At 35.5% G+C, this 109535-nt stretch overlaps 13 protein-coding genes, 1 non-coding gene and 1 pseudogene across 16 annotated transcripts; 6 read left to right on the top strand and 9 right to left on the bottom strand.

Annotated features, from left to right (window-relative positions):
• Positions 1 to 3847: 3847 nt before the first annotated feature.
• On the bottom strand, positions 3848 to 5370 carry LOC114720199 (transcription factor bHLH162-like). Its single transcript, XM_028905814.1, has 4 exons — positions 5236 to 5370; positions 4786 to 5130; positions 4569 to 4692; positions 3848 to 4005 (listed from the first exon to the last, which is right to left on the bottom strand). Exons 1-4 carry the CDS (start codon positions 5368 to 5370, stop codon positions 3848 to 3850), a joined length of 762 nt encoding a protein of 253 aa, XP_028761647.1.
• Positions 5371 to 12454: 7084 nt separating this feature from the next.
• On the bottom strand, positions 12455 to 13783 carry LOC114720198 (O-acyltransferase WSD1-like). Its single transcript, XM_028905813.1, has 3 exons — positions 13400 to 13783; positions 12613 to 12962; positions 12455 to 12500 (listed from the first exon to the last, which is right to left on the bottom strand). Exons 1-3 carry the CDS (start codon positions 13781 to 13783, stop codon positions 12455 to 12457), a joined length of 780 nt encoding a protein of 259 aa, XP_028761646.1.
• A 3394-nt stretch (positions 13784 to 17177) lies between these two features.
• LOC114720244 (U6 spliceosomal RNA) lies at positions 17178 to 17276 on the bottom strand. Its single transcript, XR_003737963.1, has one exon. It is a non-coding gene; the product is annotated as a U6 spliceosomal RNA (small nuclear RNA).
• A 7622-nt stretch (positions 17277 to 24898) lies between these two features.
• Positions 24899 to 25955, top strand: LOC114720197 (uncharacterized). Its single transcript, XM_028905812.1, has 3 exons — positions 24899 to 25177; positions 25297 to 25477; positions 25540 to 25955. The coding sequence occupies exons 1-3, from the start codon at positions 24899 to 24901 to the stop codon at positions 25953 to 25955; spliced, it is 876 nt and encodes a 291-aa protein (XP_028761645.1).
• Positions 25956 to 43944: 17989 nt separating this feature from the next.
• Positions 43945 to 45845, bottom strand: LOC114720196 (O-acyltransferase WSD1). Its single transcript, XM_028905810.1, has 4 exons — positions 45261 to 45845; positions 44809 to 45162; positions 44515 to 44652; positions 43945 to 44124 (listed from the first exon to the last, which is right to left on the bottom strand). Exons 1-4 carry the CDS (start codon positions 45843 to 45845, stop codon positions 43945 to 43947), a joined length of 1257 nt encoding a protein of 418 aa, XP_028761643.1.
• A 2340-nt stretch (positions 45846 to 48185) lies between these two features.
• LOC114720194 (uncharacterized) lies at positions 48186 to 50083 on the bottom strand. The gene is made up of 3 exons (XM_028905808.1): positions 49849 to 50083; positions 49385 to 49613; positions 48186 to 48657 (listed from the first exon to the last, which is right to left on the bottom strand). The coding sequence occupies exons 1-3, from the start codon at positions 50080 to 50082 to the stop codon at positions 48233 to 48235; spliced, it is 888 nt and encodes a 295-aa protein (XP_028761641.1). The 5' UTR covers position 50083; the 3' UTR covers positions 48186 to 48232.
• A 7670-nt stretch (positions 50084 to 57753) lies between these two features.
• Positions 57754 to 60193, top strand: LOC114720217 (probable L-type lectin-domain containing receptor kinase VII.2). The gene has a single exon (XM_028905836.1). The coding sequence runs from the start codon at positions 57936 to 57938 to the stop codon at positions 60018 to 60020; it is 2085 nt and encodes a 694-aa protein (XP_028761669.1). The 5' UTR covers positions 57754 to 57935; the 3' UTR covers positions 60021 to 60193.
• A 2320-nt stretch (positions 60194 to 62513) lies between these two features.
• LOC114720229 (probable serine/threonine-protein kinase At1g54610) lies at positions 62514 to 68886 on the bottom strand. 2 transcript variants are annotated; one of them, XM_028905858.1, is made up of 9 exons: positions 68395 to 68886; positions 67627 to 68348; positions 66734 to 67018; positions 66183 to 66500; positions 65491 to 65718; positions 64727 to 64827; positions 64172 to 64283; positions 63078 to 63539; positions 62514 to 62877 (listed from the first exon to the last, which is right to left on the bottom strand). In XM_028905858.1, the coding sequence occupies exons 2-9, from the start codon at positions 68041 to 68043 to the stop codon at positions 62710 to 62712; spliced, it is 2091 nt and encodes a 696-aa protein (XP_028761691.1). In that variant the 5' UTR covers positions 68044 to 68348; positions 68395 to 68886; the 3' UTR covers positions 62514 to 62709. The 2 variants fall into 2 exon arrangements, with proteins under 2 accessions (XP_028761691.1, XP_028761692.1); XM_028905859.1 differs by having other exon boundaries at positions 67627 to 68267; positions 68468 to 68886.
• LOC114720230 (mannan endo-1,4-beta-mannosidase 2) lies at positions 66804 to 79788 on the top strand. 2 transcript variants are annotated; one of them, XM_028905861.1, is made up of 6 exons: positions 66804 to 66808; positions 76746 to 76997; positions 77196 to 77393; positions 77941 to 78063; positions 78687 to 78898; positions 79061 to 79788. In XM_028905861.1, exons 2-6 carry the CDS (start codon positions 76836 to 76838, stop codon positions 79452 to 79454), a joined length of 1089 nt encoding a protein of 362 aa, XP_028761694.1. In that variant the 5' UTR covers positions 66804 to 66808; positions 76746 to 76835; the 3' UTR covers positions 79455 to 79788. The 2 variants fall into 2 exon arrangements, with proteins under 2 accessions (XP_028761694.1, XP_028761693.1); XM_028905860.1 differs by lacking the exon at positions 66804 to 66808 and having other exon boundaries at positions 76318 to 76997.
• LOC114720233 (uncharacterized) lies at positions 71891 to 72932 on the top strand. The gene has a single exon (XM_028905863.1). It carries the CDS (start codon positions 72018 to 72020, stop codon positions 72549 to 72551), a length of 534 nt encoding a protein of 177 aa, XP_028761696.1. The 5' UTR covers positions 71891 to 72017; the 3' UTR covers positions 72552 to 72932.
• A 513-nt stretch (positions 79789 to 80301) lies between the features above and the next one.
• LOC114720232 (uncharacterized) lies at positions 80302 to 81437 on the bottom strand. The gene has a single exon (XM_028905862.1). The coding sequence runs from the start codon at positions 81270 to 81272 to the stop codon at positions 80463 to 80465; it is 810 nt and encodes a 269-aa protein (XP_028761695.1). The 5' UTR covers positions 81273 to 81437; the 3' UTR covers positions 80302 to 80462.
• An 848-nt stretch (positions 81438 to 82285) lies between these two features.
• LOC114720228 (two pore calcium channel protein 1B) lies at positions 82286 to 93945 on the bottom strand. The gene is made up of 23 exons (XM_028905856.1): positions 93654 to 93945; positions 93251 to 93394; positions 93035 to 93142; positions 92472 to 92567; positions 91633 to 91763; positions 90727 to 90787; positions 90429 to 90595; positions 89729 to 89834; positions 89476 to 89553; positions 88463 to 88524; positions 88102 to 88174; positions 87726 to 87791; positions 87511 to 87651; positions 86798 to 86855; positions 86416 to 86523; positions 86142 to 86205; positions 85607 to 85775; positions 85254 to 85318; positions 84847 to 84937; positions 84368 to 84454; positions 84058 to 84135; positions 82953 to 82990; positions 82286 to 82713 (listed from the first exon to the last, which is right to left on the bottom strand). The coding sequence occupies exons 1-23, from the start codon at positions 93777 to 93779 to the stop codon at positions 82626 to 82628; spliced, it is 2205 nt and encodes a 734-aa protein (XP_028761689.1). The 5' UTR covers positions 93780 to 93945; the 3' UTR covers positions 82286 to 82625.
• Positions 93946 to 97143: 3198 nt separating this feature from the next.
• Positions 97144 to 98283, bottom strand: LOC114720195 (CASP-like protein 1C2). Its single transcript, XM_028905809.1, has 4 exons — positions 98047 to 98283; positions 97840 to 97942; positions 97368 to 97652; positions 97144 to 97167 (listed from the first exon to the last, which is right to left on the bottom strand). Exons 1-4 carry the CDS (start codon positions 98199 to 98201, stop codon positions 97144 to 97146), a joined length of 567 nt encoding a protein of 188 aa, XP_028761642.1. The 5' UTR covers positions 98202 to 98283.
• A 2042-nt stretch (positions 98284 to 100325) lies between these two features.
• LOC114720213 (riboflavin synthase-like) lies at positions 100326 to 101405 on the top strand (annotated as a pseudogene).
• Positions 101406 to 103153, top strand: LOC114720214 (non-specific lipid-transfer protein 13-like). The gene is made up of 2 exons (XM_028905829.1): positions 101406 to 102834; positions 102972 to 103153. The coding sequence occupies exons 1-2, from the start codon at positions 102455 to 102457 to the stop codon at positions 102988 to 102990; spliced, it is 399 nt and encodes a 132-aa protein (XP_028761662.1). The 5' UTR covers positions 101406 to 102454; the 3' UTR covers positions 102991 to 103153.
• The last annotated feature ends 6382 nt before the right edge of the window (positions 103154 to 109535 follow it).

Raw genomic sequence — 109535 nt, 5'->3', positions numbered from 1 at the left:
CAATGGAAGAATCAAAGTCAGACGCCATGAAAGGAGCTTGGGAAGAATGATGGTGGAAAGATCAAGAAACAGAGAACCCAAGGAAGAACAGAAAGAGAAAAGTGCAACAAAAAAGACAAAAGAGGACTTGGTACTGGCTCAGAATACCATGAAACTAAACTTTGGAAAAATGACTTACCCTTATTATTGATAAAAGGTGTATACACACACAGAGATGAGTCTAAGAGTATTTACATAATAGAATGTAACTAATTTATAACAATATAAATTATGTAACAAAATATCTATGTTACACTTGACATTCATTATGTAGAAATCTGCTATTGGTTGAAGACATAAATATGGAAGAAATTTATTTTTTTAAAAAAATATGTTCTTGTTCATAAGGAAGGTATGCAAAAGAAAATACTCATCTGGTCATATTTATAAGACACTTCTAGTATATTTCACATAGACTAAGAAAAATCTTAAAATACATTAACTCTCTATTAAAATATAACAATTTTTTAATTTTACCCATATTTAATATATACCTTTTTAAAAGAGATAAATACCTACACCATAATAAATGAAGGACAATATAATACATTTACGCTAAAAATTTAATGAAGTGACTTATAAATATGACTAAAAAAAAAAACTTCTCTCTCTGCTCTATAAATAGCCTAGAGGAGTAACTCGTAAAAAAGGCCCACCAAAATAAATAAGAAAAAATACATATAATCAACTAGTAATAAGAATTTAAAATATATATGAAATATTCAATCATTTCCAAAATATAATTAGTTTTAAAAAAAGATCGGAAACATTAAAAAAATTATGCTCAGGTTTTAAAAAAGGAGTACTATGTAAGACGTAAATGTTGGCCCAAAAAAAAAGAGACGTAAAAACTGCTTTCCGAGAACATGGTGCATAAATGTTCAACCGCTTTTCTGCCAGTTTTTGGTTGTTGAATAAACATTTTCATTAAGGGAGTATTTGGATTTGTCTAAAAATGCTTTTTAAAAATATTTTTTAATAAATTAAGATAAATTTCTTTACATATTTATTTTGTTTATTATAAAAATACTTTTAAAATCATAGTTTTATTTTCACCTAAACACCCCCTAAATCATGCTGTTTCCAACCGGTGAGTTACCTTGACACTCCAACATACGACTATATGAGAGAGTTGGGTTTAACAGTACATAAAAAGAATTTCAGTTTTTTTTTTTTTGGTTTTGGCTTGGTGCAAATATTTTTTTATTGAATGCAATTTTATTTGAAACACTATCAGATACTACCTCCGATCATTAATATAAGAGATAGTTAACTAATTAGAGTAGATTAAAAAAATTTGTTGAGTTAATTATTTGTAATAATTAAGTGTTTTCTTCCTTAAAATATCCTTACTAATTATATGTATTAATAATTAGAATTATTATTTGATTGAACATCTAAATGTGCAACTATTACAAGAATTATTTTGAAAAAAATAGATAAATATGAGAGATAAAATAGATTGAGATTTTATATTTAAGATTAAAATAAAAATTAAACAAAATTTTGTGTCAAGGACCGAAGGTAGTGCTAAACATGAATAGGAGAATTTAAATTTCATAATGTTCTGCTGATCCAAGCCGTTGGCAATTATATTTACGGGAGAGCCTTCATCGTATTGTCTGGAGACAGACCAGCTTGAATCTGAGCTGGATTTCAAAAAAAAAGAAAAGAAAAGAAAAAAGAGGGTTGTAGTACGTTACGTTGCTATCGCCCTTAAAAAAATGCTAAATTGCTGGTGACGCTTGGGAGTCTGGCCCATGTCATATATTTTTAGAACAATTTTGATATTCGTCAACATATTATATCACTTAATTAATTTGTAGTTATATATTATTTTCGTTGGCAAGAAAAAGTTACATATATTATTTTCAACAAAATAGTTAATAGTCACATTGTTTTGTCAGAGGACAAAAATGTTCCGTCGCCTGTCATCGTCCAACTTTCATTTATGAGGGCGTTGATCAGAAAACTGCAATCAGAAGTTCATAACCGCCACTCCTTTTTTTTTTTGGGTTAGATTGATAATTCTAAGTGATGGACTCAGAAAAACTAGTTAGCAAGGGCATAATATGAGTAAAAAAATTATTAATATTTTTTAAAAAAATATTAAAAATAATGCATAAGACCTAAAAACTGACTTCAACAAACTTTTATATATCTATTATAATATTTTTATTAAATAAAATCTATATGCCTCTTTTGTGCGGTTGAAAAAAGTGAAAATTAAGGTATCAATAATTTAAAATATTTGTATAGTAAAAACAAAACCAATAATTTATTTATTTTTATAAAATTGATTTATTGAAAGAAATAAACAATGTTGAGAGATTAAAAAAAACGTTGAATGAGCGTGAGAACTAAACAATGTAATTTAACAGAAGAGAGTGAAACGAAAGTCTCTATCCTCCTCCCAATTTTCAACATTAATTGAGTGGTAATTAATTTTAATCGTATGGTTATTGGAAAAATCTTCCGCCTCCGAAATTGACGACACGCTCAAGATTCCATAACATGGCTAATATATAAGAATAATAACTTGGTAGAATGATAAATAAAGAATATGAAAATTGCAAAATCTCAAATTCGCTACAACAATTTAACATATTTTGACAACATCTGACTTGTAAATAACAACATATTTTTATGAAAATACTTGATTTGGGATTTTACAGTTATCACGGTCTTTTTTTTAATCATTTTCCCTAAGAACTTTTGGCACAACTAATAAATGATATTGGGTAACCGAAAGAGTATAGCCTCGCCTTTTAATCCTGTGAAAGGGCCTGAAGTTTGGACAAGATGATTACACCATATGCCAAGAGTCCGAAAAAATTAATTTAAGACAGCAAAGCAATCTGAGGCGCAGCCAAGCCAAAGTAAAATTGAACAAATCAACTGTGTAACTTCGGAGGGTGAGGTTTTATAGTTAAATAGTCAATAACTAAATACAACGCTAATTAAAGCTATTTGGATCAGCTTAATTAAAATACGTACTTTTACGTTTTATGAGATAAATTAAAACTCTTTTCACACATTTGTCTCATACGGCACAAAATCACTTCTCGATCCAAAGCTAATCCAAACAGCTTGAGTTCAAGGATTTATTTAGGGTTGAGCGCCATTCCTCCAGGTTCCATGATTTGCCAGATCAAAGATGTACGAGTGTGCGTGATTGTGTGTGTTAGCATAATATTATACCAACACTTCTAAGTGTTCAGCTAGTTATCAGGCGAAGTTATTAAAACGAACCACAGAAGGAAGAGAAGATATCGATGCGCCCAAAGTTTTCTTCAAGCTATACAGAATGGAAACAGAAGCATCTCAATCAAACTATCATCCACAATATATAGTCAACATTCTGATATTTGCCTGGCTCAACTTGCAACATCTATATAAGCCCTTGAGATGGAAATTAAATACCTAGCTATTAGTTAGCCATAGAAAAGAAAAACCTAGCTGTCAGCATACACATGCAAGCGTGTCCACACAAAACCGCAATTAAACATGGATCCCCGTTAATTTATTAACAGCATTATATTGCAGGTATTTCTTTCAATAAAGCATCATAGAGCTCTAGTTATGCATGGGCCATAAATTAATCACTCACTAGATATCATTGTGTTGTTGGCACAAAATGAGTCATCAGCTTTACGTGTCCCCAAATTATATGTTCTGACATTACAGCAAGCTAAATAATATAAGGCTATGGATCTATCCCCTTGTAAATTTTGGAAATATGTTACCCTAATTAGCCCCCTTCTGATCTGTACCTAATTAGAAGTAAGAAATGACGGCATGTGAGAGACTATACAGCCAAAGGATATGTCTTCTGATCTCCAATAGATTTTGGTGTGATATAATGGTTATGTCTCATATGGCCAAAAAGGCGCAACCGCGGGAGATGTATATCACAGCTGAACAATATGGCAATGTTCTTTGACATGAGCAAACCAAAACTTTGATCTGTTTGAGATTTTTCAGAAGTTTATGATCAACAAGATTGGACAGGGGACATTGCTGATTCCAACTTAATAATATATCAATCAGAGTTCGCCAGTTTAATTCCTTCAAGGCAAATAGCTTCCTAATAGAGATGTAATTTAATTAGCACACACTATTATTAGCAATTTAAGGCATAACAGTTAAAGCGTTTCTGGTGCAGCCCTTAGCTTGTATTGATTAGAGAGAGATCTATTTCCATATTAAACGTCCAATTGTCCAGGTAGGTTTTTCGTTTCGAATTAAAAGTTAATTATAATGTCTTGTTAGAAGAAAATTAAAACAGGAAATTGAATCAAGTCAAACTTTCAAAAACTGACGATATCCATGTCGCCCTAGGCTAGACTAATTATACATTAGAAGAGGAAGCTGAAGAAGAAGGAAGACGCAGTTGATGTGGTTTTTGCAGGAAATTATAACATCGCGCAACTTTCTCAAGTTCATGAGCTAATGTAATAACTTCTGCTTCGTTTACAAAGTCATCTCATTATAAGGTATTTTAACTTAGAAGTCCCACGTATCCGTACCAATTTGGAAGTAATCTTGCAGCTCGGCTGGCTGTAATTCTACGTCACTGGCGGAACCATACACAAACCTTTTCAATCTTTCGGTTACTTTGGTAGCTCCGAATTCATACAGAGATGGCTGAATCTGGTTAACAAAGACAGAACTGAGTTATTAAATTCAAATCTGTATATATTACAAACACGTGAAGGAAGATTAGTACAACACACACACCCACACCTGTGCGTGCACAACGTTTAGCATTGAATCTCCGGCGAGTGAAGAATTGGCACTTACAACCTCCACGTTCTCTTCGTGCAGTATGCAAATAATCTCATAGAAAATGAACTGATTATCCAAACCATTAATCAGGACTACTTCCAGCGACGAACCCATTTCGTGAATCTGAATTTGGGGTGAATTTCGGCTTCTCTTTGTCTCAAAAGAACTGGAGCTGCAACAAGCATGAGACCTTTTCTTTCCCATTAACTTCTCTTTCTTCTCCTGAGCCATCTTCACCTTTGCCTCTAAACTCTTTATATAGTTTATGGCCTCGTCTATCTGATCAGGCAGTGGAATCATTTGCTGCACAATCAGACCAAGTTAATACAATTGCAAAAAAAAAAAAAACAATAATAATTAAGCTGAGATCTGCTTGAATCCATGAATGAGGAAAATAGAAATCAGAACCTTAGGGTTGAAGTTTGGGAGAAGAGAGTTGAGTTTGGAGTAGAGGATCTTCATCTGGTTTCTCCGGTTTTTCTCTATGAGCCTTCTTTCGATCTTGGTGTGCGATGGAGCTTGAACTCGTTGCTGATGATCCATGTTCATGCAAAGTTTTGCCCACAATTGCGTGACTTGGAATTCTGGGAAACGGACGACTTCTGTTTGGTTTTCTGTTCCTGATCTGATTTATATAGACAGGTAGAGAGAGACCTGAGATGGGGACAGTGGGCAGTGGGTCACCATGGGTGTGCTTGAAAGCAAGTAAGAAAAAAAAGGCCGCGGTGTAAGTGTCACTTTTGACGTCAGCACTGTTCTTGTTCTCGACACTAAACATAGAGCCAGAGGTCAACGTAGTGCTATGTTTGGATGAAATTTGATTTTATATTTGAATTTAGAGTTGATATAAATGAGTGTATATATGAATTGTTTGGATTAACTTTTTGTGAGCGATTGTGGGCTGTCTCGGGTAAATAATGTATAAGAGAAATTTTATTTCATAAAACATAAAGGCATTTTTTAAATGATTTTCTTCTTCTTCTTCCTCCTTTTTTATTTTTTGGGTTGAAATTAAACGTCGAAGGAGAGAAAGTTTTGAATCCACACGCATCTTGTAAAGATCGTTCCGCGTAGTTTCTGCGTCCATGTTCATGGTAACTCGGGAACTCTATATTTTCAAAGATTTTGACGTTCTTCTATATCCATCGCCGTCCATAAAGGGAAATTTAATTCAGTTAATTTTGCCAATTCAATGCATTTGGACAATTTTTGTGTTTAATCATATATATGTGGGCTCTGATCTCATGCATCGTCTAGAATTTGAAGAATGAGACAGTATTTGAAATCTATTAAATCTCATGTATGTTAATACTGGAATAGAGTTATGGTTTTTTTGTCAGTTACGATACTAATTTGCAGAGACTAATTTTAGTAATTCACAGGAAAGATCAGATAACGAGTGAGAGGTTTCAAGTTTCATCTTACATAATTTTTTAAATGTTGAATTTAAAGTATGTTGTGTGTGTGTGTGTGTTACATTCTGACTCAGATTATATAGTATTTCACTCGTCCGATGTGAAAATTGGTGGAAATTTTCAATTTTTTTTGGGGTCACTGTTGAAATTTCGAATTTAAATATTTCAAAACGATAAAACCAATAAGTTTCAAATATATAACTATATTTTCAGTTGGACAGTCTTATATTTTAATATACCAGGCTGGTCTTTAATTTTGCACCTTATAAGACGCCTTCTTCGAAAGGAATTGTGGAAGCAAGGACATGCATGTATTTTGTCTCAAGTTAATTAAAAGCAACGTCTGACCTGCCGCCTGAAGACAACGAATGTTCTTTTAGGGTGGGTTCCAGATGGCCGCGGCTTTAATTCTGCTCTGAACCAACGGCTCGAAACGTGATGCACACGATCCTCATATTTGGAAGCTGTTTGGATTTTTATTTAAATTTAATATGCTCAACGCACATACGGACACAAATATACATTTAAGCGTAGCTGATGACAACTAGTGGTTGACAAGTTGTTTGGACGCAATAAGCTTAAAAAATTGCTTATATACTCTTCTACTTCTTTAGTCCTATTTACAGGATAGACAGAGAAATTTTTTTTTTTGTCTTATTTATAAGTTACTTCATTAAAGTTTTAGTGTGAATGTATTATTTTACCCTTTATTTATTATAATATAGTTGGTTTTTTTTTAAAAGTGTATATATTAAATAAGGGTAAAGTTGGAAAGTTATTATATTTTAAGGAAGAGTCAATACAGTTTAAAGTTTTTATTGGTCCATGTGAAATATGTTGGAAGTACTTTATAAATAAGACCAGAGGAGTAGTTCTTAATATATGAGTTAATTAAAGAGTTGATAATGGTCCTATATGTAAAACATATTTCACATGTTTATTTTTTTTTCCCCAGTTAACTATACTAATATTCTCTCAACATTAATTAAGTAAAGGAACCTGTTTTAGTGTTTATCTCAGTGATGAGCACTATGATGCTTATCAAATCTCGAGTATTCAAATTTAGTATGAACAGCTGATATTTAATATTTAATATTTTTATTTTGTAAAAAAAAATTTTAATAGGTACATAATTCAAAATAAATGTAATCTTCTCACTTAAGTTTTTTAAAAATTACTAGTTAAAAATTTTAAATCTATATCATTAAAACTAATTTTAAACGGTTTAGATTTCATCGCAGTGATGAGCTTCATCATTGTGATGAGCATTAAAACTAATTCTTCAAACAAAAGAGAAATGAACGGAATTAAAAAAGATGCTTAGAGTGTTTTAGAAAAAATATCATATTAACTAATTTAACTAACATCTACTTAAATTAGTTAATTATATCTTATATTAAAGACTGGGGGAATATTTTATAAAATAAATATGGCATATTTAAATTATATATAGCATTAAATCAATTCTATGTACTTAATCCACATGGATATATAATTCTAAGCAACTAATCCAAACAGGTATATAATCCCAAGACAAAATGAGTATGAATGCACATCTAATATATGTAAATAATATCGTAAACTATATTTTTATTTTATATGAATAAATAATATTTAAGATGACAGTAGAATTATCCACATACGTGCATGAAGTCTTGGAGTTTATAATTGACTATGATCAAGTTTTTTTGTGTGTGAAAATTATGAAAAGTCAGTTGAATTTTAGATGGTTGCCACAATCGGAGTAGGCCGCTATGCCCAATAAGTTGAAGAATATACAGATAGATGTATTTATAAATTATCCAAATTGGGCATTTAATATAATTCTCACCCAATTTTTATGTCAAGAATTTGGGAAGGTGCGTAGAAAGACAGAAGGGGGAGATGCGGGGAGTGTTCGGGGGGAGACGTCGTAGGCATTATGAGTCAACTATGAGATGATGACATCAATTCCACTGTTTGGATTGCGGCTTCGCATGCTTTCCCACTACACCCTGACTTGACATCAATTAAATATAAATTCGTGAGCCCTAATAATAATCACTGTCCTATCACCACCCCATTGCACCAATTCCTCCCCTTTTCCTCGAAATTACTTTCCTCCTTCCCTTCTTATTTCCATTTCCTCCCTGACACTCATCCCCCCAATCGTATCTTTCTCTCTTACCTTTCCCTATTCATGACAGCTCGCTTACCCTCACAACCCCTGCTTGCACCTTAATGTTTTTCTCATGATTCTTTTTTCAGAAATTACTTATAATTTTTGGTAAAAAAAAGTTAAATACAAATAGATTTTCCGAATTTTATTTATTATTAATAAGTTCCAAGGAATTTAATCATTACAAGTTCAACTAATTGTATAAATGACGCACCACTACTAATAATAACATGAAAAGTTAAGTTCATTTTTACATATTAAATTATTAAATTTGACTTGTAAATATTAAATTATTTGAGACCTATTAGTATTATTGAATGAAATTCAAGGGGTATACTTGTATTTGATTTTTTTTTTTACTTAGGATCTATGAGTAATTTTTTTTCTTCTTTTTTATTTTTGGATGAAAAAAATGATGCAATCTAAGTTGACTCCCAAAAACCTTGTGACTCACCAATTGGCTGCCAAGTTACTTGTAATTTTTGTAATAAAATTCAATAGATTGGATACGGGATATGGAACAAAATATTGATCGAAATCCTCCCCGCTTGCTTGCAGATATTGTCCTACCAAATATATCCCAGTTGTGGAGTTGAGTACTGTTGACTACGAAATTAATTATTAAAGCACGCCTCCTTTTTCTTTGCACTTTATGAATTAATAATTATGTAATTGAATAGATTCTAACTCCACCAAGTTAAAATTGACTCTTGACTTGAAGGATAAAGTGCACGATGCAACTATTTTTCCAGTTTTCTTATCCATCGCATCAATCCTCCGGGAATTGAGAATGAAATAGGGAGAATTTTGATGAAATTGAGCCCGTAATAACAAGTTTCAATGCAAGAAATAATAATTCTCACTTATTATTAAAATTTACTGGTAATTATATTATTATTTTCTTTTGGAACCCTGTTATAATTCTTCCAATGAAATACCCATGTCTTGGGACCAGTCATGCCCATTCTCAAATTTTTATGTATAATACATAAAAATTGTTGAAAGAATGAATTAGTGAAAACAAATAATGAGAATTTTAATTAGCATAATTTCAAAATAAGGAGAAAATTATGATTTAGTCGTGGCAACGCAAATCATGGACGTTCGTTCGTTCGTTCGTTCTATTTTTATTATCTCATAACTATGCTACTTTTACTCAGCCAAAGAGTAAAATGATGACTTGAAGACAACAAAGTGAGATATAAGAAAATCTTCTTGATCTCATAATACTTGCTGAAGATTTAATTTGGATACTTTACACGTACTAGCGTTCTAATGGCAAGAGAGAGAACGGGATAACAAAATTGAATGTATGAAATTTATTTTATTTATTTAAACTCGTTCCTTAACTTTTCTCTACCTCTGTCTAAATTTTATACCAGTATGCATTAATTTATTTAATGAAAAGAATTATTTTGACTTAAATGTCCACTAATTAACTTCACTGTCACGCCTACCTCGCTATTTTATAACTAGACCACTTATCAACGAACAAATCATCAACCGCGTAGGCAAGCTGGAGAGATGATCATATATAAATATATATATATATATATATATATATATCATGGTGGAAACATGCCAAACAAGAAATTTTGGTGCCATCTTTTTTTGCTTACAATCTTGTCTGTTTTTTTAATTGGGATTATAAGCTTGCAGTTAAGATATTGTCAATGTGATCAGGCTTAGTCACACATATTATACATATTCAAGCATATCTTAATGTTAATTTAATCCCATTCTTTTAAGACTATGTGCAGTAATATTTAGAAGTCGAAGAAAACAGTCAGCCCTAGCATTAATTAAATGCCGTTTAAAGGCTTCTTTCCATAGATAATTATGACAAGCACTTTGTCTGTTGTAATATTTTTAGTATCTATCTCACATATAATTATATTGAATTCCACAATAAGCATCATTTAATTATGGAAATACAAGTACAAGATCGTAGAAGGATCACTTTAATTAAGATCATGCGATATTATGGACAAGAATCATGTCTCTCTTTCTCATTTCGTGTCCAACCACAAGACTATAAATCTGCAGGTTTCGATTTTTGAAGATAGAAAAGGCAATTGAAAATATATAAGAGGAACCGTGTACGATAGACACTAAATATAGTTGGTTTTTTTCATGTATATAGAGAAAGGGAATTTTCCTAGAAAGAGTGGCATGCATGCGCTTTCATAATAACATGGAATTCTAACAATTGGCAGATAAAAAGGGAAAAGAGATAATAAGATATAATAAATAGATCGACATAATGTTCACTTATTACAGTCATCCATGGTTGAGTAGGTACGTGGAATGGTGGAAGGTGCATGGAAGGTGATCGATGGCCAATGAGAGGGTTAAATTATCACTTAACATGGCTTAAGCTTACAATTGGTTACACACACAGAGCTTTTTTTTTTTTTTTGGTAATCACGCGTACTACAGTAATTTTAAAGCCTTAGAATTACGCTATAGCTTTTTTTAACAGAATAAATAAAAAGAAAAGAAAATTCATGTAGAAGAGGAGCATTACGCGAACGCATATACACGGTATACCTAGCGATAGCTAGGTTTGCGGACGTTGATAATTAAATTAAATATGAGGTTTAAATTAAATATTGATGGAGTATATGCCAGAAATTTATTCATTTTTTCAAATTATGTTTGTTTGATGTAAGTAAGATATAGCTAGATGGTCTGCTAGACTGCTACGAACTTAAAATTCATGTTGTTGCTTGCTTTATTAGGAATATGCAGATTGAACTTTACGTCATTTGGTCGGATCATGATTCATGATGAATCTTTCTCAAAAATAAAGTACGTGTTTGAGTTGTTTTTTACCCCTTAAAAAGAAAAATAAACAGAGAGAACTAATAGCTACTGTGTCGCTTGACATTTTTATTAGATTTTAATTCAATTAATTTATAAATTTAAAAGCTTTTGTGTTTTTCAAGATGATTTGTCTTCTTCTCACAATTCATCAAAACACCTTTGGTCCTTAATATAAGAGATAGATAACTAATTTGGGATAGAAAGAAAATTAATTAAATTAGTCATTTGACATAAATGTGTATTAATTTTTCTAAACTAGTCTTGATCGTCTGTTAGAACTATTCCTTAATGGGAACTACTTGCAATTAATAGGGATATTTTGAAAGAAAAAAAGAGAGAAACTAAATAGATTGAGGTCTTATATTAAGGACCCAGTCTAATTAATCCCGAACTAGCTCATATTAATTAAGGACCAAAGGCAGTATATGATCTTCTAACGGAAGCACGCGTTCTGGTATATAGAGAACAGAAGAAAGGAGGAGAATAAGCTTAGCTTGATAAAATTTTTGTTGACTCAATAATAATACCACTATATCAATATATATAGATATAAGATGAAATGCGTAAGCACTCAGGGACATATAAGGACCTAACAGACAGAAGAACATGATAAAAGATGATTGGGGGCCGCGACTGTTATTTTAGTTGCTGGGAATCTCCATAGCTGCTTTGCGTATCATCTCAAAAGCATTTTTCACCTGGGACGCTAATTTTTTATTATCTATAAATCCATCCTCACTTCTTGTGGTCACCGTTAACTTCCCATTATAACTCATTATTGTCATCAGAAGACTCTGCAACAACAATTAATTAACGACGATGAGTTTGATTTCGATCAACATTACTGAGACATATAATTAGTACAATGTTTGTGTTTGTAATTAGTACATATCATTAACGCAAAGAAATTGAAAAGAGAAACCATTTCATCTATATGATCCCTTCCAGTAAATTACCTGTGGCCTTGAGATATATACACTAAGAAACAAAGAGATACATATGCCTGGGGATGGCCAGACAGTAAAGTAGAAGCTTTTTATGGGATAATTTCCAAAGGCTATTTGGTGTTTGGATGAAAATCAAATCATAGTTTCAGAAGTGATTTTACAATATACGAAGTAAATACGTAGAAGAGTTTATCTCGATTTGTGGAAAAGTATTTTTAAAAATCACTTCTCCTAATTCCCAAACACCCCCTTGATCAGTTGGTCCAATAATGTCAGCATAATTAAGCTTGAATTTCTGTTTGACCTATGGAAGAGTTTAGCCACTGCCTGAAACATGAATTACGTGCACAAGCTTAAACCAAAAACTAAAAAGAATGAAGAAAGGGATGAAACGAACATATATATAGACCATTGAGATTTGACATATATATGATACAACCTCAGGGCTTTTGCACCAATTTGTTGAAGCTTATTAAGGAGAACAGCAGCTAATAAAGAGCGTTTCTTCTGGTTCATTTGACGATGCGCCTCCCACACAGACCGAAGAGGGTTAGAAATCAGGGTGTCTTTTAATTTGGGAATTGGTAAATACGAAAACATAACTTGGATTCCCAAACTGCCCTTCCCCCTACTCTTGTGCATATCATGGGTTGTCTTGTAACTTTCAGCGTCCCTTGTACTGAGATTTGTCATTATGGTGGAATCTTTTGTCCTCGATTCATAGTCAATGTCTTGCATGTACAACCGAATCCCGTAGAATATTATTCCAGTAATCACATCATTTACTGTCTACACAACGCAACAAAAAGGTTGCAACTATAGTTTAGATATATAATGTTGATCATGATGGAACATGACATGCGATTGAGAATATTAAATATTAATAAAGGGCAATCATCTCACCCATAACAGAACAAGTTACCGACAAATTAAGGAAAATCTTGTCTCTAACTGCAATTCTTCCACCCAATATCTTAGAACCCGATGTACATGCATGTATTGGATTGTAATATGAGTAATTAACATCTTCACATAAAAGCATATGCTATTATTAATTGAGCAGAGATATATATAGTTGACAGCCTGTTCAAACAGCGATGAATTTGCTACCACGAACGAGACAAATTAAATTAATTAAATTCAGGTGGGGGTGAGTAAATTGTAACAAGAATCTGAGAAATTTAAGGCAAATATCGAAACAGAATAAAGGTGCTAAAAAAACTTACCACACCCAGCTTGGACTTGATTTCTTTGATATGTTCGAGTGTAAAAGTGATGTTGAATATGGCGGCTTGCCGACACTCGATTCCTATATTATTTCTTGACCTGATTGGTGTTATGTCATCTTTAACCAAAGTAGCTCTGAGTAAGCTACTAGCAAACTCCGTGACAGTATAGAAGACAGAAGAGACGAAGCTAGGGAGTTTCTGTAGAGAGCTTTGGTGGACAAGTGTTGTTTTTGATGATTTGAGTGAAGGAAACGTCAAAGGGAGAGAGGGGTCATCTGCTCTTCTCAAAGTAGAGAGAAGGAAACCCATGAGAGTATAGCCATCTCCAAATGAATGGTGAAACTTAAATTTATTGGGTTCTTGATGACATGAACTTGCCATAACGGTTTTGAACGTGGTAGTTGCTCCGTTGCTATCCTGGACAAATACTCGTTGAAGCGTTTAGTACACGTTTCTGTGGACATGTTGGGAGAGAATAGCTTTGGTATGGTGACATGATCTTCTTCCGACACTTTAACTCGTTTCTATCTTTTCACTCCTTGGTTGTCCCTGACCTGTTGTTGAGCAACGATCATACAATATATATTACAAATAAGGAATATATTTTACTAGTAATTAAAAAGATCTACATATATATATGGTGGAAAATTTGTGTGTGTGTGAGAGAGAGAGAGAGAGCATGGTGAGAGAAAGAGAAAGAAAGCAGAAGCAAGTTAAAACCATAATAGAGGTCAGGCGTGGAATGGTAAAAAAGACGTCTTGAACAAGAGAGAAAATGGGCATGTCACCAATGGAAGCTTCAAATTCAAGAAAAACGATAACGCTTAAGCACAGAATATTAGAGCAGTCCATGAATTGCTCGGTAGGACTGGCTGGCTCCGCTAAATCTCCCTGATGAAAAATCTCCATTGATTGAATTAATTGATTAACTATCTTCTTCAAATACTAATATAAATCTAGAGAGGGAGGTTTTTTGTTTTTTTTTTGCCAGATCGTCGATATGCATTCGTCGAGCTAGATATGCGTGTGTCTCTCTCTCTATATTTATATATCATTGAATAGAGGGCCCTACAATGATAGGTAGGGGGTTGCCTTGATTTGCTAGTGGATTAAAGGACAAAATGAAAACATGTTTGGGGTGTTTTGTGAGGCTTAATACCATATAATTAGTTCAAATGACATACCATCAACTTGTAATTCGTTTGGTGCAACTAACATATATGTGGCCTATATGGACCTCAACTAATTTAGCTTAGTATTGAACTGACCAAACATTTTTGTGGAAGATTTCATTTAACAACATTACATACACCTCAATTATTTAATTTTATTACTTTCATCTTTGCGATATATCTAAAGAGATTATTGACCACGATGTCGTGTATTGCACACACACGTGATCCTTTTTAAGGCCCCTCTCATTTCAGTTTGAGCCAAAATTTATTTGTCAGGTCAGATTCATTTGTTTCATTTTTATTTGGTTTTATATTAGATAGACTGCACTGCTCCGGAATGGTCTGCGCTCTGCAGTTATTATTGCAAATAATTAATTTAGGGAATTTTTAAATGCAATACGGACTAATCACAGACATAAAAAGCCGTGAACCTGAACCTTCAAGAGAAACATAACCTTGTGGTGTGGCTTTGATTTACCTTTTTCCGTTAAAAAATGTGCATGGTTTTAAAGTATATTTGTTGTTATTTTCAATAAACATTATAATAAGGAACAATTATTAAAAAAATGACAAAGTTATGAAGATATTGAAGTATACAGGCGCAGGCAGGAGACTAATGAAATTGAGCTTTAATTTGTCCCAACTTGTTTTTTTTTGCTAGACATCTTATTGAATATAATTGTATTTGAAATATTATTAAGTAATAAATGTGAGTATCTCTCCTATTAAATAGTCAAATTTTGGTTTGCTAGCCCTTTCCACCCTACTTTCTCCCAATAATAATTTTTTATACACACCACCCTAAGAATCAAACTCAAGACATTATGTTTAAGGTGCCTAAGCCCTTTCCACTTGGACCAATACTTGTTAGTTATGTGACCCAAAACTCTTACGCAAGTAAGACCCACAAGTCACTTGGGCTCATTGATCTTGTGTGGGCTTCAATTGGGTCAATCTTTTAACCCAAAACATGGGCCTTTCTTTCGGCCCAAAAATATTGAGCCGTTTAACACGTCATCCCTTTGATTGATGGCCCGGGTGCTGCAACGATCAGATTAGACAGCCTTAGTTGGCAGTGGCCCTGCGAGCGGGACCTATAACACTCGCAATGCCCACTTAGCTTGCACGTATTTCTGCTTCCTCCGCGATCTGTGTTTTAATTTCCTTCATGCATTATTTGGCAGCTGAACCCAAAATCTTAAAGAATTTATAATTTGGATTTATTTTTCTCATTATAAAAACTACACAAATATATTAGAAATAAGGAAAATTAAGTGAATATACAATTTGATCAAAATTAAAATACTGATATGAAGCGTTTAATAAAAAAAATCTTTTTTTGGGTGAATAATACAAAGAGCTTTGAATAATTAATTCATACGATCAAGGTGCAGCTTTGACCATGATCTTATTTCTCAGGTGCAATTTCACCCATAATCTTTTGGTAGTGCAATTTGGACCCTGATCTTATTTTTCAGGTATAATTTTGCCCATGATCTTTTTTTTGTGCAATTTTAATCTTTTTTGGTGTAATTTTGCCTCTAATCTTTGGGTGCAATTTTCATCAAAAAAAAAATCAGGGTCAAAATTACATCACTAAAAAGATTAGAAATAAAATTATACTTAAAAAATAAGATTGGGGTTAATTCATATCAAGTAGCGAACAAAGAGAATAAAATATATCTAAGGACAAAAGCTTTAAAGGGCTTATAATTCTTTACATACATATACTAACCTACATTGTTCAACAATTCTATTTGATTTATCATTTTTATCTTGAAAATTTTATGAAACCGTGCAATCTGGTTCCAAAATTTTAAGCTGCCTTTCATTAAAGTTGAAACCAACCGGGTTCTGTTTCAAGACATCCGCCAGCTTACAGCTTCTTTTGCTTGGTGCATTGGTTTGGTTCATTATCACTCTTGTGTATCCCTTACAGTTCTATCTGCTTCTTCTATTGCCCATAGACTTTAATCGTGCGTTTGACTTTCATATTAAAAAAAAAAAAAACCATTCATTCGAATTAAAATTTGACACCAACTACTTTACTACATCGAAGTTGAATTACTCAAATGGGATGGTAAGAAACTCTCCTCAGATCATTAGATGCTTAAGGCTTGTTTGGTTTCTTGTTTTCAAAACAAGTTTTTATTTTTAAAAACAGAAAAACAAAAAAACTTGTTTAGTAATTTGTTTTTAGTTGATTGTTTTAAAAAACAAAAAACAGTAACATGCTTTTTAAAAGCCAAAAAACCTAAACAACTCTTAAATGTTTTCTTGTTTCTGTTTTTGTGTTTTTTTATTTTTTGTTTTGAAAAGTTTTGACAAATCTTCTTCTCTTCTCACTTACTATCCACCACTTATTATTAGTAACGACAACTATCACCTGCCAAATATAGTTTTCCATAGTTTTTTTTTAAAACATGATTTTTTAAAATTAGTATCCAAACAAATTCTTTTGTTTTTTCCCTTCAAAACTTGTTCTAAAAAACAATTTTATAAAATTGTTTTAAGAACAAGAAAAAAAAAAAACAGGCCCTTAATTTCGGTCAGGTGATGTCACGGTGTCCCCGACTTCTTCTCCTTTGAGGAGAAACATAAAAAACCTTGTGCTTTATTCTCTCTATTTGTGCGTATCATTTTTGGACCATGCTAATCTTCTCTGTATCATTCCAATTTTATGGGACGTCTCCGAGGACATTGTTCACAGTGTCATCCTCGCGCTTTATTCTCAATTAAAAATCCAGAACTTGTAGTATAGTATAGCTAGCATTGGTTCAAGGGCTGGTGGGGATGACTTGGAATCTCCATAGCTGCTTTGCGTATAATCTCAAAGGCACTGTTCAAGTGCGACGCCAATTTTGGATGATCTATGAAGTCGTCTTCAGTTCTGGTGGTCACTGTTAACTTCCCAGTGTAGCTCATTATTGTAATTACAACACTCTGTAACAACGGGCCAGAGAGTTTGCTTCAAAACAAGTACGGATCAATTTTTCATTTTTTAATCAAAAAGTATGCTTCAGTGGCCAAAAAAATGATTTACCACTCGACACTGTCGTAATTTATTTTGTTTTATTTTACCAAGATTATATAATTAAGAAAAGTCAAGTGGAAGGAACAAGATTTAAGAAATACCTGAGGTAGGCCACACACGGTGAAGTAGAAGCTTTTTACGGGATAATTTTCAAAAGCCATTTGATCTACTGGTCCAACAATGTTGGACACCTCTAAGCTTGTATTTTTTATTGTCCTATAGAAGCGTTTAGCCACTACCTACAAGCGCTCACGTGAGTCAAAACTAATCAAATTACCACCAATGAAACATATCTCAGGTAAACTAAAAACAAAAAATAATGAGTCAAAAAATGGAGCAAAGCAAAAAGACTATCCATAATCTCAGTTACAAGCATGATACATACTAAGTAACATCCAAATTTATTGATCTTATCAACTGACCTCAGGCCCTTTAAACTGATACGGGATCCGAAGAAGCTTCTCAATGAGAACCATAGCAAAAGAACTTCTCTTCCTCTTGATCTCGCGATGCGCTTTCCAAACAAATTGAAGAGGATTCGAAATTAGGGTGTCATTTAATTTGGGAATCGATGCATGCAAGTATATTACTTGGTTCCCAATACCCTTCCCCCTACTCTTTTGCATATCTTTTGCTTTTTTGTACCTTTCAACGGCCCTCGTACTCATCATCGTCAATAGGGTGCAATTTTTGGTCTTCGATTCATCGTCAATGTCTTGCATGTATAATCGAATCCCATACAATATAATTCCAGTAACCACATCGTTTACCGTCAACACAGCAAAACATTACAATCTAATTATACGTACAAGCACACAAACACATACTGATATATTTTTCAGTATAGGGTTTGATGCTGTGATGAGCATAAGCCCAAGGGGAGAGCCCAATCCCAAAAGACTAGCCTATTGGGAGGGAGAGCCCCTTGAACTTATAAACCCCACAACATTTGTGAGATTCCCCAATGTGGGACTCATAACAGAGCACCCCTCTCGAGAGCCGACGTCCCCGGCGGCTCCACTCTACGATACTTCACTCGGTCTTCTTACCGGTCAGAACCCTCCGCAGGTAGCCCTTTCCGGTTGGCCAACTCTCAACGAAAACACCAATGTGATGAGCATAAACCCAAGGGGAGAGCCCAATCCCAAAAGACTAGCCTATTGGGAGGGAGAGCCCCTTGAACTTATAAACCCCACAACACTTGTGAGATTCCCCAATGTGGGACTCATAACAGACAATGTGATGAGCATAAGTCCAAGGGGAGAGCCCAATCCCAAAAGACTAGCCTATTGGGAGGGAGAGCCCCTTGAACTTATAAACCCCACAACACTTGTGAGATTCCCCAATGTGGGACTCATAACAGAGCACCCCTCTCGAGAGCCGACGTCCTCGGCGGCTCCACTCTACGGTACTTCACTCGGTCTTCTTACTGGTCAGAACCCTCCGCAGGTAGTCCTTTCTGGTTGGCCAACTCTCAACGAAAACACCAATGTGATGAGCATAAGCCCAAGGGGAGAGCCCAATCCCAAAAGACTAGCCTATTGGGAGGGAGAGCCCCTTGAACTTATAAACCCCACAACACTTGTGAGATTCCCCAATGTGGGACTCATAACAGATGCTTTCGAACTCACCACTCCCAGCTTGGACTTGATTTCTTTGATGTGTTCGAGCGAAAATGTGATGTTGACTGTGGTGGCCTGTCGAAACTCGATTCCTTCATTTTTGGACCTTATCGGTGATATGTCATCTTCAACATATTTACTTTCGACTAAGCTCCAACCAAACTCTGCAACAGAATAAAATATAGTGGAGACAAAACTAGGGAATCTCCTAAAACAGGTTCGGTTGGCAAGTTTCACTTTTGATGATTTGAGTGGAGGAAAAGTCAGAGGGAGAGAGGGATCATCGGCTCTCTTCATACAGGAGAGAAGGATGCTCATTAGAGTGCAGCCATCTCCAAACGAATGGTGAAACTTAACTATGACAGTGTTTATTGGATTTTTGATGACATGAATTTGCCACAATGGTTTGGAACGCGGTAGCTGCTCCGCTGCTATCCTGGATACATACTCATTGAAGCGTTCAGTACACGGTTCTATGGACATGTCGGGAGAGAATAGCTCTGGTCTGATGATACGATCTTCCAACACCACTTTAACTTGTTTCCATATTTTCACTCCTTTTTCATCTCTAACCTGGCGGCAACCAAAGTTCATGGATTATTATAGTTTTATATATATAGCAGTTAGAAGATCTAGTTGTGTGAGCATAGTGTGAGAGAGATCAAAACAATTTTTTTAAAAAGTAAAAGGTAGAAGCAATTTTTAGAACCATTATGGAGGTCAGGCGTGGATTGGCAAGAAAGTCGCGTAGATCCGCAGGTGAATAAGACGTGTTGTGGATGGGAATTTCAGATTCAAGAAAAGCAAAAACATACAAGCACAAAATATCAGAGCAATCCAATAGTTGTCCCACAGGACTCACTGGCTCCTCCAAATACTTTTAATCTAGAAATCGAGGTCTCTTTGGAAGCTAGCTAGAGAGTCGAATATGCATGTCCGCGGATAGTTGGAGATGGATGTGTGTGTGTGTGTGTGTCCACAGGAATTGAATGTGAAGAAAGGGTACATAAAGTAATTATCGAGGTAGCAAGGCAATAAATGACAAACAAAAATCATGTTTGCCGTCTATTGTACATATTTGACATAACACCAATAACACGGTTTTCGCCCAATAAAAGGGAATATTTCAATAACATGTTTGACATGGTAATGAAGACAAGACACAAAAACATGTTTGCTATTCCTCCGGTCCTTAATATAAGACCTATTTAACTAATTTGTTTATACTAAGAAAGTTAGGTAAATTAGTTAATTATAAGAAATATGACATATTTTTCTTAAAACATCATAATCATCTTTCTTAATATCCTCCCTCCCTCATTTACTTGATTATGATTAATAAAGTATCCATAGGGGTAATTTAGAAAAAATTGATAAATATGATAAACATGTCTTATATTTAGGATCAAAATTAACTTAACAATTAGGTTTTATATTAAGGACCAAAGGAGTATGTTGTACTTGGATGAATACTATAAGCTAATATGGCATCGTGATCGAACTTATAACAGTAATTGGTTTGGTTTGTGTGCATATGTACTTGGGAGTTTCTGTATCAATTTTTTTTTTAAAATTATTTATGAAGCCATAACATGTAAGCAATGAATAAAACGGTTTCATGACGTACAAATTGAATTGTGTGATTATTATTAGATGTGTGAAGCAAGCTTTATGGATATGATATGTGTGTGTATATTAACATATATGGGTCTCAATGCTCGTTATAATGATGCGTGGCTCTCGACCTGATCGAATTAATTAAGTAATTAATGAGAAGGAATGGACGGAGCAACAGAATGCGTGGACCAGAAATTGAAAACGAGAGATGGAGGGTGAGTAAATAAATATAAATAGCAAGGTGTGGTGGATATGGCTACGCCTGTGATTGAATAAATGAGCCTACGTTAGGTGATTAGGATCTGCATATGTCCCGATTTAGTTCCCAGACACCTCCACTACCCATGCCTGTTGAATTTGAAGAAAAAAGCAAGCAAATATTAAATAAAGAAACCAAGTCTCTAAAATTTAATCTTATTTTCGTTTTAATCGTTTTTAAGAACAAAAAAAAATGTTTTAGAAACAAAAAAAATCTTTAAGTAGACAAAAAAGGAAATCAAATTTTTGAAATAAAAACTACTGGTTTCAAATTTTAGGAACTGAAATTAAATTATAATGATATTAATTATTAACCCTAAAAAAGTTAATCATACATACATATTTCTGAGACGAGACAATGTAAATTATATAAGCATCCATTTAGCACATATATTATTCGAATAAAATTTTGTTTCCCTCTAGCAGTGGAATCTTGATATCGGCTCTTCTTAACCAAGCGTAATGCATTGTGTGGCAGCTGAGCCCGAAAATTCTTTAACCCCCACATGTAATCTCTCCCCTTCCAATGATCGGCTAATCGGTTATATTCTCCGGTGGCTTGGAAAGTTCAGCTCATCGATCGTTGGTCACAAAAATAAACATTTTAAGTTTATCAGATCTAGATTATATAGATTTTATTTAAATAGTTTAGATTTATTTATTTATTTATTATTTGTTTAAAATATAATCTCTCAACTATTATTTTTTTCAAAAAATTAATTTTTTCTATTTAAAAATAATTAATTAAAGTTTTAAAATCTTAACAATTCAAATGACATTTCAATTCTCAAAATTTACTTCTCTGTTAAAAGCGAAGGTTTAATCATTAGTACTATCGGTCCAAATAATATAACGTGTGGCAAATTCATTGGCTAGCTTAAACACAGGGACCCACATAGTTGGGGAAGTAAATAAGTAATCAATCAGCTGTCAAATCATGCAAACAGCAACGCATGATGAAGAACCATTATTGATGTCTATATAGAGTAACATAATTATTTTATGTTCATATTTTTTTTTGGACCAAATATGTTCATAATTTATATCACTGTGAAAAGACAAGGAAATAATAAACTTGAGTTCAGCTAGCTATATATCAATATTCCTTCGAGAAAATATACAGTATAATTTGGATTTTAAAAAGGATATTCTCGTAAAGAATTTATAATTTGAATTTTTTAATATATGTATACGGGACTACAAAATTATATTGAGACAGATATTGTAAGCATTTAATAAAGAAAACTTTGAATAATTAATTCATATCAAGAAGTAAACAAATAAAATAAAATAGATCTAAGAACAAAAGCTTCAAATGGCTTATCATGTACAATTTATATTATGTCTTGAACAATTGTTTTTTATTGTATTTTTCATCTTGATCTTGAAAAATTTATGAAACCATGCAATTCCAAAATATGAAGCAGCTTTCATATATTAGAGCTGAAACCTCGCTGAAGTCGTTGATTAAGTTTCCATAAAAGGTTAAGGCTTAATTCCTAACTCCACCTAATTATGCATCCTTATAACCACCACGAGGAAAAATAACTTGGCCGACGTAATAATCAAAACGTGCCCCAGGGGATTTTTGATGAACTGCTCCTTTCGTTTCGATTTGCAAACGGCACAATAGAAATTAATTTCAGTCAAGTATGCCGTGAGATTGTGTGAATTGATAAGCTTGATAAAATATAGAATATCTTTTTGTTCCATTCCCAACTATTTTCTCTCATATATTTCACAACAGTAACAAATAGAAATTAACAGATAGACTGCTCTGCTCCAGAATGGTCTGCATAATTACCCCCAATCTTAACTTTTTAGATACTAATCACAGCATGGGTGATTGTCCCCGACTTCTTCTTTTTCATGAGAAACATAGTATCTTTATTCTCAAATGAAAATCCATGATTTGTAATAGTAGCTAGAATTGGCTCGAGGGCTGGTGGGAATGACTTGGAATCTCCAAAGCAGCTTTGCGTATCATCTCAAAGGCACCGTTCAAGTGCGACGCTAATTTTGGATGATCTATGAAGTGCCTGTTTGGGTCAGCGTTTGCTGGCCCAAACGTGGCTTATAATCACTTATAAGCTCAGTGAAAAAAATTGGTCCGTTTGGCAGAGCAATATAACAATTGGGCTTATCATTTTTTAACCCACTGAACGCACGATTGGGATAAGCTGGTGCCTGGCAGCTTCTGGCCCCTAGGAAAATGGCTTATGACCGTTCTGACAGGATTCCTTTTATTTTTCTCTTCACATCTGCCTTCTTTTATTCCCTCGTGACTCTCTTTTCTTTTTGTAAACCCGAGCTCCCAGCTTGCTCCGTCTTTGCTCGACTCGAGAACGTCCGTCGGTGGTTGAGTCTGAGAAGCTTGTCACTGGTGACCGTGAGCTCCGTCCTGTCATCATCGTGAGGTCAGCTGTTGGGTGTGAGGTGTCCGTGGCTTGGTGGATGCCGTTCGTTCATCACAAGTCGGAGCTGCTCTCACTGTTTGCAACTGACGTCGCAGCCGTCTGCCTCTGCATTTGAGCCGTGCGTGGAAATCTTGGCTTCCCAGTGCAATATACCGTTGGATCTACCTCTGGCAGCCTTTGTTTGGTTGGATCTACTGCAGGTTGGCCGGTTATGTCGCTTTTCCGGTTTGATCCCCGGTCGTCCTTGAATTTGTTGTCCTCCTTGAATTTCCTGTCGTCCTTGAATTTCCTATCGTGCTTGAATTCGGATTTGTTAATGATTGCTGCATGTTGAGGACCGACTGGTTGTGACACCGAAACAGGGACCGAATGTAGCATAAAATTTCTAGTTGCATATCGATTTTCTTCCTCTGTTTTCCAAGGCTGAAACAACGATTAATGGTTCAAGGAAACGGCTCTAGCTTAATGAGAAAATGAAGAGCATAAATGTGTGTATATGACAGAAAGCTTGGGTGTGCAGTGTTGGGGATTTAAATTGTTGCGTATATGTCTATGTTGTTAATGGCGAGATATGTAACTCTGGAATTGTAATTTTCAAAATTACAATGGTTGTTGTTTTGCATGTCCTTAGCTTCGGTCTCTTGGTTTTTATGGTTATAGGATTCGATCTCTATGAGGGTAGGGTAGAAGAGAATGAGGTGGTAACATGGTGTACATATGTGTGTCCAAATGGTTCATTTGATAGAGCTAATTAACGGCGTTGATAGAGCAAAGTAATAAGACATTAATTTGTACTATACAAAGAAATTAAGGACTATGTGGGTAATTACTTAAAAATCATTTGGAATTAATTTCGGGAAGTCTCAATCAAAATAAATTTAATGTTGTTCTTTCTCCTGTTATATTCTCTTACTTCTCTCTAATATGATATTTATTGAACTAATTTAATTATATTAAAAAAGTTAGGTAAATTAGTTAATTATGATAAATATAACATATTTTTGTAAATAATCTTGTTCATCATTCTTAATTTGGTTTTTATTTTACTCTTACACAGTTAAATTAGGATAAAAATTAATCAATGTAATGCAGTTTAGGTTCAATTTATATGATATATTGAAAATTTAATTTTAAAATGTTCACAATCAATTACCACCGGAAAATAGTGGACATTGACATTGTGATTATATATTTATAATTTTAAAAAATATCGAATAAGAAAACTAAACAGCTTATGCAATTAAAATGTGTTACTTGGTGATATATGTTTGTTTGGTTACAACGTATGTGTTATATAATACAGCTTTTATTATTACATATTTAGGACTTTGGTTGATTCAGTTACTCTTATCTCGATCAAAGGGCGTAGAGAAATGGATAATGACAGGGGAAAAGCGACATGGGATTATTACACGACAAAAATTCTAATCGATGTTTGTGCCAAGCAAATAGTGCACAAAGAAAGACAAGGAACATCGTTTACAAGACCTGGTTGGGGGAAAATTGAAAAGAATTTTCGGGAAAGGAGCGGGAAAATGTATGACAGGAGGCAACTGAAGAACAGATTTGATGTATTGAGAAAAGATTGGAAGTTGTGGGAAAAACTGATGTCGGGGGAGACTGGCATTGGTTATGATGCAGCCACAAATAGGGTGTTGGCCTCTGATGAGTGGTGGCAACAAAAATACTGGTAACTATTTGTGTTAGTTGAGTTTTAATTTTGAATATCAGAAGGAACATCGCTTAATTATGCCTAATTATGTTCATGTAGGTGGACCCTAATTTTAAGAAATTTAGACATCAGGGGTTGATGTTTGCATCAGATCTGATGAAAATATTCAGAGATGTTGTGGCTTCGAGAGAGTATGCGTACGCACCATCAGCCTCACAGCCTCAGCCAGCGTTTGCTCCACAGCCTGACATAGAAGAGGAGGAGGATGTTTATAGAGTGGGCTAGACCAACAAGAAGGGTCAGGGGATAGTGAGGATGAAAACTTTGGTGTGGACCCAACAGCCAGTGCAGGGTTCACAGATGACTTCGCTGCTTGCAACATAAACAACCCCGCAAGTACTGGACCAAGTGGCTCAGGAAGCTATGGAAAGAGAAAGAGGGGTGAGACATCATATGCAAAGAAGAAGAAGAAAGTTGCTGCATCTACATTAATTTCTGATAGCCTGAGTGTCATAGCAGCTGCTTCTGACAAGCGAGCAGCAGCATTGGTTGAAGATCCCCAAGTAGTTGATAAGGTTTTGGCACACCTGACTACTGTTGAGGAGCTTAATGATGACAATCAACTATATTATGCATGTGCCAAGATGCTTACGCGGTTGAGGTGGGCTAGGCGAGCCTATTTGGGGTTTATGCATGATAGAAGCAAGTTGTTGGCGTGGTTGATACCGGCAGCACAAGACCCAGACACATGGAAGTGACCTGCAGAATAGGATTTAGTTTAGGACTTAATTATTTCACTATTGTTATTGCACTTGTTAACCTGAACTACTTGCTGTTTTAACCTAAACTGATGTGGCATGTTGTAGGAACTTTATTAATCATTATGTAATATATTTACGCTAATTTCTACTTGTCATCTATGCGTTTGGTTTTTCTGTTTGCAGTATGAAAATTATTTACACTTTGTTTAGTGTAATCCTTATAATGCTTACATTTTGTTTTCACCACAGTTACAGGGTTAATTCCAGAAATGGCTAATTGGAACGATGATTCACCATGGAATGAAGATACTTTATGGAATTGGAATAACGATTTACGGCCAAATGAAGATGACCATTCAACCATAATTAATGAGGAATTAACACAATATGAAGCAGTAGGTGCATTGGTTGGCCATTATTGTGAAATGTACATGTTTAAACAACCGTGCAGAACTAGTGAGCAGACAGGAAATTTATGGGTACAAGGCATTATGAATGGGCATGATGATCGATGTCATGAAATGTTTAGAATGGATAAAGATGTTTTCCACCTCTTATGTACTAAATTGGAGGAATATGGTTTACAAAAGTCTAAGTACGTAGGAATTGAAGAAATGGTTGCGATGTTTTTAAACACGGTTGCACATGGACAATGCAATAGGATGATCCAGGAACGATTTCAACGATCAGGGGAAACTGTAAGTAGGCACTTTCACAATGTACTGCAAGCTTGTCTTAGCCTATCAAGTGAACTTATTCGACCCATAGATCCAACATTTCGTGGAACTCATAGAAAAATTGAGAACGATCGACGTTACTACCCATTTTTTAAGGACGCAATCGGAGCAATTAATGGCACTCATATACAGTGTGTTGTCCTCGCTGCAAAACGAGACAAATTTATTGGCAGAAAGGGAAATCCATAACAAAATGTCATGGCTGTATGTGATTGGGATATGTGTTTCACTTTTGTCTTGGCAGGATGGGAGGGATCTGCACATGATGCTCATATATTTGATAGTGCTATTACAAATTCATCTCTTAATTTCCCTCATCCACCTCCAGGTATATGTTTATGTGTTCCAATCATGCATGTTTTTTTAATTATTTCATACTTTTATTCATTTCACAATCTCTCAAATTGTTTCATGAATCATTAGGGAAATATTACTTGGTTGATGCGGGATATTCAACACCAAATGGATATCTAAGTCCATACAGATCTGAGCGCTACCACCTTCCAGACTTTCGACGACAAGTAGGATTCCGAAATAGTAACGAAGCCTTTAATTATTATCATTCCAGTTTAAGGTACACAATAGAAAGAACATTCGGTGTTTGGAAGAATAGATTTCAAGTCCTACGAAATATGCGCAGTTACGGCTTCCAAACACAAGTGTATCTGGTTTGTGCAACAATGATCATTCATAACCTTATAAGGAGACATTCGAGCTCCGACTTGTTTTTTGAACAAGCTGAAAATGGTAATAATGTGGGCGAACATGATCAAGCTGAAGCTATTCAACCATCATCTTCAAATGTTACATCACAGTCTTCATCGCATATGAATCGCGTCCGTGATGCAATCAGAGACCAAATTATCCATAGCTTATCTATTGATTAATTATGTAATATTATTTAGTTTCACTTTGTTGCAATACTGCAAATTGGAGTTAAAAACATGTTTACCCATTCAAATTATGTTTCGTTTTATATTTGCAATTTTTTTCCATTTCTCTTATATTTTCAAATTTAATTCCCTCGATCAATTTCACTTCTTCATATCAAATTAACAATAATTCACTGTATTATATCAATTCATTTTTTTTCATGTTTCACATTATATTTAAAATATTTGTTATGATTTTTTTGAAATTTTAAAATTTAATTCACTCATTAATTTGACTTCTTCATAATAAATTATTTTAATTTCATTGTATTATGTCAAATCATTTTTTAATCATATTTCATTATTTATTAACACTTATACCCATTTTGGTCATTTTATAACCAAACTCACTTTTACTCAACTATAATCCAAACAACTTTTTACTAATCTCACTTCTGCAAATTAGCTTTTCTGAACTCCAATCCAAACACAATTCAGCTTATCCAATTTAGCTTTTACCAACTTCACTTTTCCATAAGCTACTTTTCCTATAAGCTGCTTTTCCAATCACTCATCCAAACGGACCCGAAGTCGTCTTCCGTTCTGGTGGTCACTGTTAACTTCCCATTATAGCTCATTATTGTAATTACAACACTGTAACAACGGGAAAAGAGAGAGGCTTTGCTTCAAAACAAGTACCGATTAATTTTTCCCTCTTTTAATAAAAAATATGCTTCACGGGCCCCAAAAAAAAAAAAATTTACCGATTCAACACTGTAGCAATTTTTTGTTTTATTGTACCAAGATTATATAACTAAGAAGAGTCAAGTGGAAGGAATGAACACGATTGAAGAAATACCTGAGGCAGGCCACACACGGTGAAGTAGAAGCTTTTTACGGGATAATTTTCGAAAGCCATTTTATTTATTGGTCCGACCATGTTAGACACAATTAAGCTTGTATTTCTGATTGTCCTATAGTAGTGTTTAGCCAGTACCTACAAGAGCACGCAAGTTAAAAGTCATTAAACCACCAGTAAAACATATCGGTAAACTAAAAACAAAAAATAATGAAGTAAAACAAAGCAAAGAAAAGCAAAAAGACTATCCAGAATCCCAGGGAAGTATAATACAAAGTAACAATAATTTATTGACCTCATGAACTGACCTCAGGGCCTTTAAATCGATATTGGATCTGAAGAAGTTTCCCAATGAGAATAGTGGCGAAAGAACGTCTCTTCCTCTTGATTTCGCTATGCGCTTTCCACACATATTGAAGAGGATTCGAAATTAGGGTGTCATTTAATTTGGCAACCGATGCATGCAAGTATATCACTTGGTTCCCCATACCCTTTCCCGTACTCTCCTGCATATCTTTTGCTGTTTTGTACCTTTCAGCGTCCCTCGTGCTCATCATCGTTAATAGGGTGCAATTTTTTGTCGCCGACTCACAGTCCATGTCTTGCATGTATAATCGAATCCCGTAGAATATTATTCCAGTAATCACATCATTTAGAGTCTACACAGCAAAAAGTTACAAACTAATTATACATATATGCACACAATAACCGCGTACGGATGAATTCTTCAGTAAATAATTTGATGCTTAATAACGAACTTACCACTCCTAGTTTAGACTTGATTTCCTTGATGTCTTGGAGCGAAAACGTGATGTTGAGCATGTTGGCTAGTTGAAACTCGACTCCTTCATTTTTAGACCTTATTGGTGATATGTCATCTTCAACCCAATCACTTTTGAGTAAGCTCCAACCAAACTCTGCAACAGAATAGAAGATAGTAGAGACGAAACTAGGCAATCTCCTCAAACAACTTCGGTTGGCAAGTTTCGCTTTCGATGATTTGAGTGAAGGAAAAGTCAGAGGGAGAGAGGGATCATCGGCTCTTTTCATGCAAGAGAGAAGGATGCTCATAAGAGTGTAGCCATCTCCAAGCGAATGGTGAAACTTAATTATGACAGTGTTTACTGGGTTTTTGATTATGTGAAGTTGCCATAATGGTTTAGAGCCTGGTAGCTGCTCCGTTGCTATCCTGGATGCATACTCTTTGAAACGTTCAGTACATGATTCTATCGACATGTCAGGAGAGAATAACTCTGGTCTGATGATATGATCTTCCAGTGCCACTTCAACTTGTTTCCATCTTTTCACTCCTTTTTTATCTCTAACCTGGCGACATCAACCAAAGCTCATGGATTATTATAATTTCACATATACACCCCTGAAAAGATTTAGTTTTGTGAGCCTACTGAGGGATATCAAAATCAAAGTATAATTGAAAAAAGGTAGAAGGCAGACATAAATTAGAACCATTGTAGAGGTGAGGCGTGGATTGAAACAAAAGAGTGAGTGTAAAAGAGAAGGACGATGAGAGTTTTATCGGGAATGCTATGCCTTTTTATTTCTCTGATGTAAACTGAGTACAGTAGGCTATGTTTTATAAAGCAAGGCTATCAACTAATTCCTATGATCTCTCCAAAGATCTCGCTAGCACCCCCCATTATTCTGAATAAATTTAAAATAGCAAAACAAGCGGAACTGATTTATTGACCAAGTAAAAGGAAAATAAGACTGATAAAACTAAAGGAAAAATCCCAAGAAACAAGGAACCGATTGTTGAAGCGGCTATCACGTGACTTCAGTTTGTGCTAAGTTCTGACACTCCCCCTTAGTACAAACTTCCTATCTGCTATTCCAAGGGCCTTCCGAAGATTTCGAAACTTGGGCTTTACCAGGGCTTTGGTAAATATGTCTGCCACCTGTGCATCTGTTCGAACACCGATCAGCTCTATCTCCTCGCTTAAAACTTTCTCACGTATGAAGTGGTGGCGAACCTCAATGTGTTTCGTTCTAGCATGAAAGACCGGGTTTAGTGCAAGTTTGATGGCACTTTCATTGTCACATTTGATCTCCACTGCATAGTTATCTTCAAGTAAAATGTCCTTAATCAGTCTCTTTAACCAAACACCCTCCTGGGCAGCCATGGTTGCTGCCACATACTCTGCTTCAGTACTCGATAAAGCAACGATGTCTTGCTTCTTACTACACCACGACACTACTGCGGACCCAACATTAAAGCAATAACCAGAGGTTGAGTGTCTGTCATTCGCGTCCCCTGCCCAATCTGCATCAGTAAACCCATTCAATATAAGACTAGCACCTTTCTTGTACACAAGTCCGTGCTCAAGGGTCCCTTTTATATAGCGCAAAATTCTCTTTGCGGCTTCCAGGTGAGGAACTCTTGGATCTTGCATGAACTGGGAGATGATACCAACGGAGTAAGATATCTCTGGTCTCGTAATAGTAAGGTATATCAAGCTTCCTACTAGTTGTCGATATTTTATTGGGTCCTTCAATACTTTTCCTTCATCTTTCTTCAGCTTCAGGTTGGGTTCCATGGGAGTGGCCTTTTCTTTTGCCTCCCCCATACCGAAACGATCCAGTAGACTTCTTGCATAGGCACGTTGAGTTATAAAATATCCTTGGTTGATTCTTTCAACCTCTAAGCCAAGGAAGCAACCTACTTCTCCAAGATTTTTCATGTCAAAACGAAGAGACAGGTCGTTCCTTAAGCTAGAAATTTCAGCCTCGTCACTTCCGGTCACAATCATGTCATCTACGTATAACAGAACCAGCAGCTGCATGTTTGATTCTGATTTTACGAACAAGCTCGAGTCTGCATCTGACACCTTAAAACCACAGAAAATCAGATATTGAGCAACCTTACCGTACCAAGCTCGGGGTGCTTGTTTTAGGCCGTACAATGCCTTCTTTAGTCGGCACACATGGCTTGGAAACTGTTCGGAGATAAACCCAGGTGGTTGCTGCATAAAGACGTCTCTGTCCAGCTCCCCATATAAGAAGGCATTCTTCACATCTAGCTGCCATAGCTTCCATCCCTTGAACGCAGCAAGTGAGATGATGGTCCTCAAGGTCACCATTTTTGCTACGGGACTAAAGGTTTCTTCATAATCTAACCCGTAACTTTGAGAGAACCCACGAGCGACCAAGCGAGCTTTATATCTGTCAATGGTGCCATCTGACTTTTTCTTCAGTTTGAACACCCACTTGCAAGAGACAGGCTTACAGTCTTCAGGCTTGGGTACTAATTCCCATGTCTCGTTCTTGCTTAGTGCACTTATTTCTTCCTGCATGGCCTTCTCCCAGTCTGGATTTCCCTTTGCTTCTTCATAACAAGTTGGTTCACTTCCACATTGCTCACCCATAAAGAAGCACGCAGCGACAGTGCAATTGTTTACTTCATAATCGTTCAAGTATCGAGGCTGCCTCTTCTCTCTCATTGAGCGCCTTACAACTTGCTCATGCGGTTCATTGTTCCCGGGAGAAATATGTTTCTCTTCTCCATCATTACTGGTTATTTCCATATCAGCCTCAGGAAACAGAATTTCTGTGTTGCTATCGTCAAGAGTGACAGACTTTGGATTTGGGAAGGTCGTTGACACTTCATCGAACACGACATCCCTGGAAGTTGTGAACTTCTTTGTTTGAGAATCCATGCATCTCCAGCCTTTCCTGTATGGATCATACCCAACAAACACACATCTCCTAGCCTTTGGGTCAAGTTTAGTACGACCACTTTTAGGAACATGAATGTAGCAAATGGAACCAAACACTCTGAAGTAGTTAACGTTTGGCTTTTCACCATATACAAGTTCGAAGGGGGACTTTTGTGTACCTGGCCAAGGCGGCAATCTATTTGTTACATGACATGCACACCGAACAGCTTCTGCCCATAGTTCTCTGGGAAGATTTTTGTCATGCAACCATGAAAGACAAATAGATGTGAGATGGGCCAACTTCCTCTCAGCAACCCCATTCTGCTGAGGTGTATCTGGGCAAGTCATCTGTCGAGAGATTCCATTCTCGTCACAATACTTAAAAAATTCATCTGACATGTATTCTCCACCATTATCGCTTCTGAGGCATTTTATTTTCTTCCCAAGTTCTCTCTCAACTGCTTCCTTGAACTCGGTGAACTTGGACAATGCTTCACTCTTTTCTTTTAAGAACTTTACCCACGTGAACCTTGAGTAGTCATCTACTAGGACCATCACGTACCGCTGTCCGCTAAAACTTTCTGTTTTTGTTGGTCCCATTAGATCCGTGTGAACCAGATCAAGCATCCCTGAGCGTCGATTTGATGAACTCTTGTATGGAAGTCGGTGTGACTTACCATATTGACACCCTTGGCAAACCACGTCCTCGTGAAGATTCTTTAGGCTTGGTATTCCTTCCACCAGTCCCTTTGAGGATATTTGTTGAAGTAACTGATATCCTACATGTCCCAACCGAGCATGCCATATTGCGGCATTATCAGTTTGACTGGTTTTCTTCACATAAGCCTCTCCTGCTGTCATAACAAACAGAGAACCCTTCTTCTTTCCAGAAAACAGAATGTCAGCAGAAATTTCTTTCACATTATCGAGTATTTTTACGTCACTTGGTCCAAAGAGTACATATTTTCCAGAGTCAGTAATTTGAGGAACAGAGACTAAGTTTTTACTCAGACCTGGAACGTGATACACGTCGTGCAATTTGATGCTTGCCTGGTCATTTACTTCAACGTTTACTATTCCTTCTTTGACCACAGGATGAGTGGTGTTGTCAGCGGTCACAATTACTCTGTCTCCACGATGTTCATGCAGTTCTGAAAACAACGTTTCATTGCCGGTGACGTGGTGGGAACAGCCTGAATCGACTATCCATTCTGTATTTTTGCTAGACACGTAGTTAGCAAATCCCTGAGACTGCTTTTGATCCATTGCTTCAACCGTGAGGCAATGTTCCCATTTAGTCTGGTCGTCATCTTCACTGGTGCACGCAACATTAGCCTTCGAAAGTTTGGTTCGACAGAACCTCTTAATATGCCCAGGTTTGCCGCATCTATAGCATGTAACAGGTTTCTTGACGTGAGGCTCTCCATTTTCTTCATCACTTAAGTCTTCGTCTCTGTTAGTGTTGCCAGGCATGGCTCTCATGTTCAACTTTCCTTTTGAAAAGAGAACTGCATCATTATCGGAGCTCTTCGCCGTCTGTTTGATTAACGCTTCCTGATTTGATAACAGATTCTCCAACTCTTCAACTGAAGGTTGCGTTGTCCATCCTTGAACTGAAGTGACAAAGGGCCCATACTCCTTCTTTAGGCCACGTATAATGTAACGTCGTAGTCGTGCCTCACTGATCTTCTCATCCGTGTCAATCTCTGAAATTTCAGAGCACACACTTTTAACTCGTAAGAAATACTCTGAGATCGACATACCTTCTTGAGTTAATCTGGACAACTCATTTTCCAAAAATTGTAGTCGTGCCGTATTCTTCTTCGTGAACAACCTTTCAAGAATTTGCCACACTTCTTTCGGAGACGCGACATCCCGAACGTGTTCAATATACTCCTTGCTTATGGAGGTTCTCAAGGCATAAAGAGCCTTCCCACACTTGATCTTCCATTTGCGTCACGCTTCGAAGTTTTCTGGAGTCTCTGTGGGCATCGTATCTGTCCCGGCAACCAGCTCCCACAAGTCTTGTCCTTGGAGATAAGCCTCCATGCACATCCGCCAATACTTATAATTTGTGCCAACTAACTTCTCCATGCCTGGCTGTCCGTTCCCTCCATTTGAGATCTCCATTGTAGCAAGTAAGGTGTTTCACTTAAGCAAAACCTGGCTCGGATACCATGAAACAAAAGAGTGAGTGTAAAAGAGAAGGACGATGAGAGTTTTATCGGGAATGCTATGCCTTTTTATTTCTCTGATGTAAACTGAGTACAGTAGGCTATGTTTTATAAAGCAAGGCTATCAACTAATTCCTATGATCTCTCCAAAGATCTCGCTAGCACCCCCCATTATTCTGAATAAATTTAAAATAGCAAAACAAGCGGAACTGATTTATTGACCAAGTAAAAGGAAAATAAGACTGATAAAACTAAAGGAAAAATCCCAAGAAACAAGGAACCGATTGTTGAAGCGGCTATCACGTGACTTCAGTTTGTGCTAAGTTCTGACATGGATTGGCCAGAAAGGTGTGTCGATCAATAATTGCGTCGTCGATAGAAATTTCAAATTCAAGAAAAGCGAAAACGTATAAACACAGAATGTCAGAGCAATTCAGGACTTGTCCGACAGGACTCACTGGCTCCTCCAAATCCCCTTGATGAGAAATCTCCATTGAATCCTAAATCTGGAAAGGGAAGTTTCTTTGGAAGCTATATATATTGACCTGATGTTGGTATATTATATATATATATATATATATATATTTATATATATATAGAATATATGAAAGGGTAGATAAAATAATTATTAGGGTAGCTAGGTAATGTGACAAAAAGACATGTTTGGCATATTGTATGCATTTGACTTAAATAATATCTATTCGCTACTATTTATAAGCTTTAAATTTGATAAAAAATATAGTCTCTCTTATAAACTTTAATTTGATGTTTGCCTCAATATTTAATGTATTTTTTCCCAATTTGATTCTCAATTATTTATTTTCTTTCCTTATCATAATATTTCTTATCACATTTCCTCGTGTATTTTCTTTCATTATTTTTTCTTGTTTATTATAGTATATTTCTAATCTATTTATTATTGTTAACTAATTTTAACTAATTATTCTTAATCTGCAAATTAGTTATTTAAAATTTATAATAAAAATAAGATGGAGTATTGAAAACATTTTGACAAATGGAATTGCAGATGATTATCAGATATTGAGCATAAAGTTTCATTGCATATAGCCTTGTTTGGCATCACTTTTAAAACTACTTATAAATATATTTTATGTAAATTAATATAAAATTTTTCTCATATTCTTGTTAAATCATTTCAAATCGCACTGTATTTTCGGCTCAATGCTTATCAGCATAATGAGTAACGAGGGGGCTCTCGTCTCGGAGGACCAATGATTAATGAGAAGGTGGAGTGAGAGACTGGCAAGGAACTGATGGTTGTAATTAATGCGTGGATTAGAAATTGAAGATGAGATCGATGGACGAAGGATGAATAAAAATACGTACAAGAGACACATTGGTTTGTGTTGATTGATTTATGATTGGTGCTGATTGAAGAATATGGTTCATTCAGTAGCAAGTGAGTGTTTGACCAAAAAAACGTGGCAGGTGAGTGTTAGGGTTTGTTTGGTTGGATAGGAGAGGAGGAAAAATAAACCCCTCTTTTTATTTGATTAAAAATTTTGAAGAGAAGGAATCTCCTACTCTTATTTTAACTCTCCCCCAAATTGAAAATTTTTGGAGGAAAGCTAGACTTTTGAACCATCATATCTTTATGGTTTTTTTGATATTCCACTACTACCCTTAAAATATATTATTATAATATTTATTTCAGATTACAAAATATATTATCCTAAGAAAAAAATAAAAATATAAATTATTACAATTAAAAAATATATTATCATAAAAATTAATTAAAAAAAAAACATTATTTAAATAAAAAATTATAATATTATAAAATTAAATTTTTTTTAAATATATTATTTATTAAATTTATTTTAAAGTTGAAAAAAAGCATAGCCTAAAGAGAATAAAATTTCATTTTTTTAGAACATATAAAATCTGTTAATTTGATTACTTCAAATATACTATTATATTAATTAGAATAAAAAATCACTATACCACTTTTTTAATGCACATATTATCATGATAAGACTGAATTTTCATTAAATTATATAATTTAAATTAAGATGTAAATTAATTTATATAATATATCAATAAAAAATATAAACTAATATGTAAAAATAAAATGGTAAATTGATTATTACTATCCCTCTCCTCCCCCTCTTGAACCAGATAAGAGATCATTAAATATCCCTCTCTCTCTTTTTCTTTTTTTTAATCAAACCAAATAAAATGAAGATAAAGCCTCATTCACCCTCCTCCACCCCACCTTCCCCTCAAATCAAACAGGCCTTTAGCCATTTTGAGTTTTGAATTTTATTTTTATTCTTTCCTTTCCTTCACTCAAAATTATTTTTTCGTACCCAGCGGGTCTTAAAGTACCCAGACCACAACTTGAAAGCATTCATGTCTTATACTGTTACTACAACGGAGTAAATGTATACAGGACACAGTTGCATCTTACATGAGATGATGTTGGTCAAATTCAATTATTTAAATTAAAATTTTTTTTAATAAAATGATTATTGAATTTACAAAACCCTAAATTATGAATTTACATTATTGCTGTTTTTTTTATAAGAGGCTCAAGCCACCCTCACCGCCCAGCCGGCTATCGGACCTCTAGTGTCCACAGCTGCCACTGGGGTTTAGGTAGCCACCGATCGTTGGAGCTCTGGTTGCCGGCAATTATTGTTTTGGGGATTTTTATGGTTTCAAAAATGTAGCTAATAAGTTTTATAATGCTATCAACAAGTTCAATATAGCAGTTAATAACAAGTTTTTTAAAAAATTCAAAAAGTGATATTTTTATAATTTCAATAACGCAATTAACAAGTTCTTTGATGCTATTAACAAGCTCGGTATAGCAGTTAACAACAGGTTTTTCAAGAAATTTAAAAAGTGGCATCTTACAGCTTCAGTAATACAATTAACAAGTTCCGTAATGTTGTTAACAAATTCAATATAACAGTTAACAACAGGTTTTTCAAAAAATTCAAAAAATATCATTTTACAGTTTCAATAATACAGTTAACAAGTTATGTAACGATATTAGCAACTCTTATAACGACATTGACAAAATTTCCCTATGAAAGTTGATGTTTTTAATATTAGCTCCATATACATCAAAAATTTTTCATTTATTAGGTAGTCACTATGATTATTAAAGCTGTTAATATCATTACATGACTTGTTATTAGAATTGTTAATTGTTATATCGAACATGTTAATAGCACTATGGGATTTGTTAACCCCGTCATTGAAATTATAAATATGTCGCTTTTTGAATTTTTTGAACAATTTGTTGTTAACTACTATACCAAACTGGTTAATAGCATTAAATAAATTGTTGATCCCATTACTAAAGTTGTAAAAATATCATTTTTTAAATTTTTTAAAAAATTTGTTAACTGCTATATCAAATTTGTCAATAGCGTTAAAGAATCTGCTAATCGCGTTACTAAAGTTGTAAAAAAAAAAAAAAAAAGTTGCCAGCAACTGGAGCTAGGGCGACCAGTGGCCACCCGAACTTTGTTGGTGGCTAGTCTAGTGGCCGACCAGGAGGTGAGGGTGGCTTGAGCCTCTAGCCAAAAAACCAAAAAAAAGACAATAATGTAAATTTTCAACCATTTTAAAATCCCAATTTAGTTATTATAAATGTTCGCTTGAACTGTTCAAGTAAACATTTAAGGTTTTACAAATTCAATAATCATTTATTAGAATTTTTTTCTAAATTTAATGTGATTGGTTGAGATTTATTTTTTTATGTTTTTCTTTTTGAAAAAATATTTTTCTTTAATAGGTAGATGATTCAAAATAAATATAATTTTTTAAATATAAATTTTTTAAAAAAATTATTGGTTAAAAATTTTAAATCTAAACTATTATTACAATGAGTATCCAAACTAGTTCTAAGTACATAAACAGTGAAAAATACTTAACCATCTGTATTGTACATGGCTTAATACAAATAACACGTTTGGTATGATGTATTTGGATCCCTACTGTAACTTAAAAATGATATCATATGAACTTATAATTGGTTTGGTTTGTTTGCAGTAGCAATATATGAGATAGGCTGAAAATTGGGTGAGGGGAAAGGAAGTTAAGATGCTTCATATCCTTAATTTTCTTCACCAAAAAAGTATTTATTGCCATCATGGCCAGCTATATGTAATTATGTATATAGATGGAAAGGTTGAATTAATTTGGTCCTCGCATCATAAATCAGGTTAGTATATTGTTTTGAATGAAATTAGAATGGTTCAGGCAAGGAAAAAAAAAGAATGAATGAAATTAGGATGGGTTTTACATGTTGGCAAAAAAAAAAAAAAAGAACTGAATAGTTCTTCTAAAATGGAATGTTCTGTAACGGAGGGAGTAACATATTAGGTAATCATTTTTCTGAAAAATATTACAGCACCTGTCGGTCATAGGTCATAATCATGCTATATTGCTATCAACTTTCATATGAGGGGACAGCACTCTGATTTTTCGTGGTTTAGTCAGCTGGGCTTTGCCTCCTCTCCAAAAACCTCCATATATTAATGATTCTGTCTCCAAGTCTACATATGATTTCAATTAACCGCATCACATTTAATAAATTAACAAATAAAATTAGTTAAAAATAATAAATAGATCAAAAATATTTTTTTAAAAATTTATTCTTATTTTTTAAGAGAATAAATAAGATAAATAATAAATAAAAATAATAAAAAATATAGGAATAATATTAATAAGCGAGGAGGACAAATTAAAAAAATAATAAATATTCAGACAAATTTAAAAATAAACTTTATATTTTGAATCAGACTATTCTCTGGAAATAAAATTTATATATAGAATAATAATCTGATAAGATCTACTTTATGCGTGGCGAATCTGAGAAGATCTTTCTTTAATAATCTGCATGGATCAGACATTTGAAAAGAAATTCTGGTAAAAAAAAAAAAAGACATTTGAAAAGAAAATCTGGGCAGAATTGAATTTGGTTTAAACAGGGTGTTAATTTAGGAATGGAAATAGGCAGCATGGGAGACTTTGGTTAAGTAGCCCGAACCCATATGCAGGTTTTTTTTTAAAGACTCAGACTTGAGCTTTCAAAAGATCTAATAGCTTAAAAAAATTTTAAAAACTACTTACAATATGAATTTTTTTTAAAAAAACTCATGTTTCAAACTTTAAAAGCCTAAATAGGTTTAAGACCTACATAAATATAAGCTTTTGATATATTTAAAAATCCATATATTTTAATATATATTAATAAAATAAATTTAAAAAAAATTAATTTTAAATTTAAAAGCCTTATTTTAAAAAGACTTCTAGGCCTTAGGCGGATCTATTTGCCAACTAATCTGTTTTCATCTTAGATGTTATCGGAAAACTGGAAAGAGAATATTTAAAAAGAAAGGAAGAGAGGAACAGTGCATAGTATTGATCTCGTGTATGATTCAATTCTTAAAACATACATATACACGATTCAACAATTTAATTCGCAAAATTTGAAATTAAATGCACAATCTAGTTCCTGAAAAATAAATTTTAGACTTGTGCCACTTATTTATGCCGATAGACTAATGAGTTGTCAATAAAAATTTTACAAAAACAAAATTATTTGAGTTTAAAATGCAAGGATATATATAAAAAAAATAGTTGAGAAAAAAAATCCTTCATTGATTTTTTTTAATTTATCTTTTTTTTTCTTCTTTTACATAGGAAAAATAGTATAAAAAAAAAGACCGTCAAAATAAAAAAAATTATAAATAAGGACTCATAATAATATTAGTATGGGTTTTTTATAATAATTTTTATAAACAAATCCTTATGTGTAATTTTTTTATTTCAGCGGCATTTTTTTTTCTTGCTATTTTTTCTTTTACATGTGCACTAAACGTTTCTATGGCTGGAATTGGCCCTCCGCTTTCCTTCCATCAGCATTAAGGGTGTGTTTGGATAGAATTCAAACCATAGTTTTAGAAGTGCTTTTACGGATTACGAAGTAAATATGTGGAGGAGATTATCTCGTTTTGCGGAAAAGTGCTTCTGAAACTACGGTTTGGGGATACCCAAACAGGCCCTAATTCTTCCTACCTGCCCGAGGTGCCGTCCGTTGCACAAGGTCGGGCGGCTTTAATGTTTATTTATGAGTACGTTCTGATCTCTCAATCCTCATCTCCAGCGCACGGCCTTTCTATGGTGTCCAGTGATCCACCTAGCTAGCCCAGAAACCTTGCCTGATCAAATGAAATCATGTAAAATTTCAAAAAAAAAAGAGAGGCGTGCTGCTTAACAGTTATGTCGCATTAATGTTGGCGCCTTAGTGGGGTTCGGATCCACGTCTGCCCCAATTTATTAACACTGATGTTGCGCAGCCACGACACACAGGTACTACTTCCTTTACCTAGATAATTAATTTAAAAATATTAAAAAAATTAAATTAGTTATTTATAATAAATAATTGTGATATTTTTTAAAATATTTTTATTAATTATATATATTAAAATAAAAATGATTTAACATATATATTTATTATGAAGACTACTTATTTACTATGAAGACTACTTATAAATATAAGAAATAAAGTAGTTTGAAATTTTATATTTAATGTTAAATTGAATATTTAACTGGTTTTTATATTTGGAACTGAAGATAATATGTTGCATTTTATTTTTGTATGGATCTAACATTTTATATATAGATAATACTTATATTAAATTTCTTATATCTATTATGTCAAGTCCTCTAATTATACATGACTATGTGTTTTATTTTTAAAATATTAATATTTAATAACATGTGTTATTAAAGAACCTGACACAATGAATATAAGTAATTTAAGCAAAGTTTTTTATATTATATATACTCCTAATTTTATTCACTCAAAATATTTTAAACTTTAAATTTTATTAATTCTGTTTTAAAATTTAATAACTTTCGAGTTTTACCCTGAGAAATTAGAGCACCAGCTTGTTTGTGTTCTGTCTAATGAGAATGTTACAAGTCAGACATTTTTAATCCCACATGTCGGCCAGCTATTTTCGAATGTTCTATTGTTTTTAAAAATTAAAAACGCCTTAGCCGTGGTAAATTTCTCAGGCTGCCCTTCGCTTTCCTCTTTCTTGACGTGCCCCCTCACTCCGTCCCTTCATTGACGGTCTTCCTCTAAGGGTGTGTTTGGGTGACACCCCAAACCATGGTTTGGGGACCCAAACCATGGTTTGGGGTGTCAATCACCCAAACACCCCCTCTAAAAACCAAAACCATGGTTTTGGGTCAAAACCATGGTTTTGACTCCAAAACCATGGTTTTGGAAAAAGCAAAAATTTTTTGCTTTTGGAGAAAAAGGGAGAGTGTGAGAGCCTATATGATATGTATCTTGTTATTTTTTTTTATAAACATATTTTTTGATAAACATATTTAATCTTATATTTTATAAATATATATACACATTAATTATTTATTAATTATATTATCTTATGTATTATTAATTATGTTGGTAAAAAATATATTATTAACAATTTTATTCCTTCAAATTAAAATATATCATAAAATCTATTTTTTCTGTAATTATCATATTAACTTATGTCTTTTTTTTAGTAATTTGTATATATAAAAAGTGCTTCTGATAACAACTATCCAAACACTCTCACTTCTCAGAATCACTTTTTTACAAAATCTATTCTTCACAAAATCTATTCTCCCCAGAATCTATTCTTCAGAATCACTTTTCCAAACCACGGTTTGGTTTCATCCAAACACACCCTAAGAACCACAGCCTCCTCCCTCACCTCATCCGACGCCGCCCCTTACCCATCGCCGGATATACCCGCCAAGGCCGATCTAACCAACACTGTCACCACTCTCGCTCTCGCATCCAAATGCCTCCTACTTCGAAGGATTCCCAACGCCAGATCTCAAGTCCACAACCATAATTTTGGATGATCTACGAAGTCGGCTTCAGTTCTGGTGGTCACTGTTAACTTCCCATTATAGCTCATTATTGTAATTACAACGAGATTGAGAGTTAGTGCAGTCCAGGTGGGTTAGGAGGAGAGCGGACGGAACTCGACAGTAATGGTAGTTGATGAGAGAAGCTTGGCAATGGTGGAGAAAGGCGGCTCATGCGGGAACAGGACACACAAATTTTTAGTCAACTTTCAGATGAGGGGGCATCACTCTTTGATTTCCGGTGGTTTAGTCAGCTGGGCTTAGCCCCGTCTTCAACAACCTCCATATGTTAATAATAATAACAATGATCTGACAAGATCCACTTTACGCGCGGCAATTCTGAGAACATCTTTAATAATCTGCATGGATCAGACCTTTGAGAAGAGAATCTAGGCAGAATTGAATTTGGTCTAAACAGGGTGTTATTATGAACGGAAATAAGTAAATAGGCATGAGTTTGTAACAAAAGTTTAAAACCTGAGATTCCATATATACCGGCTCTTTTCTAGACTTTAATTTATCTTTTTTCCCTTCTTTTACATATGTACTAATCCATGGCTGGAATTGGCCTTCCCCTTTGCTTCCATCAAAATTAATTCTCCCTACCAGACTGAGGTGCTGGCGGGCGCGCAAAGTCGCGTGGCTTTAATGTTTATTTATGAATATGTACTGATCTGCCAATCTTCATCTTCCACACGTGGTATTTCTATGGTGTCCAGTGTCCAGGTCCCACCTTCCATTCCAGATAAATAATTAATTTATAAATATTTAAAAAATTAGTTAAGGTGTTTATTTATAACAAATAATTATTCTTTTTTCTAAAAATATTCTTATTATTTATGTATATTGAAATAAAAATTCTTTAATGTATACATTAACTCTAAGGATTAATTTAAAAAATAAATAAATATAAAAAACCTAGCAGTTTCAAAGCTTATATTTAGAATCAAACTGAATATCCAACTAATAGTATGTTGCATTTTATTTTTGTATGGATGTACCATTCTTTGTATGGACAATACTTATGTTAAGTTCTCTAATTATATTACACATAACCATGTATCCTATTTTTACAATATTAACATTTAATTATAAATTCATATTTAAAAAAAATACATAGTCATTAATGATTAAAAAACTTGATATAATAGTTATAAATAACAGCTAAGTTTTTTCTATTATATATACTCTTAATTCTATTCACAGTTTTACCTCTATTAATATATAGATACACAACCGCGCGCACTTTAATAAGCAGTCTTAAAAAGTAACGGCTGACGTAATAATACATCAGAAATAAAATTGTGCATTTATATAATAAATTTAATAAGGTCACTAATCATTTAAGAACATGAAATTTTCACGCTGGTCCCTTTAAAGTATGAAGCCCAGGATGCTCATTTGATCAAATTATTTTCTTATAAATTGGTCTAGATTATTATAAAAATGTGTCCGATTATTAATAAAATCAATTAGATGATTATATGGTTAATATTCTGCCAACCAGGAGGGAGGTTCGATTGAAGCAGAGATCACCAGTTGGTCTGAAATAAAAGCCTGTATAAATATATAGCAGAAATAATTCTGATATGCCTCCAGGCTCCAGCCATCTGTCTGTTGAGTTTGCAGAAAAGGGCGCGCAAATACAAAAAGAAAAAAAAAAGTAAATTAATCAAACATATATTTTTTTTTATTTTTTTCTAGCAGCCTAAGCACGATAACTCAACAAATTGTGCTTCGCCCTGATAGAATAATGATATTATAAGTGTTTTTTTATTCCCTTTTCCTCTTGACTTGGAATCCCCAAAGCAGCTTTGCGGATCATCTCATAGGCACTGTTCAAGTACGACGCTAATTTTGGATGATCTATGAAGTCGGCTTCAGCTCTGGTGGTCACTGTCAACTTCCCATTATAGCTCATTATTGTAATTAAAACACTCTGTGACAACAGAAAATGAAATAATTAACCTAATTAAGTCCATGATAACTTCAAACATGATTTATTTTTAATGCAATAAGATATTTGGGGAGTCCTAAAGAAAATGCCTGTCATATAATTAAATTGGCATTATAAAATTTACATTAAATAAATTGATTATAGTTTAAACCAAAATTGTATAACCCAATGTAATTTAATTAGTCATGCTCTCAGAGACATCATAGTAAATATTTCTCTATTTTTTTAAATAAAAAAAATGCTTCAATGGCCAAAAAATTGACTTACCGATTCCAAAACGTAATAATTTTTTTGTTTTATTTTACCAAGACTATATGATTAAGTAGAGTCAAGCGGAAAAGTGGAAAAACACAAGATTTAAGGAGAAAATACCTGAGGGAGGCCAGACCCGGTGAAGTAGAAGCTTTTTATGGGATAATTTTCAAAAGCCACTTGATGTACTGGTCCAACAATGTTGGACACCATTAAGCTTGTATTTCTGATTGCCCTGTGCAAGTGCTTAGCCATTGCCTGCAAGAGCATGCGAGTTAAAACTAATTAAACCACCAGTAAGACATATCTCAGCCGGTAAATTAAAAACAAAAAATAGTGAAGTATAACAGGGCAAGGAAAGGCAAGGCAAAAACGACGTAACACCCTTATTTATTGATCTCCTCATGAACTCACCTCAGGGCCTCTGAACCGATGCTGGATGCGAAGAAGCTTCTCAATGAGAACAATAGCGAAAGAACGTCTCTTCCTCTTGATTTCCCGATGCGCTTCCCACACAGATTGAAGAGGGTTCGAAATTAGGATGTCGTTTAATTTGGGAATCGATGTATGCAAGTAGATTATCTGGTTCCCCAATCTACCCTTCCCCTTACTCTCTTGCATATCTTTTGCCGTTGTGTACCTCTCCACGTCCCTCGTGCTCATCATGGTTAATAGGGTGCAATTATTTGTCTTCGATTCGTACTCAATGTCTTGCATGTATAATCGAATCCCGTAGAATATTACTCCCGTAATCACATCGTTTACAGTCTACACCGCAAAAAGTTACAAACTAGTTATAATTCATGCACACAAACACGTACGGATATATTTTTCAGTATAGGGATTGGTGCTCATCACGAACTTACCACTCCCAATTTGGACTTGATTTCCTTGGTCTGTTCGAGGGAAAATGTGATGTTGAGTATGGTGGCTGGGCGAAACTCGACTCCTTCATTTTTGGACCTTATTGGTGATATGTCGTCTTTAACCCAGGTACTTTTGAGTAAGTTCCAACCAAAGTCTGCAATAGAATAGTAGATAGCAGAGATGAAACTAGGCAATCTCCTCAAACAGCTTTGGTTGGCAAGTTTCACTTTTGATGATTTGAGTGAAGGAAAAGTTAAAGGGAGAGAGGGATCATCGGCTCTTTTTAGACAAGAGAAAAGGATGCTCATGAGAGTGTAGCCATCTCCAAGCGAATGGTGGAACTGAACTATGATGGTGTTTATCGGGTTTTTGATGATGTGAAGCTGCCATAATGGTTTGAAACGTGGTGGCTGCTCCATTGCTATCCTGGAGACATACTCATTGAAGCATTCAGTACATGATTCTATGGACATATCAGGAGAGAATAACTCTGGTATGATGATATGATCTTCCAAACTCACTTCAACTTGTTTCCATCTTTTCACTCCTTTTTCATCTCTTACCTGGTTGCAACCAAGGCTCATGGATTGTTATAATCATACACACAAAAAAGGTTCAATAGATCTCGTATTGTGCGTGCGTGTGAACATATATATAGTGAGAGATCGAAAGAGAAAGATAAAAGTTAGAAGCAAGTTCAACCCGTACCATTATGGAGTTCAGGCGTGGATTGGCAAGAAGAGTGCGTAGAACATGAACAAATGAAGGCGGGTCATTAATGGGACTTTCAAGTTCAAGAAAAGCAAAAATATATAAACACGAAAAATCAGAGCAACCCAAGACTTGTTCAATAGGACTCACTGGCTCCTCCAAATCCCCTTGCTGAGAAATCTCCATTGAATTGATTAACTATTTTCAATCTTCAAACATAAATAATTAAATCTGGAAAGGGAGAGGTTTTTTTTGGAAGCTAGAGAGTTGAATATGCATATCCGTAGAATGGTCGAGATGCATATAAATAGATAATATACGGAACATCCGAAAGGGTACCATACATAAAACAATTATTGAGATATATTTCATTACTCTTTTTTTTTTTGGTGAACAAGGGCAATTTAGGGCCTTTGGCCCCCCATGAACCCCTAGGATCCGGTGCTTTTTTTGAGCTCTGATCTTCTATTGGGTTAGGTAAACCCGAACAACCAACTAATCTAGAGTCGAGGTTATATGGAGTGCATTCTATAGTACTTTGTGTCAAGATGGTACCACCCTCTACCTATAGGTGGGTTTCAAAGATCAAACACAGATTCTCACTTTGGGAGCATCAGCCGCTAACCACTGTGCCCAATACTTGTTGGTTATATTTCATTGCCTTTTTGTACAAACTCAACAGATATATGGCAGGAGGTATAGCCGAATTATTTCCGCTATATTTATACAGGATTTTGTTTCAGACCAATTTGTAATCTCTACGTCAAGCGAAACACGCCACAGGATATTTCTATGGTGTCCAGTGATCGAACTAGCTAGCCCATTAATCTTGCCTGATCAAATCAAAACACGTAAAATTAAAAGCAGCACGTGTTAGTTAACAGTTGTGTCTCATTACTCCTATATGTTGGGTGGTCCGGATCCGCCCCAGTTAATCAATAATGATGTTCGGTGGTTGGAATCTAGTTAGGTGCGGCCCACTCTAGTTTTGTATGGATCCAAGTATTCTCCTACTCTCCCCTGCGCAATACTTTCTTCGGAAAACCGCAATTAAAAACTTTTGGAATTTAAAAAACGTAGATAAAGACTCTTGACAACTTTATTATGGCTTTTGACAATAATAATAGGTCATGAAGTTGTTACAGGTCCCTATCTGTGTTTTTCAAATTCTAAGGTCTTTTTTTTGCAATTTCCCCTACTTCCTAAATGATTAATTTACGGATAATAAATAATTAGTTAAAAATAATAAATAGGTTTTAAGTATATCTTCATAAGTAAGAAAAATAATGAAAGAGAATGTATAGGAAAATGTGACAAAAGAGAATATGATAAAGGAGAGAAATTAAACAATTAAGAATAAAATTAAAATAATGCATTAAATATTTAAAAAAAAACCCAAATTAAAGTTTATAAAATAGACTATACTTTTTTTCAAATTTGAAGTTTATATATAGGACTAGAGGGAATATAAGAAGTTTTTCTAGAAAAAAATTATTTTCTTATACATTGGTCTAGATTATTTAAAAAAATGTGTCCAGTTATTAATAAACTCAATTAGATCATTATATGGTTAATATTCGGTCAACCTAGGAGTTTCGCTTGGAGCAGATCACAAGTTGGTCTGAGATAGAATCCTCTATATAAATACAGCGGAAATAGTTCTGAACCTCTTCAGCCCTACCTGTTGAATTTATAGAAAAAGGCGCGCAAATATAAAATTAAAAAAGAAAAAGAATTATCATGCATATTCTTTTTTCTGTTTTTCCTTTTTCCGGCAGCCGAATCTCGATATGGCCTCTTCTCAACCAAGCCTATGAAACAAATTGTGCTTCACCCTAATATAATACTCCTCCTGTCCTTAATATAGGATCCAATTGTTAAGTTAGTTTTGATACTAAATATAAGACTCATTTCTCATATTTATCAATTTTCTCTAAATTACCCTTATGGATACTCCCTCAACTATAATCAAGTAGAAGAGGAAGATGGTGTATTAAGAAAGATGATTATGGTATTTTGGGAAAAACATGCTACATTTTTTATAATTAACTAACTTACCTAACTTCCTTAACCTACTCAAATTAGTTAAATGAGTTTTATATTAAGGACCGGAGGAGTATATTAGGAATTACCTTGATTTCAATTATCTCAATCACCAAACTTAATCTCATTCATTAGGAACCATATCAATCATATAGGGTAATGCTATGGCATTGAAAATTAAACAAGGGAGCCAAAACTCTTGTTCGTCTCCAATATCTTAAACCGCCTCAACCACAGTTCGGTGCAAGTCAGAGATGTTTTCGAGTAAATCACAAGTGAGTAGGGAAGCTTTAAGTCTCTGTGGCCGGCGGACTGAGTACCCGGTCGGTAGCGGCCGTGCCGGCGTGGACCTATCACACGTGCCATGCCACTTAGCTTGCATGTATTTCTGTTTCCTCCATGGTCCTAAGTGCATTTTCTTTTCCTTCATGCATTGTTTGGCGGCTGAACACAAAATCTTAACTAACACTTGTAGTCTCTCCACTTTTCCCACATACACTTCCGGTAGTCGGCCAACTAATCGGTTATATTCTTCGTTAGCCCGACCCATCTCAAACTCGCCTGGAAAGTTCAGCTCAATTACCACTCTTACATCTCTTTTGGTGTTTGACTTGTCAACCACTTCCAGGTAAGTATGTTCCCCTAAAATAATCAAAAATAGAAGGGAATTTGTAAATTGTTATTGTGAGTCCAAATAATATAACGTGTAACAAAATCATTGGCTAGCTTTGACACAGGTACCCGCGTATATGAAGAACCCATATTAATTAATATCTATAGAGTAACATAATTTTTATGTTCATAATTTAAATAACTGTATATACGAATACAACGAAATAATAACCATAAATTCAGTTACCCACACACACACACACATATATATCAATATTCATTCGGAAAGAATATATAATTTAGATTTTTAAAATATATTTTCTTAATGTATTATTTGAATTTATTTTTCTTTCTCTATATACGGACAACACAAATTTATTGAAACTCATATTGTACGTCTTTTGAAAAAAAAAAGTGAATATATATGCAATATGATCAAATTAATTAAAATGCTGATGTGAAGCAGTTAATAACAAAAACGTTGAATAATTAATTCATGCCCAGAATTGAAGAAATAAAATAAAATAGATCTGAGAACAAAAGCTTTAAAAGTCTTGTCATGTACAGTTCTATAATACTAATTCTCATTATATGTACTCTTCAATAATTCTTTTTGATTTATCATATCCATATTGAAAATTTTGTGAAACTATGCTATCTGGTTCCAAACTATTAAGCTGCCTTTTATTAGAGCTGAAACCTCACTGAAGTCCTTGAGGAAAATTAAAATTTGACCAGCGTGATAATCAAAATGTACCCGAGGGGATTTTCGATGAACTGCTCCATTTCGATTTGCAAATGGCACAATTGTAGCCAAGTTCCAAGAGGCGATAACAAATTTCTCTCTGCAAGCAACTCCGGCAGCCCTTATTGGCCGCCACTTGCCGGCAAGTACACTTCATGCCCGATGTACTTAATTCTCTTAAAGCCGTCTTCGTGGCCTGCCTAATTTTTGTCTCAAAGGAGCCTGTCCTGCATAAAGTGGCCTTTCAAAATAAATAGAAAAACGGGTGAGTAATATTTTCAGATGGGCATATATATATATATATATTAATTATCAAATACCATTCATTCTAATTAGAATTTACATCAACTCTCTTTACTACATCACAATTAAATTATTTTAATGCATTAGTAATTCACATTAATTGCTTTTAGAGAGATATTATAATTCAAATTCCCAACCCCCGACGCCGTTGTGGGTGTGTATGGAAATGGTACCTGGAGAAGTTGATGTTGTTGGTCCCAGAAACCCTTGTTTGATTTGGCGGCACATAAAGTGTCATCGTGGTCGTCGACGTCCTCTTGAGAGTACTGATCGGAGTCGGATGACGAGGAGTGAACGTCCTCAGAAAAGCCGAACACCGTATCGGCAAAGCTCATGGCTATGTCATCGTGTTCGTGATCGGAGGCCTGGGACGTGATCGGCGGCAACCAGGGCAATCCTCTGTGCATGATAATATTGCTGGCCTGGTTGGCGCTGGCTATACCGGTGTGGTGTGAGTTTGACCGGAAGAATGTGCTGTGAGTAATCCCGGAGACACGACTTGTCAATTTATAAGGGGATCGAAAAAGAAAAAGGGATGCTTTGCTGGGCGCTGGTGGGGCCCACCTGTCCGAGGTGGACGGAGCCAAACATGAGATTTTAGAGTAATAAATAAAATCCAACATCGCCGCGTACGAGGGAGAAGGGAGGGGCGTGATTGTGGATGATGACGTGGCAGGAGATGATTGTGGGGATGACCAATAAGTGAGGTGGAACCGGAATAAGGATATAAGCAGGATATGCTCGAATCCTGCGAGCCTGAAAGTAGACATTTTTTTTTTTGGCGGAAGAGAAAAAAGCAGAGAGCGGGAGAGAGGGGAAGAAAATGGCGACTGGTTTGGAGGAAGAAAGAAAGAAACAAGAGGAGGGGTGGTGGGGACGACCGAGATGGATGAATGGGATCCGAGTGTGATGATGTCAGTAAGCCAACTTGGCACTCTAATGACTGATGATGATGTGGATGGATGAAGGAAATGCCTTATCCAAATGACTCTCCTCTTTTGTTTCCCTCCTACAACAACGCAACGGAATCACCGGTTTCGCTTTTGTATCATTAGGGCATCTTTCCAAATTCCAAGGTACAACGCCATAGTTAGGAATCCATTTACCAACACTTGTCTTGAGACTTCTTGTCATTCAAGATAATCTGAGTTAACCGTTGTTAATAATATCATAACATGTTATGAGTTTCACAGCATGGAGTCTTATAACATAAGTGTGGTATTTATGAATTTGAAGAATTTTTTATTTTTCATATTCGGGTGTCGACTCGACTTTGTGCGATATTTTCTTTTCTTTTCCAGATTATAACTTTTCGTGAAATCTAACCTACTATAATAAATAATATTATAGTAGCCTATGAGGAAGAGTATTACTTAAAAGGTAATTGGTATAATAATGCAAATATGCTCGAGAGCATAAGTTCAAAGAAAAAGTATGCCTAAAAGATTAATACTGAGCTGGTCAAATTAAGTCAACTTGATCATCACTTCTCTCAAACGCAACGCACAATGAAATTTCCTTTCGGTTTTTGTGCTATTGTTTTACATTATTAATTTTATTTACCGCAAGTTTTCTGATTAACAGTGGGCGTTTAATTAGATGGAACTTTGGAAAGAAAGGGACAAGAGCGAAAATATCTGAGGCGGACGAGTGTGTGACCTTGGTAATTAATTACTCTCATATTAATCAGCAGTAAGAGGAAAATCCAATTCTCACGGCCAAGCACCTCATTTTTTCCAATGATAACATGATTTTCTATTGGATATGATATGCCTGGGGTGTGCGAAATGCCAGATGATCAAAGATTAAATATTGAAGATATCATGAACAAGAAGTGTAAATGAATACTAGTATATATGATTGATCAAACAGCTGGTGTGCGTGCGTGGAACCTAAGGTAATAATATAGATAAAGGAGAGAAGATTCCTAAATCAAGAAAAAGCAAGTAACCCTACTTAAGGTGGGGGAAAATGTTGTTTAAAATTGTCATAAAGTATTATCCATAAGTGACGATTAGTGACAGTGATTTAGTAGTATCATATTTTTTCCCCCTTGATGTTACTGGAAAAAGAAAGCGTTTATTCAAGAGAACAACTGTAGGGGTGTAAGAAACAAGTTCATTGGAGGAGCTATAAAGTAACAAAAGTACGCGTGCGTCTCCGCATCAATTCGCCTGTTGGTTCACTGCTCAACAAATTAAAAGATTATTCATTCAAATTAAACAGTCATCTAATAATAAAGTACGTATAGATTATGGCTAGCAACTTTAATTAATGTTACTTCCTACCACTTTTTTCCCCATATATATGTTTCGTTTTCTATCATCGAGCAGCCCCACCCTTTCATATTCAATTTTCCAACGCTTTATGATGGCGCATATATAAGTTTCTTAATTAAATGATTTAGATTGCGAAAGACTCTACTTATTCAAGTTTCCACGTTATTCAATTGTTATATTACGAATTTATCATGAATAAAAATAGCAGTAGCTCCCACCCATTAAATCTTGGATAGGCGATCTTTTCTTCGTATATCCTCTTGTTATGGATACAAAAAAATTCGAACATAAAATGAAGCCATAAATCAGATCAAGATTAGGTTATGAACTTAAAAGAACTTTCTGTTATTACTGAATAAGTGACAATATTAGTTTTGCTTCAACTTGTCTTTTATTTTCACGTTTTAAAATAAAGCAGTTCCCAAATCAAGTATATTCGACTTTTTGGAAGCCAGTGAGGGTTTTATTATTAACTAATGACCGTTCCATCACCCACCCCGGGAACTAAATGATTACAAAGAACCTTAAAAATAGGTTGAATCTAATAGAAGGAACTAAATATGGCCAACCAAAGTTTAAATTCTTATTGAGAGATGTAAGTGTTCATATTTAATACTACCTCCGGTCCTTAATATAAGACCCCGTTTGACTTTTAGTTTGGTCCTAATTATAAGACCCCAATCCATTTTGTCTCTCATATTTATACATTTTTTCCCAAGATAGTCCTTCTAATAATGATAGTTTTAACCAACACATTTAATTAGCAAGGATATTTTAGGAATGACAATACTTGTTTGTTACAAATAACTAACTTAACTTACTTCCTTAATCTCCTCAAATTAGTCAACTGGGTCTTATAATTAGGACCGGAGGTAGTATTTGATAGTGCCTCAAACAGAGTTGTCTCTAACAAGAGAATGCCTATATCTAAAAGTATGGACTCCTTAGCCTTCCCAAGAGACAAGCATCCAACTTGCTCAATGGAATATCCCAGCCAAAGTAGAGTAATCTGAATAAATTGAATCCTTTAGTTTCTTTATCGGCATTATTGGCTGACAATATTGCGATTGATTACTTTTTACTTTTTCGTTTACTTAATAATACAGTCTTTTTCTTGCTCCTATTGTTTTTCCATAAGTGACAATAAGAAATGGATATGTGTGTGTGTGTGTGTGATGTGTAACAGGCATTAAGAAATGGCATCCAAGAAGGTTAGAGATAAGAACGGATTTAATTTATTATATCTAACGTAACATTGAAACAAAAAAACGGGCAATAGGACAAATGTGGTTTCTAATTAACTAACTAGTTCTTATAGCTTTTACACACACGCGCACACTTCTCCAAGTGAAGACAAGCACAAATGGATCGGGCTCTACCAACTTGAGCAGTTGTATTCGCCACCACAATTTGATGATAAATTATATGTATATGAAAACCAATGTCAATAATCCGCGCCTTATATGTAAATTAGAAAGCTAGTTAATTATTTAACAATCAAATGTAATGTGAGACAGGCAACTTAATCAAATTGTAATTTCACATAGTCTGTTTGGGATTGAACTTGCAAATGACCGCATATATATATATATATATATATATATATATATATTCGGGCTTAAAAGCTCATGAATTGGAGACCACTGGAATTTCTCTCTTTTATTGCCAGTTGGTGAGTGAAGGTCATGTCAGGAATGCACATAATTACCCTTTATTGTCACTCTGGATTAATTCCTTGAGAATAGACTAAATAGCACATATATACTTTGAAGAGATTCGAGCTTCTCTATGATTTAAGTAAAATTAAAGATCCAATAATGGAATACATCGATGATGCGGCTGCTAGACTTGCGATTAGTCAAATACATGTTTAGAAAATTAAAATGTATGGATTAACTTAATTATCTAGGCCGTTGGCCGGGAAAAAAAGAATTATCTAGGCCGGACAAGCAATTAAGCACAAAATCATCAACACATACATATATTTATATACTCCTCCGGTCCTAATTATAAGACCCAATTGACTTATTTAAAGAGATTAAGGAAGTAAGTTAAGTTGGTTATTTATAATAAATAAGTGTTGTTATTCCTAAAATATCCTTGCTAATTAAGTATATTGGCTAAAACTATTATTATTAGAAGGATTATCTTGGAAAAAAATGCATAAATATAAGAGAGAAAATGGATTGGGTCTTATAATTAGGACCAAATAAAAAGTCAAATTGAGTCTTATAATAAGGACCGGAGGAGTATATTGTAACTTAGCAAGCAACATAAACAGCAGCGGGAAATGCCGTTCAGAAAGTGGGAAGAATACAGATGGATCAGGATATATAATATTTCTTTTTCAATTTTTGTACCCATGCATTTTTAGCACAGGTTTAGAACTTCCTGTTATAAATATTTTATCAATTTCTTTCTCTGGTTAAGTTTATAAAGCTTTTTAGCCCAAATGATATAATAGATTTGAACAGCACTGTCCACTGTATAGTCAAAAGGCATCACACGTAGCTTGTAAATTGACTGAAACTTAAAATAAAAGTAAAATTATCACAAATGATGTATGAAGATAAGATTTTCCGAAATCAAATAGACATATAGGACAAATAATGACAAGCCATCCGAACTAATATATAAAATTCTATGCTGAGCTGATCAACAATAACATAAATCAACTTGCCCAGCTGTGCATAATTTAATCTCTTTTTTCATGCCAACTAACAAGAATATAAGTTAATATGATAATTATTAAAAAATAAATTTTAATTTATATTTTTGTTTGAAATAATAAATTTCTAAATAATAAATTGTATATGAAAAATATAATTAATTAATATTATTTCCAATTCTCAATATAAAAGCCAATTGGATATTCAATTTGATTATCAATATAAGATGCCGATCTACTTCGTCTCACACATTTATTTATTTTTTATAGCTTAAACTATGATTTATACCTTTATGGAAAACCATGGTTTTATACCTCAAGCCATGATTTTCAATTCAAAAGTGACTTTGCATAAAATTATGGTGTTTGGTTAGTTTTTTCCAAATCATGATTTCAGTGAAAAAGTGATTTTGCAACAAATTGGCATGTCTGGATGGGTGGATTTTTAAACTATGGTTTTGTATTTCAAATCATGGTTTTGCTTGCTATCCAAATACTTTTTTTTTTTTTGGGTACAATCCAAATACCCTTTTAATTAGAAACCAAACAGAGATGGGAGTGCTGATTTGGGCCTATAAAATAGACCTGGGAGCAACTCCCAAATATGGGCCCATTAGTGTTGGTTGGCCCAATAAGTAAAAGCCCATCAATGAATTGACCATTTTTGTCCTTACATTCAATTATACTCCTGGCCCATCACTCGACCGATTTCAGCGCTGATAAGTCTGTGACGTGACTTGGGACGGTGGCCTTCGCCTGTGGTCCCCAAAAACAAACCAATTAATTTTTTGTTTTGTTGCTTCTAGGAATCTCAAAACAACCGACTCCGCATTCCACGATCCACAGTACTCTTCAAAACAAGACAACGCTGGTATCGTCAAATGCAGCACGTTTCGTTGAGCTCCAGATAAAATTGGTGCAGCCACTCCCCTTTCCCCATATATCTATATCCATGTCATGCGTTGTGTTGAAAAAACATATCTTATTTAGCCAAGATCAAATTCATAGTCATCATCTACATGGAATCAACTTATTTAGATAATGTTTTATAAAAATTATTAAAATTACATTTCATAGCGGATATTTATCAATGAACCCCATCTTTATTGTGGGATATTACCTCCAGTCCTTAATATAAGAGCTAGTTAATTAATTTAAATATATTAAAAAAATTAGTCAAATTAGTTATTTGTGATAAACATGTACTCCTCCGGTCCTTAATATAAGACCCATTTAACTAATTTGATTGGATTAAGGAAATTAGGTAAATTAGTTAATTATAAGAAATGTGACATGTTTTTCCTAAAATACCATAATCATTTTTCCTAATACCCCTCTTTCTGTTCTACTTGATTATGATTGAGGGAGTATCTATAAGGGTAATTTAGAGAAAATTGATAAATATGAGAAATAGGTCTTATATTTAGGACCAAAACCAACTCAATAATTGGGTCCTATATTAAGGACCGGAGGAGTATTATCTTTCCTAAAATATCATTACTAATCGAGTATATTGGTTAGAACTATCATTATTACAAGAGTTACCTTAAAATAAATAGATAAATAGGAGAAATAAAATGAATTGAGATCCTATATTTATGATTAAAATAAAAATTAAATAATCTTTTATATTAAGAACACGAGGGAGTAGATTAGAGAGGGGCCATGCAAGCCAAAAGAGGCCATAAATAATAACGCACTGACCAAAGCTAGTGGGTTATATGTTGAAACCATGTTGACGAGAATTTGCGTTTTTCTAGGTGTCCAAATTATAATTATAATTATAGTATAATCTCTGGGTGCCACCGAAACTAAACAAAGGTAGAAAAAGCATTACCTCTGTGTGGCGTCACTCATCACAAAAGGGAGAATTATATACTTAAAGTCAATATTGAAGGAACTGGGGAAAGGGAAATGAGTAAAATATTAGTTGCGTAAAAAAAAAAAAGTGACCAAAAAAATTGAAGCAGCATGTTAATTCCTTTACCAAGATGTCATTGGAATAAGTTAAGAGCCACCAAGTGGACCATTGAAAAAATTAATCTTAAAAAAAAAACAATATTAACGTGATTTAAAGATGTTAAGAACGCCGAAACTACTTGAGTAGTCCAGCGCAACAAATACCCATGCAAAAAAGATGAGGATGAGAAGGACTTAGTTTACCAGGTTAAAGGATTGAGTTAACACAACCACTGAACCGAGACTTGAAATAACAATGTTTTTGTTGTAGACGGCTCTCCCTCTGTGTGTGCGCGTGTGTGTCAGTCACCTTTTCATTAATCCTCAACGCTCCCAAAGAAGAAAAGCTAATTGTGTTGATCCCTCATTGGTCACTCTTTTGCAGATCACGGCCTCCACCCAACCCCAACACTTTTATAGCCGACAAATTCTTCTCCTCTCGACACGTGGACTTCCTCTGTGCCATCCACTCCTACAAGACAATTCTCGGTTTATCATCACCAACATCATGGCATTTACATTTAGTTAAGGACGTTGGTGCCCGCGTCATACCCAGATTTAGCACTATACCCTTTTTTTCCCCTTAATTTTATCTATCCACCACCTGATCATTGAGTTTCATATTACGAAGATGATTCAGGCCAAAAAAATCTTACGAAGTTGATTTTGCCCCAGAACAATAGTGGTCCTCAAAATGGTAATGTTTTTATCTTTACATCGTCAAATACATCGAATAATTAGTTGCTCGACTGTATTCATAACTCATACACGTTTATTTTACGTTGTATATAACAATAATTTCAGTGTGGCTCCTACTATTTGCCAGCTTTACCACGTGATCAATACGTGGCCGCTTTCTAGTGGATATTGTGTTTCAGCATCGGCCCCATTTTCTATCAACCAGATTAGATGGATCACTGGTCACTACTTTAAACAATTTATAAAACAGACCATGTTAAATTCTTTTTACATGATTTAAAATTCAGGCAGTGAATTATTATCATGTAAGAAAATCTAATCTATTTAGGATGTTATTTTTTGTATAAATCTATGCATCTCATACCATCGAGAGTTCAGTTTAATTGAAATTGTGTGAGTGGCGAGTGTTCTTGCATCTGAACAAGAAGTAGTTAAGAATTCGATATTCAGGGACGGTTAAAAGTTAAAAAGATTCAATTATAAATGTTGAATATTATTGACTTCGATTATTTTGGTGGGCCGCCGGCTACTTGTGCTCTGCTTTTCCAGGAAAGTCACATGAAGCGAATTTAGCTCAAATTAACATGCATTCCTTCTTACTGAGCTGCAACAGCCGAGCTCGAGAACTCACTTTCCTTTTCCAGTCCTCTCGCTAATGGCTTCCCGGAGCTGCTTCTTCCTCCTTTTACCTCTCCTCCTCCTCATCACTACTCTTCTAAGTTCAGTCTCATCCACTGAATTTGTGTACAACAGAGACTTCAATTCCACCAACATCGTCCTCTCCGGCAATGCCACCATCCAAAACTCCGTGCTCACTCTTACCAACCAGACCTTCTTCTCGATAGGACGCGCCTTTTACCCTTACAAAGTACCCATGAAATCTCCCAACTCTTCAACCCCTCTTCCCTTTGCAACTTCCTTCATCTTCTCCGTTGCCACCTGCAAGGGCCTTCCCACTGCTCATGGCTTCGCTTTTGTGCTCTCGCCTGTAGTGGGCATCAGTAGGGCAACTTCAGGAAACTATCTGGGTCTTTTCAATCGCACCAACGACGGTGATCCTTCCAACCATATTTTCGGTATTGAATTCGATGATTTTAGAAACGAAGACTTCAATGATATTAATGATAATCACGTGGGTGTTGATTTGAATTCGCTTATTTCCTTGTACTCACAACGTGCTGGGTTCTGGGATGGAGATCAATTCGAGGAGTTGAAACTGGACAGTGGGGACAACTATCAGGTGTGGATTGAGTTTCTGGATTTAAAGCTTAATGTTACTATGGCCCCAGCCGGAAAACAAAAACCTCAAAAGCCCTTGATTAGTAAGCCTGTTAACCTTTCCGATGTCCTGTTAAATGAAATGTATATTGGGTTCTCCGGAGCAACAGGACGAATGGTAGACATGAGTAGAATCTTAGCTTGGAGTTTTAGCAATTCCAATTTTTCAATTGGTAATGCTTTGCTTACAAGACATTTGCCTTCGTATGTGCATCCAAAGGAACTGATGGTTAGATCAAAATGGTTCATTGTAGGAGTCATTTTAGGCCCCCTGCTTGTCATTTTCTGCTGCACGTTTGTGTTCTTGAGTTTTTCTAAAACCAGAAGAAAAGGGAAAGGGGATGAAGAGAAGAACATTGAAGATTGGGAAGTGGAGTATTGGCCACATAGAATTAGCTACCAAGATATTCATGACGCTACAGGGGGATTCTCTGAAGAAAATGTGATCGGGAGTGGAACAAGTGGGACAGTGTATAAAGGAGTTCTGCAAGGAGTACCAGTGGCAGTGAAGAGAATCCATCATGACACCCAGTACGGGATGACAGAATTTCTGGCTGAGATTTCAAGCCTAGGCAGGATGAAACACAGGAATTTGGTAGGTTTCAGAGGCTGGTGTAAAAGAAAAAGAGGAAACTTGATTCTGGTTTATGATTATATGGAGAATGGGAGTTTGGACAAGAGGATTTTTGAGTGTGAAGATAGCATGCTGCTGAGCTGGGAACAGCGTAGAAGTGTTCTACAAAATGTAGCTTGCGGGATTCTATACCTACATGAGGGTTGGGAAGTTGAGGTCTTACATAGGGACATCAAAGCAGGTAACGTGCTTCTTGATAAGGATATGAATGCTAGATTGGGGGATTTTGGGCTAGCCAGATTGCATCACCAGGAACAATTGGCTGACACAACAAGAGTGATAGGAACTCTGGGGTATATGGCACCCGAACTAGTTAAAATTGGGCGACCATCAAAAGCCACTGATGTGTATAGCTTTGGCATTCTGGTTTTAGAAGTGCTTTGTGGGCGAAGACCTTTTGTGGCAGATAAGCCCGCATTGATTGACTGGGTAAGGAGCCTGATGGAGAGAGATAACTTGTGTAGTGCTCTTGATGAACGCTTGAAGGCTCAAGGTGGGTTCACCACTGGGGAAGTTCAGAGATTGCTTCATCTGGGTTTGATTTGTTCAAGTTTAGAACCTGCAGTTAGACCAACAATGAGACAGGTGGTGAAAGCTTTGGAGAAAATTAGCGACGCTGAGTGTGATGAAGAGTGTTTTGGCGGGAACTTGCTTGAGAAAATAAACTCAGCAGCAATGTGGTCCGTGCATTCTTCAAATTCTACCGAAAGAAGTTATCCAACTTTTGAGGAAATTATGCACTCCAAATATTATACCACAACCACTATTAGCGGTCCTTATTATTCCCTCCCACCATCAGAAGCAGCCTACGTCTCAGAAGGAAGGTGAGAACTTTTTTTAGTCAGGGCCTGAATTTCCCTTCGTCGTGTTATGATCCGAAAGTATTTAGACCAGGGAAACTTCCTCCTGTTTTGCTTTTCCCCACTTCCCTGTGTGTAAATATATTTTTAATTCTCAATTCAAACAAAGAAAGTATCGATAATTTAATAGCAGTGCTTGGTTTTTGGTGACTTGCTTTAAGATGCATCGCAGAAGCATCTGGAAAATACGCAAACTTGTATGCATATTTTCTTTTACAAGGTTTAGAGACATGGGAGTTCTTTTTACAACATGGGAAGGGTTCTGACGGCTTTCATCTCAATCTTAATCCTAAATAAGGAGAGAACTGTGTGTAAACAATCTTAATCTTGTATGAGATAACGTAGGCATTAGACGCTGTCATAATCGAACGGTCTGATATTCTGAGTCACCTACGAAGCAGCCTAACCGTTCCTTCGGCCCTTCTTCCCATCGCCACCTCCTTCATTTTCTCAATAATTCTAAAAGGGTAAACATGTTCTTAGTAGTCATGGCTTTTCTTCCTTGTTTTCGCCTTCGCGAGCGCCAACGGCACGAATCTATCTGAGTATATGTGCCTCTTGAATTTCACCAATCGAGGTATTCTTCACAGCCAAGTTATCGGAATCGAGGTCGACGCAGTTAATAATGATGAATTTAATGATATGAATAATACTCCCTCCGTTCTTTATTATAAGAGACATTTGATGCTTATGACATGTTTCTATATACAAGAGACACTTAAAAATTGTCTCTACTTTTTTGTATTGATTTCCTATTTTACCCATATTTATTGTCTCCAACTCACACTCTCTTCCCGTCTCACTTCTCTTTCTTTCAATAATTTAATTGTTCTCTCTCATGCTCTCTCTCCTTATTAATGAGGGTATTTTTGAGAAAAATTATATTTTTTACACATTAATTATTCTTAACTAATTTTAACTACTTTTTTTATCGACGTAATTCGGTTATTTATCTCTTGTAATAAAGAACGGAGGGAGTAACAACTTTAAAATTGATATGAACTCACTTGCCTCATTGACTTCACCCAGTGGATGATTCGTAGTTGAAATCTCACGCGTAGGAAGGACGAAACGCAGAAATCTAGTTTGATTACGAGGTAGGTGAAAAAGAGAAAAAGGGAGCTTGATGTTCGTTTACGATGACTCGGATAATGGAAATTTGGGCTCAAAAAAAAAAAATCTTAAAATGCGACGAAGAGACAGAGATCTTGAGCTGGAAAGAGAGGATTGAAATCTTGACTACAGCCGCGAAATTCGACATCAGCGCGAGGTCAGAAGTCAAGGCGTTGCGTAGGGACCTAAATTTATTTTTTTTTAATTTTTGAAAAATGATTATTACAGTACAAGGAGCTATTTTCATGGTTATTGTAACACGGAAGAATTACAATGACATTCTAAAGAGAAAAAAATTCATAGTAAATATCAATAATAAATGAGAAGTTATTTTTTCCTATCCTAAAAACCTGCCATAACCACGAAATTTGACATCAGCACCAAAGTCAGAAGTCAAGGTGAACGTCCTAAAAAAAAAAAGAAGTAAATTTAAATAACAACTGACAAGTTGTTCATCTTATTTTAAAGCTTTTCATTGCAGCCTGATGTGTTGTTATTGAAATTTTTAGTAATTACTACCTCTAATCTTTAATATAAAAATTACTTAATTAATTTGAGTAAATCAAAGAAACTAATTAAATTAGTTATTTATAATAAATAGGTAGTATTTCCTAAAATATCTTTACTATCAAGTGTATTTAGCTAGAATTATTATTGTTATAAGAACTATTATGAAAAAAAATGAATAAATATAAGAGAAAAGTGAATAAAAGTCTTATATTTATGATCAAGTCAAACAAACTATTATACTACATCCAGTCTTTAATATAAGACCTTATTTAACTTTTATTTTAGTCTTAAATATAAAACCCTAATCCATTTTATCTCTCATATTTATGCATTTGTTTTCAAGTTCTAATAATTGTAGTTGTAACCAATATACTTGATTAGTAAGTATATTTTAGGAAAGACAACACATATTTATTACAAATAACTAATTTAAGTTATTTCTTTAATTTTCTCAAATTAGTTAACTAGCTCTTATAATTAGGACTGGAAGTAGTATTAAGCATCGGAGTTAGTATATTCTTTCATTAGCACTTGATAGCAATTCTCGCTTGTAATAATAATAAAGAATATGTTTATATTGGAAATTTGGAATATACATAATGATTACTCTGAAAAGATTATTCCTACCGTTTGACGATTTGAAGCAAACAGGTAAAACTGATGGATTTTCTTCGTGTTTTTTAACATAATTAGGATCTGAGGCTCCGCAGTTTTTTTTTTTTTTTGGGGGGGGGGGGGGGAATTTACTTGAGTCATGTGATTCTACACTATCCATATGCAAGATTAGTCAAACTAATGCCTCACAAATAGCTTTGTTAAAAGATGTACGCGAGAGAAGTTGAAGAATGGAAGTAAACATCAATTTCTTTGACACAGAAAGCTTCAATATATGATACACTTTATAACGAGGGCTGTCTTCCCCCTTCTCCCCACTCTCTTTCCCTCGGTAACAATGAGAGATGAATAGTGAAGTCATGAAATACTTACCCAGCTGTACTACTACAATTTTGGGTGTATATCTGACTAACCGGCATCTACTTTTGCTTCGCACGAACTTTTTCACCTTTTGACTTGTCAATTCTAGCTCGTCTTGAATATTCCTGGATCTTTCGATCATGTTCTTTGAGCATCTGATCCATGTTGTTTGACGATACCATCAATGGACCAGAAAGATAGATCTTGTTTCCTCTGGCGTACCCTTCCTGAAATAGGGACCAATATGGCATTCATCAGCACTCCTGGGAGAATAATGACTTGGGACAGAAATTTAAGACAAACTGGAAAGAAGGATATTAAATAAGAGACCATCTTTTGAGCATTATTGCTGACGCCCAACAAAAGTTTTCACAGCCAAACATACGCAAATAGGAAAGCAAAGAGAAACCAGAAATGAGAAACTGACCGGAGTTGATTCTTTAGCAGGGGTCCTTCCATGTTCTACGTGACACAAATCAACTCGCTGAGACTGGTGTTTTTGAGCCTGCCTTCTTAAATCTGATCCCCTAGTTGACTCCACAGGTTTTTGTACATCAACTGTTTTTCTGGGCCGTGAGAAATGTGATTTTTCCTCCTGATCTTCAGACACTGAAGTCCTAGATGCAACTAAACCTAATACCTTTGACAAGTTGACTCTGTTTGAACCAAGATGCTGCTCGTCCATGTCCTTACCAACTTTTACCCGGCCTGGACCCTGAACCAATGGACCTGAATGTGAAGGCCTCTTGTATAGATGACCAGAGAAATTATTTTCCACTTCCTCAGCATTGTCTGACTGTTTATGTGGAAAAACCAACAACCCCGAAGCAGATTCTCTGGGAGGATTGAACAATTCAGTTCGACTCTTTGAACTGGAATGACGTCCTTGCTGCATGTGATAAGAATAATATAAACTAAAGATCAAAACAGACAAACATTGGGTGGCCGCGAAAACCAAAAAGAGAAAGGTCAAACAACAAACATATTTTTTTCCCCCTGGTAAACGGGAAAAAATACTTGTTTCTTTCTGTAAATAATATTAATCCTTCATGGCTTCACATCTCTACCCCACTAATGAAAAAGGAGAGTAACCATGAAGCTTAAAGGCCATTTTCACACAGCCATCAACGGTTTAGGTGTTCTAAAACACACACTCCAAGACGAATGACCAGCTGGGGCAGGACTTACTCAAACTAAGAACTAGTAAACGGGGGAATAAAATTCTCGGGTTGAAATTATAGTAAATTGTATTCAGAAGTCAGATAAATTTATCTATGAGTCAGAGATCTAACATCAAATCAAAACTATTGAAATGACCGTCAAATTAGCTCAATACAGTCTGAAGTCCAAAGCTCATAGCTTTATTCCTGTTTCTTGATTATTATCACGCTCAATCCGTGTACACTATATATTATAGAGCTAGTGAGGAGAGATCATAAAAGGAGGGTCATCCAGTTTTATTTTAACTAGGGAAAATATATAAGAGAATCGAAATTAAAATTTGAAACTTTCTCAGGTTACCTGCATTGACAAGCGCGGGTTAGCATTGTTATTTGCCGCAAGCGCCTGAAGCCCTTTTTCTGGTCCAACTCCCACCCCAACTTTCTGCTCCCTTCCTCCTACAGCTCTTTGCCTGAAAGGATTAAAAAAATGTATACTTGTTAATAAGATGCTTAGCTGGCAGGAAAGGCTACCCTTTACCATAATTGAATTATTCAAGTTGTTCAGACAACCCCAAAAAAAAAAAAAAAAAGAAGAAAAAAGAAGAAGAAAGGAACGGAAAAGAATTATTCAAGCTGCTAAGATTCTCAAACTTCAAGACTTTAACTACCAGAAATTTGTGTATTTTGTGTTTGAGCCCACTAATGATGTTTCTCTTGTTCAAGTCAAAGATGGAAACATCTAAATCAAGAATTGACAAGAAATCAAACATTCATTATCCAAGAGTTCTTCAAATTTAACCAAAATTTATATTTCAAAAGATAGCTTACATTCTAAATCTGAAGCTAGTGTCATGACAGTAGCATAAATGTTTTTCTTTTCCTCAATTTAAAATTTTGAATCGATAGAAGTTACCTTCTGGTTGCTTCATCTCGCATCTTAGCGTCAATCTCTTTGCTGGGAGGATATTTTGGTAAACTTGAAGGATCACAAGCAAGGGGTTCCACGGTAAAGAACTGTATATAAAAAGGAAAAAGTCAATATGGAGAATCACGCACCTCAAAAGGTTATAAAGAAGACATGTGTTCAACAGCATCTTGTATGGTAATGATAAAAAAGCAGGAGAAATATAATCACCGCTTTTTACTTCACATCATAGCAGTATGGTTTTAATGTAGAGAAATGCATGGACGATTGGAACACTAACTTCCATGCAACTAATAATATGATAAGTTTTAATGTAGGAAACTGACCGGAAAACAATAACAATGAAAAGAACAAGATGGCAGGATGCTAGAATAGCAAATTTCTTTGAGTAAAAGTAATATATGCTCATAGATGCATATAAAGGAGAACATTCAGAGGAAACAAAGATAAAAATCTTAATAAGTAGACTTTAGCACACTTTTGGTCCCTCTAATATTGCAGAAGTTTCATTATGGACCATTTATTTATTAATTTATTTTTTGGCCAGTCCCTTTTGATTCAGTATGTTGCCGTTCAATATTTAGAAATAATGTAATTAAGTCCTTTTGTTCTTCATTATAGACTGTATTTGAGTTTGGTGACATAATAGCAAAAAAAGGAGGAAAAGAAAAGCTACATCAAAGCAGGTGTACACGTTAAGATGAGTACATTGGAGAAATCACTGCATTTTCCGCTAAAATAAAGTTGCATACCTCACTTTTTAAGGCAGCAGCTGCAGTTCCTCGATGTGCAGGATCTATTGAAAGTAGGGTCTCTATTAGCCTCACAGCAGCAGGTGGATATTCCTGGAATGTTTCCGCAACACAACGCCTATAATGATGCGGAGGCTTGAATATTGTTGAATGTGGCGACCGCAATTTAAGCCAGTAATCTTCAGATGGTGAGCCACAAAGCTTAAAACTCCTATGCAATTGTTCCACCTACACGAAACTAAAATTAAGTTTCCAGCACATCATAAACTCCTTCATCACTATACAATAAGCATGTGGGAAATTAGGATTCAACGATCGAAACTGCTATATATGAGTTTGGAATTGCATGTGAGCCAACGGAATCCACTTATGACTTGATGGAAACATTACCATTGGCGACGGTGCCAAAGAAGCCATGACAAGGATTGTGATGTTGTATTTTATTTAACTTAATAAATATATATGCATATGTCGATATCATTATTATACGCACCCTCCAAAAATTAACTTTCATTCGTGACTCTAATATTCACAGTTTGATGACATGATTCAACCATTTTCTTTCAGTGTGTGTTGTTGATATCATTGGTCATCCCATGAAAGTATCACATCATATGAACAAAACACAACTGACTGGCTTGTGACAAATTCACGGAGACTAAATAAATAAAATAGATCGTCAAACACTATACCTCTGTTTTTCCTGGCAATATGGGCTTGCCAGAATACAGTTCCCCCAGTATACAGCCAGTGCTCCACAAATCCACCGCAACACCATAATGAGATGCTCCAAGTAAAAGTTCTGGAGGCCTATACCAAAGAGTCACCACTCGGCTGGTCAATGGAACACTTTGATGGGGGTCAAAAAAGCTTGCCAAACCAAAATCTGCAATCTTTAAGATGCCATTATTGCCAATAAGAAGATTTGACCCCTTTATATCCCGGTGGAGAACACCATGACTATGACAATGATCCAATCCACTGAGAAGCTGTTGCATGTAGCACTTAATCTAACATAAAGAAGGCACTATCCACTGAGAAGCTGTTGCATGTAGCACTTAATCTAACATAAAGAAGGCACTACTTAAGAATTCTGCACATCAAAGTAGAAAGCATGCATGGTTGCTTTGACAAAAATTGCAAATAAGGACAGGCCCTTCCCATTGCCATGTTTGACATAACCATGTAGAAAAATCTGATTCCAAGTGAACAGGGAGAAAAATTACAAGAGTGAGAATACTACCTGTGGTTCTGAAAATTTAATGCCAGGACGTGAAGCAAGTCCTGTAAGATCATGTTCCATGTACTCAAAAACAAGGTACAAGCTACGGGATGCCTGGGATGTTATCAAGCCCTCTAACTTTATCACGTTAGGATGGTCAAGCCAACGCAGAACAAAAATTTCTCTTGCCATAAACCTGACACTCTCAGGATCAAGATTATCAAATCGTACTTTCTTCAAAGCAACTGTCTTTTGGTGAGTCACATCACGTGCCTTGTAAACAGAACTGTATGTTCCTTGGCCAATCTGTAGGGTAAGATGCCATCTCATGACTCATTAAAGCAAGTTCAATGGAGAAAAATCATATATCAAGACTGAAAAAGTTAAAAAGGTAACTTCCGCAACTGGCGTTCTATGCTTTTCCAAGGGGGGAAAAAATGAAAATAAACCCCTTTTCAACACCAAAGCATTACACAACTATAACGTTTCTTGAGCCCTTCGCAGTGGAGGGGCTGAAATGTTGGTAGCCACCAACATCGAATGCAGGAATGCCAACAAATGCCGCATATTAGAACAGCTAAGTGATGCCAAAAAAATCAATCTCACTTAATAGAGTTGACTATCCTCTGTATATACAAATCTTAGGATATCAGTGTTTTCGACTTCACTGCTCTAATCAAATCTGAAAAATTGAGATCATAAACTTTGAACGTATAAATTTCCTAAAATACAAACGCCAATCAATTTGAAGAAACCGCTTTCAAGTTCGAGTTCTGCCACCCAATCTAAAGATACCAGGAAAAGAGTTTATTTGACATGATTTTTAGTGATTATCAAGTGCATTCAAAGGTAGCATTAATTACATTGCATTGAACTGCCGTACAAACATAAACAGAGCAAAAGAAGTAACTTACTTTATATAACCTCTCGAAAGTATTAGCACTCCGAGGTATCCATCCCTTGATAGCTTCACCAGCAACAGAAGATAGCCAAGCTGGCCATCCTGCCGCAACTTGTTCTCCTTCTGTAGCCTTTGGTACTTTACCAAGACCAGGATGATTAAGAACGGGAAATTCGGGTTTCTCACTTTTCTCCTCTCCAATTCGATCATCATAAAACGTCACTGAACCATTGGGTTTCTTGCTAATCAACGAAACTTTTACATCTCTGGCATCTATCACATTCTTGGTCCAAACTCCCTCATCCCTTTTTGATGAATTCAATCGTGAAACATTCAGCTCCGATGACCTTTTGCTCAATGACGACAATTTCGTTGTCAAACCTTCTCGGCTGTCCTCCACAGCTGAGGTCTTGGAGCATATGCAACCCATATTACGGCCAAAAGCTAAATTTTAAATAGATTATCCTTCAGAAGCGAAGATCACCAGCTAAAATTCTCACCTCTCCTTCATCAAGATTCATAAGCATTCACCGAATAATACTGTTCTCAGGATAGAATTGGGAACTTCTCCACATAAGCTCATACCTTATACAGGTTATTCTCGTCTGCCGAAAGTCGCGACCATGAATCAAATAATTCACGCTTCCCTCAACTCTGCAAATTTGTAACTGACCCAATTTAAAAAGAGAATGACTTGGCTTGAATTAATACGCAATTCAAGAACCCTCCAACAACCTTGTACCAAGAATCGTCAACTTTCATAAGGGAAAAATTTCCCAACCAGGAAAAAGAAGATCGTTATGCAGTGAAAGCTAGAGATCATCTAAAAGGTCAAATAATGGAAAGCAAGATACCTCTTGGACCTCTAGATTACGACTAATGGTAAAGATGGATTAGCTTAAGAAGAAAGAATGAGCAGCTTGGTTCCGTGGGTGATAGCTGAAAGTTCAACGCGTATTCATAAATTAAAAGAACATTATCCTAGACGTCTTGTGCTGGGCGTGTGTCCAGTGAAGTCAAATGGCTCCACTCTCTCTATCTATACAACCGTCAACAGCGGGAATCTCTTCATCTTCCTTCATTGTCAATGAACGATTGGCGTTTGTTTTGCGTTCAAAGCAGAGCGTTCAGTTTGGGATGGGCATTTGAATGCTACAGTAAACGCGTTTTTACATATTTCTTCGACTTTTCTCCTCTCTTCTTTCTCCTCCAGGCGATGGATGGACAACACAACACGAGAGAGTTATTTTAAAACACGATTAAAGTCTTGTTCACTTTGAAGATAAGAATATGGTTAAGAAAGCAGTCATTTATAGCCCGAGAGGGGAAAAGAACAGTGGTCAGCACTTTAGCACCATGAATAAAAAGACACGAAGTGGGATATCTAAATTCTGATGATCATCATAATAACCCCTTTGACTATAATTCGTATCAGAGCATAGTAAACGACAGAACAGTCGTCTCTGGAAATGCATTCAACGCAGAGAAAAATGTGTTTTGATTTGGATCGTTTCGATTTTTCTTTTGGTAATATATTGCTTAATTTGTATCAATATAGGATTTTTTGAACAAGATGACATTTTGATGTCAAAAAATAAAGGAATATTTTCAATATGTAAGCATAACGACTCACTGATAAATTTAGAGAAGTTGGCACAAAAAAAGAGATAAATTTAGAGAAATTAATATATCCGTATTATTTGATATCCCCTTTTTTTCCCTTATTACAAATACCTAATAACAACTTTACATAAAGTAATGAAATTAATTAAAATTAATTATTTCTTGTAAAAATATTAAGATTACTCATAATAGAAGTCATTGGTTAAGGAAGTTTGATTAATCGATTAGAAGTTTTATAACTAATTATAAATATTAGATGAAAAAACCAATACTTCAAAAAATATGCTGTACTGGAAAGCATGTTATGGGGTGCTTGTATGAAGACTGGAAAGATTAGTTGCTGTGAACAAAATATGTTAAAAATTGTTGGAAATAAATACGAATGTAGAATGAGGGGGAAATTTAGGTATTTTTAATTTCCTAAATTTAGAGGGGAAACTGAGTAAATATGAGAGACAAAATAGATTAGGGTCTTATATTTAGGACCAAAATAAAAATCAAATAGGATCTTATATTAAGGACAGGAAGTAGTATTATAATTTTCACTTTATGAAACTGGGAGGGTATGTCAAGATTTAAACTTGTTTTTAGTATAATTCGGATAATTTGATATTGTTGTTGTTGGCTTTTTTTTTTTTTAATAGGAATCCTGTATCGACTTCAATGTGTTGGGATAAACGACTTCGAAAGGTTTGAGTGTTTATTAATGGTGTAAATGCTCTCAATCGATTCAATATTGTGATTATGATCAACACCATTATAGAAATATTATTGATCAAGGTAAAATGATTTTGCATATAGAAAGTGAAGTGTGTTTTTGAAGGCTAATTTTTATACCCGGGGAATGATAAAAGGAGATATTTTTTATTACTTATATTTTTTAATACAAAAACTAGTTTAACTTTTAATTTGATTCTAAATATAAGATTCTAATTCATTTTATCTCTTATATTTATATTTTTTTTTCAAATAGGAATTACAGTAATTGTATATGTTGAAAATTCAATCAAATAATACTCCTCCGGTCCTTATTATAAGACCCAATTTGACTTTTTATTTGGTCCTAATTATAAGACCCAATCCATTTTGTTTCTTATATTTATGCATTTTTTCCAAGATAATCCTTCTAATAATAATAGTTTTAGCCAATATACTTAATTAGCAAGGATATTTTAGGAATGACAACACTTATTTATTATAAATAACCAACTTAACTTACTTCCTTAATCTCCTCAAATAAGTCAATTGGGTCTTATAATTAGGACTGGAGGAGTAGTTCTAACTAATACGTATAGTTAGTAAGGGCATTCTAAAAAAGACAACACCTAGTTATTACAAATAATTAACTTAATAAATTTTTTTAATCTATTTAAATTAGTCAACTAGTTTTTATATTAAAGACATGAGCTAGTGGTTTATAATCTCTTTGCTGCTTTGCTTATATTTTCATTTTAAAAAAATTACATTAAAGTTGAATATTGAAATTTCTGAAATATGTATCTATTGAAAATGAGATGATAATCACCATTAATTAAAAATATAAAGATCCAGGTGGGTTTAACGGATTTTGACCTGAGTGTTTTGGTTGGGCTTGACACAAGTAGAGGCAGAAGACGAGCTATTTGTATTGTAGCACGCGGGATTCATGCTAAAGGACCAAGGAATATCACAAACAATAAATGCGGTAAATAAATAAAAAAAAGAACAAAAAATGAAGGAACGACAGAAAGGGTTGGGGCAGAAATGGAGATGTATCCGACGGTGACGGACAAAGCTTCACAAACTAAACAGTCAAACCCAAAATCAAAACTCTCTGGCCAAAATCAAAACCGGCATAATAAGTTTAATAACGACGTGGTTTGACTTTGTGTCGCGGCTTCAGCCTGGCCCCACTAGAAGATTAAGGAAGTGTTTGGGTAAGATCTAAATCATGATTTCAGAAGTACTTTTATAGTATACGAAGTAAATATATAAAAGAATTTGTCTTAATTTACGAAAAAGTATTTATAAAAAATAATTATTAAGGTATTCAAACACCCCAAACCAAGGCTCTTGTCATTTTAACATAGAGATCCATGATCTTGATTATTTACCAATAGCTATATTTCACGTTCTTTTTGCCTACTGTGACGGTAATTATAACATATAAAGATAAATATTTTAAAATTTTAGAGTCATAGAAGGTCAAAAAATTTTAGACTCACAGAGCGTGACCGTGAGCAGATTAAAAGGGGGGGGGGACAAAGGATCGTAAAGCGTGATTATTTTATTTATATCTTTAGGCCCCGGCTCATAGTCACCCATAGTGAAAATCCAAGCCCAAGCAAACCAGGGTCGTGGACTCGGGGTTCGCACAAAACGGAGCAACTATTCGGGTTTTAATCCTCTAACTGCAAATGAAGTTCTTAAAAATAGTGCAAAGCAGCCTCATGACATTCTGACTCTCCAAGCACGTGGGCTCACGCTCTGATCATATTCTCTTAACTGACAACGTGGCATAGTCGATTGGGAAGTGTATACCACGCATACAGGATAGCGTGGTTGATGCTACTCATTGTTGCTCTATCTATCCAAAATCCATCATTTCACAATTTAATCAGGTTAAAAAAAATAAAAAATCCCAATTTAAACAGAAGAAGCTCGGACATAGCAGGGGGCAGAGGACTCGCCGTCCCAGACATAAATATCCAAAAAGGAAAAGGGGAAAACTGTTCGTTGGGCAATTTTCTAGACTGGAAAGGGAATTTGGATTTGGGACAGAAAAATTCAGACCAGCCTTTAATGGCGAAAGTTGCAGAGGAAGCAGAAACCGAGCCCACTTCACCCAGGCAGACACAATCTTCTTCTTACATGTTACTGCTAAGAATTATGAGCAAAAGGAGAACCTGGGTATGTATTTTCTTGCTTGTCTATGGCACCCTTTTGACTTGTTCTTGGAATTTCCTCAAATCCATGCTGTCTTGGTACAATTTACAAGCTCAATCATCTGCCTCATCTGGTTGGCCTGCCCTGTATGTTTCGGTGCTTCTTGGGTTTGTGTTTGGGGTGCTTTCGATGTTCGCGGCTCTGCTTGTGGTGGTTCCGGCGGTTCTGGTGACGTGGATCACCATCATCGTTTTACTGGCTCTCTTTGGGAAGCCTCGGAGGACTTTGGTGGTGGAAGGCAGGAAGATTACGAGGGAAATTTTTAGTTTTGTGATTAAGATTTTGTTCAAGGAAGGGAATGCTGTGGCTGCTTTATGTGCTGTTTTAGGGTATTTTGCTCTGGTCAGAAGGAATACTACTGAAGGTGGCACTCTTGACACAATTGGGTGATGGATTTGATGTTCGATGGGTTTGATAGGTCTCAGTATGAAGAGGTTGATGTTATGAGTTTTGGGCTTAGGTAGCTAAAGTTGTAACTAAGAAGGAAGGTTGGTGAATGCTAGTGTATTATGCTTTGGAAATTCATCAATTACACGGTGTCTTATCTTTTGGGTTTCTGTTTACGATAGGCTCTGGTTCTATTTATATCTTCTGCATATAAGTTGTTTTGCAGTGTTTGTTAACTCAACCTGGCTATTATGCCTCATCGTTATCGTATGTGTGACTTGTACAGTAAATTTATGTAGTTTAAGGCTTTGAGACTGGGAGAGGACAAGTTTAAGGGATTGGAGTTAATCAGTACGCAAAGGAAAGTTGAATATTTGATATACACTCCCTGAGTTCTTGAAAAAAGCAAAACCATGTGCACAAGACTGTGGTTGCTTATATTTTATGTTTAGCCCACGAATATATTTTGGCAATGATAACGCCTCAATCCTCGTCAGAAGTGTTGGAATATCCCTAAGAAGGGTTTCTGCTAGTTGATTGGGTATGTGGGTCAATGAAGTTGCTTTTAAAGATATAATCTAGTTATCTGTTGCCAGAGATATTTTCTCCCATTAGTGACTCTTGTCATGAAGTGAGCAGGTCAAGATAATGTTAATTTTACAGAGAATTCGAATAATTTGGTTGTTGAATGTATATCATCGATTTTGAAATGGTTCAACCTCGAGCCCTCTGCTTTTCCATTCTATACTGAGCTGGTAACTTGGTAGATCTCTCAAGCATGACGGGCAGAGTAGATCAGAAGCAGGCTATCCACAAGCCTTTAATTTAATTATTCTCTGTGTTGCCGTGTTCACTTCCTTGAGTCATAAACTTTTGCGTCTGGTGAACTAAAGCTATACACTACACATCTTCATTTGTTCCTTTTAGATTCGTCCGTTACCCTTAATTTTGGTTAGGAACTAAGAAAACACGTCTCTGAATAAAGTCGGCAAACCAAATATATGATTCCTCAACTTAATTTCTCTTCTGTTCTACCAAGATGTTGCAAGACAGAAGGGGGGGGTGTTCACGGCGCATCAAACTAGAATTTAAGGATTTAAACAAAACTCGATGACAAACATAATTGCCAGTAAAATTTGAAAGTGAAATGGGTCGTAGGATAAGGAATATGGTTGTAATGAGTGAAAGAAGAGGTTGCCCTAAAGACCCGCAATGACAGACAATAATGAAGGGTTGGTCAAAGCCTTAGGTTGCACAGCCATTGTCACGGGAAAAGGGTGAAACACAACATTCTTACACCGTCCCCTCTTGTCAGGTGCAGTGGTTAACTTTGGATCAAGTTGCAGAACAAAAGAAAGAGAAAGACGTTGTGTATAGAATACACCTTACCAGATCGAAGTGCCTATTGGCTATTATTATGATCTGGACATGAATATAACTCGAGCTTATCATAGCAATGGCCGAGAAACAGACTATTCGTTTTTCTGGAAAATGAGTTATAACTACAACTCACTTTATAATATCTAATTAATTATCAGGCTATTAAGAAAAAATTCAACCCATGATTAAACTAGTCGAAACTCAAAACTTGGTTTATAATTAGTGGTTCCACCGTAGTCAGGCCATGATTGAACGGGTTGTGAATACCAAATATTAAAAATCAATTTCAAATAAATAGCAATAAAATCAGAAAAAAAAAGCTTGTAAAGATAAAAATTTAAAAATATTTTTTAAAAAATTAATGTATATTATGTAATTTAAGCAATAAAATAATTTTGATATCTTAGATATTTATAATGCATCAAATTCTTTATAGTGTGTGTGTGTGTATTTCTTGTTCATTCGCCCGTTATTCTTCCATTTCAAATACTTATTAGGCAAAAATCCGCAGGAATCATCATTTATAAATATGGTTTAAACTTTTTTTTTTAAAAAATCGTAACATCCACCAGTCTCATGAGGACGAATTTCACCAGAATGAATCAGCAGCATCAATATTCAAAACAATATTTGAGAAAAGTTTGGAAAATAGCATTCAAAACAATTCTTAACAATATTCCTAATTGGTCCCTAAAACACAGGAATTCTTTTCCCTTCCTTTCCCCGTCTTAGAAGGATGATCACTAATTATGCTAAGAGCTAATAATCATTTACTGTACAATACCCTAGCTGCATCAGTGGAAAAAGGAATTATAATTAATTAATTGTTTACTATTATCACTAAATCTATAATATATATATATATATAAATAGCAAGAGCGTGCACCATATCATTGTGACATTTGATTCTTCATGCACATGATTAACTTTTTTAAGTAATCTGTGCACGCAATAAAAGAATCATTCTTACATTGGTCAGCGCAACATGATTTCTTAGTAATTAGCCTTTTTCGCTAGAGAATCCATTCAGTATCAGTGATTGCTTCCGAGTTATCGGTTCCTTGATTGTAACAAGTCATACATTAGCCTCGTTCATCGGCCCACGAATTATAAAGATCACCTAACAAGGAGATTGAGAATGACATTCTGCTTCCCATATGAGTACGTTCTGCTTTTTCAATTATCTATCATGGTTTTACAAAGTACTACTAAATTTAAACCATCAGGCATTCATTTTGACCCAAAAAAAAATAAAAATCAGCCAATCATGTCATACAGGATCTATTTTTCCTTTAAACTAATCCTGATCCGGCAGAAAAGGTTTGAAGGTTGGCCCCCCCGTTTTGCCGACAGGCTGGCTGTGGTTTCATATATTAAAATTTGTAGTTAGTGGTAAACAATCGGGCTTATTCAAGTATAATTCGATTATAGTATTTGCTTTGCCATTGATTTTATATAATTTATCGAATCCTTAACCAACGATGTCTTGTCTGCCTGAAAATTCAACACAATTGTGGTGGTTTCCTCGTGGAAATACAAACATATGCTTAAATACTGCAATTTGCAATCTCGGTCAGACAGTTTAAGTAGCAGAATATTTCCGACAGGTGCTTTAAAATCAACCCTAATGCGGAACCGGGCGCGGGACACAATGACACACGTTGCGAGTTAGCTTTGTTTTTTTAATTATACATATACAGTAGATAGATATATACTCCTCCGGTCCTAATTATAAGACCTAATTGACTTATTTGAGGAGATTAAGGAAGTAAGTTAAGTTGGTTATTTATAATAAATAAGTGTTGTCATTCCTAAAATATCCTTGCTAATTAAGTATATTGGCTAAAACTATCATTATTAGAAAGATTATCTTGGAAAAAAATGCATAAATATAAGAAACAAAATGGATTGGGTCTTATAATTAGGACCAAATAAAAAGTTAAATTGAGTCTTATAATAAGGATCGGAGGAGTAATTTGTTTTTCCTTGTTTGGTAAAAGGATTCAGGAAGTGTTAGTGCATTGGGGGGATGGCCCATAATTCCTGAAAGGGAACATTATTGGAATATTACGGAGTTGGTAGGAAGCGAATAGTTTAGAAATCTTATTTATAATTCAATTTACACAAAAAAATTTTAATTTCATTAACACTTATTTAAAATTTAATTTTTTAATTTAATTTTTATTTAATATATATTATATCTTATATCAAAACAATAATAAATAAAAAAACAAAATTTTATAGTTGTATAAAAATATTTGTGTCAGTGCGTATGAATTGGATCAAAAAAAGTCTTTTCTGAAGCGGTGTATCACAGCAATAAGTACGAAGAGACTGAAACAAACGTTTCGCCTCACGCTCACGATCCCTGCATTCTTTTCAACCCTTATCATCTGTATTTTTGACTCTTATGAAGGAAGGCTCGTGATTCTTTTGTGGTTTGATTGAAGCCTCCTCATTTCATGTACTCTATACTTAGCTTGCCCTATAAATTCTCTAATTACATCCACCGCAGCAATTTACAACTCTCTCAAATTTGGGGGTGCTTGGTGAACTTTACCAGGATCAGTTATATTCTCATCTAAAGTCACTAACTCGGGGGAGTTCTCGATAAAGAGCCGAAAGGGTATCTGGAAATCTCTTCAAGTTGTTAAATTTCGTTCGTTTTCATCTGCAATTTTGTAGTTTTGTAAGATAAATACATATAGAAGAATGTCGGCGGGAAATGCCCTGTATTACCCTATTCTTGGTTTTGCATCGTTTATTCTTTTCATTTACATGCCTTTCCGTGACTTGAAGCTTGGTTTTGATAAAGAGCCTCAATTGGCTTTTGTGACGAGAAATGGGACTCAATTTGTGTTGGATGGCGAAGCTTTCTACATAAACGGGTGGAATTCTTACTGGTTAATGTCTCAAGCTGTTGACGAATTTTCCAGATACAGAGTCCAGGAAATACTGCAAACCGGCGCGAAGATGGGTCTAAGTGTCTGTAGAACTTGGGCATTCAATGATGGCGATTACAATGCCCTTCAGACTTCCCCTGGTCAATTCAATGAACAAGTTTTCAAGGTAATGTTATTTTCCGTGTGTGCGCGCGCGATATTTCTGGGATTCAACCATATCAACTTGTCGTTTTAGAAGTAAAAGTCGTAGTTATGCCATGACAAATGCTTTTATGTTGTGTTGCTGATGATTTTTTGCGGCCTGTGTAAGAGGTTTAGCGTTATTTTCTGATCAATCAAAACTCGGCTGAGAGTTGGTTTGCAGGCCTTGGATTATGTCATAGCAGAAGCAAGGCAACATGGAATAAGGCTGCTTCTTAGCTTAGTTAATAACTTGCAACCATATGGTGGGAAGACTCAGTATGTCAATTGGGCATGGCAAGAAGGGATAGGGTTAAGCTCGTCCAATGATTCTTTCTTCTTTGACCCATCGATCCGTAGTTATTTCAAGAATTATATCAAGGTATTGACATGCCAATTCTTGTTGTCTTTTTTCTTTTCTTTTTTTTTTTTTGTGGGGGGGGGGGGGTGGGGTGTTGGACAGTATGTGCAGGGATGGAATGGTACAAGATTTTTTTCCCTTTTGAAATATTTTAGCCAAATTAGCATGTTTCACTCTGCTGGCTATACCTGTTGTTTGGCAATGGGTGGCACTTACAGTTTACTCATTTTTCTGAGAACTGAAGCATATTTTCAAGTGTTTATAAGTTTAGCCTGGCGATGATATCGTGAACTAGAAACCTTCTATCATTGCACTAAATCCTGAACCATCCAAATTTCTCCTGACAATAAAGTAGTAGTGAATCACGAAGACTCCATCTCCCGTCTCACACAGGTCAAAAGGATAATTATCCAAGGTCTTCTTGTACTTCATGCTAATTGCATTACCGATTCTCACCGCTTATTTTGCTGGTCATTCAAATCTTGGATCATTGTTTCCAACCCCTGAGAGTTGAGGCTGCTTTACATAAGCTGACCATTTCCTCTGTATTTTTTTTTTTTTCCTGCAGACTATCCTGACAAGGAAAAATACTATCACTGGAATTGAATATAGAAATGACCCTGTCATATTTGGTTGGGAGTTGATTAATGAACCTCGTTGCATGTCTGACCCTTCAGGTGACACTCTTCAAGTAAGTGTTGTATCTGAGTTTCAAGTTTAAACCTCTTCGGACCTTGAATACATATATATAGATAAAGTTATCAATATTAAATACTAATTTGAAGTTAAAATTTAATGTCGATCCTTTGCCCCTCTTTTAGTAACGTGTTGGGAGTGTGCTCCATGTAGCTAATGCAAAGTTCACTTTTCTGTTTTTCTTTCCTCAATTTCATGGTTCAGTGATGAGTTATTATGATCTCTGTTGCACACTTTTCTAGTTATTGTCTCACCATAACAGAAGCTGTCAATTCTCGATGAGTGCTATCCTAAATTGAGATTAAGGTTTTAAAGATTGCTCTTTAATTGTTGTTTACCCGTTTTTCTGATAAGTTTATGCAGCAATTTGAATCTCCTTCCACGGGATGTTTATAGAACAGAAGGCAAAATGGCCTTAAGCCTGTAACTTGAGTATTTAGAGTCCTGAGATTTTTCTTTTACTGTTCCATATAAATTCAAAGTAAAGAATGAACAGAATGTAAGCTGCCTCTACTCCTTTCTTGATGTGGTTTGGAAAATGAAGAAAATGAGAATTTTTTAACTGCTTCTTACGTGGATATCCAGGTATACCTTAACCCAATAGACTTGGAATTGCAGGAATGGATAGAAGAAATGGCATCTTTTGTCAAAGCGATTGACAAGAACCATCTGGTGACTGTAGGGCTCGAGGGTTTTTATGGTCCTCATGACCCAAAGAGCTTGACTGTCAACCCTGAGGATTGGGCATCAAAACTTGGATCTGATTTTATTCGCAATTCCAAAGTCTCAAACATTGATTTCACATCAGTTCATATTTATCCTGACCAGTGGTAGGCTTTGTATAATTTTTGCATGTGTAGTTTTGGTTTTGCCGCAATTCACAAAGGAAGTAAAAGTTATTTTTAGAACTTTTAGTTCAAGAACCCTCCAACCTTGACCCGGATTTTTAATTTTCCCCTGATTCGTTATTTTGATATAAATTTGTAATGTAGGTTTCATGATCAACTATTTGAAGACCAACTGAAGTTTGTCTCCAAGTGGATGCTTTCTCACATGGAAGATGGTGACAAAGTATTGAAGCGGCCTGTCTTGTTCTCTGAATATGGCTGGTCAGATATGAACCAAAACTTCTCAACAGCTGAGAGAGAAAAGATGTACAAAACCATTTTAAACATAATCTACAAATCTGCCAAGAGAAAAAGGTCTGGAGCTGGTGTTTTGGTCTGGCAATTCCTAGTTAGAGGAATAGAGGAGTTTGGAGATGATTTTACGCTGATACCCAGTGAAAATTCATCGATCTATCCACTTTTTGTCAAACAATCATGCAGATTGGCCAAAATCCAGGGACGTACTCTGCAGAACCGAAGTTTCAAAGAACTGTGTTAGCGACAAAGTTGAAAATTAAATATTTAATAATATTGTGGAAGTGAGGCCAAGATAAAAATATGGCTAGTTTTACCATAACCTTATATTCCATCATCGATGTTGAATTGAATTCGAGTGATGAGTTTACAGTACTTTTGTGAATCGAGCGATTAGTCGTATACGGTATTTTAGTTGTAGCACATATAAGGAGTTATGATGAAGTGTTGCTGTAAAGCTTGTTCCTTTGGTAAAACAAAATCGACAAGGAAAATGAGTTTATAGATATAACTGTATAAGGAATGCCTTTGAATTGGAACTGTTGATATTGTAACCAGCTTCTTTGCGATCTGCTTTCTTTTCACCGGGGACGTTCTTCATCTATGTTGCTTTTTTTTACCCTTGGAAATTCAGTTGATCATTTGACTATCGTTGACTAAGTTTTATCGCTTCTTTTGCATCAGTGACGTTTGGGCGACGTCAATAACGTAGTTGAGCCTGCAAAATCAACGAGTCACTGTCTGGCAAAAGTATTGAGTTTTCGTTGGCCCCCTAGAAACATGCATGAGTTTATGAATTTAGCCCCTAGAGCATTCCAGGAAAATTAATAATACGAAAATTTCATTGCTTGATTCTTCAAGAACAATGCCAATAAATTATGTGAATCGTGAAATCCAGGTGCTAGAGGCGGGAAGGCTTAAACTTCATCTCAAGATATCAGTGCCGGAAGATTAGGTAGGAGCTCGCAACCAAATTTTTAATCTTAGAGATATCCAATGAGAATAAAAATCTCTTCGAGGTAGCAGAAGTCGAACCTCTCAACGAGATTATCCATATCCTAGACGAGAGAAATTTGAGAATTTGGACCGTATAAAACAATTACCAGTTCTTCTTTTCTATTTCACAAAATAAAGCAAGTTCTAGGAGACTAAAAGCAACATCAGTACAAAATTACAAAGAACTTATGAATTTAAGCCATGTTTCCTATTAGCAAAACAAGGTAAATTAAGATGCGTAATTTCCAGCATAGAGCTAACTTAAACTACGCTTTGACAATCTTGGGGAAGTTCTAACCCTGTTGCCAGAAACAGGACTATGGTCTACTTGACTGTTTTTGGTGTTCTTCTCAGCCTTCTTCTTTCCCTTCGAATTCGATTTGTTTGCCTCTTCAACCTCCTTCATCGCAACATCATCAACATCATCACCTCCTTTTTCCATTCTCCGACTACGGGTCCTCAATGCCATTGAATCCGATCTGTCCGGAGAACTCTCAGATGGGCTTCCTTTTGTAACCTTCTTGTTTCCAGAATCAGACACAGAACTCCTCTCACTTGCCAAGGCCACCTTATCAAAATCATCGCCAAGCTTCTTCACCAGCCTTCTACGAACCTTACGATTCACTGTTTCAACCTCCTCTTCCTCTGGACTTTCTTCCTCCTCCTCGTTGCTCTCCTCAATCATAGACAGGAACCTTCGTCGCTTTGCCGCAAGGGGAGCCGGTGGAGGTGAAACCGGAGACGCCCTTTTACTTCCGGCAACGTTCTCGCCTTTGGATCCAACAGGAACCGAAGCAGCAACGGGACTGCGATTAAGCTTCTTGAAGAGCTTTTCACGTTCGGCACGGAGCTTGTTGACGTTACCCTCGATCTTTCCCTGGAGGCGTAAGCGTTTGAAGCTGATACCGCCCATGGACCAGTGAGCTTCGTGGGCCCAGGACATCAACGGATCGGCGACTGATACCGGAGGATCAACACGATGATCATTAAATTTGACGTCGTCGTAGATCCGTGGGCGCGGAAGGCTAGTGCCGTAGAATTTGCCGGGACCGAGAGAGACAACCATTGTTAAACAGAGAATCAGAGAAAAGGAAGAGACTGAAGAAGACGAGTAAGAAAATTTAGTATGCTGGAAAATGGATTGCGGAAGGTAGGGGTTATATACAAGTTCGACGGGCGCGGGTAGAATTCGGCGGGAACGATGTGGTTGGCGGGAGGACTTGGCGCTCCCCGCAGCGCTGAAAATTTGAGGTTTCATAATGGGCTTGGGCTTTTGGTTAGTACACGGGGAATGACATTAGACCACGCAGCCCGGATCCAGAATGTCCCCCGGTTGTTTTTGTGCCTTTTTTTTTTTCTCACCTTAAGTTTTTGTCCCCCCCCCGGGGGAAACCTGAAAATAATTTATTAGTTCATGTATAACTATCGTGGATCTTACCTTTTATAATCTTCAATATTCATGTAAAATATAAAAATCCAAGAAAAGGGGCGCTCGATCTTGTTTTTATGCAAATTTCTATTTATTTTTTAATAATTATCTACATATTTTGATGAAATATATTAATATGAATGTTTAAAAGGGTAGAAACCTTTGATACATTTTAGGTTGTTATTTTTCCAGGTTCATTGTACCCCTTAGAGAGAAAATATTTTTATCCTATTTATAAAATATTGAGAGAAATTTTTTTTCTGATTTAAATAAAACACACTTATAAATAAGATCAGAAAAGTGAGTTAGAAAAATAATTAATTGCCGTTAAATCTATTTGGACTGTAAATTACCTGACTGTGACTGTTATTTCGGTTCGCTCTCTTTATTGTTTTTTTTTTCCCCAGCAGGTTCGCTTTCTCAATAGATCAATGAGCCTAAAAGCTTTCCACCTGAAAATTTCCGTCAGTCCAAGAACTTCTTGTCCCCTAAATTATACGTTGTGGAAGGCGGCTCCTTCACTGAGGGCGGTGATTTTTACAGGCAGTTCTTGTAGACTTCATAATGTGTTCCTATCGGTGTTTAGAAATGTTTTTGCCGCCATCTTGTCGAGTTCAAGCTCCCTTTCCATATGTTCTAACAGTCGGGCAGGATCAACAAAGAAAAATTCCACTCAGTTCAACCACTTTTAATCATCGTTTCTCTTTCCATAAAAAGGAAAGAGAACAAAAAATTAACCTTCATCTGACCTGCAAATCACTCAAGGTCCAAACAAGCCTCACTATATCCCCCCCGGCTCCCAGCCTAGAACACATCAAGCAGAACAGTAACACCACTGACCTATAAAGCATCATAGATATATGTGCGTGCTTAATAGAATGAAATCTTCTCCTTAGTGCTTCCTGTAACGATAGAGTACGGATTCACTTTCATCATAAGGTATCGAATATTATTGTTCATGCGGCTTTCTCGTTTAACCTGCAATGGCTGTTATGGATCGGTAGGCTGTGCTTCACATAACTCAGAGCTCAACATATGATGAAGGAGAGCATCAACCCTTTGGCTACGTGTTTTGGTGCTGCAGCAAAACAAGACAAGAAGAGCATCATCTTAGGGCTTGTTTGGATTGACTTATAAGTAGCTTTTCAAACGTGATTTACGGAATACGAGGTAAGCATGTGAGGAGAGTTTTGTCTCGGCTTACGTGAACTTGCTTAAAAGCCCGTTTTGAACGGAGCTCCAAACAAGCCCTTAGAGTCAGCTTAAATAAAGATAGTCGATGTTGGCGCATGCAGAAGTATTGCCAGTTACACATACCCAACAAGTCGTCTTCGATGTCTCCCTCCTTCACCTTCCTGCAAGACGGTAAAACATGGTATCAGAAACTAAACAGAGGTTCAACAAGTTTCGGTAGAAGCTGAAAACATAGGCACATGACGAATCATAGAATATTAACACTGTACTACATTCATTATGTGAAAGCTAGTTAAAGATTAGATTTGATCATAAATATAAAACCTCAATCTAATTTGTCTTCATGTTTTTCTAAATATCTCTATCGAGGTATTTTCATTAAGGGTGTGTTTGGTATGAGGGATTTGGGAGGGAGGGAGGGGAGGGAAAGAGAGGGATTTTAATCATTTCCTTTTGTTTGGCAACACACAAATTTTAGGAGGGGAGAAAAAAATTTTTAAATTTCCCCTCCCCTCCCCTCCTCAACCTCCCCTCCAAAATTGGGAGGATTTGGAGGGAAAGGGCAATATTTTGTCATATTATGACCATTATGCCCATATTTTGTCATATTGTGACCATTATGTCTATATCTTATCATGTTGTGACCATTATGTCCACACCTTAAATAAAATAAGAGCAAAATTGTCCATATTAAAATATTTTTCCCCCCCCTCCCCTCCTCTCTTTTTTTATAAATCCAAACAAGATAATATTAAAATCCTTCCACTCCCCTCCCTTCCCCTTCCCTCCATTAAAATCCCTCCCCTCCCTTTCCTCTCATTGAGCCAAACATACCCTAAGGAATGATGCCAATGGATATGATTAAAGAGGGTAAGTTAAGAAAATCAACACATATTTGTTACAATTAACCAACTTAATCAATTTTCTTAATTTTCTCAAATTAGTTATCTAACTCTTATAATAAAGACCAGAGATAGTATATGCTAATAGCGTCAAGAGCAATCCCAGACTGAGATACAATATGATCATGTCGAAGTATATGCTAATAGCGTCAAGAGCAATCCCAGACTGAGATACAATATGATCATGTCGAAGACACTTAGGTTGGAGCACTGAAATTATCATATCATGGTGGGAGTGTTCAAAAAAAGTGATAAGAAGGACTTCTAAGGAAGATGAAAAATCTACTGAGAAACCATTAGATAAGAGTTAAACATTAGCTACAAACCTTGTCGTCTTCTCTAGTATCAGCAGACGTCTCAAGCTCCATTTCAGCAAAGAATGCCTCCAAGACAAAAGCAACAACCTAAAATAGAGGGAAAACATAATCCATGTTAACTCTCGAACACTGTACATAAGGACAACTGTTTGTCCACCAAATATGAAAACAAGTTGAATATGTAAAGAACGGGCATTCGCAGTTCATGCCTACATGAAAAGTATTGTGACTTCTTGTAGCTTAATAAGCTTTCTACTGTAGAAAGCTAAGGCCAATACATAATCATAAAGGACTTAAAGAAGCACAAAATAAAGCTTACCAAATTCAAAAGCAGTAGAATAGTTATTAGGTAGAAGCTAATAAAGTAAAGATAGCTCCAAGAAGTCCCCGTTAATTCCTTGTAGCTCTGACATGGAAAACCACAAAATCCATGTGTTAAGTGTATCTGATATAGGAAGTCATTTTTAAATAATGACAACCATAAATCTAATACTGGCTAGTGGGAATAAACATCCCAAAATCTGACATCAATGACATGCAATTGGATGTTCACAGATACTTATGATGTACTGGATATTGACGTTAGTGAAGGACTCATTTGACAAGGCCTTACAATCAAGCTAGCAAAACAAAAAAAGCTTTGCCTTTGAAGTTGATGCGACAAGAAAGAGCATTCCCAAGAGTGGACCCTCTTCAGAGAGAATGATACTTTCTAAGACGAAGGCAACTCTACTACAGCAGTCATTATGGACCCAATGAGGACAGTGAAAATGATAAAATTCGGCGTTGTATTCATACCTGCATCCATATGTGCCAGTTTCCCATGACTACCAAATTGAAAAGTGTAACCATCCCACTTGGATAATCGTTAAAATTAAAGAGCAGATAGCTATTATATGTCAAGAAGAATCATCCAAGAGCAGAAGATATTAATAGCTATTCCTCTAGTCTTATTTTTTGTCCTTAATATACAGTTTCACTTTTAATTTATTGTTCTGTATACTGTTATTTATCGAAAAGTGAATATTAAATAGAGGTAAAGTTATAAAGTTATTAAATTTTAAAACCAAGTCAAGGGAGTTTAAGGTTTTTCTTGATTTCGGTGAAACATGTTGGAAATGTCTTATAAATAAGACTAAAGGAGCATTTCTAAAATGGATTAGCTACAATCATTGAACATGATTTTATAGATGAACAAAGGATACTCATTGTCAGCAAGACCTGTCGCTTCCAATTTGGGATTTCCAGCATTGACAATTCCGCCAAAGATCTACTAATTCAGAATACATAATAAGAAGTTAAATAGTAGAACCCACAGCTACACCTCAGTACACAGAATAATAAACAAAGAGATGAAGGTAGACAGAATTTTCTTGGGTCCATTGTTATAGCAGTGAAGGCAAGCATTAGAAAAGAGTAAGATCATTGCCATAGATAAGGTTAAAATAATTAATCCTTAATTGTACTCACTAATGAATGTCGAAAAATGCTCAATACTCAATTACGGGACCCCCCCCCCCCCCCAAAAAAAAAAAAAAAAGGAAGGCGTTCTATTCACCTGCACACCAAGGGAGCAATAAATACACAAGATACAAAATATGGTTCCAAGGTATGGCATCAAACTTGGTATGAGAGTTAGGAAGGTTGCCACAAAGGCTCGATATTGCTGGACATGCATTAGGAGTCTTATCAACCTCAACATTCTTGCAAGAAGAAGGTACCGAATCCTGTAAACAAACACATACTATCTTCAGGGCTTAGCAGAAAAGAAACTGAGTTCCTCTTAAAATTGTAAATTTAAGCTGACAAGACACGCCAAAACTTGTTTTGCAAAATATAAAATCTGATCGGGGGTTCAGGATCAGCTTAGCAAATTTATCATAAACTTGGGAATTTTGCAGTTTGAGAAAATCCTTAAAATAAAACATTTTTCTCCTTGAGGTAATAATGATGATACATAATGTATGATTAAGAAACCCTGAGAAGTGCAGCACTAGTCACTATGTGTTGACCAATTGATATGCACCACTACTGTGCACCCAGAAAAAAATACATATAGCACATGAACATGTTCAGAGTAAAAAGGCCCATACCATTCTCCATTTGAGAAAAAAGACAGTCCTTCAGGTGTAACAAAAGTTATAGTTTCTCCAATGACTGCAAAAGTTTGAATCATTAATCAGAACACCATGAAATAGCCTTAGAACTCGGTTTTACCCACATAACATCAAAATTGAAGGCCGCAAGATGGACGTAATGGGTCATGAACATAGAGCCCCCAATATTCAATAAGGAATTCCGGGAATCCGTAAATTCAATCAGATATTGTTTAAAGAAACAAAAAATTCCAGATAATTAGAGCCCTACCAATTACCCATGTGATGATAAAGTCAAAGCGATTTTGACCATCCCGCCAATAATTCTCGAATCCATATGAATAGACTTTTAAAGCCATTTCTATTACATATATCCAGCCTGTAATACAGCAAGGAAACCATCAACAGAATGTCAATTAAAAGCTACGCTGCAATATGATGTACAACATTGAATTTGAGTTCATAAGTATCAGAGAAATTATTAAAATTAGCCAGCATCAATGTAGAGTCTTGCAAAAAAGTTGGTATAGATAGAGGGAAGTGACATGCAGCTGAGTTGCAAAAATTCTTAACTCAAATTGGTAGCTCAACATGTACTGCAGAATTAGATAATAAGCCTGAAAGCAAGAATATAAACTCTTTTGTCCACTTACCAAAAACAAACTCAACCACTTGCCACACCTTTTGAGCAGAATTATTTTGTATATCAAGCTGCAATAGTAAGATAAATTAATAGCATGCCTTTGAAAATCAAATCAGACTAGAAGCAGCAAAATATTACAAAATCTAGGAGGGAAGAGTTATAACACTGACATAAACAACATATTACTCCTCTATTAAATTATATAAATATGACGTTTCAAAAATAAAGGATTGAGGTGAATTTTCTGAAAATACTAAACAACATTCAACAAAGATATGTTCTTTGTTCTAACTAATAAGTGTACTTTAATCCATCAATGGAGCATATGATGCGGGGAGAGCATCTAACATAATTCATTAGCATCCAGAGTCAACAATGGATGCTACTACCTTTGTCAAACATCATTTCTAGAGCATATGATGTTTTTGTAAGACTAAATGTTTTCCTTAAATATTGTTTCCCGAGAGTCTCCTCTTTTTTGCTTTGTTTTCTTTTCCCTTTTTAATTCTCGGATTCCAGGCTAAAAGCTTAAGCTTCAGTTAAATGGTTCTTTAAGACTTTAATAGATTTTGACTCCCTTCTCTCGCATCAAACAAGAGTCAATACTACATCTAAAATCAGTGGTTAACAAGAATAAACAGATCCAGCAAAATCATGTTTGCTTGGACCTAATAAGCCTATGTATTCATTTATTAATATGCCATAAGGTATAAGATACCATACCGTTGTCTCAGTTATAACAGCAATCAGATTCAATATAAGAATGAAAGATATTAGGTATCCAAACTTTGGGCTCCGCACAAATGCTTTCAAATTCTTGGAGGTGGGAGCGTGGTAGAATGAACAATACTCAAAATAAGATGGCTGCAATAAGAACAGAAAAAAAATTAGATTATAACCCATCAGCTTCCAAATGTTCTAGCATTATCTGAACTTACAGTGTCTTCCTTCTGAAACTTCAAAGCAATGGCGTTGCAAATATCAGCAAATTCATCCTTGTTGATCTGAAATAACAAAGTTGAGCAGTGCTGAAAATTTTAATATAACAAATATACAATCAAAACGTTATGTTTTGGCAAAAAGAAAAAGAAAATTCAAAATGTTATGTATCAAATCCATCTTACTGGACAAGTGTACACATTAAGATCATGCGTAAAGACAGACGTTGGAAAAGCTATAAGCACGGATGCAAGTATACATTATCATTTGAGATATGTGGGTTCAAGCAACAGGGAACACCATAATCTGCACAATCACATACATAAAAAGTTGTATATGCAAAATATATAACTGAAGCTTGCAGAGAAAATACACCTTTACATCATGACTATCATCCAGCTCATCAAATATCAACTCAAATTCTTCCCGGGAGATATTTGGCAGAGTCCTAAAGAAAACACGGATAAATTCATGCTTCAACATTCACAAGGTGGAAAGAAGATTATACGCAGATACAAAGTTAGGACCAAAATAGCAAGATCAGCTTATATGGTTAATCCAAGAAATTAAGAGCTTTTTTGTTGGAAGAAGAAGAAGAAGAAACAAAACCTCTTTTATATAAATAAATATATGGGAATTCGGGTACAGTTTTAACTGAAACCATTATGAGCAAGCAACAAATGAATAATACGATGAATCTGAAATAATTATTGAACACAAGTAAACACAGTATTACCTGTACTTGTTCAGCTCCTGAAAGAGTTGAATGCATTGGTTTTTGTTAAGATACCCAACATTCTGCAAGCAAAAAAAATTAATCTCATATAGCTTCAGAATTAAAACAAATGAGTTGCATGTAATCGCAAAAATAACCCTTCCAAAGCATAGAAACCAAGTGATAGTCAGTGTCACAATTTGAAAGCAAAAAATAAAGGGTCAAATTAAAAATGATTAAATGGCCTATGAGAAAAGGGTCATCTATCTTGCTTCCCCTTGGTGTCCTATTCATGGATGTTCAAGAAAGTCTCTTTGACTGATATGAATACGCATAGGATGGCACTATTGTTTTCTTAAGTTCAGTTTCCTTTCATTGCCTTCTCCTTTCCCCTTCCTCTTCTGTTTCATTCTAAAGGAGGCTGAAATATCCCCCTCTCTTGCAATTCATGTCCTATCTGATGAAGATACTGACCCACTGTCTCTATATTCTTAACAGTAGACATGATAGTACAGCCCCAAGTGGCCAGATAATTACTACTGACAATGTATCTACATCCTAAGCCTAGAGCACCTTTGAGCTTCTGTGAGTTCAAATTCAATCTTAGTCCCACCTAGTTCTTGTAAAGATTTATTAGTCTTTTTACTGCTATTTTATACACAGACGCTTACTGGGTTATTTCCTTTCTCAAATAAATAAACTGCGCCCTAGGAGATTCTATTATTCTGAGTTTCAGGGAAATTATACAGTCCACCCTAACTTTGAAGGAAGAGCAAAAACAAATATCCTTTAAGATGCACAAAGACATTAAAGGAAAAACCGCCAAAGAAAGAAGGGAAAGAAACTTCTATATAGATTGGCAATGCGCATCACAAATAATAACAGTAATAATGGAATGAGTGAATGAACACACTGACACACACCCACGTGCACACATATATATAATGCAAAAATGAAAGACCTGCTTGCAATCTGTACAATTTACAGATGTCGTTTGGAACATGACCAACAACCAAAATAAAAAATAAGCTTACATCCTGATCCAATAGATCAAATGCTTTCCCCAGCATATTTCTTCTCATTCGATCCATCTCGAAAACTTGTTTTGCAAGCTGCAAAAACAGTATATTAAAGTGCTATCAGCCATCATTTTCATTTTCTTTAGGGAGTATATAAATAATAAACAATAAAAACTCTTCTACATTCCAAGTGAAATTCTAATGAGTAACTATATGAGAGAAAGGTCAACAAATAATGCAACATTTACAGTTTTTTAGTACTGGATACCTCGCTCTTGAAACTGTCATAAACAACGGCGAGGACCAAGTTTGTGACAAAATATACCCCCAGCAGCACGAAGAGAACAAAAAACAGGCAATACCAACGTGAAGCCCTAAAAAAGCCAATAAAATGAATAAGCACTGGTATATCACAATAAAAAATTGAAAGAAACATAAATATAACCAAAATTATTTACATAGAGATATGAGATACTCAAATAAATATAACCCTATCTCATTTGAGTACCCATCAATCTCCAAGAGGATTAGCTTTATCCAACTACTCAATCAAATTCAGAACAGTAATTACTTGGGATACACTTAACAAAATACGGCTACAATCTAGGATCCCCATTAGGTCATATCCTACAGTATAATTATTTCATCTGTGCTGATAACGATGGCATTTTCTATTCAATAAAAATGTTGTGGCCAACTTACAAGCCAAGATAACAACTAATCTAAGAATTCTCATGAAAGTAAGCCCTTATGAAATTTGCAAACGCTTCAAAGAAGAATACACCTCTCACATGATTATGACATCTGGAAACAAGATTTTCATCATCAAATCCAACATGAAAAATGAAAAATGGTGAACATCAAAATTATATATTTAAAGCAGTTAAAAATATTAAATTGCTTAGACCTCACATTTAACAGCAGATCATGACAAAAATGGAAATTTAAAAATTTCTCCAACATCTTACTTGTATGCAGGAATCCAAACATCTGGATTATTGGATGTGGTAAATAAAACAAACAGCTGATATAATGTGGTGCCATAGGAACTGAATACTAATTTTCCCTGTTCTGTATCTTCAAACATCACATAGGCCACCCAACTTGAGAAAAGAAGGAACAGAAGCCCCAGAGCCTGCAATTCATGAGAATTAGACAGAATGCAGTGATTGGTAGAGAACAATGAATCTTCCCAATAGAAAAAATCTGAGAGTTGTATATGGGAAAAGCAAAGAGCTAGGAACGGAAGTAAGATAGTAAACAAACCAGGACATTCAGGTATGTGCCAAGCATTCCAGCCAAGATGGTAATGGTTGCTCGTAATTCCCTAAAATTTCATTTGAGTGTTAGATTATTTCAAACAACGGAGATGCAAGGGCATTTTCATTTAGTCCAAATATGGAACAGTTCCCAATGAAGATATGTGAAACATGAAAAGTGAGGTGATAAAGTACTAAATAATACCTGCAAGAATATCATGATCTCTGATCTTATAATGCCAACTATTCTAATCTTCCCTTTCCCTTTCGATCTTTCAGTTAAGTAAAAGGTAGTAAACAGAGGCACAGGGACTCCGTGTGAGAGAGAGAGATTTTCAATTTTTTATACTTCCTTATGTTGTGAAATATTATCATGTTTTACTCCATTAAAAATGGCATGTCAGCAACAGAGACCGCTGAAAATCTGATACAGGAAATTCCAAATCTTTTGAAATATTTTCCCCTATATTCCCAAAAATCAAGATCTCAAAGAAGATACAGATGAAATTATTTAGTAACAAAATATAATTATCAATGAGGTGTCTGACTCTTTTCTCAACCAATAATGCCATTGTTTAGTTTCTATGTGTGAGATATGTGGTAGGACAAGGAAAAATAAATATTGTCAACAAGGGCCCACTTTTACAATCAACAACCACCGGCAGGCATGAATGTTAGTTACAACACAAAAGACGCAGATAAATAAAAGAAGTCCTGTATTCTACCTTATACTGAAGTCTCTGTCCTTTTTTATTTTTTCCAGTTATGTTTTGCACTCAACAATTTCTTGCATGGATTTTTTGATTTCAAACAAAGCCATGATTGTAATATTTTCATACATGGGTTTGAAAAGCAGAATTCTGAAAATTGTCTTAGCACTAACTGGGGAGAAAAATAGGTACTGCAAAAATACCTAATATGTAAAATGAAAAGAATAACCCTGACATAAGGTGCAAATCTGACAGGTAGAGAATAATAAGTCACCGGAGACAAATACAGAGCATAAACCACCATATCAGCAACCAGAACTAACAGACACAGTACCTGTATGCACCAACAAATCATTTTATCAGTAGATAAGAAAGAATATTATATGATAGAGCTTAAAGAAAAGATAAGCCGAAAGCGATATTTTGCCTCCATCACACAAAGTCCAGATTTGAAATAAGAAATTTGCAAATGAACATAAGCACAGCAACAACATGCACTGCATTAAGCATATCAGCTGTTTGTGCTTGTCGGTTTTGGTCGTTACTCATTGTTGTATAATTGCCTCTACTACTAATGTCATATTGTCATAACTAATTAAACAGCTAATGCTGCGTTAAATTTGGTATCATTCAGCAGATATTCTTCCTCAGTGACTGAAACAGTGATAGTCTAACCATATGAAGATAGCATTACATATTTCTGGATTGCATATTCATTAACACTCAAATTCAATGAGGATTTGCACCAACTTCGCATGTCTAATATGTCTCTGTTCTCTCTTTTTTATTTTTCTGCAATTCTTCTTGATATTGATGCTGCATACTACTCAAACTTTTCTTACAATATATATTACCATAGTATCATATATTTCTAACACCATGGCACCATGAAAAGGTTTAAAACAGCACAAATGGGGACATTGAATCCATTCACTAAAAGGCATACCATTCTTCACTGGAAGGAGCGATTTAAGTAAACGTAGCAACTTCCCCAGAAATAAGTAAAATCATAAAATATATTCATAAGATACCGGAGCCGCACCTTCAATTGATTAAGAGTTTTTTTCCAATATATCCAGGAGCCTTCATAGAATATTGGGAAAAAAGTATGTACGATAAGCACAATGAGAGTTATACCCTGTACAGGAAACAAAAAGGTCATACAACACATTATACCAGAGATAACTAAGAAAATAATAGAAAGACACTTCAACAACCTGAGAGGTTAAGCAAGACACTAGTTTGGCATGAGCCAGTCCCAATTGTGGTCCCGCAGCCCAAAAAAAAATCAGGGGTAATTTTCAATTTATGACATAATTGTACAAGAATTTGACCAAGTACATACTTTTTATATCCCTCCAAACTCCAAAGCGCTTACTTAACAATTAATCACACTGTCCACAATATGCATAAAGTAAACAAGCCAATGAAACAGAACGATGCCATTGGCAGCTTTGTATGAATTTAAAAGCACGCCTGAATGACATGCTTACATTCAATGTTGCCAAAGGTATTCACTAGTTTTAGGGAGAGAGACTCAAAAAAGTTCATCAAGAAATCATGCAATTACAAATAAATGCTGTCTAAAGAGCCATATACTCTCACCTCATAAATAACACATTCTGTACCAGTTAGATATGGCAGTTGTCCCAGAAAGAAATGCTCTCTATCGTCGCAAGAATAAGCGGTATACTTGTCACACCACAAGGGTTTCTGGACGGTGCAAAGCAATATGAGAAGTCTATTCACTTCTGATTTCATTTTTCCTTTAATTAAAAGCCTTACACCCAAGGAACAAGTGGAAGTGAAATTAATACTGACCTCAAGGAAATTCAGGACTAGCAGAGCAAAGTAACCAAGTGACCATATAAAGTTTAATTTAGTAAACATGAAATAAAATCTAGCGGAGCTCTGAAAACTCGACGAATCGAGTACTTGCTCTGGGATGCCGACGCCGTCTTCAGCCTGCAGAATGCAACCCCAACCAAATCCAGGAGTATAAACCGATCAGAAAGGAAATATGCATATTGACAATTGCCACTTAGTTACAAAGATTTCTTCCACTTCAATAGCAACCCGAGAGCTATATTAAAACACAATTAAGATTCAACTTAGCAGACAACACATTAGCTTGTCAGTGAAGTTACCGCAATCAAGGAAAAGTTAAAAAAATGTCGAGTACGAGACAGAAGTACAGAACGAACATAAAAGGAAAAGAACCAACCAGATCGACAAGTGCAGCCGCTTTCACGGTGGGCGAACCGTAAGCGATAGCATGCGAGCGATGAAGGAATAACCCCGGCGATGGCATCCTCTGACCACTGCTTTCGCCTTTGAGCAAAGGCTCCATCTTTGTTTGCGAGCACTTTGCAGAAGTAGAAGCTACCAGTTATGAGATCAAACAAAGACTAACGTAAACTTCTCTTCTGGAATGAACTATGTGATAACGAAGGCCTCAACCTCAACCGAATCCGAAAGTAACGTTTTTTGCCCCAGCTGAATAGTTGATCTATACAAGTTCTTCCTCGGTATTTTATTTTATAAATACAAACTATAGTTGGTGTTCAGAAATCAGATCAGAATATCCATTTTTTTATTGCTAAAATGAAGCCGATTGGGAGAGAGAAGAAAGGTGACTATTTGTAGGAAATAATAACTATAATAGCCTAAATAACAACGAAACTAACGCTTTAAAAAGTATCTGATTTATGTCAAACCGACATGTGTTCCGATTATAATTAGAAAAGGAGTGGAAGAAAATGACGGTACGGGAGAGGATAGCATGCCAAAGAGGGGTGATGATGGAAGAAATAGAGTACTTATCTTTGCCTCCGGATCGCAATGGCCGTGGCCTGAATCGATGATATGGACATTGGTCCCAATTAAAAGAAGGGGGCGAAAAAAAAAGAAGAAGAAGGATGAATTGACTCTGAGTATTTATTTATGATGAGGGGGTAACGTGTCGACATGAACTTGGATCCACATTAATTAGTCGACGTCCGCCAGCTTAGGCAATCGTATCCACGGTGTCGGCATAATATTGTCAGCTTAATTAAGAACCTCAGTTCGACATCTTTCACTCTTTACTGGAGGATACGTTTGGATTGTACCAGATGATTTCTCTCCCACCGTGTTTTAGTACTTCATTCAGACACATCGGAATGCGATGACTTTTCAGAGTTAAACAGCCGATCCCAATCCATGTGCACTGCCAGGATCATTGGGAAAACAAGAACGATCCACCAGCATTAAAGGTACGATTTTTGCCCTCAGGCGTGGCTTTTCTACTTATTGCGTCTTGTACATCGATCCGTGTTGGATCAATGGATTAAACACATTCAACATTGACGCTTCTTTTTTTTAATATATATATTTTTCCCTCTCCACGGTCACAAACCCAAAAAAAAAAAAAAGATATACAGATAACGCGTAAAAAGCCAAACAGCGAATATCACGGAGCGACTCTCAAACGACTGTGCGTTTGGGAACATCCTGTCAAAAGGACCACAAAGCGTGGAAAGTTACCGTTGCTGATATTGGATCACAAAAAGATGAGCACATGCAAGAGCATGATAGGTCAGTCTCAAGGAGCAAGAACCTTTTGGAAGCAACTCAACAAATGTACAAAAAACTTTTCGGAGCCAATTAAGGAAATTGCTTGTTCGAATTGGGAAGGATGTGATTGCTATTCTACGGACTACGGAGTATCGATTGGAATTCTGCTATTAAAGTGGAGATTCTGTCAGCAAACAAACAGTTGCTCAAAACGCCACTAATCACTCTCCATGGCGGACAGCTTGGTATTCTCATAAAAATTACGCAAAATCGAATAAAAAATAGTAACAGAATTAAAAACTATTTATGGGGACAAATTTTTAATCGATGAAAATTTGTTATATTTTAATGTGCAGAAAATATAAAATTTTGATAGAAAATATCGAAACATGAGTTGAGACAAAATTAAAATGGGTCTTATGTCCAACACATAGGGCCTGTTTGAGAGGGTTTAAGAAATCTCCTATAAACACGTTTTACGTAAATCGAGACCAAACTCATCTCACATATTTATCTCACATTCCGTAAATCACTATTGAAAAACTATTTATAAACTACTTATAAGTTGTTCCAAACGGCTCATAATATCTATTGTCTAGAGCCGGGAATCAGGGCCGGCCCTTCAGGGCTGGCGGGCTTAAAAGGGCCGGCCCTCCAGGGCTGGAATTTTAAAAATACCCCAATTTGCTAGGCCCGGCCCTTAAGCTACAGGGCCAGGATCGGCCCGCGGGCTTTTGGCCCGTTTAAGAAAAAATACTATTTTTTATATTTATCATATTTTTTATAAAAATAAATCAATGAAATTATTAATAAAAGACATAAATATGAATAAAATTAAGTCACATATAAAATATCATCATATATAAATATTCATCAACATCTAAGAACATCTAAAACATTCATTAACAAGATAACAACATCTAAAAGTTTTATCTATAATGCAATTGTGCAATAAATAAACACTATTATTAATCTTTTGAAACTTCATCATCACTATAATTAATTACTTTTCTTCATAAGTATACTTTTCTTGCGTAACAAAAATATCAAGTTTTTCTTCTTTATAAGAATTTTATTTTTAAATTTTGCAATCTAACTATTTTTTTACTTTAATGTGAGAAACATTGCTGTTAAAACTCATGAATTTCTAATTCAAATTATAGAATCACAAGTTATATAAGTATAAAAATATTCTATTATCAAAATATATATATATAGTTTAAAAATATCAACGCATATAATATAAATCAAATCATTATTAAAGTCCAAATTAACCTATTTTTTAAAAATTTAATTGGATAAATTATTATCTAAAACTAAATTTACTTTTAAAATGATAATAATAACTAAATATTTGAAATATCATTAACAATGTAAAAAATTAATAACATTAATATTATATAAAAAAATTTTAAAAATAAAAAAAATATAAAAGGGCTTAAAAGGGCCGGCCCGTGGCCCTCCAGGGCCGACCCTTTTAAGCCCTCGGCCCTTTTAAGCCCTCGGCCCTCCAGGGCTTATGTTTCATTTTAAGAGAAAAATATCAAACCCGACCCTCATAATTTTGAAAGCCAAAGGGCCTAAAAGGGCCGGCCCGACGGGCTCGGCTCGTTTTTCCGGCTCTACTATTGTCACCGCGGAAAGAATTCAGTCACATTGAATGACCTTTCTTCATGGGCAAGACTTTTCCAGACACACACATATATATGGTGGGCACAAAAGGGAGTCAAATATTGAAAGCCATTCGAAACGAGCTTGATAAAGTAAATGAAAGTGGGTCCACTTCAGAACAAGAAAAGTAGGCGGCTGAGTGAAAAAAACAGAACCAGTCAGATCATGCTACTCACAGACACCACCTCCGGTGCTTGTGGATTTGAATTACAAACTATAACTTATATTAAGAATCAAAGGAGCATTAAATAACTGTTTAGTGCTTCATTAAATCATGATGTTCATTAATCTGGATTAATAACTAAGTATAGATTGAGAAACCGACCTCTTTCCACACGAATGACAAATGGCTCATTCCACATCTTTCATTATATTTTTACTGCTAGAAACCGATCAAATTACATTTGCTGCTACCGAAGTTTACTGACTTTGAATCTTGTTCAGTGCTTCATTAAATCACGATGTTCGACCATGATATTACATCCGAATCAGGAAATCTCAGGTTTAGTATTCTGTAAAATATCATATGATACATACATCATATTAAATACTTCCATTGCCAGTACCAAATACCTATGGAAAGGAATCAAACTGACCCCCAAACACACCCCCCCCCAAAAAAAAGGAAAAAAAGAAAAAGAAAAAGGAGACATCGCAAGAAAGGCAGAAAATTTAGCAAAAAGAGCAAAAATGATAAGAAAGAGAGCTTCACTTGTGCTTCAACAGCATAGGACTCTGTCTCTGGATGTTTCCAAACTCTGTATTCAGGTTTTACCTGCTTGAAGAAGAGGTAGGATGCTGTAATGGAATGAACAAGGAGAATAATATACATAATGAGTGCAATGAAACCAGAGGCTAACGCTCCTGTCACTTGATGACAATATTTGGGTACTTGACCACATACTGGCACCCAACCAGTATATCTATTTCCCTTCTTGCCCACATAAGCCATAGCCAATGCGGCGGATATGCTTGAGGTGAGTAATATTGTGAACACCTGTTCAAAACATCAACCCATTAGTTTAGCTCTAATGCAATTTCCACTTTAAGCCTCTTGAAAAAAATCTATAATTTATCAACTAGCCATGTGTAATATATATATATATATGTATATATGTATATAAGCTCATAAAACTGCACAGAAAAACATGGTGGTACAGATACTGTGTGGTCAAGGTAGTTACCAAATCAAAGAAAATGACGAATTGCCAAAGAAAACTTCCTGAGGGAAGAAAGAGGACGAGGAATCCGTAGACGGCCACTACAGAGTTGGCAATTACAAAGTACCTAGAAAAAGTGTTGGTATATAAGAACTACATAATCAGCTTATGAATGAAGGAAACGATTCTGCAGAACAATCAAAGAATCAAGTGACAGTGATAGACACTTACTTGAAGGCAGAGGAGTGGGTGTACTTTGCTTCCAAGGATACCGTGAAGAAGCTAAATGTTTCGTGGCTAGTGGCCATGACAATGACGGAAGAAAGGGTCGCCCCAAAGGCCAGGACCCTTAATAGAAGGTAGCAGAACCTCGTGGTTTTGGCCATGGACTGTGCAATGAATTGTGGCTTCAGGGGATGACTTAGTTTAATCGATGAGATTTCAAAGAATATGAGTGACAGAAAATTAAAGGATGATAGGAACGAGTAATTAAGCTGAAGGAGAATAATGGTCGTGGACTGACTACATACTTCTTCACTTCGTTGTGGTGATGTTAGGTGAACTATTCATCTATGTCACCGTCCATGGAAGCTTTTTCTACTTTAGCTGCTGTGTGCTTGTGTAGAGCTTCGGTGTAGTGTCTTTAGGCCATTCTTTATTCTGATCAATTTTTCTAGATATTGGTCATCTACAAGAGTGAGAAAAGGTTACAGTAGTTTGCATGTCGCTCTCAGCTGCAGTCATCCTACGTTAGTCAGCGTTTTCTTTTCCTATTTGTTTTTGGCACATAATTGTCATTTTTTTAATATCCTGGGAAAAAACAGCATGCTTATTGCCAATCCATATGCGTGTTTCATTTTCTTTATATCTTAATACGCCATTATGCTGGAAAAAAAACAGCGTGCATATTGCCAACCTATATGCGTGTTTTTGGCCATGTGTCTCTTTGTCATGCTGTGCTTTGGTCAGCAGCCAAAAAACATAGCCCACTTCCCTCCTCTCCCCTGCTGTAAAATATGATTATTGAGCCAATACTGAATGTTTCTGGGTAAACCGAAGTTCTTACAATGTGCAGAGTCTAAGCAAATTACAGTGATCTTTTCCAACCCAAGAGGCACGTAATTACGGAGTTTAAAAGTTTCATGTTTGTCAGCCATGTCTTCTGAGAGAAAATCAGTTTTTACACGCAAAAAAAAAAAAAAACATTATGTCATTATTTTGTTGGTGAATATGTCAGACTCCTATCTTTTTTTGTTTGACTTTTGCCTCTGTTATGTTTGGTTTTTGTAAAATGGATGAAATGTGTGAGAAAAGTTTTTAGGTTTAAAGAGGAAAAGTGACGCTTGCTTGTATAAAACGATAATTTATTTATAAATAGTAAAGCATGAACGAGCAGTGAATTTATTCCTTCCATTAATATTTGTATCCTTCTTCATTTTTCTTCCACTCCCCAAGCCAAAAAGCAATATTATAGTCGCAATGACTTGTTATGAATCTTATATCAAAGAGTAAGAGAAGTAAAATTTATAAGTTCAAAAAACTCTTTTCCTAATAAGTTAATTTGTTAGAAAGAAAAATCATTTTGGAGGTACATATACTTTTTTTTTAATTTTTAATTTGTTATATATGTGTTTTCTTCTGTAAATTAAATATTTAATTTTACTCTATTAACATTGTTAATCCTCACACAGATATCAATACTAATAAAGCAAAGTTACAAAAGTTAATATTATTCAAAAAGCAAAATTAAATGATTTAGTTAAAAAAAACACATAAATACCAAATTAAAAATGAAAAGAAAGTATAGTTATTTTTAATATGGTTTTCTCTTTGTTAGAATAAGCTTTATGTCCTTTTAAATCTGCCTTCGTGATTTTAACAAGAGACATGTTACTCCTCTAGTCTTAAATGTAAGACTCTTATACTAGTGTATATAAAGGTCTTACATTTAGGATCGGAAGAGTATTGTATAGGATGCCCTTGAACAATAGTTTCTCTTCTAAACTAATACCATTCTGCTTCTTATTATAAGTTACTTATATTCCAAACCCGCAAATCAAGAAATATATTAAATTAACTAATTCTTTTTTCATATTTACTCTTATTAAACGTTGAGAAGGGGGAGGGGATGGATTGTATAGGAATGAAAAGTTGAGAAAGAGATGGAGAGAGATTAATTAATTTTTATTAAATTAATAGGGGTAAAATTGAAAAAAGATGTTAACTATACTACAAGTGACTTATATTTTGAAACAAACTTTTAGAATATAAATAACTTATAATAAAAAACGGAGTGATATACCATTAGAAGTAAAAAGCAATTAAAGGCATAGAATTTGAAGAAGGAGACCGTTGGGGCTCCTGAAGCTGAACTGCTGAAGGTTTCGGTTGTTCGCGGTTAACCAAAGGAAACTTCTTCTTTTAAAAAAAAAAAAAAAATAGAACAGGTAACCTTTCGAGACATGTCGGGCGTTTGACTTGCCATCACATAAAAGGTCGACGCTACTAGGGTTCGGTGCCGGAAGTTCAGCTCTTATATAGAGGTAAAGGTCCTATTGCTGAATAGATTGTCCCCCGGCTCGTTCGCCGCCAGTCTAGGACTCCGGAGCTCTGAAAAAAGGGTCAACCAGATAAAAAATGGCGGCTTCATGCTCTCTCACCTTCTCATCCAGAACCCCAGCAGTCCTTCCAATGTGTCGATTCGTCAATCCCAAAAGCAGGCCATCCAACGTTGATGGCAGATTCAACTACTTCAAGCCGTCCATTCTGCGCGCGTTCATTCCCTTGGGCAAACGCATAACCCATCGCCAAAGCACAATTCGATGCCTATTCACAGGCATCGTTGAAGAAATGGGCACAATCAAGCAGCTAGGTGTCGCCGATCACGGCGGATTCGACATGAAGATAGGAGCAAAAACCGTTCTCGAAGGCGTAAATCTTGGGGACAGCATCGCTGTCAACGGTACCTGTCTTACAGTGACCAATTTCGATCTCAAGGCTTCCGATTTCATGGTTGGGTTGGCTCCTGAGACGCTTCGGAAAACTTCTTTGGTCGAATTGGAAGCCGGATCGCTCGTCAATTGGAAAGGGCTGTGACCCCCACCAGCAGAATGGGTGGGCATTTTGTTCAGGGACACGTGGATGGAACAGGGGAGATTGTTTCAATGGATCAAGAGGGAGATTCGCTGTGGGTTAAAGTGAAGACAGCGAAGGATTTGCTGAAATATGTGGTACCTAAAGGTTTTATTGCTGTGGATGGGACTAGTTTGACAGTGGTCGATGTGTTTGATGAAGAAGAGTGTTTCAACTTCATGCTGGTAGCTTACACTCAGCAAAACGTAGTGATCCCGTTGAAGAAAGTTGGACAGAAGGTAAATCTGGAGGTGGATATTCTTGGCAAATATGTGGAGAGACTTCTTAGCAGCGGCTTCGTCGACTCCATAAAAAATTATTGATATGCTGTCAGCTGCTGAATTATAGCTTCGTAGACATGGTCTTCCAGCGATCTATGAGAATATGACAAATCCTTGTGGTCGAAATCTCTTATTTTTATCACGGAAAAAAAACACTCACAGAATATCGTCTCGACTCTAACTAGACTTAGGGTGGATAATTTGAACTTGTTTTACGTCAAACTGTGGTAACATGGGCATTTTGCCGTAGCTGTGAAATTTAAGGTTATGAATAAAGGAGCGTTTCTCTTGAACTGATGAAGTATTTGTACATTTATATCTGTTTTGCCATGGCTATAGATGCCGGGAGAGGAACTTCAATTAGATTCGAAGATATTATTTGGTCTTCTGAAGATATATTGAAGTCTTTGATCACTGACATTTGGGCTTGATGAATCTGATTTCATTGTCAATTCTGCTCAGTTTAATGTAGTGGACTCGCTCACTTTACCTTTTTGGAAAGCAAATAATTAGGACCTATGGTGTCCTTTTCGTATTACACGATCAATTATGGGATTTCAATGTAAAATGCAACTCATTTAGAGGGCAGGATGGGCAGCTTTATTTCTATGGTTGCAACATTTTTCCTTGCATAAATTTTGGAATATTTGTGAAGTATTTTTAGGCAGCTTCTTTTCTGGGTGGGCGTGCCCTGGAAGTTCAATTGGAATATTTGTGGAACATGGTGTCTAATATTTGTGGAACACCATTTGTCCTATCAGCTAACCGTGCAATCAACCAAGGCAGTAACCATCAATCACCCTCTTTTCACGTTCGATGATGCAAACATAAGTCAAAGAATGAATGCAGAGCCATGGGGGTTAAGTCTGGATTGAGATTCTTTGGAATCCTAACAAAGATAATTCATTGTTTATCAGAGATTTCATCTTTTATTTTCTTCGGGGTAAAAAATAATGATAAATAAGCATATGTTATGCCAGCTAGCTGAGGTTCAGTTGTTCAAATCTAGAAGTAAAGCAAGCATGTGATGCAAGTAGTAGTCTTTTCGTCCATATATGTTATGCAGACACCATTTCTGTGGGGAAGTGTATGTTCCAACGGTTTTGAGGGATTTAAGGAACATAAAAATGGCATGTAGTTGAGTTAGTTATTCAAGTGGTTTATCGAATGCTCTAACTCTGGTCTACAAATACTTTGAGCATTACCTACTTTGTACAATCAGAAGAATGGCTCGTATTGTGGGTATTTCAATACTAACATTGGTAGTGGTAAGTGGGTTAGACATAGGTGAGGCATCAGGAAAAGGAGTAGCAGAGGCAATTGATGCGTTAGCGTGTGAGCGTATATTTGAATACTTCACATATTGCATGGAATTTCTGGTGGCGGCTCCAGATCATGAAACTCCTCCGAGAAGATGTTGCACCCACATAGAGAAGCTTAACATACTAGCACATCACAGGACCGGTCCCCGCCGGCTCTGCCAGTGTATTGAGCTCATGGTTAAGGGGGTTGCACCACCTATAGTTTCCGACAGAGTCACTGCTCTCCCCATCATGTGCAATACCCATCTCAGTTTCCCTATTTCCGATAGTATGGATTGCTCCACGTAAGGACCCTTCTTTTTTTTTTTTTTTTAAAATCAAGTTCTGATTTATGTTAACTATTAAGTGCTTGTCGGAAAAAAGAGAGAAGTTTCTCGTTCATAAATGATCAACTAATTGATGCAGCTTCCCTTTTTTGCAGAATTGGTCAAGGCACATGATCTGTACTGTGTGCTGCGGGCTATAATGTAAATTACAGCTATGATACTAAAAGTTGCAATAAGACAATAAAGGTTGTCAAATCCAATTTGGATTAGAATGTCAATTTAAATTGGATTACCAAACTCTACTTCTATATAACCAAACTATTGTCTTGGCAGCAGAATGAGAAGAGTCTCGCTCTGTGTTATATTGTTTTTTTTTTGGTATAAGTAAGGCAAGCGTGAGCTTGTAATTACAGAATCAGAACATTAAAAAAAAATACACGGCCTAAGAAAGCTGCGTTCTGTGACTACTCCCAGAATCTAGCTGCATTCGACAACTAGACACGTGGTAGCCAGATATTTGAGCCTTTGAGGTACAGCTTTTCTGCCGTTATTAGGATAGCAAGTACCTGTTTGATCATTCCATTAAAATTGCAAAAATAAGAATGCTACAGAAACAGAGGAACATTTTCTCTATAGGCAGCATCTTCGCCAATCCCATCATCAGGCAGTCACAGCTCAAGCTTCTTAGGGTCGTAACTGAACCTTTCCACCAAAGTGAGCAGAGGTCGAGTGATACGGTAAACTTAATTAGGATGTTAATGAAAATGCCACCTGCGAATCGGTTTCTTAGTCTTTTAACACGAGATGAGATATGCCGTTTTCTAGACCCACCTGGTGGGTAATAATAGCATTTATTTCACAATCAAGCTCAAAGATAACGCCAGAATTGAGAGAAGGCAAATTCATCTGGCCGAAGAATATGTACCAGGTCTTTTTCATTAAAGTGAAAAAATCCTTAAAGCGTCCTAGGGATCACAATCACAACACACACACAGTGGAGCAGGGCTCTCGAAGGGGTCCATTCACGCGTCTGGAGGGATAAGGAAACCCAACCCTCATATTATGGCACAAGATAACATAGTATTCATGGTACCCTATCTTGGTATTGCACGTTCCATCGTTCTACTGATGCCAGATTCTAACAGTAATATTCCTAACCGTTTGATGGCCGTCCAAGTGTTTGTTTTTCGGCTACATCAACGAAGGCTCAATGAGAGAAAAAGGAGGGGAGGGATTTTAATAATGGGAAGGAGAGGGGAGAAGGATGGAAGGATTTTAATATTACCTTATTTGGATTTATAAAAAAAAAGGGAGGAAAGGAGTCTTAATATTACCTTCGGTCCTAATTATAAGAGCCAATTGACTAATTTGAGGAAATTAAGGAAGTAAGTTGAGTTAGTTTTTAATCCTAAATAGATGTTGTATTTCCTAATAGTTTTTTATCCTAAATAGATGTTGTCTTTCCTAAAATATCTTTACTAATCAAATATATTAACTAGAACTATTATTGTTAAAAAGACTGCTTTGGAAAAAAGATATAAATACGAGAGATAAAGTGGATTTGGGTGTTATGTTTAGGATCAAAATAAAAGTCAAATAGGGTTTTATATTAAGGACCGGAGGTAGTGTTACATTGTTTGATTCATGAGGAGAGGGGAGGAAAAAAATTTTTACATGGATAATTTCGTTCTTATTTTATTTAAAATATGGGCATCATGGTCATCACATGACAAAATATGAACATAATGGCCACAACATGTCAAAATATTACTATTTCCTCCAAATCCTCCCAATTTTGGAGGGGAGTTTAAAATTTTTCCTCCCTCCTAAAATTTGTATGTTGCCAAATAAAAAGAAATGATTAAACTCCTTCTTCCTCCTTCCTCTTCCTTTCAAATCCCTCCTGCAAAATAAGGTAAATGAGAAGAGTTGTTCCAAAACCCGAATTGGCCTAGTGGTGACTGGCTAGGCTACAAGTGAGTCTCTGCTCTTTGAGCTTCGAATCCTCACTTGTAAAAAGGTACCGGGGAGGGCTACTTTCGCCCGGCCGAATCCGGACTAGTCGATCGCCGGGTACAACTGCAAAGAGGCTGGGGGAAAAGACGCGGTGATACATGGCAGAAGAGTTGTTTCCAAATTGCATCCGCTGCTGCACCAGCTGGCTCCTGCCGAATATTTCGGACCTGAAAGGAAGCGCCGTAAACTGCAGGGGAAATGCTCTGCATGGCTGGTTAGATCACCACCACGCACGTGTCACTCTCATTCCTGGCTTTCCGACATCGTTGGCCCTATCAGATTCACGCCCACCTCCCCCAACTCCACCTCCCGCAAAAAGGGCCACTTAATATTTCTTTATTCGATCACTTCAATGCTTCACAATGGAATTCGTTCGTGTGAATCACATCGCCGAGACAATTACCCAAGTTTAAAGAGTAAATAAATAGAAAAAAACCGCCTTGCAAGGTGCACTTTTTACAGTATTTAATACCATCAATTCGAAATGGAAGATAAATATTGTTAGAGATAAAATAATGTTTATTTTTCCTAAATATTTAATGATTTTTTTAATTTTATTCCTAAATACATTCTTTTTCTCTTTTGATTCATTTATTATATTTTTTACTCGTTTTTTTTATTAATATAGGTATATTTAAAAAAAATACTTTATATATTTATTATTTTAAACTGATTTTAACTAATTCTTTTTATAAACATAACCAAATAAAGTCTATTTATATTTTAAAGTGGAGTATAATTTGAATTGGAGTTATGGAAAAATTTTGACGGAGAGGGGCGAACCCGTAATTTAACATGGATGAAAAGGGAGGGATGAGTATTTCTTGGCCATTCGCAAAGGAGAGTTGCCGCGTTTTCGCCCTTCGGTTGTCACACATAACAAAAGCACCAAGTCACGAACTCTGAGGAGGCCCGCTATATATGTGTGCCGCAAAATCAATTATAGCAACCCAAATTCTCTTCTCCCTCTCTTTTCTTTCCGTTTTTCCTGCGAGAATATCAAGATCAAGTATCTCAACACAATGAAGCTCTCTGGCCTCCTCGCGGCCTCGGTTGCCGCAGCCTCCGCCACCGTCGTCTCTGTTTCGGCGACCGCGAAGGTTACTTATCAGGTACCGTTCAGCTTTATCCTAGCTACGCTTCGTAATTTGGGGGGGATTGCCAATTTCTTGGGAGTTTAACCTTGCTTGATTGAGACTGAGTTAATAAAAAAAATTGGGATCTGAGATTTCTGTGCTGGATTAGCCCCTTTTTTGACAATTTCTTCTATCTCTTTGTTAATTTCCTTTAGGGAAATTAATTGCTACAATCTTGGTTTTGCAGGATGTTTGGTTGGGAAGGGCCTCAAGGAATCGTCGTCGGTCAGGTCATGTTCCGGTAACAAATTCGCGCCGAGATTTGACGGTTTGCGATTTATTGAGACGTTGGTCACTGCCCACAGATGAATCAAAAGCTTCTGATTATTTTATTTCTCTCGCCTTTTTGTTATCCTCTCTCCGTGGTTTGGCCTGGAGCTGTCTGCAGAATTTATTCTTGGGCAAAGAGTTCAACTCTTCCAGTTTTCCCAGTATGATTTCTAGAGTGAGAAGAGAGAAATTGTAATATTACGGAATATAAGAAAATGAAAATGAGAAAATGTTTCTGGTTACTTTGTCTGCAGGATTTTGATCTCCTTTTTATCTCAGTATAATCAATCCTTGTTGGTTTTTTTTTTTTTTGAAGAAAATTCAAGTTAATTGAGCGCGCCCCCCCCCAAAAAAAAAAAATGCAAAACGTACTGTGTCTAGGTTTAGGCCTGAAGAGAATGATTCGTTTACCCCCACCCCAACCCCGCTTTTGGTGAATATGAGAGCTCACAACAACTTGGGGAAAGTGGAAAGCAACTCATGTGGCCAAACGGATATTTGCCTGTAGTCATGAACGGATCCTAGGAGAGCAGAAAGAAATGGTTTTTAATGCAAAAACGATTAAGTTGAATTATTCATCGAATCATAAATATATAGATATAGTTATATAACTTAAATTTACGAGCTTATTAATTATTGATGAATTTACCACGTGGAGAAAATTAATGCTTAACTTCGATGGATTATTAAATGAAAATGTTGCACCCGGATGAAGGTTTTGTTTTTTTTTTTTTTTTTTGGGTGGTGAAAATAGGTTGATTTTTTTCCCAAATTGTTCATCCCACTCTCTAACTTTATCGTCAAATGTAATGGGTGCGACAGTATATTCTTTTTTGGTGCGGGGTTATGGAATGATGCCACCCAAGTTTGGTGGAGGAAGATAAATACGCAAAGACCCAATTTTTGTGGGGTAAAGCAGAGCGCAGAAAAGGACATGAAAGGTTGAAGCTTAGAAGGGACGAACCATAATTAGCGCTTTACTCTCTATGCAAGCAAGCAAGCAAGGATGCCTGTCTTATCCCATGGCCTCCATGCTGCGTCAAGCCACCCAAAAGCCATGGATTTCCTTATCATCCACTTTCTATCCCCTGCCTTTAATCAATGATGCTCACTGCGTTCCCAATTTCAAAGGATAATGATCCTTGTCCTTCACTTTTCACTCTCAGACCATTGACACGATGGCATGAGATTGTGGGCCTTCAATCATTCATCATCCAAAAGCCACCGATCACTGCTACTTCCTATCTTTAGTATAACAGTTGATTGGCTAATTTGAGGCAAAATTGTAAATACGAAAATTAAAATGAAATTAGATCTTATGTTTAAGATCAAATTAAAGTTTTAATTAGCTCTTATATATTAACAAGTGATATTTTGTTTTGCATACTCATATGGGTATTTGATTGGTATGGTAGATTTTGTTTCATCATCCAGAGTTGGAAGGCTTAGCGAGTCTAAGGATATTAGTTGTACTACTGCTTGCCCCCTTTGAATCATGTTGCCCGCGTTTTTCCATCACTGATTAGTAAAGGAGGAATCTCACCCCAAAAAAGAAAAAACATTCAATCTTTAATATAAGAACTAATTAGAAATTTAATTTGGTCATATATATGAGAGAGTAATTTCAATGAAAATGACTGATAAGGGTATTTTAGAGGACAAAATATTTATTTATTATAAATAATTATCTTAATTAATTTATTGATATTTGTAAATTTGTTATTTAGTTTTTATACCGTGAAAAAAATTAGTAAACAGATATGACAGGGATCACAGGGGTTGCTTCGCAGTTGGTATAGATGGGTATGAACGATAAAGAAGCCCGGTGTGCGCTCATTTTGGGCTTGTTACCGTGGGCCGTCGGATACATGAAGCGACATATTGGTTTTTGTCATGAAAATTGAAAATCTCAGTCAACTCTGTGTCTTGGGCTGTTGTGTTGTGCAGAACAACGGGGAGGTTTTTGTGTCCTCTTTTCTTTTTCGGCCTGATGCTGATGCATCAATGAGTCTGATGCTTTCTATCTTTTGACAAGTTATATAATATCTAGACGAGGATGATAGAATTGTAATATCAGTCATATTAGCTTCTTATAATACAAGAAACCCACATATGATTTAACTTTTTTTTTTATTGCAAATTTTATGAAAGGGGTGGGCTAACCCACGATCAAGGGCAGGGCTCCTAACGCTTGATCCACGGGAATGCCTATGGGAAGGGGCATGACAAGCAAGCTTTTTTTTCTGGCCCAAAGGAGGAATCACTCAGCTTCACTACGTTGTGAGATGTCTCTCAGACCGCGATGGGCCACAATAAAAATGACATTCCCCATGATCGAAACCCACCATATGATTTAACTTTTTCTTCGTACTAACCTAATATTGATGCGTGACAATTAATGATTTGATGGACTAATTTGACATTTCACTCGTTCGTGATGGATTCTGCACAACACGTGTATCCACTTTTCAGATAAGCTCCCCGATGCTGAGAACGAATGAGGGTTAGTAAAACAACCCCCCCCCCCCAAAAAAAAGGACACAGAATCTTTTAGCAAAACAATTATGTTATACACATTTTGCATGGAGATTATGGCTTGGGCTGATCACATGGTGAGGAGCTAGTCTCTTACAAACATATTATAATTCATAGTTGACATAAATATCACGATTTGAAAAGTCACTATCAAGTCTTCGGAGTTGCTATATTTAGGTGGTCAAGCATGAATAACAAAATATGTAGATGCGAAATGATAATATTATCTGATAAACTCTTGGTGCCAGAACTTATCCGTAGGCACCCGCAAAATGCGAGTCGGGTAAACCTTTTTTGGAGCGTTCATTTTTATGTACCTTGGGAAGTCAGTATCAACTATTTATCCTTTGAGTGATTCTATTTCTGAAAAAGCATCAAAAAGGCATCGAAGCATTAAAACGGACTAACTCTCCATTAATTATGGGTCAAATGCTTCATTAACTTATCTGAGTTAAATATGCTAAAGATCAAAATTACAAGGCAGATTAGTTCCCAACCATGGGTTGAATTACTTAAAAAGACTTGCCATGAATATTGGATTCCTGCTCCCATTCATATAAAATTGATGATTTGGATGTAATTCATATTAGATTGTTGCTGATTCGGTCATGTTTTTTTTTCCCCCCAGTTTCACAGACACCCCAAAAACCAGGTAATAAACAGATATAAGTTTATGCTTAATTTTCGAAAAAATGTAAAAAAAAAATCGTGAAAATTGTCAAATCACAAAATTATGACTTATTGCAAGACTTGTATAGTTTT

Source organism: Neltuma alba, unplaced genomic scaffold (genome assembly GCF_004799145.2).
Source record: "Neltuma alba isolate B1F8T4 unplaced genomic scaffold, ASM479914v2 tig00011970_pilon, whole genome shotgun sequence".
NCBI lineage: Eukaryota > Viridiplantae > Streptophyta > Magnoliopsida > Fabales > Fabaceae > Neltuma > Neltuma alba.
The sequence above is the reverse complement of the archived record's forward strand: the minus strand, read 5'-3'. Positions and strand labels throughout refer to the sequence as shown.

Coding starts and splice junctions, on each gene's coding strand:
- LOC114720228 (XM_028905856.1), bottom strand. CDS start 93,779: ATGGAGCCTTTGCTCAAAGGCGAAAGCAGTGGTCAGAGGATGCCATCG. Junction 90,788..91,632: donor CTTTTCATTTTACATATTAG/GTATTTTTGCAG, acceptor ATGAAATTTTAG/GGAATTACGAGCAACCATTA. Junction 88,175..88,462: donor CAGGAGCTGAACAAGTACAG/GTAATACTGTGT, acceptor TGTTTTCTTTAG/GACTCTGCCAAATATCTCCC.
- LOC114720229 (XM_028905858.1), bottom strand. CDS start 68,043: ATGGGTTGCATATGCTCCAAGACCTCAGCTGTGGAGGACAGCCGAGAA. Junction 67,019..67,626: donor CTTTCGAGAGGTTATATAAA/GTAAGTTACTTC, acceptor CTTACCCTACAG/ATTGGCCAAGGAACATACAG. Junction 64,284..64,726: donor CGAGATGAAGCAACCAGAAG/GTAACTTCTATC, acceptor TAATCCTTTCAG/GCAAAGAGCTGTAGGAGGAA.
- LOC114720214 (XM_028905829.1), top strand. CDS start 102,455: ATGGCTCGTATTGTGGGTATTTCAATACTAACATTGGTAGTGGTAAGT.
- LOC114720217 (XM_028905836.1), top strand. CDS start 57,936: ATGGCTTCCCGGAGCTGCTTCTTCCTCCTTTTACCTCTCCTCCTCCTC.
- LOC114720197 (XM_028905812.1), top strand. CDS start 24,899: ATGGATAATGACAGGGGAAAAGCGACATGGGATTATTACACGACAAAA. Junction 25,178..25,296: donor ATGATGCAGCCACAAATAGG/GTGTTGGCCTCT, acceptor ATGTTCATGTAG/GTGGACCCTAATTTTAAGAA. Junction 25,478..25,539: donor GGAGGATGTTTATAGAGTGG/GCTAGACCAACA, acceptor TGGACCCAACAG/CCAGTGCAGGGTTCACAGAT.
- LOC114720199 (XM_028905814.1), bottom strand. CDS start 5,370: ATGGATCATCAGCAACGAGTTCAAGCTCCATCGCACACCAAGATCGAA. Junction 5,131..5,235: donor TCCCAAACTTCAACCCTAAG/GTTCTGATTTCT, acceptor CTGATTGTGCAG/CAAATGATTCCACTGCCTGA. Junction 4,693..4,785: donor TAAACGTTGTGCACGCACAG/GTGTGGGTGTGT, acceptor TTTGTTAACCAG/ATTCAGCCATCTCTGTATGA.
- LOC114720194 (XM_028905808.1), bottom strand. CDS start 50,082: ATGCACAGAGGATTGCCCTGGTTGCCGCCGATCACGTCCCAGGCCTCC. Junction 49,614..49,848: donor AACAACATCAACTTCTCCAG/GTACCATTTCCA, acceptor TTATTTTGAAAG/GCCACTTTATGCAGGACAGG. Junction 48,658..49,384: donor TTCATCGAAAATCCCCTCGG/GTACATTTTGAT, acceptor TGATTATTTTAG/GGGAACATACTTACCTGGAA.
- LOC114720198 (XM_028905813.1), bottom strand. CDS start 13,783: ATGGCAAGTTCATGTCATCAAGAACCCAATAAATTTAAGTTTCACCAT. Junction 12,963..13,399: donor TCAAGTCCAAGCTGGGTGTG/GTAAGTTTTTTT, acceptor TGCGTTGTGTAG/ACAGTAAATGATGTGATTAC. Junction 12,501..12,612: donor ATTGGTGCAAAAGCCCTGAG/GTTGTATCATAT, acceptor TTCATGTTTCAG/GCAGTGGCTAAACTCTTCCA.
- LOC114720196 (XM_028905810.1), bottom strand. CDS start 45,845: ATGAGCCTTGGTTGCAACCAGGTAAGAGATGAAAAAGGAGTGAAAAGA. Junction 44,653..44,808: donor ATCGGTTCAGAGGCCCTGAG/GTGAGTTCATGA, acceptor ATGCTCTTGCAG/GCAATGGCTAAGCACTTGCA. Junction 44,125..44,514: donor CCGGGTCTGGCCTCCCTCAG/GTATTTTCTCCT, acceptor CTGTTGTCACAG/AGTGTTTTAATTACAATAAT.
- LOC114720230 (XM_028905860.1), top strand. CDS start 76,641: ATGTCGGCGGGAAATGCCCTGTATTACCCTATTCTTGGTTTTGCATCG. Junction 77,394..77,940: donor ATTTCAAGAATTATATCAAG/GTATTGACATGC, acceptor TTTTTCCTGCAG/ACTATCCTGACAAGGAAAAA. Junction 78,064..78,686: donor CTTCAGGTGACACTCTTCAA/GTAAGTGTTGTA, acceptor TTGGAATTGCAG/GAATGGATAGAAGAAATGGC.
- LOC114720233 (XM_028905863.1), top strand. CDS start 72,018: ATGGCGAAAGTTGCAGAGGAAGCAGAAACCGAGCCCACTTCACCCAGG.
- LOC114720195 (XM_028905809.1), bottom strand. CDS start 98,201: ATGGCCAAAACCACGAGGTTCTGCTACCTTCTATTAAGGGTCCTGGCC. Junction 97,943..98,046: donor ACCCACTCCTCTGCCTTCAA/GTAAGTGTCTAT, acceptor CACTTTTTCTAG/GTACTTTGTAATTGCCAACT. Junction 97,653..97,839: donor TCGTCATTTTCTTTGATTTG/GTAACTACCTTG, acceptor TGTTTTGAACAG/GTGTTCACAATATTACTCAC.
- LOC114720232 (XM_028905862.1), bottom strand. CDS start 81,272: ATGGTTGTCTCTCTCGGTCCCGGCAAATTCTACGGCACTAGCCTTCCG.